The sequence below is a fragment of the Cyprinodon tularosa genome, unplaced genomic scaffold, assembly GCF_016077235.1.
Source record: "Cyprinodon tularosa strain WSP-4 unplaced genomic scaffold, ASM1607723v1 ctg193, whole genome shotgun sequence".
In the NCBI taxonomy this organism is placed as follows: domain Eukaryota; kingdom Metazoa; phylum Chordata; class Actinopteri; order Cyprinodontiformes; family Cyprinodontidae; genus Cyprinodon; species Cyprinodon tularosa.
The window spans coordinates 877,051-1,021,229 of NW_024038694.1; the positions used below are offsets into that span (position 1 = coordinate 877,051).

The 144,179-nt window shown below is 38.6% G+C and overlaps 3 protein-coding genes and 1 long non-coding RNA gene across 6 annotated transcripts; 2 read left to right on the plus strand and 2 right to left on the minus strand.

Annotated features, from left to right (window-relative positions):
* Positions 1-22,298: 22,298 nt before the first annotated feature.
* Positions 22,299-32,780, minus strand: LOC119782443. The gene is made up of 3 exons (XR_005280664.1): positions 32,682-32,780; positions 32,391-32,445; positions 22,299-22,408 (listed from the first exon to the last, which is right to left on the minus strand). It is a non-coding gene; the product is annotated as an uncharacterized LOC119782443 (long non-coding RNA).
* Positions 32,781-50,200: 17,420 nt separating this feature from the next.
* Positions 50,201-106,117, plus strand: dmxl2 (Dmx-like 2). 3 transcript variants are annotated; one of them, XM_038283398.1, is made up of 55 exons: positions 50,201-50,587; positions 63,990-64,115; positions 64,383-64,454; positions 64,579-64,657; positions 64,859-65,003; positions 66,375-66,441; positions 66,532-66,704; positions 67,548-67,728; positions 67,819-67,999; positions 68,097-68,315; positions 68,404-68,675; positions 69,854-70,123; positions 70,270-70,499; positions 71,059-71,261; positions 72,428-72,549; positions 73,200-73,289; positions 73,387-73,495; positions 73,594-73,713; positions 73,836-74,063; positions 74,314-74,591; positions 74,904-75,076; positions 75,159-75,810; positions 75,894-76,223; positions 76,308-76,427; positions 76,678-76,813; positions 78,627-78,737; positions 80,432-80,601; positions 80,759-80,856; positions 80,970-81,135; positions 83,362-83,623; positions 83,733-83,935; positions 84,125-84,505; positions 86,011-86,193; positions 86,295-86,585; positions 86,666-86,857; positions 87,319-87,395; positions 87,488-87,618; positions 89,661-89,906; positions 90,146-90,328; positions 92,951-93,141; positions 93,261-93,400; positions 93,480-93,565; positions 93,683-93,884; positions 95,064-95,181; positions 95,979-96,044; positions 98,778-98,864; positions 100,091-100,212; positions 100,308-100,446; positions 103,086-103,146; positions 103,260-103,387; positions 103,466-103,543; positions 103,630-103,721; positions 103,798-103,850; positions 103,960-104,177; positions 104,291-106,117. In XM_038283398.1, exons 1-55 carry the CDS (start codon positions 50,501-50,503, stop codon positions 104,498-104,500), a joined length of 9,348 nt encoding a protein of 3,115 aa, XP_038139326.1. In that variant the 5' UTR covers positions 50,201-50,500; the 3' UTR covers positions 104,501-106,117. The 3 variants fall into 3 exon arrangements, with proteins under 3 accessions (XP_038139326.1, XP_038139327.1, XP_038139328.1); XM_038283399.1 differs by lacking the exon at positions 95,979-96,044; XM_038283400.1 differs by lacking the exon at positions 90,146-90,328.
* Positions 106,118-106,776: 659 nt separating this feature from the next.
* Positions 106,777-111,919, minus strand: gldn (gliomedin). Its single transcript, XM_038283401.1, has 10 exons — positions 111,398-111,919; positions 110,821-110,872; positions 110,713-110,730; positions 110,485-110,574; positions 108,456-108,557; positions 108,264-108,380; positions 108,016-108,099; positions 107,821-107,946; positions 107,589-107,739; positions 106,777-107,500 (listed from the first exon to the last, which is right to left on the minus strand). The coding sequence occupies exons 1-10, from the start codon at positions 111,917-111,919 to the stop codon at positions 107,035-107,037; spliced, it is 1,728 nt and encodes a 575-aa protein (XP_038139329.1). The 3' UTR covers positions 106,777-107,034.
* A 4,074-nt stretch (positions 111,920-115,993) lies between these two features.
* LOC119782422 (aromatase) lies at positions 115,994-119,023 on the plus strand. The gene is made up of 9 exons (XM_038283385.1): positions 115,994-116,227; positions 116,303-116,453; positions 116,537-116,691; positions 116,777-116,941; positions 117,017-117,131; positions 117,205-117,313; positions 117,403-117,565; positions 117,827-118,068; positions 118,607-119,023. The coding sequence occupies exons 1-9, from the start codon at positions 116,032-116,034 to the stop codon at positions 118,862-118,864; spliced, it is 1,554 nt and encodes a 517-aa protein (XP_038139313.1). The 5' UTR covers positions 115,994-116,031; the 3' UTR covers positions 118,865-119,023.
* The last annotated feature ends 25,156 nt before the right edge of the window (positions 119,024-144,179 follow it).

The following is a 144,179-nucleotide window of genomic DNA, read 5'->3' on the forward strand; positions in this document are numbered from 1 at the left end:
GATGGATGGATGGATGGATGGAAAACAGATTACCCCTAATTATACATTTCTGTGATTTTGAAAAAAAATTTTGTGGTTTCAAATTATTAACTCTCCTACCTAAGTTTTAACTCACAGTGAAAATAGTGTGGCATTTAAAACTGAGGGCAAATGATGCTTTGATTATCTGTCACAGCTTAGTGTGACTGTGTTAAATAAACAATGAAGAATCTACGTGTCATGGTTTTGTTTCTGCTTAAGTTTTCATTTTGACTTTTTCTTGGGTTTATTTCCATTTTGTGCTATTCTAGTTGTTTTTGGTTTTATTTGAGTTCTTATGTGTTTCTTGTTTACCCTCTGTTGACTTCTTGTGTCGGTCTCCTACTCCTCGCTCCATTCTAGTTTTTTCTGTCCACACCTGCTCCTTGTCTGCTAATTAGTCCCCCCATTGTTTCTGTCTCCCATATATACTCTCTGTTCAGTCACTCTTTGCTGGTTCTTCATCATCTCCTGGCTCCTCATGTGTGTTTCCCTGATGTCATGTGGATTTTAGTTTTTTCTGTGTTTTTTTTATGGATTTTTGCTTCTGTTGACACCCTTTGGAAATTAAACACTACTGCCACCTATCGGTTTCTGATGTCACAGTGCAGTATCGGCTGTTGAACAAATCCCAGTGTGTTTGTTACAATGCACTATTATTCAAGTCATCTGGAAAACATTCTTCTTCAAAATGTTGGCTACATATTACGTGTTTTTCTCAGATTCCCATCCAATTAGATTGAATTTGGTATTGATGACTTGAAAAATAATAACGGTAACTCCATTGAAATGATTCAAAACTAAAGTAACGAGCCAATTTTTTAAAATGTAAGGAGTAGAAAGTACAGATATTTGTGTAAAAATGTAAGGAGTAGAAGTAAAAAGTCGCAATAAAAATAAGTAGTAAAGTAAAGTAAAAATATCAGAAAAATCTACTTGAGTACAGTAACGAAGTATTTGTACTTCGTTACTTCCCATCTCTGGTGACGTCACTGCCGGAAGATGTCATTATTATTTTATTTTTTTACTGATTACTACAAAATTCATTAAATTACCACAAAGATATTAGTTCTAGGTATAAATAATGATCCACTGATTATTCCTTGCCGACCAGACTTTTCCTTTAAACACGTTCTCTATTTATTTATTTCATTTCTGCATGAATATCTCTAGTTCCAGTAGGGTGAAGCAGGCACTTCCTGATGCCTGTGTCATGGTGACTCGTTGAATCGGTGCTCCACTGATTATGGTTTTTCAAACTTGTTACGCACATGTTAAACTCTGAGTGGACCTACTTAGAGTTAATTAAGCTAATTCATAGAAGTCGTTCTGAAACCAAAAACTCAGAGCTCCTGACATTAGGCTAGATCAATTTAGAGTTGCCGATTTGATCTGAGTTTGTTAAACCTGCTTCGTGAAACGGACCCCTGGACTTGATAGAGATGTGCTATACCTACCACAGGAAAATGCTATAAACCAAAAAATAAATAAATAAATACAGATTCCTGAAGGTAAAAGAGAGTAAAACAGTTAGCTTTTGAGAGCCCTCCAAAAGCATGCAAAAAATATTTTATTTGGTCATTTCATATTTGAATATAATGGTTTCATTTTCACTTATTTATACTTTAGCCTGAACAAAGATGCTGTATAGCACCATCATATAGCCACCTTTGGTAATGAATAAACATCTTCTCCTACAATTAGCATTTTCCATTGTTTCGTTTCTTAGGAGGTATTGACCTTACCACAGTTTCAGATTTCCCTAATGCGACTAAAACTCGACTTGGTGTATCTTTATAATACCACATTATACTACATCTGGTGTATATCTCTATAATTTTATAAATTAATTTTATAAAAAAGTAAACAAGGCCCCAGATTGGTCATGCACTGCAAAGATGAAAGGCAATACACACTTCTATCTAGGTTTCATTTTAAGGATACAGCAATATTTGCCTAGAACTAAACAACAACCTTTTCCTAAAAGAACATTTAAAAAAACTTACAGAACTGGGACTGAACATCTGTTTTTTTTTTTTTTTACTTTTTTTTTATGGTGTTTCCATTTTAACAGTTATAATGTAGGCTAAGCATTTGTTGTATAGAGAAGACACACACTTCTATCTTCACAAGTACTCTGCACTTAATTCATTGGATTTTACATTGATTTCTATGGCCTAACCCCTAACCCAAAACCTTACAATGAGCATTACCCATCCTAACCCTAAACCCAAACTGAGTTCACACTTTAGTCTTAAATCCTTCTTTTAAACCCAAAACAGCATTTTCTTTATGGGAAGGAGGCATTTTGCCCGTACAACATAGTACATGTTAGGAAAATGGTCCTTACACTATTTCAAGTTTTGCAGAAGTCCACACACACACTAAAACATACTGCACATTAGGTTGCCTACCTACTGTACGAGGGTAACTGTGTGGGTTTGAAACAGTTTAGTTTAAATAGTGATGAAATAACATTATAGTCACAAGTCAAGCTGGACGTTTTCCCCTAGATTAGTTCACAGTACTGCTCTAATGAGGTTACAATGTAGTTTAATGGGAGATGGACTCAGGCTGTTTGCTGTAAATCACATGTCAAACTCCAGTCCTCAAGGGCTTACAATTTCGGGATATGCTCCTGCTTCACCACAACTGAATGAAATAAAGACATTACGATTCTGGATAACTTACCACCAAGAAAGAAATTTCTGCCATTTTATTTTGTTAACTAGACCAAGGATACTTTAAAAACCTGCAGGACACTGGCCCTCCAGGACTGTACAGTAGTTTGTCACATCTGCAAATAATTGATATATTTTGAGCTTTACTATCACTGAGCCTCAGTTCATGTAATTTTTCTTTACGTTGAAAATATAGTAACTGCACATTAACACATACACTAACTTGGTATAACAGTATACCCTATGGCTAATAATGTGATGGTTCTATTTTTGATATGTCTCATTTAGATATGGACTCTACTGAACCTGTAGAGGAGCGCTGTGGGGTTTTCCTGTTGTTAGCAGCAAATCCTTTAGGCCCTAAAAGATGTGAGTGTTGGGATCTGGAGGTCTGTCCATTTTTCTCCACCAGAAGGCGATCTGAAGCATCTGAGAAAAACAATCTATGGATTTGACTTGACATGACTTGCCATGCACATTCCACAGATGCTTGATTGAACTAAGACAAAGAACATTTGAAGGCTAAAGACTAAAGTTTTCCGACGTTGTCAGGCATGCATACACACACGTGGGGGCCATACAAATTACTGAATACCATTTTGAGTTGCTGCAATTAATCCTTGATAACAGGAACCAATGCACTTGACAAGATGATTCTTGCAAAAGGGTATGAACCAAAAACCCTCTGTAGTTAATATATATTATAAGAGCCACATTGATGGAGGAAAGAAGGGAAGTTCTGCATGTATTTAACATCCTTACCTCTTTCCGAAAGTCATTGTAGTTGTTATTCACCAATTTTGAAGCAAAGGAGTTAACCCTTAATTTGCCCTCATTCCTCTTATATATCTGATAAGGCACCCTGAGTGTGATCACAACTTCTCATGTGTTCTCAAGTCATATTAACCTAAAATAGTGTCAAACCACAATTAATCAAGATAGATTTCCCCCAATGACATCATAACATTGTTATGTATATTCCTTAAAAGAAAAAAAAAACTTTTTCATCTCCACCTTATCTAAGTAAAACAGTTTATAATGGCAGCTATTGTTAGGATGAGACATCATTTTCCCTGGGTCTAGACAACAGGAATTTTTGTTTGTTTTTATTTTCATTTTGTTCAATGATTGATATTCGAGACTGTGAAGGCTGTTTCTGCTCTGAGAGAAAATTCAGTGAGCCAGCAGAAAGGTAACATTCTTGCTGCATAGAGCGAGGACCAGTGGCCTTTCTCAGACCCTCAACTGTCTAGACTAAAAACCTAAAATCCAGGTAAATGTCAGGTATGTTTTTATGAACATCAGAGGCTGCATTTCACTCCTCTGTATTTCACATCCTCTTCTTTCATTGCTCTCCCTCTGTAATGTCTGTCTCTAATGTCAGTGCCTTTGGGGTGAGTAGCTCAGTGTGATCTTTCTCCCCTCATCTGGGGGTACACTTCCCTTTCCTTTCCAGTCCTCTCCTAACACTCCCCTTTTCACCTTTCTTCTGTGATTTGCCACCCCTTTTCTGTTTCATAAGCCCATATATACCCCTCTCTGTTCCTCTTTGTCTGAATGTAGAGAGAGATAAAAATCACTAAGCTCTGAATTATGTGGCTCTGTTAAAGGTCATAGTCCTAATCATCCTGGATGACTGTGAGTGGAACAAGCGGCCATCATTAACAGCACTCTGTCTGGAACTAAACCAGAAATGGATTCAGTGTATAGACTTGCACTGCAAATCAAAGAAAAATCAAACTTTATGTGAAGGGACCAAAGTCTTTTTACCTCTTGATTAAAATGATCCCAACATGCACACGTACTGTAGGAAGATGTAAAGGTGCAATTAAAACATATGTTTTCTTATATTTTGGTAAAATAAAAGGACTATGCTGACTTAAAAAAAATAATGCATTGACTTAACTCACGTCACAAGAGTCTAGAGAGCATCAAAAGAAATAACAGACACATTAAACAAAATCATCACATCACATCAGACAAAAATGCGCCAAATAATTACACATACACTGAAACATAACAGTCTAATTCAGCACGAAAAAAAGCCTAACAGAAAAAAGTACAACGTGAGAGCATATGGTAATTATTTGATTTCTTTTCATGACAGGGTCATGAAATACCAAAGCAACCAGATGGTTTTCTGACACAAAACCATCTGGTGGCTTCTTTATTAAAATGACTTGCTAAAGGGCAGAAATGTTCATAAATATCTAACAAAACATACCAAGTCAATGGATTAGACATCTTTCTTTGTCAAGAGAAAATAATACCTCTTTAAATTGCATAATTCATTATCACGGTAACCTTAATTAGCCTGATGGATCCTGTTTAGATTAACATTATGTTTTAGCAGAGTTTTAGTCCAGAATGGCATCATTGCACTGGCATCCCCAATCACAAATCTCCAGATATTAGACCACAGTTAAAATACCGTATTTTCACGACTATAAGGCGCACTTAAACGTCTTTTTTTTTTCCTCAAAATGTGCGGTGCGCCCTTTGGTGCGGTGCGCCCTATGTGTGTTGTAACTGCGACTTTTGAGACCACCTCATTGAGGAGATGATGAAAGAGTGGCTGAATGTAAGGAGACCAGGTGTTTTTTTTCCACTCATCACCATGGCTGTTAATCTGTAACTCCATGCGTGCCCATCTCACAGCTGATGTGAAAAACATGGAGAAACAAATTAACGCTGTGCTCGCTGTTCAACCGCTCGACATCGGTGTGAACGGGACCCAGCAGGTGCAGCAGAAGCAGCGAGTTTACATGCAAAGTCAATGGTTGACGCGCGTATAGGTGCAGCAAAAGGTCCCGCAGCGCGTTTTGAGCAGCAGGCGCAGCGCGTCGGGAGCGTTTAAGCATCTGCCAACGCGCTGCTGCTGCTCAGATGGAAAAATTGAAGTTTTGCTGCTGGACGCGCCGCATAAACCAATCAGAGAAGCTGATCTGGGAGCTGACAGCGAGACAGACACAGCGCTCTGATGACATATGATATTAACGCAAATGAAAAAGGCTGGGTGGATGAGGAGATGATGAAAGCGTGACTGAGGGAGGTGTATGTGAGGAGACCAGGTGGTTTTTTCCACGCATCACCATCGCTGCGTGCCCATCTCACAGCTGATGTGAAAAAAAGGTGAATCAAATGAACGCTGTGCTCGCCGTTATCCCGGGGGTCTGACAAAGGAACTTCAACCACTCGACATCGGTGTGAAGCGGCCGTTCAAAGTAAGGCTGCGAGCGGCGTGGGAGCGATGGATGACAGACGGAGACCACAGTTTCACGAAAAGTGGAAGGCAGCGCCGGGCAAGTTACGCCACCGTTTGCGGATTGTTGATGCTTGGACTAATGTGTCTGCTGGCTCTGTTGTTCGAGCTTTTGCAAAAGCCGGCATTATTTCTGAGGAGCTGCGCTGCACGGAAAGTGACTCTGACAGCGAAGAAGGGGAAATTGGCATGTCTGATTTAGCGCAGCTGTTTAATTCAGAAACAGAGGATGATGACTTTGATGGGTTTGATTAATACTTTGTAATAAATACATGAATAAAGCACAATCATACTCAGTTTTGCTCCCGCTCTATTTTTCTACCTGAAAACTTAATTCAACAGCAGCCTCTGGGCCGGGTCTCCTCCGTGTATACCGCGGTGGCTGGCAGGTGTTTTTACATCTAAATAATCTAAATCTTGCAGCTATGTTTGCTGTGATCAGTGGGAATAAAGTTTCAATATGTTTTTAAGTGAGAAAGTCCACCTGAAAACTTAATAATTGCAGTCAGTTCATCCAGATTATCTATTTCTGTCGGAGGCGCTCAGACCCCCACATACCAGCGGTGCGCCGACAGTAGAAATCCCTTCATCAGCAGCCTCTAGGCCGGGTAGCCTCCAGGTTCATTGCGGCGGCTGGCAGGTGTTTTTCATCTAAATAATTTAAACTGCAGGCACCAGGATACCGGTAATAAAAGCAAACATATTCCGTCGGCAGGTTTCAGGATTTTAAGTTAATTTAGGAGTGACCACAGCGCTGTGTCATCTGCGATGTGTCTGTCTCACGGCCAGCTCCCAGGTTTGATCAATACTTTGTAATAAATACATGAATAAAGCACAATCATACTCAGTTTTGCCCCCGCTGTATTTTTAAATTCGCAGTAGAGGTATTTAAAGGTAGTAGAGGACATGTACCTGTATATAAAAAACGCGCCCTATAGTCCGGTGCGCCTTATGTGTGTGTTAAATACAGAAATGGGACACATAACTGAGAGTGCGCCTTTTAGTACGGTGCGCCTTATGGTCGTGAAAATACGGTACGTTATGATAAAATAAAGCATGGGAAAAAAAAAAAGAAACACGACTATAAAAATAAAGACAGGAATAAAACACTTTTTGATATTAGCCCAAATATTAACAAACAAATGCCTCAGTAAAAAACTGATTAAGATTGAACTTTTTTGTATTTAATTGTTTCTTTTGAGTTTAATTGTTAATTGTCAGATAGGATAGCCATAGACTTTACAACAAACAGCTTACAGTTTTCACAGAAATATAAATATCTATTCTTTTATGCTTCTGTTAGTTGTTCTATTGCTTTGTAATAATTAATTACTGGGGAAGGATTGGTTTAGATAGGCTTTTTTGAATGACTAGTTCATCAAATATAAATAGTGCAATTCATTGCATCAAATTCTGATGCATAAACATTTTGACTACCAAAAGTACTCTACAGCCCACTTGTTTCTTTATTATGGTACCTAAGTAGGAGCTCAGAAGAAGCTCAGCATCCTGTTTTCTCTACAATGGATGATTAAGATTTCAGTCATTCAAATGTCCCTTAATCGGAAGAAATCTGCACATGTTAGATTCTTAATGATTTTACAGAAAAAAATTCTCCAATAGTCATAGAATAATTGTATTAAATTGATGGATTTTTTATATGTTCATGATATAGCATAAAACTGAAAATGTTCTCTTTGAACGTTAATAGAAAACTTACAAATGCACATGCTTTCAAACAAAGTACAGTTCATTGATAAAATATGAATGATGACAGCCTATCACGCTTTTAACCAGCATGTCAGTCAGTTTGCTTTCTAGCTCTCCTCCCACTGTCTCCCTGATAGCTCTCAATCAAGTCCCTGATGCTATCTATTACTCTACCTTGGTGCTACTCCATCACCCCTGCAGCACATCTTCTCTATCTCTTAGAAACTCTCTGACCCTCCTCCTTTACTACCTCACGGCTTCATGATCTCCCTCTCTTTTGCTGTTGTGTATCGATCGATGTGTTAGTGCTGTGCTGAATGTCAGACTATCTGACAGAGGGCACAGCAGGCTTTAGAGGGATGTCAAGGGACACTGCTTGATTTGATGTCCCCTCAGCGTCAGTAAGATGGCTGTGGCGGAGAATGTGCAGGTAGATCCCTGCATGGACTTGTTAATTAATTCTCATCTACCACTTAACACGCACAGTCCAGGTCAAGAAAAAGTCAGGGGGAGAAGGACTCTAAATCTGCAACATCATGGAGCACAGACAGCAAAAGCAGCAAAGGGCATTCATGGCAGTCGCTGTGCCAATAAATTTGTACAAGCAGAAACTGAATCATACAGGACCCTCAGGGTGTCTCTGCAAGTATGCGGTCCGCAGTTTGTAGGATTTATTGCAAGCTAAAAAAAAAGTTCTGTAGTAGACCAACATTTCTCCGTGGTAAAACTAATTTCCCATTTGTCTCTTTTTTTTCCCCTTTGTTTCTTTCTTTAATACTGTCCACTCTTTTTCCTCGACCCCAAAAATAATGAGTCCTGTTCCACTCTTAACTTTCCCAGGCACATGTTCAGACTCATTGATTATGTTAGTCCTATTTGTGGCCAAGACACTTGAGCTCAAATGAATCTCCCTCTGATATAAGAAAAAAATGTCATTCTGACATTTTCTGTGTGTGATCCAAGCTAAAAACTCCATTAACTGTCTGGGGAATCTCTTATTCTGTCAGACTGTTTTAAAGGAGCACACTAAACCAGAGTTGTGTTAAGCTTTTCTGTATTTCTAAGGAAAATATTCTAAAAGTGCAAGTTATCAAATTCATAGTATAAATTAGAGATAGAAACAAATGTTTTCAGTTTGTACTAATCAGATGAAGGAGCACTACTGCAGATCAAGCCCAGCAGACAGATGCATTTTGCACCTATTTGTGCTGCAGGTCCCAGTGCTTCTCTCTTCTCTCACAAGCACTGGGAAGAACTAATGGAAAAAAAGATCTAAATCTTTATTTCTATTTAGTTAACCAAAAGTAATCTATTCACACTTTGTTTTCTACTATTCTTTTAAAGATCTATATTTCTTTACTACGCTGCTTTCAAAATGTAATTATGCTATCTGCGATAATGTGAAAATTACATTGAAACACTTTTCCTTCATTACTTTGCTTTAATGCTCAATTACTAATGTTAAAAAATGTATATATATTGCAAGGGAGTGTGCACACCCCCTGTGCAGAATAAATATTGGTGTGTTTCATCCACAATTCATGATTGGTGCAAACTGCATCAGTGCTGGGTACTCTCTCTGTGAAGGGGATTATTTATCTACCACAGTTTATAGTTTCAAAGTTGAACGTAGATGCAAAATAGACTCTGAAAACATTAAAAACCTGCAAATAAGTCAACTATTTGGTTAGAATCTAAATTACTTGAAATCGAAAATGACTGTATATTAAAGAAGAATCTGCTAAGGGATTTGGTTTCCAACAGTTGGATGCAGTGTCCAACATTCCATTTTAAAAGGCTGTGCAAAGAAGCCTCAACTCTCCAATAAAAAAACAATAATTCTACAGTAGGCACAAGTAATGGCCTGAGGGGACAGGAGTAACATATAGTATATTTCCCCCCTTAGACTATCTGGGAAAGGTGAAAAAGAGACCTCCTCTCTGAATTCTTTATTGTACTGAACTGAAATTATACTTATTTTGTTAAGGGTTATGATAAAATAATAATAAAACTTTATTCATCAAAAAATTGACAAATGTAAGTCAATATTAATCACCACTAACAATCTATGGGAATATTTGGTCATGCTGTCTGGGTTATGCAATGGCCCTGCAGTTTTTCAGCACCTTATCAAAGACGTCCTCCAGGACCTGTTTGGTAGGTGGGTCTTTGTTAAGTTGGGTGATCTACTATCATTTAGAAATTCATCTTGTGAACTAAATCAAAGCAGTTTTTCACAAAATGCCTGAGAACCAGCTGATCTATAGGTTGGAGAAGTGTGCAGTTTCTACCACCTTCTTGTTACACCATCTCCTCTAATGAATTCACAGCTCACAATGCATGTTCTTATACTGTACGACCCGATGCTTTAATGCAATCTAACTGCTCACACTGTATGTTCAAAAACCACACGTCGGACTCAGCGCCGAGAGTCGGTGTTGGTCGGACTCATCAATCTGGAAGAAGAAGAAGAACTCCCTTATTTGCACATGCGCAGTGAGCGAGGTGCTGGTAAATCCGCTCGTAGCTTCAACAGCACGATTTGCCCACGAACACCTTACAAGGGCTGGCTGAATTTCAATATGTTTTTGACTGGGAGGTGGTCGTGCTATGCTAATCTTCCCACGTTACACCCTGTATATGATGCAGGACGCATGAGAATGACACTTTGGCAGATCCAAAAAATCCTCGCAGGACAGGAGAATCAACCCAAAAAGGGCAAAAGCTCGTACAGTGTATGCCCGGTCAAAAATGCTATCATTAAATCCATTGTCAGTGATGTAATCAATTAACATTATCTGTCAATAGTTGCTGAAGATTGCAGGAGGAATTAGAAATTGGTTGTCTTTTGTAGCTCTGTCCTTCCAGCAGCCATTCAAACTAACTGACTGTGCTGAGATGTTTTGGAAATATTTGGGGTTTATATGTACCACGTGACTGAGTTATGACGTGATCTGTTATAACTCCCTTCTTGTACGACAATGCTAACAGCCTCATGCAGATGACAACAGGGACCAAAAGTCCATATCAAACAGCGATCAATGATTTTAGATTTTAAGGTCTTTACATTGTTTGATGTTTTGATTACATAAACTGGTCAAATGGACGCTGTCATGATGAAAGATAAGACACTGAATAGAACTTAGAGTTGGACTATGCATAGGTATAATGAGGGACTATATGTGCAAATCATCAATTTGGTGCTGTGAATGTTACATCATGGAGTGGACTTTTAATAATTTGCATAGTTTCTCAGATTTTTTTGCAAGAAAGTACTATGACAACTTTTATTCTTTAGTTTTTGTGAATCCTATAAAGCCTCAATGAAATGCTTAGATGTCTATGGTTAATGATATGATAAGATGATAAAATCCTCAAGGAATTAATTTACTTTTGTAGTGCACCTTAGCTTTAATGGCATTCAGTAAGAAAGCTAAATTTCCCCACAGGTTCAGTATTAACCCCCTTAACTGTTGATGCTGCGCTTTTTTGAGTTTGTTTAGTTAGTTCTCCAGTTTGATATCAAGCAAGAAAATTAAGGTGAAAACTTTCAGTTGATTCCTGGTATTATTCTCACATGTCAAAACAACAGCTTGTATCACAACTGGTAAACCAAACTTAAAAAAAAGGCAGACCATAAAGGGTATAAATCATACTGGATCCAAGGCAACGTTAATCTCTAGTAGTGACATTCCTGCATCATTTTTTCTCACTTTTTGCTTGCTTCTTTTTTTTTCTCCCTCTGCTTCACTGTCAGCCTCAGCACAACATACCTATACACAAACACATTCTAGTCTTGTTACATGTGGTGAGGACAGTGTGCTGACTTATTGAACATTGATTTTTAATCATTTTCAAAAGTTGCTATGCCCTAACCCTAAAAATAAGCCAAAACTTAACCATCACCAGTGCATACAAGACCCTAACCCCAACTTTGTCCTAAACCTCAGCATTAGCAAAACATAAATGAGGACCACAAACATGTCCTCACCTTTATACAAACAGCCCTCACTTTAATGGTAAAATCTGAAAAATGGTCCTCACTCTGATGCCATGACAAGAGCAAACACAAAAACACACATACCCACACACTAAAACCACTGCTCTATTCCAAGTCACCAAAGGTCAGTCTCTTTAATCTCCACTGACACAGTCGTTATTGGATTCTCCTCCATACCTCTAATGAATATGGATACTCATACACACATAACTTGCTGGTGGACATGTGCATACACACACTCACACCGTAGATGCATCTTGTTCCCATTATAGAGCCCATGTGACTAGCAGGGCATCAAACAGGAAAATGTGTCCTCGCTGATACATTTGAAGACCGAAATGTTTTATCAGGAGAAATAGCAATTTTAGTCAGATGTAAGGTTTTGATGGCTTTAATTTCACACATGTGTAGGCACAATGAATGTTAGCATTGTGTTCTACACTCCATGGAATATGAAATGTGTTTGTTTTACCACTTCTTCTTACAGGGTGATTTGTTAAGAGCAACAGATTATTTTAATTGCCTGGTAGGTAATTATTTTTAGATCCATCTATCACCAGGATAATTTTGAAGTTAGGTACTTTTTTCATTTTTACATTGTAGATAAACAGTATGAATAATGCAAGAGAAAAACAACAATATTCTCTGCATGTCTCTAGAGGTTAATAATACATTTCTGTGGAAGAGAGTATAGATACTAAAAATAAGTTTCTTACAGTATAAAATTGTAATCCCATTCTGCACATCATAACATGCTTTTACTGTATCCCTCCTTATACAAGCGCTACAACAACTATGAGGCATTGTGGTTAAGAAAAGCCTTTTTTGTAAAATGTCATTCGAGGTACCCCATGCTACATTTCATTTTGCCAATTAATGTAAGATAGAATATGTACACTTAGACGATTTGTATTGGGTAATGAAGGAAGAGCAGAACAAAACTTATTTCAAAGGGCTTTGTTCAAGTATCTGTCATTTTCTGCACATATACAGGAGGCAAGATTAAGTGTAGAAATCCAACCTTTCTGCATAACAGTCATATCCAGTGGCTGAAATATAAACAAACTCTTAAAACTGGACAAGTGTATAAATCACTTCAAACACAGACATGTTTAACTACAACCAGGTAAAAGGCAAAGTAACTCACTCTCTTAATAAACAATTACCATTGTTTACATAGACACCTTGAAAAACACTGCCTTTAATGAACAATACGCCTTCAGAGAGTTGTTGCTCTCAATAGTTTAATATGTAAAAATGAGAATTTTAATATTGTATATATTGAATGTTGATTTTTTTTTAACAGCTGTTTTAAAAAGTTGATATTCATATGATTAATTTAAAATGCCCCCCTGGACAAATGCACTGTATCTGACATACCAAGAGTTCCAATACCAATGTTCCCAACTTTGTGGAAAAAGTTTGGTGAGCGATCCTTTTCACTTTTAATATGACTGTGCACTAAAGCACAAAGGACAGCCCATAAAGACATGGATGTTAGCGTATGGCATGTATAAATTTGACTGGTCTGCAAAGAGTCCTGACCTCAGCTCTAAAGAACAAAAGTTGGCTTCTGAAAATGGTCAGAAATGTCCATAGATGAGCAGGTTAATCTTAAGGAAAGCCTTTCAAAACGATTTGAAGCTCTTAAAGTGATAAAGGTTGGACCAAGACTTTATTGAATCAATGGAATAAGAATTGGACGTCACTTAAGTTCATATTAGAGTCAACTGTGAGCTATATGCTCATTTAATGCAGTGGCCATAGAAAGACAGACAGTATCTAGTCATTGCTAGAAGCAGGTCTTGCCTAATTTCCGTCTCTCATGGAACTATAAAGGTTAATGGAACAGTTGGGTTAGTCATGTACTGTAGTATTAACTTAATGACAGTACTTATATCTGATTCATGGAGTCTGCTGTTCTAACTGTGAGAAAGCCCAAAGGCATAGCTTGATAATGATCAAGGCATAATGGCTTCACTGAGTAGCACATTTTCAAGGAAAGCGGCCAGATAAAATTTTGATTAACTCTTAGAGATATTGAAGTTTTTCCATGCAACTCTGAACGCCTGCAAAATATAGAATAGTAGCTCTTTATGTTTTTACTTTAATGCTTATATTGATTTTTTTTAAAGAGTTTGGCCTTTTTCAAACTACGAAACCTAATTAGAACAAAAGTAAGATGAACTAAACTCAAACCTCATTAGCTTCAATTTTTCACATTCAGTTGAATAAGTGACTTAGGTTCTAATAGCACATTAATAGTGTTATGGAAATATTCACCTTTAGGGGTGAAATTAAAGTACAATTTTATAACTCCATTAGGAAAGAAGGGAGAGGAATCTTTGTTGACAATAGAAATATAACACTTTTTTTATATATATATATATATACCGCCATATATAATATATATATATATATATATATATATATATATATATATATATATATATATATATATATATATATATATATATATATATATATATATATATATATATATATATATATATATATATATATATGTCATTGTTTTCACAGTTAAGATAAGTTCTAAGTCATATTTTTGAAAAGTTCAGTTTAGGCAACTGGCCAATCCAGTAGGAGGGATCAGAGCCACCTATTGTTTTCCCCTAATTTTTTGTTACACCAACAGTATATTAATCTTAGTTCTCCTCACCAACAGTTAGAACTGAGGAAGCTTCTTGGATGAGAGCCGAAACGTATTCTAGAAAACTTCATGTCCATTTGCCAAAACAGAACTTTTCAAGCCCGACAGTGAGACTTTAAAGGAAAAGTCCGGTCACATTCAGAATACAAACTTCTGAAAGTACTTTAAGTATGAAAGTATTACATACTTTTCAATAAATGATAACTGTTTTTAATGAAGAGAAATTTAATTTGAATATGCTTTACCAGAGACATCCATGTCTGTCAAAGAACACTACTGCCACCTACCGGTTTGTGATGTCACAGTGGCTGTTGAGCAAGTCCCAGTGCTGTATCCGGTGTTTGTCACAATGCACTATTATCCATGATGGCGACGAGTAGTGCACTATGCGAAGCAGAGATTAACGGATTAATGACATATTCTTCAAGTTGGCAATCCAATGACAAAACTGTGGTTGATAATGAATTGGAAAGGTGAAATAAGGAATTTTTTTCACTTTTACCCAAAGTATTACATCATCCAACTGCCATGCACATGGGAATTGTCAGTTTAACTATAAGTCTCACGAATTTCAATGGTGAAGTCCTCTCAAAATCTTAGATAATTGTTGTTGATTGAAGGTGTGTCTGGTAGTTCCCATTGATTTTGCTTGGTAGATTGGCACTAGGCTTTCTGCACCTTGACATCACTGTCAGAAGGGCTGGTCGCGGACTCAGCGATCGTGTTGAAAAATATTGTTTTTGTTTTTTTTACTGATTAACACTAAATTCATTGAATCACAACTTATTAGTTTTAGGTATAGACAATGACCCATTGGTTATTCCTTGCTGACCGGATTTTTCCTTTAAGATGTGTTCTGCTTCTTTTGAAGCTACACTTTTTAAGTGTCAACCACTTGATACACAAGCAGAACAAAGTGACCCATAGATCAGACTGTTTATGCCTTCGATGTCATGCTGACACAGTGAGTTTGTGGATAAGAAACCATCTAAATGGAGCTTTTAAGAGCTTTTTTATCTTTTTATTAAAACTCTGGCAACCTTCTACCCATTTACTAGAACCACAGTGTTAGAGTATGTGGAGTACCATCTTCTGGGTTAAGAGTTGTATCTTACATCCATATACTATGAGACAAGACAATATTTTTTTCATCTACTGTATGTCTTTTTTTAGAGGAAAAATGCGACAATGACTGTTGCAAAAGCAAACAGCAATATTATATGATGTGGGTCTATTGCAACGTTACTGAATTGGATCCTGAGAGTACTGCTTGATTTTTTTTTACTGTGGGAGAAAATCAATACAAATATGAGAACACAATTTGTTTTTGCACACTTGCTTTCTGAGACCCTATCTTTTAACTTATTTGGAAGAAACACATAGTGATGGATAGATACCTGTGTCAAAACTATAAAGCTTAAATCTTCAATTTTGAGTGCTATAAGCCACATGGGGGTGTGTGGGTGGGATATGAGAGGAAAAATGTGAAATTTACATAACTGATTTAATTGTTTACTGCAGGGACTTAAAAAATGTAAAAGAACTTGGGAGAACTATGCTTAGATTGTTGTTTTTTTAGAGCGCATCTGACATGCATCTAAATGTCACCACATAGAGGGAGCTGTTTTTTATGGTAAGTTATATTGTTCTTATTATGTCTCATAGATACAATGTCAAAGACAATGCAAATGAACAAACCAGTATTCATAAATTATATGAAGAGCACAGCCCTTCATTTAATATTTTCAGCCAGCAGAGCTACGTTTTTTTTTTTTTTTTGGTATACAGTTAATTACTGTTACTGAAATTTACTGTTACTGAAATTGATTTAAATAACTGACTTTCAGTAGGTCATGTGTTGTTCTCTGAAGATATACCCCGGCTTTGTTGGGACAACAGATGAATTGATGTTAATATAAAGTATAATATATTACTATTTTGTATGAAAACACGTTATAATATTAGTTTTCTCCCCCAAATTCTAATATTACTTTTCTCACCAAATTCTCCTTTAATCAGTTTCAGCCAGATGAGAATTGCATATTTGATTAGATGAGAAGGCCTTAAGTCAAAGATTCAAACCATAGGCGGCGTTTCACTTTTGCATGGGGGGGGGGCTGTTATTTTTCACACGAACACGCTTTCACTGTGATGCGCGTGTGCACACACACACACACATAAAGTGCATCAAGCATGGTGGCACAAGTTATTAGACAATATTCTAGCCTACAGTACTTGTTGTAGTAGTACTTGGAAAATGCTCATTTAGGCTTTCCAAATAATCTTGAAGCAAAATCAGGAAGAACAGGCTGCTTAGGACAGCAGTGCTTGGCAAGCTAACTGACTCTGACCACAGCCCCGCAAGATCCGATGGTGAGCTAGCTGGGTTTGCCGAGCTGATCCCAGGTATTTCCAGGTCAGTGTTGGTTCTGGCTCTGGTTCGAATTCTTGCTGAGTGTTGGCAGAGGTCATGGGATGTTTAAAAAAATGTTGAATATCCATTTGCAGTTTTCACTCACTCACATAAGGCTACTGTATGCTATAACATTTACGTACAGGCTAGCGAGATTGATACTGAGAGGGAAACCACCAAGTAGCGGATGGAAACAGTAGTCAACGTCAGTATGGCTATGTTCACACTGCACCCTGGAGTGACCCAAATCCGATTTTTTGGCCCATATGCAACCTGTATCTGATCTTTTCATGGCTGTGTAAACAACACAGATCCGATTTTTTCCAATGTGACCCAGGCCACTTGGCTATGTGGTCCTGAATCCGATAAGATTTTGATTTTCAAATGCAACCTGTGTCTGAACAGCCAGGTCGCATTCATCCGACCTGAACGCCTTTAGTAACCGCCATAGGTTACTACACAGTTGCTACACAAAAGCGGCAAGAAAAACAACAACCGTGACAGACGATGATGCGGACAGCAGTATACTTTTTAACCATCTTGAAAAGATTGAGGTTTTAAGGTTTGTAAAGATCTCTAGATAAGCTCCAGCACTACATCCATGTTTACTTCCATAAACATGAAGCACGCTGGCTTGTGACATCATTGCGTCCTCTACTGCGCATGCGGGACACATCAGCTCTATGAGTGCAGTTTACACAGGAGATCTCATACAAGTTGCATTTGGAAATGTGGATGGCAATGCAAAAAAATCGGATTTCTCAAAAAAATCGGAATTGAGCATCAAGGCTTGCAGTGTTAACATAGCCTTATTCGCACATTCCTCACCAAAACTATGTTTCCAATGTCCAGTTCTAATGCAGTAACTTTTTTGGTCAAATCGGATCTTCTTACATTGCATTCCCTTAGCTGAGTTCCTACTAGCCAGTTTGTAACTTTCCTTCCAGGTGGGATTTTAACTTCATCATATATTGTGAGTGGGAGATGAATCCATCCTTTCTTAATGGCAGTCCAAAGGCTAAATCCACTGGTAGGCAAAGTTGTCATCTGAACATCAGCTTATATGGTTAGTATCCTGTAACACGGTTTTTCGTGCAATTGTAGGCATGTACTAGCGGTTTTACAAATCTCTCCAATTAGTTTTTTCCTTTTCAATTAACGTTCCCAGCATGTCCAGCAGTGTTCGAATAAAATGTTTGACGAGATTTCCTCTTGGACTGTATGGAGTGGTTCTTATTTTTTGGATGTTGGCCATTTTGAGAGCTCTTGAATGGCTTGTGATTCAAAATCTGAACCCTTATCACTATAAAAAAATTTTCATAATGCCATAATGTACAAGGAACTTGTCCCACAAACACTTGGCAACAGTCCTGCCTTTTTGGTTTGGAGTAAGCACAGCAATGGCATACTTTGTGAAGTGGTCTGTTCTGACAAGAATTTCTTTGACTCTGCGATCCGGTTGTAAAGAGAGGAAGTCCGTGAACACCAACTCCAAAGGAAGGGTGGTTTTAATATTGACCAAAGGTGCAGCTCATTTAGGCAATGATTTGCATCTCACACATCTATCACAGGATCTCATTTTTCTTGACAACAATCGATGAAAGTGCTAGTCCAGTAGAAAGTTGACAGTTCATGCAATTCCCATACGGCCCATTTGGTTATGCAGTTGGTGCAGCACAATAACTCTATACTCCTCAGGTAATACTAGTTGATATGTTGGTTAACTTCACTAGTCCACTCCTAACGAGAAGGTTGCTTTGGAGCTCCATCTTGTTAACTTCTCGCAGACGAAAGGGCAGTTTAGGAAGTTCCTGCCTTACCGATGGTGACTCTCCTCGTTTAAGCTGACCTATGACATGGTGGATAACAGGGCCGTCATGCTGCCTGGCTGCGATGCCATCTGCTGAAAATCGAGGTAGTAAAGAAGAGCTGAACTGCTCATAGTCAGTAAAACTGTCAGGTAGGCTGTTGACATGGGTGTACATAGACAACACCAGAGCATGGTCAAGACTTACACCTACGCTGTACACAATGTGACAAGCAGAAACTGCTACGCTTGTGTGCCGGTCAATTAAGATATAATCTGGTTCGTTGAAGTCTTGCTGGGCAAATTTAAGGACTCGTTCATGTTATTTTCTGGAAGTAAGATCATCAGGCAGCTCACCCTGAGGTGAGACAATCCGTCACAATCCATTTTCTGCTTTCCATATCTGTAGATGATCTTAAATGTGAAAGTAGACAAAGCTGGAAGCCATCTATAACTGGTAGCATCAAACTTTGCTGAGGACAACAGGTAAGTTAGTGGATTGCTGTCTGTGACAGCTTTTAACTGGACACCATAGAGATAATTATTAAATTTCTCTATCTGCGCTCCATTTTAGAGCGAGAAACTCTAACCTATGAGCAGGGTACTTAGATTCACTTCACAAGAGATCTCTGCTGGCATATACCACAACTCTGTTCTTTCCATCCTGCTACTGATACGACACCACACCAAGACAGTTGGAATTGGCATTGGTGTGGGGTGTTTAGAGCTTTTGTTATCAGCAAATGCCAGTAAAGGAGCAGAAGTTTGTTTCTCAATGATATTCTCAAAGGCCTGCTGGCACACTGTCATCCACTGTCCTCCAAATGGTGCTTTGGGGTTTAAGTAACCAGCAGTCAAGTCATGCAGGGGCTTAAATATGGCTGAATATCCTTGGACTAAATGGCGGTAATATGCGGAGAAACCGAGGAAAGATCTCAGTTTGTTAAGGTTCATTGGCACTGGTCAGGAGGTATTTATTTTGATCTTATCAGAATCTGTCTCAACACCATTGTGGGACAATACATGCCCAGGATATTTCACAGATGTTTGAAAAAATACACATTTCTCAACTGACAATTTCAACACATAGTCTTTAAGTTTGCCAAGAACTTTCATCAGGCATTCATCATGTTTCTCCAAGGTAGTTGCAAAAATGATCAAATCATCGTTGAAAACCGAAATCTTCTTTTAGATTTTATTCTCCCATGCATCTTCCCGTCAACCGTTGCAATGTGCTTGGGGTGTTAGTGACCCCTTGTTGCATGTGGTTGAATTCCCAAAAATGGAAAAACAAAGGCAGTTTTGGATTTATGCTTTTCATCCACCCATAACCCCACTTGAGGTCAGAAAGGGCAGAAAAGTCTGTCTTTGAGCTTTGATAGAGCATATGTGTCCTTTATTGTTTGAAGATTTAGTTTTCTGTAGTCAATAAAGGGGTGTACACTGCTGTTCTTCTTGCATACAACCACAATTGGAGAAGAAAATGGTGAATCAGACTCGTATGACTCCTGAATCAGAATGTTCTTGCAAGTGCTTTCTTACATCCTGAGGGTGGATTGGTCTTGCCCTTTGTTTAAAAGGAGTGGGATCAGACAACTTAATTTAATGTTTAATTTTGTCTGTCAAGCACGACCTGGCCAAAGTACAGATCACCTCAGGATGTAGTCATTCTGTAGAGAGGGTTGAATTTTGGACTTTCTGCTCTTGTGAGATGACAGTCTGAAAAGTGCAGATTTTCTTCATAGGCCCACCAGAGAGGTCATAGGAACTTCGATGTTCAAGGAGGACTTGTTTTTCATCTTGCCATAGTCTTTCAGTTAAACATTCTTCTAAACCTTTGGTTTGGCCAGCCGTGATGATTTGAGACTGGTTAGACTGCAGGGTGACAGTTGCAGTATGATCATCCAAACTCTGGATGTAGCAGTGTTGGAGGATCTTGTACACTGTTATATAACCAGAGAGAATAGGTTGAAAGGACTGATCAGGATGAGTATCAAAATGTTTTCTGTAAGCAACATCTAGGGTGCTGGTGCCAATCAGAATAAATTGTTGAGATGGTTTAATATGAGGCGCTACAAGAGCAAGTGTGTCGACTCCAACAGGTAACCCAAAAAATTCAGGCGGGAAGGTAATGTTGACCTCTACTAATCCCATGTAAGACACTGTTTGTCCATTTCCTCTTTATATTTCCAACAGATTGTGTATTGGTTTGATTTCATGATCTGTGAGGTGAAAATTGTCTAAAGAGTAGGGGAATGTTTTTGGGACACACGCTGTCCCAAAAATTTTTCTTTTTACTCAGGTGAAATTTATTTAGCACTGGAGGCAGGGGTATTGAACATTAACAGAAACTTTTTTCATTTGTATGGCTCTCCTGCTGTGCTGGGGTCAGATGTTGCATCGGGTCTCACTTCTGGTCTGTCTAGAACAAGGGTTTCTCATATTGTACTATATCATTATTACTCAGTTTAGTCAACAACTATATTGGTTCTTTCATTTTTAAGACAAAAAGTTTTAAAATGAGAAGAAATACATAAATAGACATACACTCTGTTTAAACTCTCCAAGAAGCCTCATATATCTCCTTATCTCATGCAACAGGTGTTTTATCCCTGTAAACAAAGATTCACAAAACCTAGTTATAAAAATAAACTAATGATTCAATTTTGCATTGATTTCCATTTCCAGATTAATATTTACACAACATCTTTTTTTGCTTTCAGGCTGTTCAACATTTCTGATTCGTCGTTTCATATTTACATGGTTATGTTTGCAAGATTGCATAAGTATCAAATCAAGGATGTCACCTTGGAAAGCGTTATGAGCTGTCCAGCATCCCGACAACAAATTTGTCTGTGAAATTGAGTCGCATCTGTTTTACAGTTTACGGTGATGCATTTGAAGATGATTCAGACTAATTTGCATTTTAGATGCTTTCCTGAGTTGATCGGATATAGATCATATTCTTTTCTCCTCGGTAGACCTCTTCTTTCCTGTGCAGTAATATATCAATGATATTTTATTTTCTGTTACACAAATACACACTGCAGCTATAAAATCTCTACATGTTTGAGGCTGTTTATGTGTGTGAGGTAGTAAGCTTTTATGAAAGCTACTAAAGCTGCCATGACCTGGTGTAATGTATGGGAGCAACAAATATACTTAAGCCAGGTTAGAAGCTTTATTTTGGCATCATTTACTCTGAGATAAAATCTGGATTTCAACATCATGCTTTAAGAAAAATACTTATGGTAAATTAAGCATCTCTGAGGTTTTTCTATTTGAAATACACTGGTAGATTTTCTTCTAAAAAGAACCTTTAATATATGCAATGTAACCATTAAGCACATTAATATAATACTGTAAAATTGAGAATTACACATTACATTTATAAAATGAATCATAGAGAGAAAAAGATGAATATGACACCATGCTTAGCCAGTGCAATTTGTTTTCATTAATGATTGACAAACTGGTAAGATGTTAACTGGGCTCAAGTGTTTTGAGTTCCAGCTTCCATGTCATTGAACGGGACAGATGGACCCAGTATTCGAGGTGAGACAGTCAGTAGGAAAGTTCAGAACGTTTATTAAAACAAAACAGAACAAAAACAGGTTGCTGTGGATCTGTTGACCTGCAGCAACTGTGGGGAAAGAGGGGTGAGAAACACAGGTAAGTGACCACTAATATCAGACAGGGGATGATTATCCGTGTGAGTTACTTACCTGGTTTAACAGATCTGTCCATTCCTTGTGTGGAAGGCAGGATCCATCCAATGGACTGCCGAACGGGATCCAGTTCAGAGCCATCCAGAGTGTCCCCAATTAATGCAGCAAGCACAGAAAGCTGATAGGAGACAGATTCAGGTCAGAACTGGACAGTTTTGAGATCCAGGAGTCCTCAGCTCGATTAAGAGTTCTGATCTACACAGGAACAGACAGAAAAAGGGTTCCAGGAATCCACAGAGCATTAGTAGAGTGCTCAGGCAGACACGCTCAGATGGAAACAGGCAGGCTCAGCAGTTGAGAGACAGAGACAAGACATGGTACAAGGAGAACTAAGGTCAGGAGCAGGAACAGGAGACAAGACCAACACAAAACGCTCTCAATCTGGTGGCCTCCAGGAACAAGGACATGAACCATGGAAAAAACTAAACTAACTAAACAGACAAACTAACAGGCATAAACAGACAGCAATCAATGATCTGGCCTCGATGGCTTGGCTGAACCGAAAATATAAAGGAATAGACACAGGTGGATGTGATGACTGATAATTAGCAGGGAAGAGTAAGGCAGATGAGTGAAATGAACATGATCTTTCCAGCTATCAGGAAAGGTCATGACAATCTATGCTAATCAATGATAAATGAAATCCCTTTCACTTTTTTAGAAAACAAATGTCTACCAGTGGACATACAAAACAACTTTTCCTGGGGCGATTGGAGTGAGCAGCCAATGGAGTAGGTTGCCTACAAGCCTCGCATTAAGATGTCGACAACAAGGACAGCTAAAGCTAGCTCAGAATGACCACAGCCAAGTAAACCACTGAAGTATTAAACTATAGCCGACAACAAGACAGAGATTCTTGCTTCGATAAAGGGTGACATATCAGAGTTATTCAGATTTGATCTTAAAGAAATCCTGACTACCAAATTTGAAGAGATAAAAATCGAGATTAAGGCTGTAGAGAGAGAATTTGTAGGCAGAATTGCACTACTTCTCTCCAATTTGGATTTGATAAAAATGAAAATAGCTTACATCGGTGTAGGTGTCCTACAAATTGAGATTTGTAGGACAGTAAAAAAAAAATCAACTGTACCCATTCTGAGGCAGTGATTCTATTGGCTGCAAAGGTTGCTAGGCGAACCCCCCACTCCAGTCTGAGAGAGCAAAAAAATCCACAAGAACAGCCAACGGGTTTACAAGCCTATCTCTAACTCGAGCAGATACGGCGTGCAAGGAGAAGGAAGTAAAGGAGAAAATATCTGTGGAAGAAGCATTAGATCTGAGAGCAGAGACAAAAATTTGATGAAGAAGAAAATAGATTGGAGAGAAAGCAGAAGTTTCGAATGTGAGCATTATACGCTTTGAGTGCAAGTAGAGGAAGCCCTATTCTCAAAAAGAAAGTGAATTCTCTTGGTTTTTGGCCGGAAAATCCTATAGATGTCACAAATCTATACATGGGACTTTTAATGGCAGCTTCTCAGTCAGACAAGGAGAGAAAGCACTGCATAATCTTAAAAAATTTGCAATAATGAGTTTCAAAATAACCCGGCAGAAGCAAACATTCATATGTTGCTTTAGTCAAAAGCTAGTGAGTCACAGAGCTGACTACAATTACCAGTTTTTCCACTTCTCATTCAAAGCTGCCATATAAGATGCATCCCCAAAAGAGTAACGTGTGACAATTCCAGTGATTTTTTGTCACTCATTTCAGAAACCTCCAGAGTGAAATATTTCAAATCTTTAACACTTTTATTTTGACGCTTATAGTGTCTAGATAACTATAAACTAAGATAGTGGCATTAAGAAAAAGTTTAAATTTCTTAATTTATGGCGTCACAATATAATAAGCTAATTAACTTAAAACAAAGGCAAAGGAAACTGGGCATCTAAACTGTCTGATAATGGGTCAGTAAGCTTTGCACTCACTTAATAGCTGATTATACCCCCGCAACAGTGTGTCACAGTGAGCTTGTCGCAGGTATGATGCAGTTATTTTTGATTTTTGCCCAATTTTGAAGTGTGGTCTGTGCTATGTTATTCCACGCCACAACGCAAGAGAGACGGACAAGCTGTAGGTCTAGATATGGCCAAGGAGGTGAGGAAGTGGAAAAACGCAAGGGACAAGTTTTGTCATGATGGGTCTCTAGTGTATAAACCCACATGCAGAACACCACAGAAACGGGGTAAAAGTTTAACAGTTTATTTAAGATGCACACACAGAAAAACAAGAGCTGGTTCTGGTACAGGTCCGGGACAGCAGTCACTGAGAATCTGCAGAGATGGATTGTTTGGTTAGCCAGGCAGCGGAGAGGGCTTGTTGATGTTTGATTCAGATTTGTACCTTGATGAGGTTCAGGCAGATCACTGGAGAGGGGGAACTAATTGGGTCCAGAAACAGTGGGTTCAGCAGAGAGCTCAGCAGCAGCAGTGTCTAGCTTCAGACAATTGAGTTTCAGACCTTGAATGAAGTCCAAGCTCTCCCATGAGAGCTGATTGGGGAATCCAGACTGATTGTCTTCAGGTTTGGCTTCCTAGGGCAGGCAGGCAGGTTTCCAAACTAGCTCCTCCAGAGCTACAGACTTTAGTCGGACTTTCCTGTGAGCAGAGAAGACAGAGGTTGGTTAGAATCTTTACTCTCAAGAGCAGACTGAGATTCTTAACGAGAAACAGAGGCTCAGGTTTCGCTAACCAAAACTGGTCAACACTCCGGCGAAGAAGTCAGGTCTGGCTGCTGCTTATGTAGGAGGTCTCCTGATGGGCTGATGATCCACAGGTGTGCTGGAGGCTCCAGCCCAGGAGACCCACAGTGCTCTCTGCTGGAGACAGGTGGCAGATCTCCAGATCCCAACAAGTTTGTGTGAAAACGGAGGGACATGAGGGAAAAAAAGAGCTTGGATATCGGTGGAAAAAGGGTCCCAGTGTTCTAGCGCACCTCGCTCTTCTAGCTGGTTCATCTTCACAAGTCGTTTTCCACAATGGTGTTCATTCAAACGAAACAAGCTGGTAAGGTACCAAACAGGACATACAAATAGTGTAAAATGGAGGTAGAATTGACCAATCCAAGGCCTCCTGCCTGCAGCTCTTTCTGCGGTCACCTACAATTTTGGAGAGGTGCACCAGAGTATCCGCAGAAGGGGGGGGGTATCTGAGCATAAACTAGCCTTAACACTGTCTAATGAGGGGAAGCCCCAAAAGGTCCTTGTTGTTCACAAACTTGTATCCAAGAATATTAAAGGAAAAGTTGGTCAGCAAGGAATGAGTTGTGGACAATTAAAAAGCAGTAGGAAGAAGTACACAGAACCACGGCCTCTATAGGATTGTCAAGAAAAAGACATTCAAGAATTTGAGGGAGTTTCACTTAGAACGACGCAAGAGTCACTACACGAAGAGCCATTACACTCAGAAAAATATGGAATTCCTTGTCTCCACCCATTCCTGAAACATATTTATACTTTAGTTGTATAAAAGTTAAATATAAATATGTGTCTTTAAAATGTATTGAAGAGCATAATTGAAGCACACAAAGCCACACCTCCTTCATTTAGTTCTTTTCCAAGTAACTGTGTTAAAAATACTTTTTCATTTTGGGTTATTCCACCAGGCACAATCTAAATCCATGGGCACTCAATGGTTGAATCCAGTAATTTCACCCGGTAAGACAGAGAAATCCTCTGCAAAACCGTTTTTCAATAAAACTTTTATGATGAAAGATGAGTCCAATATAAAGCAATAACAAAAGCACACCCTCATTAAAGAGTACTTTGTTATATTTTTCAACTCCAAAGGCAACCTAGGACAAAGAAACTTTTATGAACTCCATGGTTATTATTCCAGAAAAAGAACAAGAATAACCCTTCCAGGTCATTTTCAAAGTGGCTCCTAAAAGGCCTGAATACTTTAATAAAGCATTTATCAATAATTGCGGCTAACAATGCATATGCCACAACTAAAAATGTATATTGTTATTATTTTGTTAATGTAAGCTTCTCTTAACAAATCTTGCCTTTATAATTTATAAGTAAAAAAACTCATATTTAAATATTTATTATCATGGGAGAAGGGCTTGTGAAGTGTTCCCTGGTGGTAATATATTTTTTGTTTTGGGTTTTTAAATCATAATTGATGCATTAACTTTTACCAAATTATTGTATTTCCTAAAAGATTTGTATTTACACATCCATCCTAGGCAGATCTGTTTGAAATAACCTGCATTCTTGTAAAATAGCGACAGGCTGTTTTACCCCATTGTCTATTAGAAAGAGTTAAAAGCGGGTTGCTTCAAAGGTGTTTATAAGACACAAAGAGCTAATTCCATTGCTGAATGAATAAACCGGTGTTAATACAATTGTTCAGGTGATGAGGTTAGGGTTTAAGATGAGAGCAAGGACATGGCTTTTGGGCATGTACAGGAACACACCGGATATAGATCAGACCTTTGTGCTTGTGTTTCTTTGTGTGCTCCTGTTAGTGAAAGACAGAAAGACAAAGAGGGGGAGTTTAATGGAGTGTCCCAGGGCGAGGCTGCGTAGTTCCCCCTCATCAAGCACGCTGGCAGTGCTTTAGCCCCATAATGGCTACCGTGTGCCCTGAGCTAATACATGCTCCACAGTTTCCCTTCACTCATTGCTCATTCTTATAGAGTAGGTGCAACGAAAACCATAGAGGGGGTGTTGAGAGGAGGCTCCACATAAAAACACAAGAGGGAAACGGGTGTAGTGACAGAGGGAACAAAGGCAAGGTGGAGAGACATTAGGGAAGGGATGGAGGGAAAGTGTAACAGGGGCTGGCAAGGGGAAGATTTGGTTTATGAGGTGATTATAAAAATAAAACAGCAAATTCTAATCACAGAAAAACACAGCTGCCGGTTGCTCCTGGTAACGTGCCCATCAGTATCCGGTCACACATTATCAAACACTCAGGCTTTTTGTCACTTTAACAAAAGCACAGACAGAGAAGAGGAGTGACACTTAGCTGGCCGAAGACTAGTTTGGAAAAGCTGGAACATTTTCTCCTAATGTTTATCACAGGCAGAAACAAATACAGTCATAACAGTGACAGTCTGTCAGCAGAGACTTGAAGGCCATAAAAAGCAAAGTTTGAATTGTGTCCACCATCTCACAGGCTGTCTACTCATGTGTTTCCATTTTTCTCTGTCTGGGCGATTTGTACAAGTATTTATATGAGTCACACCACATATGAAAAGAACAAAACAATTAAGATAATCTAAGAAGAAACAAATGCTATAAAGCCTAAAGCAACACCTCTATGCTGTTTTACTGACGGTCTTCTTCCTGGTCTCTACTGCCCTCTAATGGCATTAAAACACTAAGCTTGAGGTAGAAAGAATCAAGTCCATTTATGCAAACTGATTGGTTTTTCATTCAGAAACACGTAGATAGAATTCATGTAATTTAATTTTGAATTAAGTAAAAGTATCAGTCTCAGAATGTAATCTCACATATAATCAGCGCACAGTGCAGTGCTGATGTTGCACAAAGATATGGAAATAAATACAGATCTAGTATTAAATGCCTTACGGTAACATGCCCGAATCTGAATCACAAATCACATGCTCTGCAGCTTCATGCATGCTGAGTGACCTCTTTTTAAATCACCTGCTGTCAGGGGAAATTATCAGACCAAGATTGGTGTTTTTAACTCATCAGTCCAATCCACCAATCAGCAAGTGTCACACAGACTGAGGAAGGTGATAATAAGGAGTGTCTGACACAGAGCTGCTGTTTAATCTAGGGGTGAGTGGGACTATTAAACTTTATGCTGCATGTGTCACTAGATTCTTTTTTAAATATGCATTTATCACTATTATTATTTATTTATTACTAAAATCTAGGTAAGCTGGTCTTCCAAGAGCTAGGGCTGAGCAATTTATTGCATTTTCAATATAATCGCAATTTAACAAAACACAATTTTGAAATTGCAGAGGCTCGGATTTTTAATCACACTATATCTAACCAGAGTAAGACACTACATTTCTCTCTCCAGCCCTTTGGGCGGTGGTTAAATGCTTGAAGTGAGTTTGTCGCCTCACAGAAAGGTGTAGAGGGTTGTAGGTAGCACGCAGATCAATGCATACAAGTAAAAGTAAACATATTTTTACATAATGGTTAAAGTTAAGTCCTGTAATAAAGCCGTGGGCGAAACATCTACAAGCTTGGGGTTGATGCAAAGGAAAATCAAAATAAAATTGCAATTTTGATGAAGAGTTTTTGCAAAAGGGTTTTTGGCAAAATCGTTTAGCCCAACTAAGAGTTGTAAACTGAATAAAAAATGTTAAAACTACACTGACAATACCTTGTTTATACTGTATTAACTATACTAATTAAAACAACCTAATCGGAAAGTTATATTTGAATTTACCGTGGAGCTGCACATGAGGACACCTCGTTCCATTTACCCCATGTTGGAGCTTAATGAAGCTTATGTTAGCAGATATTGTATTGGGGTGATTGTACCCACTTCTCTCATCAAATACCACTTCTCATTCTGCTTTCTTTCTCTCCTGCTTTCATTGTCTGAAGCAGATAAGAAGTCTATTATAAGGTTCTTGTAAAATTAACAAGGGGCAGCAAAATGACCATCGTAAAATTCAAGGTCCTTTTAAAAAACTACCGATTTATACACAATGTTTTTCTCTACATACACACATGCTAACCAGGAAGTCATCTTTTAGCCGCTTTTCTTTTAAAAGAACATCTTATCAAGCTTGAAAGTTCAGATTAATGACCAGTCAGGGAATAAAGACACAGGCAGACAGGATCATTTACTACAGACCTATTTTAAATCATGGCACCGTTGGAAAGCACCATTCAATATGGCAGGCCTTTTCTTTAATAGCTCATCTTTATTTTAAAAAATTGTTTTTTAAGCCTCAAAAAGACAGCATATTAATTTTTTTCAGAGTATTTGAAGTTATATGGTCATTGGTTGAATTCTGTTGGAAAATAAAGGTATAGTTGAAAACCATTTATAAACCATACAAGTGGATATTTTAGAAGAATGTAACTGCAATAGAGCAGAAGGTGGCTGTAATGTACATCTAAAATTCCAAAGTTTTCCTTGATCAATATGTGATCACTATCCCCATAATATTAATTTCTTAATAACGAACGATCAATGTATTTGATAGCATTAATTAGACCAAACGATGCCTGAACAGAAAGAACTGGAAAAGATAAGACATACGTTAGTGCTTGGTGCAGTTTGGATATCAACAAGCAGATCATTTGTAGCGAGTCAGGAATAAAATCTCATTAAATGTTCTCATTCAAGAGTTATGGAAAGACATCAGACCAATATCAGAAGACCATCCAAAGTTCCAGAGCGAGATGTAATTATGTAGTCTGTTAGAGATGTACTGTGGAAAATGGTTGCACAGCAATTTACAAGTGAGAATGACGCATCTGACACGGTGAAACCGGATTGCTGTGTTCTTTGAAGAATGGATTTCACACAGCAATTTATCCAAACAGCATCATAAAACTGGAAACCTGCAAAAACACAGATTTATTCCAAATCTATCTTGCAGGGATTTATGTCAGTGGAATTTTAAGTCACATTAAAAAGACACATTGATGCTTTAGCAAATGTTGTTTCTTTTTTATTCATTTTTTGTTTGGCCGCACATCTTCCAATCTGGGTAAGTATTTTATATTATAGAGTTTTGCCTGTTTTTATCAAAAATAATGTTATTTCTTTACTGTAAAATAATCATAACAAAAAATTACAGGTCATTCATTCACTTTTCTTGCACCGCATTACTTATGATTACCCTTATTTAATCATTTTCTATCTATTTATGTTGGTAGATTTCTCCACCATCTCTATTTTGCCTCTTTTCCTCGGCTAAATACCTGATCCCTTTTTTCAGTCTCTCAGGAAAAACTCTCACATATATACAGTAATAGATCAGTATTTTCTTAGAAGACTCCAGGCTTGACAGTCCTTTTTTACTTTTACTTTATTAAATGAAATTAAATGTTGCAGGAACTCAAGGTTTATAAACTCATACGTTAAAAAATGTTTTGTAGTTATGCTGATAATCTCTCCATAGATTGTTGAATCAACGGTAGCTAAAATAAAAGAAGGGGAGCAGCTTAGCCAAGCTGTCCAGCAGCAGCAGCAGTGGAGCCATGTGGGATAATAATTTCCTCCTGCACTATAGGCCACTCATTTCCTGTGGTTCACCCATCTGCTTATGCCAGACACACATGTACATGTAAGTATGTTCCATGTGTACATGCCAGGAAAATACTCACAAATGAATGCACAAACACTCAGAGATTTACTCAATTAATCTATGCAAAAACACACCGCCAGCAGATATTAAGTGCACATTTGGCTGTAAATATGCAATTATTGTATGACTTCAACATGGAAAAAGTCCTCACAGGTATTCTGCTATATTGCAGCATTATTCTTAAAATCACGATAGTTAAGGTAATAAATGCACCTATGTGTGCTTTACTCGTGCAGCCAAACCTCTTACCATATATCTAAACTAGAAACTGAGAAACATGTTCACATACCTGGATAACAGGGGAAGATTTTGTCAACAGCGCCATCTTCTGGCAGATTCTTCTTAATACACATTGAGTAGTTATAGTAATTTGAGCCCCCTCTTATTTTTTAATAACTTATGAAGCAAAGAAGCCGATGGGATATGCTTTAAAATTTTCAAAATTCATGTTAAATCTCAGAATACAACAGAGGGATTTTTGTGAAAGGGATACCTAGTGGCAACCTTTTAAACAGTGAAACCCCTTAATTATGTGGATTTCCAGGCATGCATCTGATAAGCAGACTTTGAAAATCACAATTTTAATCCCTTTTTTTATTTATTTTTGTAAGTTATTATTCATAGTTACTTGGAAAGATTTACTCACAAGTGTTGAGTGACTTGAGTGAAAAAAATCGTAAACTTATTTAGTAATCAATTGATCATGCTGGAGTGTATACTTTCAATATGCTATTTCCAGAACTCCACGACTGAAAAAGTTTGGTTTAATTTCATAAAAAACTCTTCTTTAAGGAACCTTTAGCTATCAGATTATTAATCGAAAAAAAAAATCATCAACAGATTAATCAAGTTGCAAAATAATCGTGAGCTGCAGCCCAAAAAAAATGTATTACTATTTAAATACCTTTTTTCAGTATTTATACTTAAGTATTTCATTTTTGGCCGACTTTTTCCTACTTCTCACTACATTTGACCATAAATATCTATACTTTCTACAAACTGGCTTATCACTTCTTAATAACAACTTGATGTAACAGCTGAAACAAAACAATGGACGCTGGAACACGATTTGTTTATAGAGTAAACAAACTGTGCAATTTTGAAGAAGGCAGAGACTGGAAAACATAGCAGATGATTGCACAGATTCTGTGTCACAAGACTTTTGCCATCCATTCCCCCTTTGTTAGATTTTAAATGTACATGTAGACTATGTTTCAAGTTCTATTTCAGTGTTGATTCTATTTGCTGATTAATGCTTTGAAAATTATAGCTTCAAAACAATTCAAATGCTCAAGCGGCACTTGTGTTCAGTTCATATATCATCCTGGCTGAAATTGTAACTAAGACCAAAATTAGACAGAGTCAATGCTTTTTATCTTATTTGTACAAACATAGTGAGCAAAAGAGGAATATTAATCTACTATTTGTGTGTAGAACTTTTTATTCATTTGTTGAAATTATTTTGTGTCATTTAAAGTAAAAACTGTTATTCAAATACAAAGAAGAGTTTAATCAGTACTCTTATTAAATGCACTTTGAACCACAGGTGACCCACTTTAACTGACTCAAAGAGAAAATGTAAAAAACATGAAATTTTCTATAGAAAAGGACCATTTGAAAATTAGACAAGTGGGATTATGTCTTCATAGAGATATCTAAAGAAAAGTCTCAAATTACCCAAATCCTTAGAAAAATATTATAATAATATATTATATTCTTTTTTTCTGATAGGGGGTGAGTTTAAGGACTGTCATTCTGGAAAAAAATAATTAGTTTTTGCATGCATTTTATTAAAGGGTCAAAGTTTGTTAATATTCTATATGTTAAGTTGAAAACTGTTTATTACCGTTACAGCAAGATTCACAGCTTCTGCAGTTTCTTCAAGGCACCATTTTCTACACCTTGTGTATACAAAATGACAAGAAAAGTTGTTTAGGTCTAAGTCAAAACAACTACAAATGTGCAGACTGATTTATAGCATATATCAGTTCCCCCTTTTCCCCATTGTTTATAAAGACTGAAGTCAATGCAACTAATTTCCCTGAGAATTGTGTCCCAATGTCTATCCTAAATTCCTCAATTACAATATATAGCAGGGACTATATAGTTTACTTTATAGTGAACTCAGTTAACTGACCGTTCGGACAGATGAACGCTACAGTACTTTCGCTCCCTGTTGGTCATGGGACTCTGGCTCCCCTCATGGTGCCTGCACCATCTTTGTTCTTTCTCTCCCCCAAAACAAATCCCATGATGCTTTGCAAGGAGAGCTCCTGCAAAGCATTCTGGGATATATCTGTTCGTCTAGTAACCATGGATACACAATACTTTTCAAGTTGCATTGTGGGAAATTTTGAGTCCACTACTTTTTCACACACTAGAAATTTGGACACTCATAAAAATGAGGTAACCCCTATGTAGTGCTCTATATAGAGTGTGCATATAATAGAGCACTATATAAGGGTTAGGATGGATGCTCAGACACAGCTTACACTATATTGCCAAAAGTATTTGCTCACCCATCCAAATTATTGGAATCAGGTGTTCCAATCACTTCCATGGCCACAGGTGTATAAATTCAAGCACCTAGGCATGCAGACTGTTTTTACAAACATTTGTGAAAGAATGGGTCGCTCTCAGGAGCTCAGTGAATTCCAGCGTGGAACTGTGATAGGATGCCACCTGTGCAACAAATCCAGTCGTGAAATTTCCTCGCTCCTAAATATTCCACAGTCAACTGTCAGCTGTATTATAAGAAAATGGAAGTGTTTGGGAACGACAGCAACTCAGCCACGAAGTGGTAGGCCACGTAAACTGACGGAGCGGGGTCAGCGGATGCTGACGCGCATAGTGCGAAGAGGTCGCCAACTTTCTGCAGAGTCAATCACTACAGACCTCCAAACTTCATGTGGCCTTCAGATTAGCTCAAGAACAGTGCGCAGAGAGCTTCATGGAATGGGTTTCCATGGTCGAGCAGCTGCATCCAAGCCATACATCACCAAGTGCAATGCAAAGCGTCGGATGCGGTGGTGTAAAGCACGCCGCCACTGGACTCTAGAGCAGTGGAGACGCGTTCTCTGGAGTGACGAATCGCGCTTCTCCATCTGGCAATCTGATGGACGGGTCTGGGTTTGGCGGTTGCCAGGAGAACGGTACTTGTCTGACTGCATTGTGCCAAGTGTAAAGTTTGGTGGAGGGGGGATTATGGTGTGGGGTTGTTTTTCAGGAGCTGGGCTTGGCCCCTTAGTTCCAGTGAAAGGAACTCTGAATGCTTCAGCATACCAAGACATTTTGGACAATTCCATGCTCCCAACTTTGTGGGAACAGTTTGGAGCTGGCCCCTTCCTCTTCCAACATGACTGTGCACCAGTGCACAAAGCAAGGTCCATAAAGACATGGATGACAGAGTCTGGTGTGGATGAACTTGACTGGCCTGCACAGAGTCCTGACCTCAACCCGATAGAACACCTTTGGGATGAATTAGAGCGGAGACTGAGAGCCAGGCCTTCTCGTCCAACATCAGTGTGCGACCTCACAAATGCGCTTCTGGAAGAATGGTCAAAAATTCCCATAAACACACTCCTAAACCTTGTGGACAGCCTTCCCAGAAGAGTTGAAGCTGTTCTAGCTGCAAAGGGTGGACCGACGTCATATTGAACCCTATGGATTAGGAACGGGATGTCACTTAAGCTCATATGTGAGTCAAGGCAGGTGAGCAAATACTTTTGGCAATATAGTGTATATTAGGCAAGTTGTGCAGGGTTGATATTCCGGCAATGTGCCACCTTCCAGTTGGGATCTATATGTTTGTTTACTGTGGAATTATTAAACATAACATTATAATTATCTGTTTCAAGGCCTTAAACTCAGAGGCACATCAGTCGCTGATGAGTTGGGGGCAGTGTCGGTGCAGGACTATGGTACAAAACTAAAGTTAAACGTTTATTAATATCAACATATGACTTTGTTTAACCACAATTAGATTCAGTACCTCATCGCTATTCATCTTTATCACAGCCCCTGAAAACAGAAACGTATTGACATATGCACTGCTCCTCATGGGAAATGCTGTCTTCTTCAGGCAAAACAATATAGCTTCGACCACTGGGAGTAGCCAAAACTGAAAGTTCTGTAGAACTTTATTAAATATCAATCAGACAGCTGGAGTTGATCCAAATGCTTCCACCTGCTTCCTCACTAAACCCTTGAAAGACAGTATTTTCCCCCAGTTCTAAAATACAGAAAAGTAAAGTACAGACTTTAATATACTTCTGTTAATCTATAAATAACTAAGGTCTTAGCACCAAAAAAACATTAAAGATTTGTTGTAACTAAATGACAGGTGTTCTGGTTTACATCTATTCCAGGCAGAAAAAGACACAGCAGCATTTAGATCTAATGCTCCACTGATCTAGAACAAAATCATAAGAAAACTACAAAAATTCTGAAACCCTGAGTTATTTTAAATTAAGCTTAGGAATATATAAATGGGAAGATCAATTTTAGCCTCTAGTCCAGCCTTTTGTTACATTTTTATTTTACAATATACTGTTCTGTTTTATGTTTTCATCATGTAAACCACTTTGAATCATGCATTGTTCAAATGATCTGTACAAATAGGCTTTGGCCTTCAACACCTTTTATTCCTTTTATCTTTTACCCATTTTTATTGATTTGATGGTGTGAATGTTATTTTTAGCCATGTTTTAGCTGCTTTGTTTTTATCTGTGCTGGTTTATGTTTATTTTTTTCTGTACAGCACTTTGGTCGGCACTGGTTGTTTTTAAGTGCTTAAACAATAAAATTTGATTGAATAGCTTGTCTTAAGAAAACTACTGTTTAACGTTAACTATTTCTTCCATCAATGAATAACACTTAATGTTTGAGTAATTTGCAGAAACTCTTAAGAGATAAAACTCTTTAATACAGTTTGGGTGAAAATGTGCGTGCACGCATGTGAGGCATGCCAAGCCCTTGATCTTCTCTTCACACTTTACAGTGACCTCACAAATCTGTTTATGTCTGCCATCTGGTCATTTGTTTAATACTCTGCTTTGCATTTAAACCACTCTTTGTGTGTTCATAAAAGTCATATATTTATGTAGAGACCAGATAAACACACACATGTGCATAATGTCACATGAAAACCTGCTAAAATTAGATCTACAGATGGTTGTAAGATGAATAAACAAGTGAGCATAATAAATCTCAATTATGTGGGGATAAAACCAGTAATCCTGTTAAAACACAGTGGGTGGAGGAGAACTTTAATACAATAACACACATAGTGAAGCTAAATTAAATGTATTACTTACCCAAGTATCTGACCTAGATAGAAATCTTAATCCCCAAAGAGGGAAGGAACTTTTTCACATAAATGCACATGTATTGGAGAGGGTTGTAAATTATCCCTAGAACAACTGCACTGGTGAGAAATTCATCAACCGGTCCAAGGCTGGCAAGACAGGAATGCAACAGAGACAGATGGACTAGTTTAACCACAGTAAGAGAGGCTGACCTTCTTTAAGGAGGAGAGGGGAGAGGAGAGAAGAGTGAGCGGCGAGAAGGAGCGGGAAATGAAGGGATGGTGTCAAAGACATAGACCATACTCTGGAATAGCTGCCATTAATCTTCTCTATCTCGGTACGCACAGAAATCTCTGGCAAATCAAGCTTCCTCAGCACAAGCAAATGATGTGGAGAAAAACATTAATTAGATAGTGTGACGTGGAGATATGATTACCCTCAAGACTCTAAACCCATTTGCTGCTCCTAAAAGATAACATATATCTTAAATAGAAAATGAAAGTAGTAAAAAAAGACATTTACATCTATGAGACTAAAAATATCTTTAAGGCTGTTCTTACCACGACCATGCATTGTTTACTGCTTACATTTCTTTGATACTTTCTTATTTACTTCTGTATCAAAAGGGGTTTACTAGCCCTCAAAGAAAATGAACCCATTCTATAATCAACCGGTAATAATCCTGCTGGTCTCTGACTTTATAGTTTTTAATTATCATAATAATAATTTAACTTTATTGATCTCACACTGGAGATATTTCTGCATTTAACCCATCCACTTGGGGAGCATTGGGCTGCCATTGTTTGGCACCAGGGGAGCAGTGTGGGATTCAGGGTCTTGCTATAGAGACCCAGAATGCAGGTAGTGGGGATCTGACCGGGTACTTGCAACCTTCTCAGAGTACAAGCGTGCTGCTCTAACCACTAGGCCATCACCCCATTAAATGTAAATCCCTTTATTGTCGCACAATGGGAACATTGGTTCTCAGCATTTTGACCCATCCCCCTGGGGAGTAGTGGGTGGCTATTGTCTGGCGCCTGGGGAGCAATAAGGGGTTAAGGATCTTTGCTCAGGAACCCAGAGTGGAGGCTGTAGAGATGGAACTGGGTACTTGCAACATTCTCAGAGTACCAGCACACTGCTCTAACCCACCAGGCAAAAACTTCCCTTTTGACAACTTCTATAATCCACGGACTTCAATGACTTAAAGTGAATTTAAAACGTTTACAAATGCTATCACATAGTGTTCCTGATATGAATGACACATTAATTAACTTTTTTTTTTTTTTTTATCCAGCTTGTGTGGCTTGTTATTCACCTAGAAATGAATTAATTACTCTGTCAGTTGTGAGAATTTTAAAAGTTGTAGAAACATGGGTGCGTAGGTGCACACACTATTGCACACCTTGCTGAAGTACTTCCTGATTTGAAATGAGCATTAAGTCTTTCTAGGTTTACACCTCCTGTCAATTATAGTAAATTCAATGAACATGGATTAAAGTTGGACATTACAAGTAGAATTTTCTCCCCTTTTCTCATTTGTCTCATTTAGTAAAATTTACACACTACCTGAAAGCATATTTACTACCATGTTTCAAAAAGTATTTTATTGCTCCACAGGATGTCTTCAGATCTTCTGAGACAAATGTTGGTCTGAACAGAACATTTGAAATGTCAGTTTTTATTTGAATGCCTAGGGATTATTTTGCAGTGATGTGTAAAGAATCAAAAGCTGAAAGGGTAGCTGAAACAGGAGTATGTTGAACTGTTTAGTAGAATTATTTGATTTTCAAAAACAGGTGATGGATTTTATTATCTCTGCAAAGGAGGTTATGTTTTCATTGGTGTTATTTTGTCTGTCTGTATTCAAAATAAATAAAAAAGCGGAGTTTTGCTGAAATTCATTTGATAACGATCATATTTATTAATGATTCAGATCGTCATCTGGACCAAGGGTTTTTTTAAATAGAAGGTAGTTACTCAAGATGGAAATCATAATAATTTATACTTTCAACGTTTACTTTATACAAACTATTTTCTAACAATGTTAAAAAGCATGTCTAACTTGTATTTAGTTGTTGTTGATGTTTCTTTTTTTCTATATAAATTTCCAAAAAGAGTTAGTGAAGAAAGAAATTGATATCCCAACATGTCACCACCTTTTTTTTAATTCTTAGCCCCAAGTTCTTCTATTTTAAATGTCCCCAGCATTCGCATGATTAATTTATTTAACTGTCTTTATATCCGAGCAGCCATCATGTGATTATTTTTTCTACAATTTGTACATCTTAACACATTAATCTTTGTGAAATGGTCAAGAAGAAAATGAAAAAGCTATAAATGAAAATGAAAAACACTGAGGGAGGAAGACTCTAGTGTCCTGTTTTTTAAGACCGCCTGCACATCCCCTTTTTATTCTGCTCACTTTGGGATTATTAGGTGAACTTAAACAGAAGGCTTTAAAAAGAACGATTTTTGTAGCCTGTGGTGAACACTTAAAATTTTTCGACCATCTTTTGTACAGTATATATCATACAATACTGCTTGTGAAAATTTTAAGATCATCAAACCGGTCATCATTTATGTAGTGGCCCAAATATTGTCCTTTGCACTGCTCTGTGTAATCGTTAGTGGATAGAAGGAATAGACAAATGAATGAATGATAACAGAGGAGGAAATTGAAACTGTAAGGGCACCCAGAGGCAGGATACTGGGCTCAACTGAATCCAGCAGGAGAGGAGGACAAATGAATTAAAGAAGTCTGTTCAGTGGCCTCCTAAAAACGCAAGATCAGGTTAAGACAATGAGCTGTTATAGGTGTTAACTCTCAGTGGGGAACTCAGAAGTAACAGTTATGATAGAGGAGTTGTATTCTTATGCTAAATGGGCAGTTTGATGAAAGACTTGATTGGTTAAACATTTCACACAACATTACTTTCTCTTTATGTGCTTTACAGTTGTAGATACAATGTTTACATTAAATGTAATTGGGAAGAGAACAGTTTGATTGATTAAGTAAGGATTTGTTACAAAAATAATGCAATTGCAAAGATAAGACCATCATCTTTGTATACCTTGTTGTTTTTAAGTTCTTTTATTCTTGCTGCTTATTACTTAACAACAGAGCTGCCAGCTTTTCACTAAACCTTGGGATGAGAGTTTGAAATAGTTTAGACAGGATGTCAGGGTTAGATGAGGATGGGTGCAGCTATAGGTTGGAGGTTTTCAGAGGATTTAACTGAAACAAAAGGGCAAAATGTGGAATTTTAAGAGCACAGTTAATGTTATAGAGTAACAATAAGTGGTCTTTATGTGGAACATTTTTCTGACAATATACATTATTTTCCACATTGTGGTGATTTTTAGAGAATTGAAGTAAAGCAGAATGGGCCCTACTAAAATACTTGCACCTTAAATATACTTTAAACTAAGAATTTCACAACTTTGTTCATTAATTATTCACTGCAGTTCAAGTAAATAAAAAAAATGGGGAACTAATAAGCTATTACTGGATTACTGGCACTGATGCAGGAACCAGAGCAATGGAAACCTATGCAAACTACACTGTGTATGAATATTTGGTAATAGGCTAAGGATTAAAAAGCTTGATTTAGAGCTAGATTTAATAAAAACTAATCATGACAGGAGACGGCACTTCTCTTGAGGTTTCAGTTTGGAAGGTGTGATGGAAATAAAGTTTTTAAACATATTCAATGGACCAAAATAAACCTGGCTAGTCCTTGTGTGTTAGCACTAAGGCTGTATTAAAAATGGGGACTGGATTTGATCACCATGGTATTTTCATACATAAATAAGTGGAATGGAGTTGAGTTTTAATGTCTGTCATTTTTTAGTGTGAGAAATTGGGAATATGGATTGAGAGTGTGTGAAGACACTGAGATGGGTAAGTCTCACTCCCAATGGGTGAGAGTTGACAGTCCTGTAACAATAATATTTGAAACATCCGGCTATGGATATAAAGTTCTGGATGAGCAGACATAGGACTACAGGGTGATGTTGATTCATGTCTCGTTCTTCATACTAGTTTTTAGCTAGGTTGCTTGTAGCATGTATAAACTACTGTTCAAGAATCCCACATGGAAAAGGTCAAAGTCTGACAGGTATGAAATTCTTAAGATTTCAGGTAAGAACTAACCTTGGAATCTTCAAACTAAGATGACTTTGAATTGTTTGTATTACAGCAGAAAAGACAGCGAGAGTTAACATCCAGAGGTGCAATTAATGCAATACAAAGCACACCTTTATTATAACATGATTTGGGGGGTCCCTGGCAAGGGCGTAGGTTTGATCTCAACTTTGGTAGGGACACTATTGGTCTTAACTTGAATTGATCTGATGTGTTTGGTCCTAAGTATTATGCATGCTCCTATTTTTTTATGCTTGACGTAAGCATCAAGGTGCATTTTGTTTAAAGAGAAAACAACATTTTTTGCTACATTTATACAAATTTTATAAGGACTACACACACAAGATGCTGTTTTTAAATTAAATTTTATTTATTTATTTATTTGACAGGGACAATGTACATTAAAAAGCATTCCTACAAATGCACCAGAATTAACCAAAAGGCTATTTTTCATCTGTTGTCCCTGGACAGATCTTAAAATTGTCTTCCTAAAAAAACACAACAGTAAGCATGCTACAATGTAAAATACAAATATAAAAATAAATAAAAACAGCTATAACTTCTCAAAACTGATCTAAAAATACAGAATAAGTGTTCACTGGACTACAGAGATTCATAAAATAGAATAAAACATTTAAACTATGTACATATAAATATACATACATACATACATACATACATACATACATACATACATACATACATACATACATACATACATACATACATACATACGTACGTACGTACGTACGTACGTACGTACATACATACATACATACATACGTACGTACATACATACATACATACATACATACATACATACATACATACATACGTATACACATACACATATATACATACACACAGCAGAGACACAAGTGGCAGCATGGCTTGTTATTGATAGACATTCAACTAATGCTGACATGACTGATGTGTTATGAGCCAATTTTTTAGATGCTTTTTTTATATGATATGCTAATATTCTCTGTATTGTAAAAGAAAGCAAAAATAACATATTAAAGGGACTGCAAATAGAGCTATTGTATTTACATGGGCGTGGGAACTGTAAGAGGAACTGACACTGAGGATTTGTGAAGTTGTGAGAAAAGAAGCGACTGCTGCAACAACACTATATAGTAAATTATAAACACATAGAATTATTGGTAGGGACAATTAGGTCGGGCCAAAATTTTGGTAGGGACATGTTCCTATGGTCCCTAGGCAAACTTATGCCCATGGTCCTTGAATTCTGTTTCTGTACTTTACCACATAAAGGACTGTTTTCTAAAGTGACTGTCTTTAAAATATTAAATAATTCAATTTTTGTAGAAAGACATGTAGGAAGATAAATGCATCTCAAGGAAACCTTTTGCTCAAAGTTTTGAAATTAAATTAAATTGATATGCCTGCTTCTAAAGGATTTAAAAAAAGAAATATTTCTAGATCCTGTAAGTTTATTTCAGAAGGAGAGAAAAAATAGATTTTATATATTAAATTTTAAATAATCCATCTGCCACAGTCCACAAATTAGCAATCTGGCAATTCTGTCCTAAATCATTTTCAATCAGTTTTAAGTAACACTTTAAAGGTGATATGCAAATCAATATAACCTGGTTTATAAGAAATGTAATGTAGTATTTTTTTCTAGAGAATTAGAATAAACAAAATATTATCAAAACCTTTTAAAATTGTTGAAATGATCAGTTTAGCTTATTTCTTTTAGGATTTTAAAATAAGTTTGGCAGTCTAGAATAACCAGCTCTAATACCTGGGAGGAGTTTGAAAACAGGAAAGAAGGAAGTTCAGAAAAGTAATTATATGAGTTAGGACCCTGTTAATTTGGGCAACCCCAGAGCAACACCTTAAAAGAAAAAGCTAAATACTTAACAGAGGTCACACAATGAACAGAAATCGATCTCCGGACCTGCATTTCTAATAGCTCTCACTCTCAGCTTAACTGGAAGGACTGAGTGTCACTCTGCAGCAGGTGGAGTTGCAACACTAAGTGTGCTTAGTGGTCGATGAAACTGACTCAAGCGGAAAAAAATTATCGTAAAGAAAACCATAAGGGCAAAGTGAGAAAACCAAAAGTGTAGAGAAAGAAAACAAAATATATATGTATATATATAGGAGCTTTATAGAAAACAAAAAATATTCAAGATTTCTTATATGCAGAGTATTATTTTTAATGGGGTGGCCACATTAGCATGATGCCCGACCAGCGGCAGTTCCAGTGAGGGGTGGCTGAGAACTAGTAGGTGCCAAAAACATCTTACGGTCAATCTTTACTAATCAAAACAAAAAATGAACGCGTAAAACATCTCTATTGTCCAAATAAATCACTGAAGACAGACAAGAATTTCATTAGAGTCCTTACTGATAAAGCTATGCACATATTTATACATTAGTGCAATTTAGATGAATTTATGGTTCTACATATTATATAGAATCAAGGGAGTAGGTTTGATTTGAACTTTGGTAGGGACACTATTGGTCGGGTGTCATTGGTGCTGCAATATGCGTGCCCTTTTTTATGCTCGATGTGAGCATCCGTACTGATAAGACGAATTCATTGTTAAAAGAGAAAAGCATCATTTTGCTACATTAATAAAAATTTTATAAGCACTACACTCATTAGATGCTGTTTATCAATGTTTGAAGTACCACTGGCTCTGATGAATGTGGAATTAGGACTTTTTTCCACTTTGTAAATGGTTTCATTTGCATGACTAATAGAGAAGGTAAATACAGTATTTTCTTTTGAAGATATACAATTGTGCAAAGTTAAATCCCACTCTTATATTTTACCTACTATGCTCTCTCTGCATCCAGCAAAATAATACATTCATTAAAATATTAACTTCACTATAAAAGTTGAACATCTGGGCTGTAGTTACTCTATATAGCCCATTTCATGTATTTTATCTAGGGCTGAAAAAATGAATCGTATTAATTGATTATTTCAATAATCGTCAACTAATTTAGTATGTGATTAATCATTAACTGTTTAATGGAGACTATAAAACATAATATAAATGTAAAATAAATGTCCCTTTCCCCTATAGAGCAATTAACTTAGATCAGTAATTATACCAAAATTGTAAAAATACTATATATATATATATATATATATATATATATATATATATATATATATATATATATATTATATATATATATATATATATATATATATATATATATATATATATATATATATATATATATATATATATATATATATATATATATATATATATATATATATATATATATATATATATATATATATATATATATATATATATATATATAATATATAAGATTAAAAAAAAATTGTCTGTCAATATTCTCCATCCAGAACTCCTCATGTGGAAATATTTTAGTTTCACCTGGTTTATTTAGACATCACCTGAAGCACTGAAGGGCAGCTGCTTCACCTACAAGCTGCCCTGCATCATTATTACTGGATATCTGTGTTTCCTATAATCATATAATGTATAAGTGCAATTTTAATAGTAAAGGATTAAATGTAACACAACCTTTTATCATTGTCCTATATTGCTTACTGTCTGACTGTTTAAATAGCTCCTTACTGTATGTCTATTTTCTTTTTTAGTGGAATCATCTACAAACACAACACTAAGAATGAGCCTAATTGTACCGTATTCAAATATAAAATAATTTTTAACAATTATAAAAGACAATATAACACTATCTTATCTGTAATTTAACATTATCCAAAATAAACAGCCAGAGTCAAGCATTTTTACCAGACATTAATGTTTGTACTAATTTACTTATAGACTGTGTGGAAATCAATGTAAGATAAAATCAATGTTTATGTTCTTCCTTTGTTTGTTATTGTCTTTATCCTATTTCTAGAAGTATAAATAGTCAATAAAATAGAACTATTATTATGTGGAACCCTAATTATGCTTTTTAAATGAAAAACAGCAGATGTTTAGGCCCCATTTCTTGTTGTTGTACTCTATAAGAGAAATAACACCTGCTAATAATTATACCTGAACTTTCTCAAAGAGTCATAAAAAAATGAAAACAGTAATAGCAACTAAATATTGGTAAAAAGGAAACCCTCACATTTTCTTTTTTAGTTGGCTGTGGATAAGAATCAGAAATGTTGATGGCTTACAGCCTTTATTTGCCCATTTTGTGTCTTCAGAACTCCTGGCTGACTCAGAATATTTCGCTTTATTAAAAAAAAAAATAAGGTTTTTGTTTTTTAGTGTACATTATATTATTTTTTTTTTAATTGGGACTAGTTTTGTAGCCTAATATTTATTGTAGTAACCGCAGCATTCTAGTGTGAATAAATTTTCAATTTTGTGCTCCAAGCACGCCAGGACTAGAAAACAGCCAATCAGAGAGAGAGAAGGCGGAACCTAAGGCAGAACAACCAATGAGAGTGGAGTTAAACAGCGCAGCACAGTTCCATGCGCTGCTACGTGAAAGGGACAGGAGAGAGCAGGCAGAGGAGTTGCGAGAGGAAAAGAAGCCTCTGCTGCTATAACTACTGCTGTAAATTATAAACATGTTGCTCACATCCAATTATTGGTAGGGACAATTAGGTCGGATCAAAATTTTGGTAGGGACATGTCCCTATGGTCCCTATGCAAACCTACGCCCATGTATAGAATAGATGGGCAATGTTCTTTATCTTTAGAGAAGACTCCAGGGCAACTGCAGGGACAAACTCTTTCCCAGAAAACCTAAAAGCTAGTTCATAAAAGAGCAAACATTCTGTATTATTCCTCTTTATTTGAAGTATATTGTTGTGAATTATATTTTGCTGCATTTTTGTATTCAGTTTTTGTTTAAAGGTATAGAGGACGATCTTTTATTTCCGGGTGGATCATCTAAATAAGTCGTCCTCCTAATTGTCAATCATTCTGGTGATATGTTTACATAAGGCCATCCTACGTGCTTGCCCGACAGCGGCGACCAATAACAAAGATGACACAGGCACCACGCAGTGAAGGAGGAGCTACGTGACCAACGGAGCAAAAAGCAGTGATCATCTGCCACTATATAGTCCCTGCTGAACGTGGACACAGTAAGCTTGTATGTACCATGACAACAGCAGTTTTTAAAATGGGCTTGTGCACAATCTCTTGCACGCACTATTTTTTTGTACCAGCTTTGAAATGTCAAAGTAGTAAAATCCAGATGATGGTATCGCTGCTGCCACCATCAGGCTTGGCAGAGAACTGCTTTTTCCAGGAGTATTGATCTAATTCCCACGAGGGAACAACAAATCACCTGGTAGGGGTGGCTACAGTGCCCATGGGCCCCCTGGCCACCCCTCTAGACCCGCCCTGGCTTATGTGTGCCTCAGAACTCTGCTGGTTTGGGTGACAGCGGTTTCAGTGGAAGTAGTTGTCAATTGGTGTTGATCAGCCAGTCAGAAGCATACTTGAAGAGTCTCCTTACTGAAACTGAGTCACATTCAAATCAGCAAACATTTGATAATTTTTTTAAATAAAAGCAATCACTTCTTTTTCAGAGGTAGACACATTAATCAGTTTTTTTAAAAGTTATGTAATCATTCTTCCTTTTAAAGATTTTAAATCTCTAAATTCTCACAACATATTCCCTATGTTAAGTGACAAGGGTACACACATTCTGTCAAGATTGAATGAGTTAACACTTTGGGTTCATAAAAACTTGAATATCTTGAAGACTTGGGATACCACAGGATGATGGTGTTTTGACTTACCGGTAATCTGAGTATACGATCGATCAAGCATATTCTTTATTGAGCCTTGTAAAGGAAATTCCAGTTCTGGTGTTTTTTTGTTTGTTTGTTTGTTTGTTTACTTTATTTTTATTTATTTTTAAACATACAAGTACACATAATCGAATACCAGGGCTAGGGCAGGTGGCAGGCAGTCATACTAAGGAGCATTACGATTCTACAGACATTTCACTATATGTATTCTCTTAAAATAGACAGAGAAAAAAAAACTCCCAGGTGTCTGTCCAAGTAATATGAGAATATAAGAAAAGTACTTTTGATGAATACAAAAAAGAGTAATATATAAAAAGTTGGTATACTGTTTGTCTTACTGTAAATAATTGTCCTTTACCACCATGACACATGTAACTGAGGGGTAGGGCCTAATAAGCTTATGTTTCATCCTACTCCTTTTTGAAACATGATGCATGTTTGTGAAGTATTCAATGTAAACATTGTTAAATCATATCATGTTTCAAAATAAATGAAATGAAATTAAATGAAATATGGATTCACAAAAATTAACTGTTACGCACCTTTGGAAATAAAATAATCCCATCTTTCCCAAAGTCTCTCTCCTTTTTCCTTCTTGAGCCGTAGTGTAAAAATTAAACATTTCCATATTGTGGATCAGTTTTATTAAATCTGGTGTTTTTGTGCTCATTACATTATACGTGAGGGCCCATTGATAGTTTTTAATAATATGGTTAATTAATATGAATCATTTTTACATATTTCTGATTTGTAAACAGGGATATTAGCTAATTAGCACACAACAGCTTTAAATTTGTTAATTTTCAAATCTTTCAAAATAGTTTTTAACTGCAGGTTACAAATAGTAACAGTTTATTTTCTATACATGACATCAGCATCACTGGCACATCTGTCTAGGAACAGTAGAGAGTCGATTACATTGGTGCCACAAGAAGCTGGATGTTTTGCACCTTAGGGGTCAGAATGGAACTCCCTACAGCAAGCAGCCAACCATGAAATTAAAAAATCTATAATGTGTTTAATTCTGTACTCTGTAGATCCCAGCCTTCTCTCCAAATGATGCAAGAAGAACTACGAACAACAGTAATCTGGAACCACTTTCCGTTGCCCTTTCTGCAACATGAGGACAAACAATTGATCTAACTCACATAGTCAGGTCTACCTACAGTTTAACTCTACTGTACAAAAACATGTATGTTTCCTAATAATAGAACATTAATGTTACAGTTTTCTAAATGTTTTTATTACAGCATTTTTGGCCAGCTAATGAACACATCTACCATCCTTAGGCATGAATTGCCTGATTCTTTAAAATCTAAAACAGATATCAAAATCTGGGTGATATATAATCTTTACCTGGATAAACATGCTGGGAACTTGATCAACTTTTCTCTGATTTGATTAAATCAGTTTCAGTCGCAAACTATCTGAAAAACAGATAATTACATTCTTAGTACAAAAGAAAAGCATTTCGAAAACTTCAGCCTCAAGGAAAGAAATCCCATTCTTAGTCACATTTACTCACAGCAGGCTGCCCTTTACAATTATTCAAATAATAAAGAGAAGAATGATGCAGATATCTGACAGGAATTAATTGATTTTTAATTTACTGCATGGCTCTATAGGTAACAGAATGCCAGAATTTTTTCCCCCTCTGATTAATATTTATATTAAGAGTCTATCACATTCTGAACATAAATTTACTCAGTATTTCTGTCCAATGTTCGCTGAAAATAAGAAAAAAGACTTATGTACAGCATGTTTAAAAGACAGAGCAGTTCTTTTACTTTTACTTAATCCATTTTTCTATCTGTTAAAATCATAAACTGAATTTGGCAAGAAAGCTGTGGACATTAAATAGTAAATGCGGTGATAGAAAATGTTCAATGATTGTTTTATTATCAGAAACATTTTATTCCCACTGTTTAAGCAAATGTCATATATGCATAAGCACACTGTACTGTGGCTATTAACGTTTATCCAAAAATACATTCTTACATTCTTTGTGGGTTTCTGCCATTTGGCTTGTGCTCTCCTTCTCCTGCATATCATTGTGGCTTGAAGGCAACTTCTGCCTGATGATGTCAGGAGGGTTTGAATAAGTAGGCCACTGCTTGGACTGTCAGTTTTGTATCACCACTATAGATTCCTCCAACTATAATTCTTGGAGTAATGAAGCAGGTAAGAAATGGGATCAGAAAGGGAGACGAGAGGCTGACTCTATGAAATGTAAAAAGTGCATATCTAGAAAACACGTTCTATGCAGTCAGCACTGGGTTGGGCCTTATTTTACATGAATTACTGCATCAGTGATGCATGGCCTGTGGATGGCCAGCCTATGGCGTTGGTGAGGAAGCCAAGGTTGTGTTGATGGTGGCATTCGGGTTATTGGGTCTATTGTCTCGCAACATTGCCTTGAAAGTACTCTATAGCTCTCGCTCCATAATGTGGGGGGCTTTTTCATTTTCAATGCAAACTTTACTTTTAAATGGAGCCAAGGCGGAAGTTCAATTGAAGAAACTGATTACTTACCCTTACCCGCCTCCAACAAAGGCCAATCAGCTTTGAACCACATGTCGACTAAAGCCAATCAGCATCCTGAGTTTATCTTAAAAGGGTCTCCAAATCCCCGTCTCAGTCTGCTACCCAAGCGCAGGCAGTTGTTACTCTATATCTGACTTCGGGTCAGATGACCCTGATTAAACCCACCTCCATCCCCTTCTCCACCATCGTAACTAAGCTTCATCACTGTGTCATTCCTTCTGGACACTTACTTCATTACATGTCCCATCTAAACCAGTCCGGCAGAAGACCGCCATGTTAAGCCTGGTTCTGCCAGAGGTTTCTTCCCAAAGGGGAGTTTTTCCTTTCCACTGTCTCTTCATGCTTGCTCATCATGGACATGTTAATGCAACCTGTGTTATCCAAGCTGGACTTCCATCTTCAGGTCCCCTAGTGAAGCACAAGTATCAGCTCACATGTTGCTCCATACTGCAGTCGTGGACTGACCAACTTCATCTATCTCCACTTCATCACCAGTTTCAGGCCTGGGGGGAAACATCCCTGTTCTCAGATAGCTCAGGTTATCCTTAGCTATCTCTATATTTATGCTGCTATAGGCTTAGACTTCTGGAGGACATAGGGACCCCTTTTTCCATCATTCTGCTTCATTCTATCTCTATTCTCCCACTCTGCAGAACCTGTTAATTCTATCTGTAATGTTATTCTTTCTCTGCTTTTTCTCATAGTAGCTTCACCTGGTCTGTTCTTGTTTGGCTGTGACACCACACTGGAGAGAAATAGCAGCTGTGCTGCTGCCATCAACACATTTGTTTATAGATATTGATTATCAGCCTGTTTTCAGTGTAGTCCCGTTTCTCTGACTGTGACTGATGTGCTCTCTTCATCCTCTGACATGAAAGCTGGCTCAGAACTCATCTGTCTGGCTGTGAGTTTCCTGGACGGGACCACCTTTTACAGCTGCATTTGTATCTCTGCTTCTGTCCTTGAACCCCGCTCGGCCTCAACAGATGGCCGCTCACACTGAGCCTGGTTCTGCTGGAGGTTTCTTCCTGTTAAAAGGGAGTTTTTCCTCTCCACTGTCACTAAAAGCATGCTTAGTGTGAGAGATTGCCTTTGAGTCAATAAGTCGATGCAATCAACTGGTTTTCCTTAGATAAAAAACTTTTAATCAATTTGACTGTATGATCTATATAAATAAACTTAATTTAATTATACTCCTGTTCTTGCATATAAAAGCAAAATTCAGCACTAATGTTTCCTGCCAAGGTCTGAATGCCAAACACTAAAGTAATTGTATAAATAAATTTTTTCTAATCCTCTTTTCTTTCTGCGTGTTTTTTTCAGATTGACCTGATATTAGAAGTTTTGAACCAGAGAAACAGTCCACTACAGTGTATATATCAACTCATCCTCTGTCTCAATAAGCTATTAGGCTTTAGGAATAAAATCTATCAGAGTCTAAGTTTAGGCAAAATCAAAAACTTTCAGTTTTAAGGCCCTAGGAGCACATGAACCAGTCTAATATCTGACTTACATTCAGTTATAACAAGTCTTATTCTATCCCAATTAATTAAAAAAATGTAAAAACGCAACAATTATAGTCAGTGATGACATATAAATCTTTATTATTTAGTTATTTTAGCTTTTGAAGATGTACTTACACATGTATGATGTCCTGTACAAAACTAAGCCAAGGTGAATATAGAAAATCAACAATAGAACATACTATACTCAATGAGAGAGATAATTTTAACCCTATAGTGTAATTGTTTTAGTTATATTTTCTCATAAATACAAAAACATTTTGTTATTGAGGGGCTTCATGCAGGTAAATTTTCCGACGTTATTCAGAAACGTCTATTTCCCAATCTAGGTTCTATAGATCTATGGCCGTTCAGTCGTGCCTCGACAAGTGTCGGGAACGCGCATGTCAGGATCGTTGCAGAGATCCTGCTGCCTTGGCTCTCACGACCAATCGTGAGGATGGTGTTGTCGGCGAGGGGCCACAGACGCCTCGTTTTCTGTCCCTAACCCAGATGCCAGGAGCCGATGGGACCCCACGCACACGGGCGAAGCGCTAATAATCCACGCGCCCACCGAGGACACTGTCAGGCCAAGGACGGCGTTAGCATTACTGATGGAATTCCCAGTCGATGCTAGATGGAGAAACCGAAAGGGTGGACTCGTTGTAAATAATTAAAGAACCCATCTGCTGCTGAAATAGAAGGAAAATGCATCTGCACCAGGTACTGACGGGAGCGGTGAACCCGGGAGATTGTTGCTACTCCGTCGGCAGTGTTAATGACACTCCCTTCACGGTAAGGCTTTATGGGTTTTATTGTTTGCTCAGAATGACAGCGGTTGCGGCTAAGCGTTGACTAGCTAGCTACGGTTCGCCAGCTGACGTTACGTTCACCGTAAACCGGGCTGGGGCGCGAGCTTCAGCACCAGCTAGCAGACATATTCAGAGTCCAGACTTCAAGGAGCATCCTTATCACATTCTGTTTGATTTACTCCCACTTCTAGTTAGTCATTTAGATGCTTAATGTTTAAAATATCGGACGTCTTTTAATACCTAACAACCCAAGACATGGGAACTATGGTGACCTTTTGGCTAAATCTTAGAACGTTAGAAATACCGCAAGGGAATCCCTTTTTGCGCAGCCGAACGGTTATTGAGGAAACATGTTTACTAACTACGGGACACATCCCGACTAAATGATGCAGGTTAATTTGATGAAGAAAGTGGGCTTGACGACATTCGGCAACATTGTAGAATTTAAGCGACGTGTGCTGTGGTATCTGGAGGGGTTAGGAGCGCATTTGGCGTTAAATCCTCCTCGCGGATTAATAGCCCGCTGTCATCCCAGCATCAGCTGCCGTGACGTAGAGAGCCATATATGGATACATGCGCTAAAAGGCTGAATGGCACTATTTTATTTCTTTTTTTCAAAATATTCTTTGTTTTTATGTTTGTATTTATTGGATTATGAATATTTATTACTAACTAATACATAGTTTCTGTCTTTTCAGTGTAAAACCTGTTTTATAAACATGCTGATTAAACAAACAAACACAAAAAGACAATCAGTTTCTGGAATTTGTTGACCTCTTTGAAATGTAAAAATCAATGTGTCAGTCTGTCGTCTGGCCTCTTCCCAAAATTACTCTCTGTGCTATCTACTTGAGGCACACAGAGACAAATCAATATTCCATTTTGTGCCCTGAGAGATAGCAGAAATATACTGTCTTTGGTATGCAATGAGCCCTTACCCCCAGATATGTTTTTTTTACTTCTTTCTTTTTTATTATTAAATAGCAAAGCAACGAGTGTAAACAGCAAAACCAAGGAAATATGAGTCAGCAGTGTTAGCAATACCTGTATGATCCTTATAGAATAGAATATAATATAAAATAGAATAGAATATGCCTTTGTTGTTCCACAATGGGGATAAATGAGGTCAAAAAGATTGTAGAAAAACATTGTCACACAAATGTGGACCTTATACAAATACATACAAAAAGAATAAAATAATAGTAATACTAAAGAGACAAAAAAATAAAATACTGTACTGTGTTTTAACAATTTAAATACTGTGCACCTGGAGAGTAAGTTATCAACACTTTGTAAGAAAATATCAAACCGAGACTAGAAAAGCAAAGGTGGAAAAAAAGCTAAACAGTCAGGTGTGTTGTTCTAAACAGTGGTCGCTGCATGTGGAGTAAAACAGACATGTATTTGCATGACTTGCATCTTTTGTGTTTTTAGAAATTCTTTATTATATGTTCACACAAAAAAAAAACCCACTGTAGATCTGCAGTAGTGCTTTGAGCATTTCATCTGTTGTTAAACACCTATTAGGGGGTAATTCATTGGTTATTCATTAAAATACAACTTTTAAGAGACAAATCAATGTTCCTCCTTTTCTGTTTTCTCCAACCTGATTGACTATAGGAGATAAATGTATAGTTTATCATAGTTAAAACTGCACCTTCGTCCAAATTTCCCCTAAAACCCTGCTTCCAGATGAAATCAGTTGAAATGTAAAAGAGGAGGGGTGTTGTACCTGCGGTCATATCTGCTCAACAGCAAAGGACAGTGTCTGCTGTAAAGCTGAAGCCTTGCTAGTTGCTACAGGGGCCTGATTTCTATGTCTGGTGTTTTCTTTTCTGTGTTTGAGAGGGTATTTGAAGAGCACTACACTGAAAAAAAAATAGAGGTTGACAGAACTTACATTTTCTAGGCAACGTGATGCATTTGGTTTTTTGAGTTTTCCTTACTTAAATTCACTTTGGTTGAGTTTACAAAGATTTTTGAGTTCTGCCAACTTAGGTTTTTGGAGTGTTACATAGAAATTTTGAGTTCTACCAACTTAGGTTTTTGAGTTTCACCTTTAAGTTCTGAGTTCTATCAACTTTGTTTTATGAGTTTGACATATAGATTTTGAGTTCTACAAACTCAGATTTTGTAGTGTTATCTGCAAGTTGAGTTCTATCAACTCAGTTTTTTTAGTCCTACCAATCGTCTTCACTACCAATCATTCAACACACAAAAAATTATGTTAATACAACATTTTTATTGCTTCAAGCCAAACATTGCATCAATAGATACAGTATAAAACCATGTTCAACAACATAATCTTAACTGCACAGATCAAAGTAACCTGACACTGGACCAGAATGTTCTAGATTCGTAAGAGTGATGATGAGGGAAAAAACAGTAAGACACCATTTTAGTAAGAGGAAAACACACAGGTAATTTTTTGTGAAGTAAGTGTATTAACATATATGAAAAAATAACAGTTTTACAAATTTGGACGGCCTTCAGTTTGTTTTTTTCAATTGTAGTCTCTTTAAATTGGGTGCACCCTTTTAAAAAAAATAAAATGAAATAAAATGTCTTGTTTCCCAACGGAAAAAGAAAAAGGTTTTCCCTTTTTATCTCTGAGTTTTTCTTTTTAGTCCTACCACTCCGACAGGACGATGAATGCAAAAAAAGAAAGTCCTCTTCAGTCCAAATCCTTCTCTTCAGTCCAAATCCAGATGTTCACACGGTTGGCTCGCCATCTCCATTTAAGGAGAGAATCCAGAATCCAGGGTATCCAAAAAACCCAGCCTGCATAGCACAACAGGGCTTAGTTAAATCCATTCACTTCTTGTTCTTAACTGTACAGTTTATATCTCTCCAAGTATGATAAATTTCAGTGTGTAATGTAACTTTTCTAACTCATTACGAATTAACTGCTGCATTACAGGGTTATGTCACTGTTTTTCTTGTAAAGCAAATAAAATCATGAAAGCAAAAAATCCACATGTAAATAATGTAAATAACAGTAAATACCCACATCGGATTAAGAAAGTAAAATAATGTAGTCTTGTAATATTCTGTGCCTGAGTGCAACAACACTGCACTACATAAAACAATTTAGAAATTTAATAAGTTATTACACTCAACTTAATGTCTCTTTTCATTTGTACAATGAAAATATCAGGCACACTCTTTTCTCTATGCATAAACACTCACCCGCACATGCGCGGCACAAACACGCACGCGCACACGCGCATTATAAACGCGCACGTGCGCTGCTTTTCCTTTCATCAGAACGTGAAAAACATGTGAACTCATGCTTCAACTCGGTGGCAATACACCACAAGGGAATGCTAACTCACGGAGCTAACCGCTAACTGTCTGTACTTTGCAGCACTCACCGGGAAAACTGGTAAGGTCCCAGGGTCATTCCTCCGTGGTTCTCCAGATGCATAAAATCACAATGTCCGCCAATCTTCTCAAACACGAGGGAAAAAGGCTGTGCCCTTGAAGAAAGGGATAGGAAACCCCGTACCGTAGTGGGCGTGTCCATGAACATAAGCAGTGCGCATGCCCATGAGTTTACAGTTGAGGGAACTCAAAAAATCTTGTATAGGCGATTTAAAACTCCTTGTTAAACCAACTTCTGAGAATTTGAGTTGGGCAAACGTGTATTTATTTGTTAGATGTCAAATTTATATTTCTGAGTCGGATTACAATACAATTGTGTGTTAGAACAACAATTGCCATTTACTTTTTTAACAGTGTAGACATCATGTCCAATGTGTTTACACTCACACTGACCCCCGAGGCTCCCAGGCTTGACCCTGACAAAACACACACTCTCAAATGCAAAACGTACATGGTTAAAGAACGGACAAGCTTCGGTTTGGCATTCATAGTATTTCATGACTAAATTCGTTCTCTTAGACACTATTAGGAGTGTCTTTAAGTTTAATCAGGAGATGAACCTTGACTGACCTGTGAGATTGTGTTTTTTTTAGCCTGCATCCAGACTGGTTAAGGCCTTTTTGTCATACATAACTGAGACAGAAAAGACTAAAGGAAACACATAATGCTAATGTGTTGTTGGTTATCTCTAAGGAAGTAGTTTTTTCAAAGTGGTAGGAGTTGCTTGTCAGTCCATGGACATGTACAACAAAACACTTGTTCATGATCTTTTTGTTGTGATAAAACTGGATTGAAAGATTATTTAATGGTGTTTTCCTGTCGTTATTGTCAGCAGTTATTGTACTAATGACAGCCTTAAAGGGACACTATGCAACATTTTTCAGTTAATTAATGTGTTCCATAACGTTTTGGATGATTAAATGAGTCATTTCAGGTTGAACAAAGGTATTCTCGGCCGCCCTGGTGGTCTGTGGGGGAAATACTGCACTTGCAACTGCAGGAGCACCGACCCGCACCCACAGGCTCAGAAGTCTCGTGAGAGTCAGTCTTGCTTTATGGCGAGAACTGCTACACCCCCCAGTTAAAAGGATTCTCGTTGCTAGCACAGTGGCGATCTTTGTGCAGTTATGCTACGTTCACGCAGCAAAAGCAGCAAAATCGCGTCTGCTGCTTCTTTTTTGCTGCTTGTACCAGTTAGTTCTGACTCGTGGCTGAAGCAGCTTTGCTGCTCCGGCTGTGTCTGAGGCGCGTTGGGCGGAGCTTCACTATCCTTTCTCTGCCTTGCAGCTATATTTGCTGTGATCAGTGGGAATAAAGTAGTTTTAATATGTGTTTAAGTGAGAAAATACACCTGAAAACGTAATCAGTGCCGTCAGTTCATTCAGATTATTATCCTGCCTTCAATATTTTTTCTGTCGGAGCCGCTCAGACCCCCACATACCAGCGGGGCGCCAACAGTATGGATCCCTTCGTCAGCAGCGGTTCACCACTGCAGCTGGTAGGTGTTTTTCATCTAAATAATCCAAACTGCATATTCTGCCGGCAGATTTCTGCATTTTAAGTTAATTTAGGCGTCAATAAACTGTTTAAGAGGAGTGATCATCAGCGCTGTGTCTCTCTCCCTGCGTTAAACGCACCCGACGCGCTGCTTCAGCTGCTCAGACGTGCTGCGCCTGGTGCTCAAAACGCGCCGCGGGACCTTTTGTTGCGCCTTGACGCGCGTCAACCATTGACTTTGCATGTAAACTCGCTGCTTCTGTCGCGCCAGCTACGTCCAGTGTGAACGCAGCATTAGTCATTCGCTGCTAAGCTCAAAACAACCGCGCCTGGCTTGACGGAGAAACCAGGAGAACAGCTGTGCATATTTACGACAGTGCACTTTTACTTTCGCCCTCTGGAGGGAGCCTCACTGGAAAATCAACACCGGTTGCATAGTGTACCTTTAAAGCACGCAGCCTCATGCATGTATTATTTCCCCCAAATAGCTGATAAAGAACAAAAAAAGACTTAAGCATCGAGCACAGCCGTAAGGTCCACACTATTGTTATAAGCATTCAGCTTCTACAGATGTGCCAAGCACTAAATCTTGATGCAGATGATATTGCTTTCACACCAGAGCTGTTTAATCCACTTGAAACAGACAAGAGCGTGCTTTCTTGGATTATGTAATTGGCTTGAGTAATGCTAATCAGAACTTCGACATGGACCAAACAGGTGATCCATTTGAAAATGTGTCTTCATCACTTTTGAGTGAAGGTTTACAAGGTTAACATTAAGTAATTCAGTTCAATTTAGCTTATTTATATAGCGCCAATTCAGAACACATGTCATCTCAAGCACTTTAGAGAGACAATTCAACCAGATCATACAGTCAGATTCATAAATTAAGACATAATGAGATGTGAGGCTTTTTTTTTTTTTTGCTGGCTGATATTCACTATAGTTTTGCCCAAGCTCTAATCTGCTGATTCTGATGTTTTTTTTTTTTCTAGATTTTGAACAGATAAAAAGGGAAAAAACATGTGTGCTGCAGGATCATTGAAAGAAGTAGCAAAATTACATCTAACAGCAAATGAAAGAACCGCAAGATTATCCCAATTCAACCATCAAAGCATGTATTGTTATGCTACTAAATTGTAACTAGCCCAAAAAGCTACTTTTTGTCAGTTACATTGGGTTTATGGGTTTCTGATGTTACTTTGCCCATTTTTTGTATTTTTGTCTGAGATATGTTTTAGTTCTGCAGTATTCGTCATAAAACCACCTCTAGCCTGCCCAAGGCAGTCATAAGGTAGCTATTGTAGATGAATTTTCCTATTGGTTTAAACAGTACATGCTGCTACATGTCTACATCACTGGGACATGCATTTGTCACCATAGCTCCTCATTTAGGTATAAATACAACTTACTAATACATAAGTAGCTCATCCTGGCCTCCCCTGTCTTGGTAGCGCTCGCTGCACTGGCTTCAGGTCAGAAAAAAGTTTGTCTAGGGCCAGCCTATGATTTGACACAATTTGAGGTAAAAACAGACTACAAAAAGCTAGATAGCTCAGCCTAGCCATATTGAAAAGTGGATAGTGAGCAGGAGGATGTCAGTAGAGATGCCATGGATGGTTATTTTGTGGGGGAGTAGTTTTTATCCTCATCACTGGAGGTCCAGGCAGGCTCTGTGGAGCTCAGTAAGTTTGGGTTTCAATTCGAGCCTCTTGCTTTAAGGTGTCGACTTAGGCATACCCTAAGGTGATGGATGACAGAATGAGTAGCTATAGAGGCGTACGACTGAGTGAGTTGCATTTATACCCAAATTTGGGACTATGCAGATGATTCCCTATACCTGTGATGTTGGCAGGTTCCAGCATGTTTGAACCGAAAGAAATTCCATCAAGGTAGCCACCGTTCAACCACCAAAAATACCTGTGAAGGTTTAAGTACAAATACTTAATCTGTTGTGCTATTTTAAATAACACGACAGAGAGCCAGTTTGTCTGCGACTGAAACTACTTCAAGGCTTTAGTTTTGATGCATTTAATGACTAGGAGAAAAAAAATAAAAATTTTCATTTGATCTACCTGCCCTTATAGCTGAAGCCAATCAAGATAAAAGTAGCTCATTTCATTATCTGGTAAATTGATTTGTTCTTCTATATTGTTTCATTGATTAACTGCAACATAACTACTGAAAACTTTTAACTGATCTGTTATACTGCAATTTTAATGGAATATGAGTAATTTAATCACTTTTGTAAATCTAAACTAGATAAAAACAGCAATTTCTTGCATAATTTCACACTTTATCTTGCAGTGAATGCGGCAGAGCATTTTCTTTTTCACCTTTAATTTGTAGATTGTGCATGTACACAATCTTATAGTTGGCTGCACAAAGAGGCCACTGTTATATGTCCTGTTTGTAGGAATATTGTGATAAGGGGAAATTGTAAATAGTGAGTGTATGGGAGCAGGTGCAGTGCATTTTAAGCTTCATGGTGAAAGCCAAGTCAGCTGTGCGAGCTCTATGTATACAATTACCTTTTGTGTAAAGCTGAACGGTATAGCCTGGCTGCTCGGTGAGTCCTTTTGGTATCTAAATTTTACTAATAAACAAAGCAAAGCTTCTTAAAAGAATGAAAATCAGATAGCTGTAAATCATTGAATTTAAGTGCATTTGAAATTAAACCAGCTTTTAGAGTTAAAAACCTGACAGAAATGCAGGCGACTTGATCAGTGCAGCCGATCTAAATGTCCAACGTGGACTTTTGGACTGGCTGCACTGATCTAATGATAATTAGGTCCAAATCTCCAGTTTAATTATTGTACAAATCTGTTTTGTTGCTGTCATGCGAAACACAGAAAAAAAGCAAGGCTCCAAAGATATAACTGTGGACAGAGGGTCAAAGTACAGGTTCTAGTGAAAAACTCTAACTGAAAAACTCAGAGTATAACCACAGTTTACTAGGCCAGACCTGATCAATCAAAAATATTCCCTCAAAGGCTGCCAGCTTATAGTTGGTGGAACATTTGCTTTTTAGTCATGGGAAAGAGGCAGTTTGTGGTGAAATTCTAGCAGAAGTGTTTTATTGTTCTCCTTCCTCTTATCCGTGTACATCAAAACACATGACTCCATTTTCTCCTTTTGTTGAAAATACACAGATTTTAAAAGGCAGCTGTTTGTCCTGTGATAGTTTACCTTTGCTATCTCTCAGAATACCAGAGTTTGCTGACATAGCTTTTAAAGAACGATAAGGAGAGAATGCTAAAGTAGGTCAAAAAAGCCCCCGCCCAAAAAAACATACAGCAGCACAAATGTTTAGGTGCAATAGAAGCATTAGCTAAAAAAGCTTGGTGAGCTTTTCAAAAATGGCTGCATTTAACATGTAGTGTTAATTTGCAGTTCATTGTCCTTGACTCTGCTTAGTATTACAACATATCCAGTATATATCTGGATATATTGTGTAAATAAAACAGAGAATTTATTTTCTAAAGCAAAACTGAATGTTTATACAAGCTATATAGTACATGTTTCTAGTTGATGCATTGTCTTAACTTAAAAAGCAAAAAACATGGTTCATAGTCAGTTTCTTAATTTTCTTATGTTTCTTTATGCATCTTGCTCTTTACAATAGATGATGCCCATTTTACCCAGTCATTGTTTTAGTCAGTTGGTAATTAACGTTTGCAGTATGAAAATGAGGCATTGCTCTGTGGATGTTTCATAACTACATTATCGGCTTTTTTTTCTCTCAATATTTTGCTTTGTGTTGTACCAGCAGGATGTCACTGATCAAGGTGGACCAAAACAGGAATCAGGACTGCATAAAATTGACACACGATAAAATATAAAATCCTCACATAGTGATATTTAGCTAATTTGACATTCCTTTGATAGGATCAATGCTCTGTATCCTCATTATTCTTCAAAATACTGAACAACCCAAATATGAGAAGCAGAAATAAGTAGATGATGTAATGGTTTGTGACAGGCATAAGGTAGGTTCAGGTGCTATCGTTTCCTTCTAATGATCATATTTAATATCTAAACTTTTGCAGTCATGAATTTTTTGGAATCTAAATTTTGAATCTGCAAACTATCTATCACCATCATGTGGTAAAATTTATGTTATCTAAAGAGAGAAGATGATTATAACATTATTTTCAGACCTTTTATTTTTAGTAATTTCAACACGTACATAATTGGATTTTTTCCCTTTAGTAAACACTCTCCACCAGTTAACACCCCTGCTTCTTCCACACACAAACCAACTGTCACGTGAGGCGCTGAAATGAAAGCATACTCTGCTGCAATTTAAAGCAGTCGGCAATGAATTGCAATACAGAGAGTTTAATGAATATAAAACCCTCTTATCTGTAGATGCAAATTTCAGTGGGTCCTACAGGCAAGATATTTCCGTTAAAGTCTATATCTGTATTGAAATCTGCTGCAATTAAGTATATTCATCTTCAAACAACCCTTAAGCAACTGTTTGTGTATTCCTTTTGATCCCCACAATGCCTTTAACATGTTTTCTCTTGTGCTGAATGTGAAAAAAGAAATGATAAATCCTTGTTTGGAATGCAAGCTCACTGAAGCTTAGCATGTCCAAGGTGTGAGGGTGTGCTGCTGACAGGCACGGTAGAATGGGCTCACACTTAAACTTGCGTGTGTGAATAAGAAAGAAAGGTGCAGAGCCGTCCTAGGCGGTGCGTGACGGTGACTGCTTTTAATTTCTGCTGTAATGTGCCGGTCCAAACGTTGCAGTAATAGTAAAGCACCCACTGCAGCTGCCTCAGTTCTGTCTACATCCTGACACCTAAATCTCATTCAGGACCAAACATGAGCCAGTAGCAGACTCCAGTATTAACTTCACCGACTGGCTCTGGTGGTGTCCTGCTCTGTGACCCAGCAGTTCTCAGCTTCTCCTCCTGTTCTCCTGAATAATGAAAGACACAAGTCATTCTCCTTCTGTACGGTTGCTGCAAAGCCAGCTCTCCTGTCTACCAGGTGCTGCTATCATCTCTGCCATCCTCCTATTGTATGCAAGGTGACAGCTCTAACTACTGTTAGATCAATTTACCTCCCTGTCCATGCTCTAACCTGGGCGTCCCAGTCATTCTGGTAAAGGAAGCAAATGTTATGTTTATTGCAGAGAGGGGGATTTGCTTTATATAACTGCTATGTTTTGTTTAATATTAATGTTGTCTGTTAGATGTTAGATTTTCCTTAACTTTATAAAAATTAACTTCCTTTAAAAAAAATAATCGTCCTTATTGTTTCTTGTTTTTGTCTAACTAAATCAGCATGATTATTTATAGGTTTCAACTATTTCATCAAATCAATAATATTCTGGAATCAGGCCTCTCAGGAATAGTAGCATTCATGTTTTTGTTTTTGATTGATTCCACATTTATAACTGTCATATAAAAGATGGTAAAACCAATGGAAACCCTTTTCAGAATCCTCTCCACTGTTTAACATATTCTGCCTCTTCTTTGCAAATGTTAGGAGAAGTAGAGAAAGGAGTAAAAAAGAGAGAGAGAGAGAGAGAGAGACATGGAAACCAGGACGTTTTACTCAGGAAAAAAGATATTAAGTAGTTAAGAATCTACTATAAGGGACGAAGTCCCAAAATGTATCTATGATGTTTGGCAGCTTCTACAAATTTGTGATGAAGCATGCCTTTTCCATCACCAAATCATTAACTTTATATTTAAAATATATATTTTTATGTCAGTTATGTGGGTTTTTTTTTATTTTTAGTGCTTACATTCAAAATTCACTGAAAAATACATTTTTTATAGATGCAGATTACATTCAGTCTTTTTATTTGTGAAATAAGAAAACATTTACAAGCATAAACAGGTGGCTTTGTTTACAAGGCTTTTCCTACAAAGTAGATGGGAAAAGTAACCCAACATGCAAAATAAGCTGGGAGGAAATGTGCCACTCATCTCTAAGAAACAATACACAGACAGACATCCGCTCCATAGTTCAGTTTATGGATGATGCTGTTTCAACAATTTTTTCCTCTGCTGTTGTTACAAGAGTATCAATAAACCTTTAACTGAATGCTATTTCTGACATTTTGAATTGAAAAAGCTTCCTGGATGGGAAGCAAAATGGCTTCAAGCTTGGAAACAAAGTCTAGTGGATAATGTTTTCAATAAATATACTTTGAAGATTTGACTAAATACCATTATTTTGTCATGCCTAGCTGTGGATTTAGGTTCAGGATCTTTAGACCAGTATGTGTTGCAAGAATAACTGCTTTTCTTTCAACCCGTCATTTTATCAAAATAACACTGGATATCCGAAAATATTGTGCTTAAAATATATTGTGTTATTACTAGGGCTAAAACTAGTATTTGTGATTGATTATTGAAAAAATCGTTGACTAATTAATCCTTAACTGGAGAATTGAGACTGTAAAACAAGATTTTGCTGACAGAGAAACCCACTGAGAGCAGTAACCCCCCCAAAAAATCTGTACCTTGTATTTGACAACATTTTCTTCAGTCAATATGCTCTATCCAGAACTCAAGTAGGAAAGTTTTAGTTTCTTCTGCTTTAATTTTAAAGTAACAAAATCTTCTCCAAGGAACTTTTTATTATCCGATTACTTAATAAATCTAAATTCATTCCAAAAAATAATCGACAGATCATTCGATTAGCAAAATAATCGTTAGTTGCAGCCCAGGTTAAAAACGTATCCTTATCTCCTGCTTCTTGTATTAAGCTATTGTACTTTTATCCTCAAACTTTGCAGTTTGGTTCTTTTGAAGAAGTCTGTTAATGCCTGCTGCTGTTTTTACTGCTTCTATGATTTTCATAGTCAGTATTTTTTTAAATAACTTTTATTTTTAGTAAAATCCATTTTAGTCTTTAATAATAAGAATAAATCTGAACTCTTGCTTTTATGCCCTATTTCTACCTGCAGATGACTTCATTGGCAGGTTATGGGTCTACACTCTGCCCCAATTCCAGATATTAGTTATTTAAATATTCGACAAATGTTTTTGGATTGTAAAATGTTTTGTTTTTTTCTCAAAATGGAAAATTGGTGGATTATCTGAGCCAAAGATACCCCCAGTTATTTCTTCTTTCTTAATTTACTAAATAAACTGAATTGAATGAAATGCACAGCACAGCTGGCTATGTGAGTCATGACGACAGGTGCACAATAGACTCCCACGCGGCGTATGTGTGGTTGCGTATTAAAAAGCACGTGAGGCCTTACCTCTGCATGGATTGTACAATCAATGTTTTCATTGGTTCGCATGGAAATTGAAAGTCTTGAAAAACATGTAGACAGATGTAAAGAAATAAAACATACTAGATCAGCTTGTGTTAAAGGGACACTATGCAACATTTTTCAGTTAATTAATGTGTTCCATAACGTTTTGGATGATTAAATGAGTCATTTCAGGTTGAACAAAGGTATTCTCGGCCGCCCTGGTGGTCTGTGGGGGAAATACTGCACTTGCAACTGCAGGAGCACCGACCCGCACCCACAGGCTCAGAAGTCTCATGAGAGTCAGTCTTGCTTTACGGCCGAGAACTGCTAAACCCCCCAGTTAAAAGCATTCTCGTTGCTAGCACAGTGGCGATCCTTGTGCAGTTATGCTACGTTCACGCAGCAAAAGCAGCAAAGTCGTGTCTGCTGCTTCATTTTTGCTGCTTGAACCAGTTAGTTCTGACGCTCTGGCTGTGCGGTGCAAAAGTGTGTCTGACGCGCGTTGGGCGGAGCTTCACTATCCTTTCTCTGCCTTGCAGCTATATTTGCTGTGATCATTTGGAATAAAGTAGTTTTAATATGTGTTTAAATGAGAAAATACACCTGAAAACGTAATCAGTGCAGTCAGTTCATTCAGATTATTATCCTGCCTTCAATATTTTTTCTGTCGGAGCCGCTCAGACCCCCACATACCAGCGGGGCGCCAACAGTATGGATCCCTTCATCAGCAGCGGTTCACCGCGGCAGCTGGTAGGTGTTTTTCATCTAAATAATCCAAACTGCATATTCTGCCGGCAGATTTCTGCATTTTAAGTTAATTTAGGCGTCAATAAACTGTTTAAGAGGAGAGATCATCAGCGCTGTGTCTCTCTCCCTGCGTTAAACGCACCCGACGCGCTGCTTCAGCTGCTCAGACGTGCTGCGCCTGGTGCTCAAAACGCGCCGCGGGACCTTTTGTTGCGCCTTGACGCGCGTCAACCATTGACTTTGCATGTAAACTCGCTGCTTCTGTCGCGCCAGCTACGTCCAGTGTGAACGCAGCATTAGTCATTCACTGCTAAGCTCAAAACAACCGCGCCTGGCTTGACGGAGAAACCAGGAGAACAGCTGTGCATATTTACGACAGTGCACTTTTACTTTCGCCCTCTGGAGGGAGCCTCACTGGAAAATCAACACCGGTTGCATAGTGTACCTTTAAAATGTGTCTATGGATTTTAAGTGTGTTAATCAAAACCTTTCAATCTTCTTTCCTGCTTCCTCGTCTTGTTTCCAGGCCTACGGATCAGGATGCGATGTGGTTATCTTGGCTAGTGACTTTGACTGTGTTCAGATCATCCCAGGAGCTCAGAATGGAAACATACAGGTGGGCTGTGTGGAGTGCTCCCACCAGCTTGGCAGGGTAAGTGTTCATTACACCCTCAAGATTCATTCGCACACAGTTTTTGTCCTTCTGTGAAAGCAGAAAATATGATCAATTATGTTGTGCAGAATCAGGAACATTTAGCCCTGTTTGCAATTATCCTGTATTGGCCAAGCTTTGTCTGCTCCCTTGCTTCCCTCCCCCTCCCCTCCATCTACCTCTCTCTCTGTCCTCTGGGAATGACTGTGCAGAAGCACTGATGGGGTGAGTAATGCTGTGATGATGAACATGGCTCTTTATTTTTAGATTGCTGCTTCTTATGGAAACACAGTCTGCATCTTCGAACCTCTTTCCATCAATCCAAATAAACGCCACAAGGTGAGTATGGATATCAGCATGTTATAGAAATTTCAGGATTTCAGTTGGCATTCAGTGGATTTTAATTAGATTGTGTGAAAATAACATTGCATGGTGTGTCCCCCCCCTGTCCACCGACTTATAGCAACTTAATTACCAGTGGCAAAAGACAGGACAGTTCTTTCTTGATGCCATCACCTACAACCTCGCCTGGGACCCACAAGGTACACATATGCTTTCTGTGTTTTAACCTCTGTCTAGAGAAATGAAAAAAATGACCCACATTAAACACAGCTTCCGTCCTGTGCTCATATGATTTGTTTGTATTGACATATGTGTTTGATGACACTGTGCATGTTCCTCTGTGTGCTGTAAAAGTCATTGTGGGACATGGGGTGTGTAATGAAGTGCTTTTGTGACTTCAGGGAACCGTATCCTGGCAGCGACTGAGCGTCTCCAGCTGTGGGCTCCTCCACTGACAGATGCCCTAATAGAAGAGGAGGATGGGCAGATGATCGAGGACAAACCCCACCCTGCCCTCAGTGACTGGAACTGTGTCTGGCAGTGCAAGTAAGCTTTTGCTTTCTGAATCCTTACCAGCTTAAAAGGTCAAAAAAGGTGGCCATCTACAGTAATAAAGCAAATAAGCGTTTGTTAATTCAGAGCAAATATCAAGGTGCAAATATGATCATTTTATTAATTTTAATGTATAAAAAGATATAATAAATTTTGTTTTAATAATGAAAGAAAGAACCAGGTGGGTTCTGCTCCTATGGAAGAACCTGGCCTTTTAACTGCCTGGTCAACCAAATGATTCAGTGAAATGCAAGGTAGTTAAAGGGTTAAAACACTCTGTGAATGATCCCAGTTGTTCTGTAGTTCATTACAGGGATTGTGACAACGTTTCTATCAGTATTCAGGTGTATGAAAGGTATCTTCTTAACCAAAGCGGGTTCCAGCTGTAAGACCAAATGGGAACCATCATCCATCCGTTTTCCATGGGTGCTGGTGCCTATCTCCAGCTGTCAATGGGCGAGAGGCGGGGTACACCCTGGACAGGTCGCCAGTCTATCGCTGGGCAATACACTCTCAGACCTAAGGAGAATTTAGAGAAACCAGGGGAGTGGCGGCCTAGAGCTTGGAATTCTGAGGTTCTGAGTTCAAGCCCCACTCCTACAGACTGCCACTCTGGGTTTCTGTGCAAGACCCTTAACTCCACACTGCTCCTGAGGCACCCCACGATGGCAGCCCACTGCTCCCCAAGGGGATGGGTTAAATGCAGAGGTAAATTTATCCAATGTGATATCAATAAAGTTCAATAAAAAATAAATAAATTACCTAATAGTCATATTTTTGGAAAGTGGGAGGAAGTACCCTGAGAAAACCCAAGGATGCACAGGGAGAACAAGCAAACCTTCCTACTGCAAGGCAACAGTGCTACCCACTGTGCCACTGTGCAGCCCAAGTTTGGGAACCCTTGCTCTTAAATAAGATGATGCATATTCCACAATTTTAAGATTTGAAAATGTCCCCTCATATTCAAAATATTTTCACCATTAAAAACTGAAATTTTCTTTTGTTAATCAAAATGAGGTGGACTCTTGTGTATTTATAATTTGCTTTTAAAATGTTATTTTCTCCAAACTCATCTATACTCATGTGAAACAGTTTAATGCCCAGCTGTGAGCAGCTACTGAGTCATCAGACATAGCTGGAAGCTGTGTAAATACACACGGCATGTTCCTAATTGGTATATGGTGACACATGGAAAGCCACTAGAACAGGGAAGTGCAAGCTCCCAGTGCACCAACCATGGCTTTTAGAAAGAAATCACACACTCAGAGCTTGCAACAAAATTTCTTTAATTTTGCAAGTGCAGCATTTCCTGTTTGGAAATGAAAATAGCCAACCATGTCTGTTTTTTGTTTGTTTTTTTCACAGGACTGCGGCTTCTATTCACATTGCAAAGTGGTCTCCTGATGGGGAGTACTTTGCAACAGTAGGAAAGGTAAAGATATAATGGCAAAGGATATGAAAAAACACAGTTTGTGTGTTTGGTTGATCTCATTTTATTCTTATGTTGTTTATGTTTGTTTAGGATGACTGTTTACTTAAGGTGTGGTATCCCACCACCGCCTGGCGCTCTGCAGTGGTCGTCCAGGATCCCTCCGATAAAAAAGCTCCACCTGTTCACTTCTCCTTTGTTTACTTGGCCCATCCTCGCTCAGTCACTGGAATGTCTTGGAGGAAGACCAGCAAATACATGCCCAAGTAAGAAATGGCACAGAGCTACTGTATAGTCAAAGTAACATATTTCTATTCTTTATTCAAACAGCCCACACGTGAAATACTTTGTGATTTTCTGTTTAAACAGGCTGTGTTCACTAAACATCTCTCAATAGTTTGCCTATATTACAGTGTGTCCAACAGACAAGCAGTAACACATGTTGCCCCCCTACTTTGAAATAATAATCACAACTAAATCTTTAGCTCTAATTCAAGGATTTCGGCTTTAACTGACATTGTTTCCCTGATATCTTAGAGCAAAGTAAGGTCTTCCATCAGGAAGCAGGAAATATTTCGGATAAACCTTTTTAGAATTCTAATGGTACTGACCTGACAGGAATATCTCAATGCTAGCAGTATTGAGCTTTTCTTCTTAGGCTACTCAATTAAAAATTAAAATCTTAGGAAAACCATCTCTGTGGGAAAGTTTAATGGTGGCTTTAAATAGCTGTGACAGACAAAAGGGCCTTCTAAAGAGTTTGATAAGACTTTGGCGTTACAGACAAGCTATTGCAGATCCCGTTAGTGAAAATAAGATGGATAGATTTTTTTCTGTGATCTGTGTTGTTTTCTTTTAATTAAAAAAAAACTATATAACAGAGATTTAATCTAAACCAAATGGTGCTGCACCATAAAGTTTTAATAGTGTTACTGGCAAAAATGATCCTTTAATAAAAACAATTAGAGATAAACCAAAGTAGAGAGTCATATTGTTAAATTCAAAAACAGCTCTGTTTGTGTTATGAAATGACCAAAAGTGTATCAGAAGTGTTGCATAATGAAAAATTTGCTAACAGTTGATTGTTCTTTGGTTTATTCATTTTTCAGGGGAACAGTGTGCAATGTTTTGCTCACATCCTGTGAGGACGGTGTTTGTAGGCTATGGTCTGAAACCCTTTTACCAGAGGATAGTCTGCTTGGTGGGCAGATCACTGAGAACACACACTCTTTCAGCTCCAGCCTCCCAGGCCTGGCTGGGAATAAGGACAAAATCCAGCATGCTTTAGAGGTACATTCAATCTCACAGCGCTGATTTTAAAACTGCTTCCTTTCGACCAAAATTTGTAATTAATGCTACTTCTAAAATTTGCTTGTTCAGTCAATCCATCACCTAAAACAGTTGCGGCGTGGCCGGCGGCGGTCCTCTGCTCTGGTGGCACACAGCGAGCTGCTTCCCTCTCAGCTGGGCACACAAGACGCTCACACTCACCGCCACATTGCTCATCATGCCAATGCCTTGTGTCACTTTCATATCTCTGCCAGTATTAACCCAAATACAGGTGGGTTGTTTTTTTATTTCAATGTTTTAATTTCTTATTTCATTCAGTTTATTCATTTTCACCTTTATTGCTCTTTCTTTCCTCTTGCTTCCTCTAGATATCCCCTCAGCACTTGCTGACTCCTCAGTATTCAACCCTGAAGACGGCACTGGTGGTGGAGGCTTTGTGGTTCACTGGCTTAACAACAAGGACCTCAGTTTTACTTCCTCAATGGACCTTTTTATGACACAGCTCCGAAAGTTCTCCGAGCAGCACCTTGACCAGACGACTGAGGAACCTCTTGATCCAGAGGGATCCCCTATGAAGTTTGATTTTGGTAGGATTTAGACTCTCACATAAAATCTTAAAAAGTTCAAAAGGTAGAATAAAGTGGTGACATTAGTGTTTGTTTTTTATCTTCTTAGACCTGGATGAGATGTCCGACAAAGCCTCCTCAGAGCAGGGAGAAGAGGGTGATTCAGGGGAACAAGGAAGCACTAAGGCTTCCTCACCTGGATCCAGCTCCAGCATGCCTTTACCATCCATGCTGCTAGAGAGGAAAATGGAGACTCTGACCATAGAGTGGAACAAGAGTCCAGACATGTTGTTCACAATACATCCCACAGATGGTTCCTTCTTGGTTTGGCATGTAAAGTACCTGGATGAATTCAACCAGGGGATTTTCAGACAAGTTCAGGTAAGCAGGAAAGCTGTGTGTGTCAAAATAATGTAGGAGCCAGTATTCAGGCAAGACAGACTGGGAAAGTTTTAAAATGTTTATTAACAAAAGCAAGCAAAACAGAGAATAAGTGGAGCTCTTGATCTGCGGATATGCAGCGACTGAAAAGGGAGGCAGGACAAAACCTATAGCTGGCACCGTGTTTGGGAGAGACACAGATAAGTGACTACGATAATCAGACGGAAAATGATTATCCATGTGAGTCACTTACCTGGTTTAACAGTTCAGTCCAACTCCTAAGAGTGAGGCAGGATCTAGCTGATGGACTGCCAGCGAGATGCAGCGGGAGTCAAGCAGAGTGTCCCCGATGCAGCAGCCCCAGTGAAGAGGCAGGAGTCTGAGCCAGGTCAGGGAAACAGTTCAGAACAGGGCGATTCTTTTTCTTTGTCCGGAGTCCGTAGCCCAGTCAGGGGTTCAGATCCAAACAGGAACAGACAGAGCCAGGGTTCCAGGAACCCACAGCATGTTCAGGATTCCATTAGTCCAGAAGAGGGATCAGGCAGACACGCTCAGATGGACAGAGGCAGGCTCAGCAGTTCAGAGACAGAGACCAGACATGGTACCAGGAGGACTACAGAGCTTCAAACTAGCTCACCCTCCCGCAGATGTCCAAAATAGGAACAGAGCGCGCTCAGCGGGTAAGAGCCAGGACACGACAAAAGAACACTAAACACCCTCTCTAACCACTGGCCTCCTAGAACAAAAACTAGAACTAAGGCATCCAAGTCAAACTAAAAAGCACAAACTCAAACAAACAAACATAATCAATGATCTGACCCCGATAGCTGGTCCTAACCGTATATAAAGCAGAAGCAGCAGGTGGATAAGATGACTGATAATTAGTGAGCGGGGAGGGTTCGGCAGGTGAGTGAAGTGAGTAATTAGATCAGCTATCAGGGCTGCGATCATGACAGTGTGAATCTTAAAAGACCAGATTAAGTGGAAAACAAGAGATTGCCAGCTCTACAGGTGCAAAAACCTATATCCAAAGTGAGCTTGATCTGGCTAGCTTCTTTAAATACCAGTATGTAAGGCTCAGATAAACCCCAGGAATAAGGATTTAATTTCTACCTTGGGTGTCTTTGGAGCTGAAAAGATCCAGAATGTCACTATTGATTTTTTCCAATCTTCACCAGGTCTCCTTCTCCTCACGCATCCCAGTAGCATTTCCCACAGGCGACGCTAACTCCCTTAGTAAAAACATCTTGATGTATGCCTGCACTCTGACTGAGGGTGAGAGTGCTGGGACAGGTGAGCAGGGAAGAATGGTTCAGCGGATGTCCCGCTCAGCTTCAATATGCACCGGCCTGGGCTCCACTGCCGTCTCCCCCTCACCAAAACTTCGTCCTGGCATTAGCCCTGCAGTCATGATGGTCTCCAAGCATGTCGATGGATCTCTCAACCAGGTGCAAGGCTGGGAATCACTGTTTTGCTTTTACACACAATTATTGAATAACTAGTTCTATATCTGGATTGTTTCTAAAATTCTGTAATAGAGATTTGTAACTTATTCTTTTCCTTACAAGTATTTTCTCTTTCTCCCTAACTACAGTGGGCAGTGACATTTGCCGACCGTTCTGGCTTCTCCAACGTCCTGACTGTATCTCACAAGATTCGGTACTGCGGTCACCGTTTCCACTTGAATGACCAGGCGTGCCACACAGTGCTGCCACTCCTGCTCACCTCCTCCCACCACAACGCCTTGCTCACCCCTCCCTCAGCCCCCAGCAGTTTGGAAGGGGAACAGCCCCTGTCCTTTCCTCCACCAAAAGGACTTCCCAGGTACAAAAATAGTAATAACATGAATAAAGGATTTGTTATCAGCCAGACTGGGAGGGAAAATAGAATGTTAATCATTGTGATACAGATCTGGGCATAAAGTGTTTCTGCTGGATGTCAGTGTTGTCTTATATAATGGGAGAAACGCCCCCAGAAGAACCAATCTCATTCATTTCAATGTCCTTCTAGATCAGTACAGTGTTGTTTACTGCTGCTTTGCTTCCAGCACGTAGACTGTACTGCAGTGCTAATCAGTGCTGTCACTCCAGTTGCCAAAAAAACAGCCAAAAAAGCCACCCTGCAGTCAGGGGAGGGATCTGCATTATGTGAAATCAAGATCCTTTTTTTGTTTAGTTTGAAGGCTGCATCCAGGCAGAACCTGGAAGGTAATCTACTACCAGTGAAAAATAAACACATCTTAAGTCTCTGTTTGCAAATTTGTCTTAAAAATAATAACAATAATATAGAGAAAACCGGACTGAAGCTGTTTGTTAAAACCTCTGATCTAGTATACTGTAGCACGTTACCATTTCAGATTTGTTTTTTTCTTTACGTTTGACAGGAAGCAGCTTCGTAATGCAGCTACAAGGACATTCCACGACCCAAACGCCATTTATAGTGAGCTGATTTTGTGGAGAGTGGATCATATTGGACCCCTGTCCTGCACTGGAGGGGTGTCTGAACTGGCCCGAATCAACTCTCTACACACGTCTGCCTTTAGCAATGTTGCATGGCTGCCTACGCTGATACCCAGCACTGTGCTTGGTAAGTGATTCACACTACCACTGCACATTAGATACAACTATATCGTCATCTGCTAAGTACTAATATCACAAAGGACTGTTTGGAAGGCAATTTGTGTTTGCTTAGTACTGATTGATATTATGTTGTAAATGGATTAGGAAGGAGTGTAAATATCTTGCCATGTTTTAACTTAACATCCTTATGTTAAAGTTGTCCATTCAATTATTATTATTTCTTTATATAATGCAGATCCCAACCATAAATTGGACATTTCCCTTAAGGCTCTCAGTTTCCTGATTGAATCTCACTCATGTTTTTGCAAAATACAGCTTTCTTTAAAATTGCTTTTTACCACTGTTTTTGAAATGGGTCGCTTGTTCTGAAATAGGCTAATTTTGACTTGTCAGCTTTTATAAACAGCACTACTTGGGAGCACTTGGTAATAGTGGCTAAAAAAAAAAAATGTTTACATTTACAACCTGAACCCTGCAGCAGCAGCTTCTGCTAACATAGTAATATGAGCAAACTGCTTTGGATTTTCATGTTATGCTACTAATTTAATGGCATCTAGTGGGGAAAAAAAAAAAAAAACAATGATACATCTCACATTCAACAGTCAATAATCTACCTCTAGTCTAGGATTCTTCCTCATATGATGTTCGCAGGGCTGATTGGTTAAATAATTATAACCTTATCAAGTACATTGAATCTTTATAATGGGGAATCATAGAATATGTCATGTAATAAATGGCATAAAAAAATACTTTTTCAGAAGCATTCAATTTGCCCTTGATAATCTAAATTATGCTTTTATAATAATATGCATTACAGAAATAGCATCACGTTTACACAAGATATCAAGACATTCGAGCCATCTAAAGTTCAGCTGTTTGAGGCAGATTCTTTCAAACACATACCAGTTTGCATCTCCAATTTGCTCCTAATTGGCTAATTGTATTTGGCACATCTCATTACTGCTCGCTGGTTCTAAACATGCTTTTATGAGAGAGCCTGAAAGCCATGAGTGCAATGCTTCACACTTGGATCCACTGACTTTGTGTTTCTCTCAACAATAGAGAAACAAATGATCAGACTGTTTATATTATTGAAGTCTTCTTATGAATTGTATGTTCCTTTGAATCTGAGGCTAACATTACTTGAACTACAACCTGTTTTATGACTGTCAGGAACCTACTGTAACAGTGCCAGTGCCTGCTTTGTGGCATCAGATGGGAAAAACCTGCGTCTCTATCAAGCTGTTGTGGATGCCAGGAAACTACTTGATGAGCTGTCAGACCCTGAAACATCTGTGAGTGAAAGCCTGTGATGCTGTCACTTTAAAATATGTTAGCGATCAAAATATGGACTTTAAATCTCTTTTTCTGTGAAGCTAGGCTATCTGGATTTTTGTGTTTCTTATGATAAAAAAGAAGGAACTCGATGGAAAAGATATAGTCAGCATTTTTATGGTTGCTTCCCTTAAATACTACTGAGATTATAAAGATTAGGGCTGCAACTAATCATTATTTTGCAAATCGGTTAATCTTTCGATTATTTTTTCAATTAATAATCGGATAGACAAAGGTTCCTTAAAGAATATGTTTTTTACAAAATTAAAGCAGGTGAATCTAAAACTTTTCCACTGAGGTCTGGATAGAGGATATTGACAGACGAAAAGGTTTTTTTTTGTCTAAAATGCAAAATCTTAATTTATTTTTTAAAGTTTTGATATACTAACTGCTGTAAGTGGGTTGCACTGTCAGCTAAAGGCAATTAATCCCATTAATTGTTTCAGCCCTAATAAAGATACAGAAATAAATCAAATAAAATGGTTACATCAATTACCATTTTAGGACATATTTTATATTCTTAAATGTCTTCAGTCTAAATTTACTTTATGAAGGAATATAAGGAGTGTTTAAAGGTAATTATTAAGTGTTCGTGTGTATTTCTCTTCAGAAACTGGTGGGTGAGGTGTTCAACATCGTCAGTCAGCAGTCCACTGCCAGACCTGGATGCATCATTGAGTTGGATGTCATTACAAACCAGGTTAGCGGCTCTGTTTTTGCACCAAACTCAGCTCAGTGGTGAACAGCAGCAAATCCTTAAGCCCCAAATCATCTGTTTGATGTCTGTATGCTTCTAGTGTGGCTCCAATACTCAGCTGCTGCATGTCTTCCAAGAGGATTTCATTCTTGGTTACAAACCTCCGAAGGAATCAGAGGCGAACACACCGGCTTTTTCCACTGGAGAAGGTAGTTGGAAATTGCTCTTGTGACAGTTTTCATTCTTTTCCCTGTTCCATTTAGTAAAGGTGGATTTTATGTATATATATTTTTTTCATTCTGTGCAGATTACCAACATGCTCCATTTTCTGAGAAGTTCTTCTTGGTTGTAATAGAGAAGGATCTAAATGGGAACTCAGTCCTGCAGATGTGGCACCTGCACCTCCAGTCTGTGCAGGCCTGTGTCGGTAGGTTCAGGATGCATCCAGCTTCACGCCAAATCATAGAAATCAAGATTGCTTTCATGATATTAATACGAACACATATAACACCAAATTCCTCTTACAGATTTTTTTTGTTTGTTTTTCAGACGAGCCCAGCCAGCAGTTTAGTTTCCAGAGCCAGCTCATGGTTCCCAATCAAGTCATGAATGCTGACTCGTCCCCTGAGACCTCTCCAATCAGACCCCTGCCACGATCAGCTTCTTCAGCCAACTTGCAATCAGCCAGCAAACTTATACTCGATTCCAAGCTAGTGTACAGCAAGCGCTTAGATTTACCCCATGGGGTGGAAGTTACCAGGGCAACACCATCTGCAGGTTGGCCGAATGAATTTTGATCCGTTTTATATTAAGAGGACAATATAATGTATTATATTTGCCTGGGTAGCAACAAGCTTAAACGAAAATTTATCAGACCTTTACTTTATGACCTTTACTAATGTTTTTCCTTCTACCGATAATTCTAACACATTTTGTTTTTTATGGCCTTGAATACATTTTGGGGGAATTCAGATTGTTTTTGAACACTGCAATGAACTTTAGATGATCTTTTTTCTCTTTCTTCCAGGTCATCTGAGCTCCTCCTCCATCTACCCTGTGTGTCTGGCTCCGTACCTGATTGTTACAACCTGCTCAGATTCTCATGTGCGCTTCTGGCGCTGCGCTGTGGAGGGCGACGAAGGCCATGGCATGGACAACCGGGTGTATTGCTGGGAACCCTGGGTACTCATGAACGAGGAGGAGGACAACAACAGTGCAGTGTCTGTGTCAGGACGGCCGGTGGCTGTTTCCTGCTCCTACATCGGCAGGCTAGCTGTGGCTTTCAAACAACCACGACAAGGACTGGTAGGAAATTAAGATTCTGTCTTTTATTAGAATCTGAAATGTTTTTCTTTTGAAGCCTCTTACTGTGGTAAACATGCTTAACTGCTCATAGAAAAAAATAGAAGCAACAAGGAACTAGGTTAGAGGATATTATTCATCCTCTTATTCACTGCAATGAAAGTTTCCAATGCAACACAGGTTCCAATTCTCTTCATAACAACATGCCATGATGAGTAGACACCTCTTCCTAGTTTTCGTTAAAGAATAAAGATCTGCAGGACTTCAGCAGGAATTCTTTTAAAGGTTGTGACGAAATGCTCCTTTTTTCCTCAGCTTAATAGCTCTGTGGAAGACTTCTCTATGCACGTTTCCATTTATGAGTGTGAGTCTACTGGCGGCTCTGAGTGGGTTTTAGAGCAAACTGTCCATCTTGACGACTATGTCAGACCCTCAACAACGCTGGATCCTAGAGTCAGTGTGGACTCCAACCTTTTTGTCTACAGCAGGTAAAAATGGAGCCACACATTTATATTTTTCATGTTTTAAAATCTGTTATCTTAATGTGTTTTATTACTTATCACTCTTCAGGACTGATTTGTACATGAGCAGAGACCATAGCTCGCCCAATATTAAGCACTTCATCCACCTGGACTGGCTATCTAAGGAGGATGGGTCCCACATTCTCACAGTAGGGGTCGGCTCTAACATCCTAATGTACGGCCGCATTTCCGGCATGGTGAATGAGCAGACTAGCAGCAAAGAGGGGGTGGCTGTGATTACCCTCCCACTAGGTGGCAGTATCAAACAAGGGATCCGTTCACGCTGGATTCTGCTTCGATCCATTGACCTCCTTTCCTCCGTAGACGGTACACCTTCGCTGCCAGTGTCCTTATCCTGGGTGAGGGATGGCATCCTGGTGGTGGGTATGGACTGTGAAATGCATGTGTACGCACAGTGGCACCAGGACAAGAAGCCTGGTGAAGGAGAAGAGGGCAATCTGTCATCTGCAGACATTGCTGGAGGTCAGACAGCAGTTACCTCCTCTGTCTTTGAAGGGAGAGCCAGGTCCAAGAGTGTTTTTGAAGGGAGCACTGGAGTGGATGAAGCTCTGCGTGCCCCTGCAGGTCTGCAGGAGGGAGGACTGTTTGAGGCAGCTCACTCTCTCTCTCCCACTCTGCCACAATACCACCCTACCCAGCTGCTGGAGCTCATGGACCTGGGCAAAGTACGGCGGGCAAAGGTGGGACCATCCCCTGCTTGGAAACAAACATTTAGCAATAGCTACTTTTAAAAAATATAAACCTAATGTCTGTATTCTTTCAGGCCATACTTGCACATCTCGTAAAGTGCATAGCTGGAGAAGTTGCTGTGGTCAGGGATGTGGAGGCAGGTGAAGGCGGATCCAGGAGGCACCTCTCTCGAACAATCAGCGTGACCGGAAGCACAGCAAAGGACACCATAGTGGCAGGCCGAGATGGAGGAAGGGATTACACAGAGATCAACTCCATTCCTCCTTTGCCCCTCTACGCCTTGATGTTGGCTGACCTGGACACCTCGTTCAAGGGAGCGGAGGAAAGCGTCAAAACAACAAAGGTTGTTGATGGTGATGCAGCTCAGAAATCCACAGAAGACCAGTATGCTGATCTCTTCCAGGTAAGACGAGCTACCAGAATGATCTAGTCATAACGGGGGAAATTGGATCTTCAGATAGAAAGTGTTTCCTGTCTGTTGATGCAGGTGCCAACAGTTACTACAGACGACTTTGTGAACTTTGCTGCTGATAAGCCAGAGAGGAAATCTCGGGTTATCAACCTTTCTCAGTACGGACCCTCATATTTCGGACCAGAGCACGCTCAGGTATTCTTACTCTATTTCAAAGAGAAATGGCACCTTGTGTGTGGATGTGTTAATCTTACTAAAAGCAGAGCAAATATGATAGTAATGAAGAGGCTTAAGCCCATTTCAACCAGTAAGTGGTGATCCTGCATTTTTTTTTGATTGTCTCATAATTGCATTTCTGTTTGGGTTGAATAAAGGCAGAAACTAAACCTGAGCAACAGTTTCCTCCTCTTCTCATAAGCAGATTTTTCTTCATCTTTGGTTCCAGGTATTGTCCAGTCACCTCATGCATTCCAGCCTCCCAGGACTGACCCGGCTGGAGCAGATGTTCTTGGTGGCCTTGGCAGATACCATTGCAACAACAAGTGCAGAAGTTACAGGCTCCAATGATCAACAGTACACAGGTCATATTGGCTTTCTGTCTGTCCTGCTGTATCCGCTACTTCATCTCGTTTTGCACCTCCACAGTAACCCTTGTGTGACAGGAACGCCTTTGTTTGTTCTCCTTTGAACACTGCATCTATTTTCTAAAAGCAGAAGGATGACAGAACAAAAAGGCAGCTGATAGTCATTCTAACACCATCAACCGAACAGCAGATATTCTTTTATAGCATTTATTATGCATATGGGGAGTAAGTCTTACCTATAGGTTGAGATTTACTGTCAGATTTTAAACAAGATGTAACCACAGAGGAAATGTGGCTCTAAGGTTTGATTTGAGACTCACCTACCTAATTTAAAATGGGAATAGTTCTAAGTAAATGGAGTTGAGTATCTGGGGTTACCAAAGACATCCTGAAAGTCAACCATCCACAGTAATTTTAGCTCATCCCTGGTGCCTAATGTATATTAGATTTGCTGATTCAGATTTAGGATCAGATTACAAATGTGATTATTTTTTATTTAAAATAGATGGACCAATCAGAGTTCTGTTTTAACTACTTGATCGTCAGCTCTTTTGTAGCTCTGATCTGCTCATTTTAGCCAATTTTAGTTGATTACAATTTATCCTTTAGAACTTCTTATTTAGAACAATTTAGGATATATTTTCTCCCTCCTCCCCCATAAGCAGAGGCAACATCCCTTTAGAGAGTACTGTTGCTTTCCTAAACTTTACTAGTTCAAAGTAGATAAGACAATGATCATAGATCTTAGATTTGGATCTGTTTTTAACAGGTTATATTAGCTATTATCTTAACTAACTTCAAACAAGTCTCTGGCTGAATTATAGCTCTAAAATTTTCTTAATATTATAGTTTCTGTTTCAAATGTGAATGGTTCACATCATTCTATAGAAAATACTGTTTTGTCTTAAGTAACTTTCTATAGTAATTTTCACACTTCGTCTGACCTCATTTAAAAAAACTTTCTCAGATTGAAAGTAGGAAAGTCTTCTCTCTTTAATTTGCACTTTTAAACTATAAAGTCAGACAATCACTTATGTTATTTTCTTTCTGGGAATATTGAACTTTAGATGATTTTTTACTCTGAAAGAAATGGACAAATAAATGAACCACAACAATAAAACATTTCAGCGTTCAGATTAAGGATTCATGAAAAAGCATTTTTTTTCTTTTTATTAATCCAAACTATTCTCTTGTTTAGCGTCATGTTCATTTAAACTCTTTAACATTCATGAATCCTCTAACTCCCCTCGTTTTATACAGTGTAGCCAATTGACCAGCAGCAGTCATTTTTCTTTGACAGGTTTGAGGCAATCGTTACACGTCTTCATATGAAGTATAATATAGTTTAGTAAAAATTATTATATTTAAGCAATCTTTGGTCTTTTGGCTCTGCCCATGTGTGCAATCTCTGTGTTTGTTTACCTTTTTTTAAGAGATAATACTTAAAAGCTGACTAAAGGCTATAAACGTGTGTGAAAAACATGCCTTTTCTTTTGATTGTGTGTTCCAGCTTGTAGTTAATCTCCAGCCATCAAATCTTTCCTTACAAAAACAAAAATTGTACTTTTTCATTATCGTTGTCTGTTTGCTCTTCAATTTACCATCTTATTTATTTAGTCTTTTGAGAGCAAGACATAAGCAGGTTGTTCCAGGGCAGAGTAATCACAGGAAATGGTTCAGGGTCAAGAGATATATTCTCTGACAGGATTGTATGAAGTGAAATATTACAGAAGGCCCTTTTTTCTGTAGCTATTTTTAGTTGGCATTGAATTGAATCCCTAAATTAAAAATCTGCCCATTTTTTGTTTAGGGGGAGAGGCTCTTGATGAGTGTGGACTGAGGTACCTGCTCGCCATGCGTCTCCATACCTGCCTGCTCACTTCTTTGCCTCCACTGTATCGTATGCAGCTGCTTCACCAAGGTAAAAAAAAAAAAAAGGAAAGATTGTTATTTTACCATTTAAGGCTGTATGGTGAACTGCCTTTAATGAAGTTTTCATAATTTTAGAAAAATTTAGAAGTGCAATATTATCCACATATCATTAACAAAAAAACAAGCTACCTACATGTTGTCTCAAATCTGTAGCAGCTTCTGCTTTGTAAAATCTATATTACCTATGTGGAAAGTCAGTAATTCCCATATCTAGGTACATTAGGTGGATATGAGTCAGTGTCATGTAATAAATGTGGGTCTCATTCATTTTAGAAAGAAATTAGTTTCACTACTTTCTAGTAAAATCTATTAATATTTTTATAAGTAGCCCATGTTAGAAGTCAAGCTCTAGTGTTCTCTCTGCCCCATTATGGTGTTTCTGCCTTCATCTACATTTCCACTCAGTTTTCTTCCTTCCTAGCATTGAATCTGGGCTTAGAAGCTTCAGTCATCACTCAGTTCAGGTTCAAAAAGTAAAACTCTGTTAGATGTGGATCATTTTATGCAGTGATTTATTTGAAGTGTTGGTAATTTTTCTCTGTACAGCTGATTAAAACTAGGAATTCATTTTACCAGAAAATTATAACGCTACATCAGTCAAATGATAAAAATATGTTTGATGCAGTGTGATGCAATTAGCCTGTGTCTCTGCTCAGGTGTTAAAGAAAGAAAGGTTGGTTTATTAAAAGCCTTTATGTAATCTGAATATTCTGCTCTTATCTTTGTCATAGATTAATATCTCTTAGATTCTCTGCAGATAGCTTTAATGGGATGTGAAGCCCAGGGATTTCAGGGCACTGTTGGGAAGTTCTAAATCCTGCTGGAATAATAAATCAGTTCTCTTTAAACCTTGTAAACAGAGGACAGCAGAAAGAAATCTAAATTTCCTGGTTCACGTTAGACTTGTTAAGATATGGTGGACCAACACCAGCAGAGCACACTGCTTCTCAGGTCATCTCTGATTCTAGAAACTTCACTTTGGATCTTAATAAACTTGGATTCTGTGCCTTTTGTTGTTGTCCTCATGTCTTTAGGGTATCGATTTTCAAAAGAAAATGCACAATATTACTGCAGAGTACAGGAGTACCATAGAGATCTAAGAAACAGTTTCAGGATCAATTAGTTTGTCATGGTATTATTTTTAAGGAGAGGTATAACAGAAGTAACAGAGTAGGACAGTATGAATGTGTATATATGATGGCTTCCGAGACCACATCCACCCATCATGAATCCCTGGAACCCTTGAATGGACTTTGGTTTACATACAGTCCTCTCTGAATTATGGCTATGTATTTTTCCTTCCACTTAACTTTCCAGACATGTGCTGATATCGTAATTAAAGCATCTCGTTATTTTTTCAGCAAAAATGTTTCTGTACTGTAATGTTTCTTTATTTATTGCTCCAGTGTCATATTCAAATCACATTAAAGGTAATGTTGGGTTTTGATTAGCTGTAAACGTCCATCCTGTGCATAAATTGATATACAAGTTTCACTTATAGTATGTATTGAATTACTGGTAAATTGACCTTTCAGTAATATTTTTAGCATCTATTCACAACAAATTTTATTTCAAGGCACTTTGGTAGATCAGATCATTTTTTATTAAATCTCATTTTGTCCAAACTCAATTCAAAGGCGGTCATGCTTCCCTGCTGACTCCCTTGATCTATCTCTATGTCAGGCCTTTCCACTTGCCACTTTGCATGGGCCTTCCACTCAGAGGCTGAGGAGGAGCTGCTGAACATGATTCCTGCCATGCAGAGAGGCGACCCTCAGTGGTCTGAGCTGAGAGCCGTTGGCGTGGGATGGTGGATACGCAACATCAACACTCTGAGGAAGATGGTGGAGAAGGTAGCAAAATATACACTGATTTGATTTATTCTTTGGACAGTTCATCTATTAAGACTATCAACCTTTGCACATCTAAATATTAGCTTACATGAAGTATCAATTTAAAGTAATATTTTACCGATAAATGAGGTAACTGAACGGTTTTGTGTAAAATCAGCTGGGTAAAGCAGCATTCCAGAGGAACAACGACCCGCTAGATGCTGCCCTGTTCTACTTGGCCATGAAGAAAAAAGCTGTTCTCTGGGGTCTCTTCAGGTAGGATGGTGTCAGAAGATATACACTGTTAGTCTACATGTTGTAGACTGTTTGTTTCCAGTATATTTTTAAACCTCAGTGCGATACGGAACGACCTAATTGTCATCTCTCAGGTCTCAGCATGAGGAGAAGATGACTCAGTTCTTCAAAAACAACTTCACAGAGGATCGCTGGCGAAAGGCAGCTCTCAAAAACGCTTTCTCCCTGCTGGGAAAGCAGCGCTTTGAACAGTCTGCTGCCTTTTTCCTATTAGCTGGCTCCCTTAAAGATGCAATAGAGGTGTGAACACACACAAACACACTTCCTGATCTTCACACATGATACACACCTTATTGCTTCTCCTGGTCCCTGTTTTCATTTCCCTCACAGTGGCAGTAAAAATGAAAGTTTATATGAAATTTAAACCTGCTGAAGGATAATAGTGATATATGTTTCAGCCTTTATGTAACCAGTTCAAACTGTTGAAATGCATAATATTCTTGCATATTCTTTTGCTCAGGTTTTTTGGTTACATAGCCAAAATATGCACAAAAAACAACAGAAGCCTAACTTTGATCTCTATATCTTTCTAACTCATGGTATAGAGGAAAGAAGAAGTACCTTATATATTGATAAATTCACATTTTAGTTTTTTGTTGACTAAACTTTAATTTCTTTTTAAGTTGTATTTGTCATCATAGATTCACAACAAAGATACATTTAAGATAAGTTTTTTTTTAATTTCAGTTCAATCAAGATTTTTTGTTCGGATCCAGTGTTATTATAACATTTCTGACATTCATTATGTCATTCAAAGAAATTTGTCTATCACACGATAGACGCATGTAATCAACTTAAGGTGCAATTCAATTATTCAGAGGTAAATTTAAGTTTTCAATTAAAACAAAATCGGTGTGGCATGTTTAGGTCAACGCACACTGACTGTTATTCGGGGATTTAACATCAACAAACTCAACAGGTTATTGTGCTGTCTTTATAAGTGCAGAAAAAAACACAATTTATTTCTGTTATTTTCTAATGTTCGATAAGTGCAAACAATAATTTCAGCTGAGTTTTCAGATTACCTTTCTTATTCATTATATAATAACCAAAAATTATTTTTTTTAGCCCAGCTAGAATAAAAGTTCTGGAATCGCTTTATATTTTTGTCCATTTTGATCATTAGAATTGATTAACTTTACGCATTTCAAACAAAAATGAGCATTTTTTTTTACATTTCGTGGCTATATCAATTCCACATTGTTTTTTTTTAACCTTTTTTTTTATGTTATTTTCATTGAGCATCAGTAACACATTACATTGTATCAAATGCAAGAGACATAATACCGGTACTTGTTTTTTAACGCCCCATCCCAACAACATGTTGGACACCAATCCAGCAAGAGTAAATAATTGAAGGTTAAACAAAAACAAATAAGAACTTTAAAAAATAAATACTTTGAAGCTGTGCACTAAACAAGACATGGTTCACATGGATTCTATAACGATCACACATACAAATGCAAGATGATTGCTAAAAGATCACCTATTGGGCACAGTTTTAAGTTTACATAAATTCATCAACATCGGATCCCAGACAGAGAAGAATTTGTCCCTGGACCCCCTGAGAGTATATTTTATTTTCTCTAACTGAATTAAATTGTGTCAGGTCACTAAACCATAAAGACACTTTGGATGGATGTTCTTTTGCCCTTTTTGTGAAATCAAGAGAACTTCACAAAAAAACTGAACATTTTATAAAGTGGTAAATGATTTGTATTTTATTATCAAGTGGAAATCCTGTAAGAACCCCCAAATTAACCTCTTACACCCTAAGGGGGTATAAATAAATTTGTGCCTGACAAAAACACACAAAAGTAAATAACTTATAGCCTCAAAGCTATTAGATTTAAGAAGAAACTTTTGGTACGTCTGTAAAGGTAAGATGTCATAGAATGGTTTTCTGGTGTCAATACCATTGTAGCTTTGACCCTGCCTGAAATATTAGGGACAAAATACAAAATATTTTGCATTTTTTGAACCTCGCCAAAATTTTCTTTGAAATAAACATTGCAAAACACTACCAAAATATTATTTATAGCACAAAAAAGTAGTACAGACTTCCAAATCTAAATGTTGTGTAAAAATATACCAAATTTGGACTCAATCAGATGAATCATATTTATTTTAGAATGGTATTAGTGAGAAATTTCTTAGGCAGAGAGGCCATTTTGGCACATTTATCCATAAATGTCACCAAACTGTGCCAAATATGTTTTTTACATCAATACTGGGGGTTTGGTAAGATTACGAGGTCACGTAGCAGCTGGACCCGCCAGTGGGTCCGTAGGGTTCAAGGGGTTAAGCCCTTTGTGGATTCATGACAGCATGCCAGTTTATAAACCTGAACTTTAACCCCTTTTCCTGGTTGACGGTCATTCACTCTGTCGTATAACATCATTTTATGTTCTAAAACCACCCAGCTTATATACCCGGAAATTAACCACGCTCTTTTATGACTTGCAGGTGTTGATGGAAAAGATGGAAGACCTCCAGTTAGCCATGATAGTAGCCAGGCTGTATGAGGCTGACTTTGAAAATGCGTCCACCTGCCAAGGCCTCCTTTACGAGAAGGTTCTGGGCTGTAACAGAGACGGGAGCGGTTATCACTGCTCCAGACTGCATCCAGACCCCTTCCTTCGTAGCATAGCCTACTGGATTATGAAAGATTACACCCGAGCCCTTGATACTCTCTTAGAGAGAAACCCCAAAGAAGATGAGAATCCGGGTAAGCAGCAAATCTAAAGACTAACTTTGACCAGTTTGCTTTTGCTCATTGTTTCTGTTACTTGTTATGCTCATTTTTCATCTCCCTTTCTTTATCTCTGGTGCGTAAGATGTGATGGTGAAATCATGCAACCCTGTGGTATTTAGTTTCTATAACTACTTAAGGACGCATCCTTTGATCATCCGTCGGCACTTTGCAAGTCCAGAGGCCACAGCCACTACCGTGGGTCTAACTGCTGAGAAAAGCACTGCAGATGAGATCAACCTTATTGAGCGCAAATTGTTCTTCACTACTGCCAATGCCCACTTCAAGGTGAGTTCAGGACCTAGATCTGTCCAGTATAGGCCTTCTTTAGATCATTGATGTAAAGTTTAATATATTTTACAATTAGAAGCAGCTAATTTTGCTCTATTAGCTACTTTTGTTTTTGATTTGTTGTAATATTGTTACAAAGTCAGCTTCAAATCATAAACACCCTTTGATCTTTTTTTTTCTCTATAGGTGGGTTGTCCAGTTTTGGCTCTAGAGGTGCTGTCTAAGATTCCCATGGTAAAGAAATCTGGCTCCTCATCTATCAGCAAAGCTTCTTCCAAGGCAAACATTAACGCCAGCCAGCCATTGGAAAATGGCACCCAAGGAGCTGTGGACTGGGGCTCCTCTGCAGCGCCGGCTCCGGCCTGGGGAGTAAACGATAGCGTTGGTAGTCTGGACTGGAGCCAGCCCCTTGTCAAGGTAGAAGAAGATGACCTGAAGCTTGACTGGGGGGATGACAAGGATGATGATGAAGATGAGGATGAAGATGGTTTAACCATGAAGAGACCAGAGACTGAGGACAAAGGCTCAAAGAGTGATGACCACAAACAACAAAAAGGAGACTCACAGGTATCACGTATTGAAAACAAGAAAATTCCTTTTTATTTTTCTTTCAGATCAAATAGCAGGCTTTAATGCAATCGCTGATTTTATCAGTCCTATTATTCAGGATTAATCTTTTACTGTACTCTGGGGGAGCAAAAGTAACCATACTCGGTGTAAAGGATTGTAAAACTTAAAGTGTTTACACAGAACATTATCTACTTTCATTGCTCCATTAAAAACTGTTTATTTGTTTGTATCTCATCAAATTGCATAACCTCCTCTGTTACCATGTTGATGCCGGTTTGGAATTTCAAAATGTAGAAAAATTTGTTGATATTACCTTGGATTGCAAATAGCATCTAGCCTGTTTGCAGTTAACAAATCTCTCAGTCTTTCTTATTTGGAGCTGAATGTCAGTTCCAGATCCAAGTGCTGACATCAGAGCTCTGTGAAGTAAAATGAGCAATGAGAGTTGATATGCAAGGAAGAAATTGTTTTTATTTTACTCTGCATAGAAGAACACTCACACTTTAACTGTTAGTGCGGCTCTACCGGGTGTTTGCCCACCCCTGTATATAGAGAGAATTCTCACACACGAACATTGGGTCATTTCAAGAGAAACAACTTTGAGTTCATTAAAGACATACATTTTTCACTAGTCAGATAAAAAACATTTCAAAGCTCTTCTGTTCTTCTGTTCACGGCATTAGGGAGTCTTAAACACCTGGAAGGGCATGTATCTATATTTCACCCTTGGCTAGAGTTAGGAGGCAACCGCTCTCCTTCATCTCACTCCCAACTCCCCACTCAGCTTCCAGCACAGACAGGTTCAAGGTTACTTCTAATTGGCTGAGAAAAGGCACAGTCTAATATCTCATCTCATAGGTCCACAAGCTTATTGTGCTAACACATCATAATATGTTCCAGTACTTTACCCCGGTCAACAGACATCCACTTTATCTTAGTCAGTTGGTTTGTACTGAACTTTCAGACTATTAACAGAGGGGTTTTTTTTTTATATAGTAATTAGGGCTGAAACAATGAATCGGATTAATCAATTATTGAAATGAAACTGTTAATTGGAGTGAAGAGACTATAAAATATGCTTTTATTTGACAGAGGAACTCTTTTGGAGCAGTAGTTATATCAAAACTGTAAAAATGTATAAACATTTAGGTATTTAAGGTTTAAAAACATTTTTTATCTGTCAATAGGGTCTAACCAGAACTCCTCAAGTGGAAAAGATTTAGTTCCCCCTGGTTTAATTTTGTAAAAGAATCGTCTTTAAGGAACCTTTCGCTATACGGTTATTAATCGAAACAATAATCGACAGAATAATCAATTCGCAAAATAATTGTTGGTTGCAGCCCTAATAATAACCATAAAGTTCAGTCCACATTCCGCTGATTGCACTTTTGAAACACTATAAATCCACTGCTCCAGCATTAGAAGGTTACATTTTTACAGTTTGTAAGATAACTTATATTATAGCTTTCAAAGTCGACCTCTACTTTCAACTCTGTTTTTAGGGCGATTCCGAGGTGGATGTGATTGCAGAGCAGCTGAAGTTTCGTGCCTGTCTGAAGATATTGATGACTGAGCTGCGAACGTTGGCTACAGGCTTCGAGGTAGATGGAGGGAAGCTACGTTTTCAGCTCTACAGTTGGTTGGAGAAGGAGATTGCAGCAATGCATACAATCTGTAACTACAAGGTGAGCTCCACGAAATTTGATTTAGACAAAGAGATTTGGGAAGGTTCCTTTCTGATTAGTGGTTATTCACTGTATATGCTGGGTGAAAAAAAAAAACACAGGTTGAGAGGAAAGAAGAAGGACCAGAGGTTGAGAGAGATCGTACAGCATCTGTGGACGTTTCGGACGAGGCACTGGAGAATATGGAGGCTGGGGCTTATGAGCGTCACCAGATGGAGCGAAGCCGCCTCCAAGCCAAGCAGCAACATTCTGAGAGGCGCAAGGCGTGGCTAAGGAAAAACCAGGCCCTGCTTAGGGTCTTCCTGTCCTACTGCAGCCTTCATGGAGCCAAGGGAGGCGGGGTCACCTCTGTTCGCATGGAGCTCCTCTTCCTTCTCCAAGAGAGTCAGCAGGTATGTTTTTTCTACAAGCAGATTATTTGCTGTTGTCATGTTTGCCCTGATTTTCCCCGCCTTCTATGTTAACTCTGTAGGAGACCACGGTGAAGCAACTGCAGTCTCCTCTGCCTCTGCCTACAACTCTTCCTCTGCTGTCAGCATGTATCGCCACCACCAAGACGGTCATAGCCAATCCTGTCCTCCACCTCAGCAACCACATCCACGACATCCTCTACACCATCACCATGTTGGAGGCCCCGCCACATCCGGACATCATTGATGATCGGGTCAGGATTCAGACAGGAATTTGGGGATATTTTGTTTTATGTCCTGTGGGGAGGGGAGGGGGGGCCCTTTACTGCATTATACAAATCAACAGAACCACTTTGTGCTTAACAGGGCTGTTTTCTCAAGTTTCTCATTGTGTAGGTGGAATTTATTACTTAACACACTAAGGGAGCTGTGGGTTCTTCTCTTTATCACTTTTCATGTTTTATGGCAGAAATTTGATTGCAGATTGGAAAACATTTGGCTCCATCACTACCAAATGTTACTCATCATTAAATCGTTGTACAAGTTGTGAACTTCTTATTAAATCATCTTTGCTCCAACTTCCAACAGCCCAGTGTTCTGTCACAAATGTCTTTGGGAGAAAATGACATCCAGGAGATTGATGACGACTTATGCAGCCTTTGCCAGGTATTTGCTGTTCATGTTAATGGTGAAATAATTATCCTTCTGTCCTCAGGTTAATGCGCTTCACACGCTGGCGGCGTCTTTGTCTGCTTGTGTCTACCAAGCCCTGTGTGACAGTCACAGTTACAGGTAACCACAGTTCCAGCAGGTTTCATAAGATGCTATTTAAACCCAACTACATGGTGACAATCAATGCTTTGTGCTGTTTTATTGCCTCTCAGCAGTCAGACAGAAGCCAACCAGTTTACAGGAATGGTGTACCAGGGGCTGTTGCTGAGTGAAAGAAAGAGACTTCGCACAGAAAGCATTGAGGAACATGTTACTCCAAATTCTGCGCCTGCACAGTGGCCAGGTAATCAGGCCTCTCTAATCTCTGGCATTATTTAGTAGTGTTAGATCCTTATGGAACAAAACAGATGGAAATATCTTGGCTCATTATCAATATATGAAAGTAATTTGACTGAATGATGTCTGAAGGTAAGGATTGTCCAGACTCTTCACACGGTGAGTTGTATGAGGAAGTACAGGTGCTGGTCATAAAATTAGAATATCATGAAAAAGTAGATTGATTTCAGTAATTCCATTTAAAAAGTGAAACTTGTATATTATATTCATACATTACATACAAACTCATATATTTCAGATGTTTATTTTGTTTAATTTTGATGATTACAAATGACAACAAATGAAAATCTCAAATTCATCATATCAGAAAATTAGAATATTGTGAAAAGGTTCAAAATTGATGGCCCCTGGTGCCACACTCTAATCAGCTAATTAACTCAAACCACCTGCAAAAGCCTTTAAATGGTCTTTCAGTCTAGTTCTATAGGCTACACAATCATGGGGAAGACTGCTGACTTGACAGTTGTCCAAAAGACGACCATCGACACCTTGCACAAGGAGGGCAAGACACAAAAGGTCATCGCTAAAGAGGCTGGCTGTTCACAGAGCTCAGTGTCCAAGCACATTAATAGAGAGGCGAAGGGAAGGAAAAGATGTGGTCGAAAAAAGTGTACAAGCAAGAGAGATAACCGCACCCTGGAGAGGATTGTGAAACAAAACCCATTCAAAAATGTGGGGGAGATTCACAAAGAGTGGACTGCAGCTGGAGTGAGTGCTTCAAGAACCACCACACACAGACGTATGAAAGACATGGGTTTCTGCTGTCGCATTCCTTGTGTCAAGCCACTCTTGAACCACAGACAGCGTCAGAAGCGTCTTGCCTGGGCTAAAGAGAAACAGGACTGGACTGCTGGTGAGTGGTCCAAAGTCATGTTCTCTGATGAAAGTAAATTTTGCATTTCCTTTGGAAATCAAGGTCCCAGAGTCTGGAGGAAAAGAAGAGAGGCACTTCATCCACGTTGCTTGAAGTCCAGTGTAAAGTTTCCACAGTCAGTGATGGTTTGGGGTGCCATGTCATCTGCTGGTGTTGGTCCATTGTGTTTTCTGAGGTCCAGGGTCAACGCAGCCACATACCAGGAAGTTTTAGAGCACTTCATGCTTCCTGCAGCTGACCAACTTTTTGGAGATGCAGATTTCATTTTCCAACAGGACTTGGCACCTGCACACAGTGCCAAAGCTACCAGTACCTGGTTGAAGGACCATGGTATCCCTGTTCTTAATTGGCCAGCAAACTCTCCTGACCTTAACCCCATAGAAAATCTATGGGGTATTGTGAAGAAGAAGATGCAATACACCAGACCCAACAATTCAGAAGAGCTAAAAGCCACTATTAGAGCAACCTGGGCTATCATAACACCTGAGCAGTGCCACAGACTGATCGACTCCATGCCACGCCGCATTGCTGCAGTAATACAGGCCAAAGGAGGCCCAACTAAATACTGAGTGCTGTACATGCTCATACTTTTCATGTTCATACTTTTCAGTTGGCCAACATTTCTATAAATCCTTTGTTTTTATTGGTCTTCAGTAATATTCTAATTTTCTGATATGATGAATTTGAGATTTTCATTTGTTGTCATTTGTAATCATCAAAATTAAACAAAATAAACATCTGAAATATATGAGTTTGTATGTAATGTATGAATATAATATACAAGTTTCACTTTTTAAATGGAATTACTGAAATCAATCTATTTTTTCATGATATTCTAATTTTATGACCAGCACCTGTATTTTATATGAAAGCATCAAATGAATATAAACAGCAGAGGGAGGGGGAAGAGCAAAGCAGACTGTGTTTATGCGGAGAAGCAGATGGTGTTCTATAATAAGAGTTTCATGGCCTCTAGGAAAGAAAAAGAAAAACTGAGACTGTTCCGACTGTCGCGCTAATGTTTTATAAATGAGCTCTTCATTTTGCCTAGCCTGTGTTTATGTCTAGGAGTTTTGAAATGATTTTTCATAAATCATGGCGTCCCCTCACTGCAGGTGTGTCGTCCCTGATCTCTCTATTGACGTCTGCAAGGGAGGAGGACCAACCCAAGCTCAGCGTTCTGCTGTGCGAGGCAGTGGTGGCGGTTTACCTTTCGCTGCTCATCCACGGCTTGGGCACTCACAACAGCAATGAACTCTTCCGCCTCGCTGCACATCCTCTCAACAACCGCATGTGGGCTGCTGTCTTTGGAGGAGGAGCAAGAGTTATAATTAAGCCAAAGCGGCCCGAGCTTCCACCAGGTAGAAATCACTTTTTCTTGCATCTTAAATGGATGGTCTTCACGTTGTCTTTGCTGTCTGCTTTCATCTCTTGGCCTGTCTATGGGTATTGACAACCCAGCCTAATTCTGAGGCAGCCGTTCCATCCCTCTCAGTCTCTTCCCATTATTTCTATTCACTTCCTGATGTTCCAGAGATGCTCCTGCTCCCAATGGTGTGTAGTGTCTTGTGTGAGTGTGTGACTCTGCCCTGTGTCCCAGTGCCAGCTGAGTTTGAGGCAGCCAATCCAGAGGAGAATCAAGAGACAGGAAGACCTGAGCAGAGCCACCTCTCCCCAAACCCTACTCCCTTCCCCTCTGAAACCCAGCACCCCAAACGACATCCTCCTCCTGTTTCAAGGGGAGAGAGGCTGGGCACTGTGGCACCAGCAACTAAGGCCAGCTGTGAGTAACGAGGCTGGTAGATTGCAGTGCTGGTTTGCGGTGCATGGTAACTGTACAGGTTTGCATTGTTGCTGATGCTTGACTGGCTCTCCTGCCTCTCTCCCATGAAGCTCCTGCTGAATGCCCTTCAAGAACATTAGAGCTGATTAGTGCTATGAAGACGTTTGTGCTCATTGTTATGATAAGCAGCAACCATGTGAGGGTTTGTGTGTGTGTGTGGATTTGTGTGTATACACAGCATTGCATGTTCATGTGGTAATGGATTATAAACACTTTTGATAACTGGGTATATTTGTGAATGTACCAAGCCTTGCTAAATAATTTGCATTCTTAATATTTTCTACAGTTTGACACACTTCAACTAAACATTTTGTTGAATTATGAGATTTTCTATAGTAGACCCACAAAAATACCAGGAACATTGTGAAGTTTAAGGGAAAAAAATGCATTATTTACATTTCTTACACAAAGAAAACCATAAAAGGTGTGTTGCCCCTTTTATTTTGATGCTGCAACATAAAACCCAGTGCATTTGATTTCCTTGAAAGGTGTACTAGTTAAAAAAGTACACCTGTGTGTCACTTTATCTCTGAATTAATGCAGATGCTCTGTGAAGAGGTCCGGAGTTTGCAGCTTGGAAGTCAGGGAGAAAGTTCTGGAACAGTTTAAAGAAGATTTAAGTTAGAAAAAATAAAATCTTTGAGAGCAGTGTTACTGTAAATGCATAATTTGAAAATGGATAAGGTACGGCCCAACTGCAAACCTACAAAAACTGACCATTCAAAGACAGCATGGAACAACCAACAGTCTCTTGGTTACAAAGTAGTCAACAGGGCTGCTATCAGCGCTCTGCAAATCAGGCCTTAAATGAAAGAGACAAGAAGAAAGCTATTGTTGACAAAAAATAAAAAACCCTGAAAGTCACAATTCAATTATACCACAAGCTAAATAGGGGAAACAACAAACAAGTGAAGGAAGCTCTTGACAGATTAGATAATTTACAGCACAGCGTTTGGGGTCAGAGAAATAACACTACACACCAACCTGAATGCGCCATCCAGACGGTGACACATGGTGGTGTCCAAATCTGCAAGGATGCTCTTCCTAAGCAGGGATAGAAAAGCTAGCCAGAATGGATGATTGGAGCTGAATACCTATTAATACTTTAAGGAACCCCGTTAGATGCGGCAAGAGGCTTTAGACTAGGATCGTACTTTAATCACCCAATTGAAAGGCAGCGTTTATAACAGAGCTACCTTGAAATAGTTTGGATCAAAACAAATCCATGTGTTAAAAAAACCCTGTCAAAGTCCAAACCCAAACACAGTGAGCAATAAAAAGCAGCAATCTGACAAAGGTTGAAATATTTTGATTAAAAGAAAGGGTAAGATGTCAATATGTAGATACCTGTAGATACCAAAAATTGCAGCTATACTCAGATGTTTATTTCGTTGGTGTTGAAAACTCTAAAATTGTCTTCTATGGCACAATCATACACTCCTTTATTTCGTTAACTAATTTAAATGCATACAATTTTAACTTAATATTGTGGGAAAACTTGTCCTGGTTTAAGCTCTATGAAGACTTTGCAAGCACTTTAAGAATTACTCGCTGTGTTGAAAGTATGTTACGCATCAATTCCATTAAGTGATTTTGTAAAACTCAATACTGTGACCATCTATGTTAATAGAATTCAATTCTAAATATGGAATTTAAAGCCGTTAATTTATAAAACATGAGTATTGCGCTCTCCAGTTGTATTTGTGAGGAGAGAAGATATGGGCCGGCATTTAGATACCACCTGACTGTGTCTGATGTTGCTCTCAGGAAGGCTTTCACAGAGCTTGTTTAGAGCTCAGACCTTCTTAAATGTCAGACTGTTGAAAGGCATTGCTCATTGAAAATCTGCCCTTTTGAGGGTCACTGCAATCTCCTCTTCATGCTGCAGACCTGCTGCCTTGCAGAAATCGCATCCGTTTTCTGAAAAATCCTCATTGACGTTAATTCTGTTTAAAGAAAGCAATATCTGCCTCGATCAAGTGCCATCAAGACAATCTTTTGTTTAAATTCATCAAATTTTGTCATCTGTTTGATGTCCTTTGTGTGCATTTTGTACCACTTCATGTTATTTATTTTTTCAGTCAAGCAATAGATGTGGTATCTGTGTGTCTAACTGCACTGTCTACTCTGGTTTGTGTGTTGTCTTGTTTTGTCTGGTACGATGCCAGATACAGTCCCCCAGGATGACGGTGCAGGTTTGTGCATATCCATCCTACTGTGTCTTGCCCTGTGTCTTCATCCTAAATGTTTGTGTGTTTGTGTTTGTATGACCCTCTCCCAAATGACCTAGCATTTGGGTGTTAAAGACACACAACATATTCCAGGTATTTCCAATATAATTAAAGGTCATCCTTTGCTGATTTAAATCCAATTCTATGTGGCTTAGGTCCCTAATAAAGTGTGGATGCCGTGTTCCTTCTCCTGATCTGCTTTTACCACCATTTGGAATGGAAATAAGAATGAGTTGAAGCTCACCCTCATTCTTCTTGGCGTTCTTCTCGCATTCTATTATTAGATTAACTGTAGATATTGAAGCTCATTGTTTCCTTTTCCAAATGCCAGCGGCCCCCCCTCAGCCCCCTGCAGAGGACGTGGACCGCTACAGGCGCAGATTCAACATGAGGATGCTGGTTCCAGGACGCCCTGTGAAAGAGACCCCCGCCACCCCACCTCCTGTGCCTGCAGAGAGACCCGCCTACAGAGAGAAGTTCATTCCCCCCGAGCTGAGCATGTGGGACTATTTTGTAGCTAAAGTAAGACACAAAGTCGACAAGCAGCTCATGTGACACACAGCCTGAGTATTCTATAAAATGTGCGAACCTCTCTGTCAGGCATTATTTTTTCCTTACCTTTGTACCTCTCTCCCTCTCAGCCTTTCCTTCCACTCTCGGAGAGCAACGCTTTGTGTGATTCAGACGAAAGTGGCGCTGAGGACGAAGATGATGATGATGATGATGATGCCTTCCTCTCTGACACACAGATGACAGAGCATTCAGATTTCAACTCCTACAGGTAGCCTCTATCTTCTTCTATGCAGATTCTAACCGTCCGAAGTTTCAGATTGACGGATCACTGTTTGTTTTTGGAACAGCTGGGTTTTGATCCGTCTGGTCATGGTGAAACTGGCTCATCACAATGTGAAGAACTTTATCCCCCTCACTGGCCTTGACTTCACAGGTACCCTCTTAATACCTCTGCATATCTAATTTGCATCTAATCTGCACCCAAACATCCATCTCCAGTTTACAACTATGTTCAAACACACTCTTTTCTCTGTCTTTCTTTTGATCACAGATCTCCCAGTCACTTCCCCCCTTTGCAACGCTGTACTGAAGACTTTAGAGAACTGGGAGCAACTTTTACTGGAGCAGATGAACAAGTTTGATGGTCCGCCTCCCAATTACATCAACACATACCCCTCCGACCTGAGCACAGGAGCTGGCCCTGCCATACTGCGACACAAGGCCATGCTAGAGGCTGACAACACACCGTTCAAGTTAGTATTGAATCAGAGCTTTTCTTTTAAAATTCATGTTACTCAAGCATTTTTATTTAGATATCTTTAGAAAGATGCCGAGGCTGCACCTACCAGCCAGGATGCTTAGACGAAGACCAAAGAGGAGACATAAGGATGAAGGGGAAAAGGACATGGATGTAGTTGTTGTGAGAAAAGTTAATCCAGAAGATAGGGTCAGATGGAGAGAGAGCTGTGATGATGCCTGCAGAGGAAAAGCAGCAGAAGAAGAATAAGAAGTAAAGAAACACCATCTTGAAGACCAAGAAGGACAGCAGACAGGTCAGGGAGAAAGTTGTGGAGAAGTTCAAGCAAACTTATATGTAATAATATTGCAGGCTTTGAATTTCATGGAGCTCTGTTTATTCTGTCATTGAAAATGAAGAGTTCATCTCAAACGCATCGATACTAAAACACAGCTTCCCGACTAAACTAACAGGCAGAGAGAGGAGAGCATGGTCATAAGTCATATAGTTGACACGACTAACATGTACTAGAAGGTTCTCTAATCAGATGAGACAAAAAGGGTTTGGCCAAGAAGTATTTTTTTGTGGGAAGGCAGAAAAACACTAACATCATGCTGAATATACCATCGCCTCACTGAAACATGGTAGTGGCAGTATCATTATATTTTTTATCAGAGAAGCTGGTCAGAGTTAATGAGAAAATTAGAAATTTGTATTTGTAAACAAGACAAATCAAAATTTCCTTTAGCATCACACTTATTTCCCTCTTTGTATTGTTGATGATGAACACTTTAGAGATTATGGTGTAGGTACCACATCTGCTCTGGGCCCTGTCCCTTTTTATGATGTCATCATATTGCAAAACCACTCGGACTAACTGTATTGCACCCGTTTCTTAAAAATAAGACCTATTTGTGAGTCACAACATATTATTGCCTATATTTGCTATTATTTTACATTTCATTGGCGACCTAAAGTAGCCGACAGTAGAAAACAATGATTGTCAGTCAACGATATTCAAAACAGTGGTATTCAAAAATTACTTTTATGCAGAAAAATTGGTTGCTTGGTTATTAATGCTGAAAAAGTCCTATGCTTATACAATACTTTATATATATATTTGTTGCTCACTCTGTTACCAATGCAGGCCAAATAAGTTGCTAGTAGGTGGTGTCTGATCTGTTTTTATTTCCAGGACAAAGAACCATCAGTCCTTCCCAGTTCGTCGTCTTTGGCATTTCCTGGTCAAACAGGAAGTTGTACAGGAGACTTTGATCCGTTATATCTTTACCAAGAAAAGGAAGCAGAGCGAGGTCAGTAGAATCAGTTCACACAGACAACGTTGCTTCAGTTTTCCCTGATTTACAACTTAAAAACAACTAATATATCTAGAAAACCAGTCTTTGTATCATTTGCTTTATTTGATACAATCCTCCTCAGATGAGGTTGATATGGTTTTCTTCTTTTACTCTTTCTTTGACTAGTTTATGTCGTGATTTGTCCCCATTTGAACAGAAACAGAATTGCTTATATTATATTAGTATTGTATTATTGCTTATATATATTATTTGGTATTAAAACTTATTGTTCTGGCATTATTTAAGACCTTTAGTGCGATTTTTTTTGCCCAGTTAGATATTAGATATTATCCATCAAAGAAATTTCAGTTCATTTTTTGTGCCAGGACCTGAAACATCCATCACTACTCAGACAAAGACAGCTTCAGACAGATTCTTTTATCTCTGTTAGTTATGTTTTTGTTAGTTTCATTATCTTTGTTTTGACTTCTCAACTTTAATCAAACACATGAGAGATCACTGCCTTCTGTTATATCTGGAGTTGTTTGAAATCTTTGCAACATAATCGCTACCGTGCAAAGAAAAAAACAACCATCTATTGCTTTTAAATGCATTTTAAAAAGTTCCATGTGTTTAGGCTGGTGTTACTGCATCTGATGAAATTTGAGTTATTCACCTTTTTAGACAAGAATACAGTATGACTCTATCATTCCTCTCCATTTTCATTTCATGTTTTTTTTCTGTTTTTGCATGTGTTGTGTTGTGCCGTGTTGGTTTGTTCTGTGTCCATATTGCCTCTGTGTGTTGTGTAGTCTTTAGAGAACCATGTGGACCGTATAAACCCAAACTGCATAGCTGGAGCTAGCAGTCCCTATAAGGTAGTACCATTTACTGTATCAGGCTGGGCCAACTGTCTCTGAGAATGACTGCAAAGCCAAGCTTGAAGGAGGAAAATTTTTTTAGCTTTATTAATGGAATAGATGGCATGCATCACAAGTGGGATAATATTGTGGTTTTTAAGTTATGGAATCACCAAACTGGGTGAAGTACTGGTTTTCTCCTCCAGCTTGGCCTAGTAGTGACTGCTCTGGCTTTTTTTTTTTTTTTTTTTCATAAAATCACCTGGCTCTGAGGCTTAGGTCTGATATTTGATCCTTTCCTCCCACTGGGACATCCGTTCACATTACCTCACGTCCGAATCCTATAAATAACACGTCTCAGTCCTTCCTCCTATCTAACTGAACTGATTTCGCTGGATCAAAAAACGAGCAAGCAAGCGATGGCACATTCAGTAGATCGACTAACTCGCATGCTCACTGTCAGGGTTATGGAAAAGCTTTATAACCGCAAATCTAACCCATGTGTCTACACATGTGCCGGTGCATCTCAGTAAATTAGAATAATATATATTTTTTAAAACACTTACTTTTTTCCAGTAATTCCGTTTAAAAAATCAAGCATTGCTGCAGACTAACTTCTCATTGAGTAGCATACTTTATTCCTTTTGAAGAGTGTGGCTTACATGTATTTGAAACAGAACTTGTTGTAGATTTTAATTTAAAAACATTGACCTATTTAGACAAATGTAATGTACTGCACATCATACAGCACCTTTCACAGATAAAATCACAGGGTGTTTCTCAATAGACTAAAAAATTTAGTCAAATATAAATCCCACAGTGCTTCATAAAAAAAACAGAAGCTATAGAAAAGGTAAAAATAAGATAAAAATCACAAAAACCAACATTGAAAACAAAACACAGTCTATCAAACAGTCTTCAGCTGCTTGTTGAAGTAGTCAACAGTCAGATACACGAAAGAACAGAAGAGGTCATTCCATGATCTTGGAGCAGAAGGACGAGTCTGGTTTTATAGCGTGTTCAAGGAACCATGAGAAGGTTCCAAGCTTTAGATTGAAGAGTGTAGCCAGAAATGTAATAATGCAACAAATCGTGAATGAAGAACAGCAGTCCAAGCAAGAATAAACAAAAGCACATATTACAAGTTCAAGGTCACAGTTGAAAGTACCTATTGGCCTTAACTAGTCAGTCTTTCTTAGATGATGGAAGCAGTTTTTCATCTAGATCAGCTTCCAAATGGTAGTAATTGGTCAAACCATACACCACAATTCCTGATGTTTGAATAGAGGAGCTCAAAGAACCAATATCTTTTGGAGTTTTCCGTCTTTTGAAATTTGATTGAATGCAATTTTCAGTAAACCTTTACAAAGCAAAGAGATTCCATTAACTGAGAGTTTGGGCAGCTTTGAGTCCTTGAAAGAAATGTATAAGTGGATATCATGAGTTAAAGGTAATTTGATGTCATTTGAAGTTAAAGGCTTCAGACATGTTTATACACATGGTCATTATTGTATTTGTCTGGTTTGAAAACAGCCACTTCAGGACTGTTCCAGAAATACCAAAGTTAGCCTCAGTCTGCAGTGATAGATACTAATGCATCAAATGCTGAGGACAAATCCAATAGTATTAAAACTGAGTACTGACTTCAGTCAGCAGCCATCCAGATGTCATTGCTTTCAAAAAGGCAGACTCTGTGGAGTGCGTTTTACGAAAGCCAGATTAAAAAACATCAAACATATCATTTTGTCATAGGAAAGCCATCGGTTGCTGTGCTACCACCTCTTCCAAGATTTTTTAGAGAAAAGATAATTTTTATATGGGCTTAATATTGCTGGGCTCAACTGGATCCAAGTTAGTCCTTTTTAAGATTGGACTTTTGCATCTGAGGTGGAACCAGGATCAGCAGCCCCAGCTGCTCAGGACAGTGCAGCATAGCACTGTGGATAACCTGACATTTAAGGAAACCCATATTTTTGTAACAGTGTCCTTTAGCTAGTTGCTGTCTGTTGTTTAGTCTTCCTCACAATCCATCATAATATTTCCTCAGGGTAAGGGTAAGCTTAGTCATCCACAGTGATGATGCCTTGGTCATTACGCTGTCTGTACTCTGAAAAGAGTGTAGTTTCAGAGGTACTATTAAAGGAGCGCTCTTACTTCAGACCCAGACTTCCAAATGAAAAACAGAATCCAAAGTCAGATCCTTTTTCTCCGTAGTACTGTAAGGTAGTTTTGAAATTGGTTCTAAATCAGGAATGACTTAACACAAAGTTTATAACAGTGGTAGCACATTTAAGATACATATTCCTCATGATGTTGTCAGCCAAAACATCTCTAATATATTATTCCAGTTTTCTCAGAAAACAAATTAGTATTCCAGGAGACTAAAGAAGAATGACTGGTCTGTTTTGTTCACTGCATTGAATTACTGGAATTAACATCCCTTCCAATATTTTTCCAATTTATTGAGATGCACCTGTAATATTCTTATATGGCCTTTTTTCCTTTATTAGGTTGTATCTGTAGTTTGATTGTTTCATTGTACTGGACACATTTCTGATGCGACTTAAAACACAAGTGTCTGAAGCCTAACTTTTAAATCTGCAGTTCTTTTCTGCTGTCCTAATCCTAAATGGAAGCCAAATTAACATTCTTTCCAAAGAGAAAACCTCTCTTACTTTTACTCATTAGCTTCAGATACCCTCTATGTTGTTCTGATATCTCTTCAGCTTTCATTTCTATTTGCATTTTTAGGTAGAGGCAGATCTGGGCTACCCTGGAGGAAAAGCTAAAATCATTCACAAGGAATCTGACATAATTATGGCTTTTGCTATCAACTGGGTGAGTATTATCTGTGCAGCTAATCAGAAGCATTTTGTGTCACTTTTTTCCAGGAATATATAAAAGGCCTACTCTTTGGAAGTACGTAGAATTGAATTGGGAAATCCTAAAATGTCCTTTAATTTAATGTGGTGGTTCTAAACCTGTTTCCTCCAGTACCACTGCCCTGTGTGTTTTTGCTGTCTCCTAGCTGCCACACACCTGATGAATGGCCCTGTCACACATTGACGATTTAGAGCAACGTATTGCTGCAAACGAAAAATTTGGAAAAAACACAGGTTTATGCTGGGAAGTTATGGGTACAGTTCGTATAAGTTATGAGCACACTGAAGTACACTAAAGCACACTGAAGTATGCCAAAGCACACTAGAACACGCTGGTATACGTCGGGAAATTTTGAGCATGCTCAAAATTTCCCGACGTATGCCAACGTACGCCATACATGGGCTATAAGTTACAAATAAGTTATCTGATCGTTGACATGCGTTAAGTGTAAACTACTCATAAGTCGTGGCGTCCAGCTTATCCCAAACCTATGAGTAACGTTTGCATAACTATTGCATAACTTATCAAGAACTTATCTCCAATGCATATCAACGTATTTGACGTGTTCCAGACGACCACTGAACGTGTTCCTTACTTGCAGCTACTGTATAATGGCGTACTGGCAGTGTTTTGGTATAAAAGGGGGTTCACAGGAGGAAAACGTCAGTTCTCCTCCATAGTTTTTTATGAGAGTTTTTTTATGCAGGCGAGGCACCGCCAGGTGCATTGCTGCCCCCCTCAGGACACCGGCTTGTACATCATTTAAATTATGCTGCCATGCGTTATGCATGAATTAGGCTGTCCTTGGACAGAATTTCTTGGCTCGTTATAAATACACTATGTATACGCCCAATATTAAAAAAATACATAGCAAGTTAAGCGTATGCCTGTATTTTAGAAGATTCTGGGACGTCAGCCATACGCTGGCTAAATCTGTAAGGTGTGACAGGGCCCTAAAATAAATCGGCCATCTGCAGCACTTGATGGCTGCTGAGGAGTCTATGTAGTCATTTGAATCATGTGTGCTCCAAAAGAAAGACATATAAATTCTGCAGAGCAGTGGTAGAAGAGGGAGGAGAGCCATCGATTTAACACATTCATTTCAGTTTTAATTAAGTTTGAAACAATTCTTTACAACTTACCCATTTAATACTTGTCTCCATGCCTTCTTGTGTTGGTAGGCTAACCCCAATGAGATCGTCCTGGCGTCAACCCATGACGTCCAGGAGGTGGACGTCTCTAGTCTGGTGGCTGTCCAGCCCTACACTTGGATCGGAGAGGACTTTGATAAGGAATCTCGAAGGTCTGACTCCCTCTAGCTCAAAGACTCTTTCTGACTTTACAAAAAAAATAAAATAAATCAGCACGCTGGTTTCTGTTTCTGCTTTGGTTTTGCAGCTCTGATGACATAGACCATCGTTCCTCTCACACAAACATCGCCCAGGCGAGCTCTATGTCCTTTGCACCACCACCCATGTCAGTCTCTGCCTCCATGCCGTGGCTCGGTAGTGGTCAGACCAGCATGGGAGCAAGCGTGGTATGAGCTGTTTAATCATTGAAATCATGCACCAGCACACTGATGCCAGGCATTATTGAATCAGCTCTAGTATCACAAACAGTACTGGGAAGCAATCCTTATTTCTAAACTTGGCCTAAACTTTGGGGAATGGTTCTGCAGACCTTTTATTTTTGTTTGGTCTCCACCATACATTAAATAATATTTATATTTACGAAGAGCAGATGAAAAATCAAATGTCAACGTGAATCCTCTGCCGATCTACAAGACAAGCTTTACGCCTTTTGAATCTTATCAACGTTGAGCCAAACAAACTTGTGCCGACTAAACACCTGGCCTGCTGCTGAGTCTATGAATGCTGATACAGAAGAGGGCGGGTTCGCATGGCAGAGATGATTCGCTTATAAACACAGATAGCTTTTGCAGCCGTCTACCCAAGGTACAGATTTGCGTCACAGAAACTTACAGCCAGAGACCTCGGTGTCCCAGCCATGCTGATAAATGGATTGTGTGCCAGTAGTTGAGGAGAAAGACTGACCCCTCGCCCACAGAACCAGCCTTTATTGGAAAAAGGTGCAGATCTGTTTACTAGAATGCAAACATTTAATATGCCAGATATTCGAGTGGAAATAACTACTGCTGCCGTAAAAGTATTCATTATCTTCATAACCAGCCCTTAGCACTTGGTCAAATGTAAATTAATTTTACAGCCACACAAAAAAGGCCTCAACCTCAATAATATTTTGGGGCCTTTTTGTTTGTTTTTTTAGAGTTTGATATGAATATTTATCTTGATAAGTCTTGTTGAGCTTTGAAGTAGTCTTTGAATCTTTGTCCCTTTTGAAGGCTAATGATGTCCAACATTCAGATAGTTTATCCCAGGATTCCCAGGTTTGATTAGATACAGTTTACCAGGAATTTGCTGCAAGCTTTCCAAGACAGGTGAAGGAAGGAGTCCCACGGCATCCCTGAGCCACCTCCATGTTACAATGTATTTTATTTTTTTGTAGCATTTGTAGCACTTTTTCTTCCTTATCCTGAAATACGTCTCATCCAGTGGCGTGAAAAGGTGTTGTTAAATTCATCAATAACAATTGATTTAACTTATTTTTACAGTTGTGAGAGAGTGAGAGTGGATTTTTCTTGTGCTTTAGGCTCAGTGGTGGGGTCCATGAAAGTTTAAGCATGGAGCGTTGTGGGCTAATTAAGTCCAGTAATGTCGACATTGAAAGCTCTGAATTCTTGCTACAGATCATTTGCAGTCAGTGGAAATTTTTCAACCAACTTCATCCTCATATACTGTATCAGGTTTTAGCCTTTCTTTCCACTTTGAACTAGGGTTGTCACGATACTAAACTTTTCAACTCGATACCGATACTAAGGAAAATATTCGATACTCGATACCATTTTCGATACCAAAACAAAGACTCCAAAATTCTACAGAAATATTTTATTTAATAAATAAAATACAATAAATAAATACAATAAACAATAAGAACAATATTTTGAGGTTGTATGCTGTGCACAATATTAAGCAAGCTTGATTAAAAAAACGTATAAAATTAAAATTAAGTTTTTCTTCCTTGGCTATGCTTTGCACACATAACAATGACGCTAGCCAAACCAGTTAAGAAACAAAAATAATTCTCAGCAGCTGCACCTCTTACAAAAAAAAAAAAAGTCTGAAACTGAAAAGTGCACAGAATTATTCAATCACACAGTGTTCTGATTGTGCATTTTCCACTATTCTGCACTTTAGATGAATGACTGCTTAGGTGCCACTTGTGGTGGCACTGTATCGATACTTTTAAAAACGAGTATTGTATCCGGATACAACATTTCAGTATCGATACTTTTTTGAATATCGATACTTTTGACAACCTTACTTTGAACCACGTTAAGGTGGTGAAGCAGCAAATTATTCAACTTTAAACTAGTGAACTAAGCCTCCGACTATTTATCTTGAGACACTGAGAGCCCTCTTATCTTTTTGTATCCTTGTGTCCTAAAACTGCACCTGATTAGCAAAAAAAGAGTTATTATGAAGATTTATGATAGGGCGGTTGAATATTTTTAGAGCAGTAAATTCATTAATAATGTATTTATATATTTTTATGTAACAAATTTAATAGTTCTTTAATAGTTCTTGTGTAATTTGTTAATCTTATATAGCTGAAAAGCTCTGTGTTTATTTGGCTAATAAACTGGTTTGCAGTTTACAGGGTTGTGAATTGGTAAGAATATCATGACACATCTGTCATGATATTCTATATGTTCCGATATAGACGAAAAGATGATACATTGTTATTTTTGTAGTAATACAGCTCTGAAAAACCTCAGGAGGTCTAGTTGTTCCACCAGCGCAGTGCACTGCCAGATGGAGGTTTAAAAGTTATATAAAAGACAATTACTTTTATTTATACCTTTAAATATTTTTTTTACATATAAGATCCAGTTCAGTCGAATTTTGAACCAATACAAATGTCTTCTAATAGAATAATTTGATATCTGATAGTCTGGCGTGTTAATATTGCTAATGTTCATTGAGCCTAACATTCAAAACTCCTCATTTTACTTTTGTTCTCTAATTAAATGCTTTAAAAGACTCAAGCAATGTTAAATAATGCTCTTTATTTTATATTTACTGTACTCTGTTGCAGATTATGAAAAGAAATCTAAACAACGTGAAGAGAATGACATCACACCCAATATATCAGTATTGTGAGTGACTTCACTTCATTGGTTTTAACATCATCAATTTGTTATAATGCATCATCTGTCTTAATTTCTACACATGCCTGTGACATATGCCGGTTTACCTCCCTGTGCTGCAGACATGACGGGGGCTCAGGATGGCAGTGTGAGAATGTTTGAATGGAACAGACCGCAGCAGCTCATTTGCTTCAGACAAGCAGGCAACGCTCGTGTCACCCGGCTCTACTTCAACTCCCAAGGCAATAAGGTACACAAACACAGAGAGGGAGAGAGAGCGTCGGCTGTTTTGTCTGCTTGCTCTGATTATCCTGAACTGTTGTTGCAGTGTGGAGTTGCTGATGGCGAAGGTTTCCTCAGCCTCTGGCAGGTCAATCAGACATCGTCCAACCCCAAACCTTACCTGGTGAGGTCAAATTCCCACCTCTACTTCCTGTTGTTTGGTAAAGAACAACCGCTTTTAACTTGCTTTTCTGTTGTTGTTGCTGTCAGAGTTGGCAGTGCCACTCAAAGACCTGTGGCGATTTCGCCTTCATCACATCCTCCAGCCTGATTGCAACAGCTGGGCAGTCCAATGATAACAGGTCAGCATCTGCATTGAAAACTAAATAAAAAGGTTTTACTTTTTTAACTCCCTATTTATTATGTTAATGTTTGCAGAAACGTTTGCTTGTGGGACACTCTGATTTCACCTGGCAATACTATAGTCCATGGTAAGAAACCTTATGTGTTACAATAAAAACAAATCTAATGGTATGATTCCACGAAAACAAGCTCCTTTCTACTGCACCCTTCATATTTCTCCCCTCCTGCCCCCCTCAGCCTTCCCCTGCCATGAGAATGGGGCCACTGTGCTGGAGTATGCTCAGAAACAGCAGCTGCTTATCACTGGAGGCAGGAAAGGCTTTGTGTGTGTGTTTGACATCCGCCAGAGACAGCTGCTGCACACTTTCCAGGCTCATGACTCAGCCATCAAGGCCCTGGCCCTTGATCCCTTTGAGGACTTCTTCGTTACCGGCTCTGCAGAGGGCAACATCAAGGTAACGTGTTTTTAACTGCTCACACCTTGTCTGGAAACGGGACATTTGTTTTGGCAGTCATTGGTTGATTAACCAATGAAAGCAAAGTTTTGTTTGGTTTTTTCTCTCTCCAGGTCTGGAAGTTAGCAGGCCACGGGCTCATGCACTCATTTAGCAACGAACACGCTAAGCAGTCAATCTTCCGCAACATCGGTGCCGGTGTCATGAAAGTGGAGACGCGACCGGGGAACCGAATATTTACCTGTGGAGCGGACGGCACCTTAAAAATGAGGGTTCTCCCTGACCGCTACAATATCGCCAGCAGCATTGTTGACGTCCTGTGATCGCTGCTTCAACGTCTGACGGTCCAAAGATGAAAAAAGACAAAATTATAGAGGCTTTTCTATTAGCCTGTAAGAAGTAAATGAGGATAGAGTTTGTCACCAGGCTGCCATGATTTCATTGCAGAGTTCATGGGTTGACTGCTAAGGTTGATTTAATCCTGAATGACAAACGGAGCTGCAAACCTTTTTTTTTTTCTTTCGTCCCAAAAGCTGAAAACAAAAGGTATCATACTTGATTTTTATGCTAGATTTGTTGTATTTTATTGATGAATCTCTTCTCATAGAGTGTGTCCATAGGGAAGCTATGCATGTCCTGTTCTCGTTACGCAGTGCAATCACAGGTCTATTGATAGTGCTCTGTAAAAGTGCTCAAGCAAAAATTTTAAAAGCGTGTAACTGTCGTCATTTTGTGCTCACAGATGAGTTCCTTTATCATCTACTGTAACCAGCACTCAGGTTTGTTATTAAGTCAGTGGTTTCCAGTGTGATTCAAGTTGTTGAGATTTTTTGTTTTAATGGTTTTGCCCTCCCTGCCCCCTCCCCCCTATGGAAGAGCTGATGGAGCATTGCTCTTTCCCTTCCGACGCACTGATCACTGGCTGCCCATCGCTCACTGTGGCCTCTCCTGGTTTGAGTCCAACCTGATCCAAGTGTGTGCTCTCTCTGCTGTGTCTGCTACCCGCCCGCCTGCCTGTCAGATGCCTGTTAGTGTGACAGCCTTCGCTGCTAGAACATTTCTCCCACCCCGACCCCGTGACTGTAACTTTAATGTTTCATCCGTGTTGTCTAACTCGAAAAACACCCGACCACCCAGAGAAGAAACGCAAAGGTTCACTTCTGGTTTTTTGCACAAAATATCATTTTTTTTTTTTCATTTTTCATTTGTTTTAATTAGATTGATTTTAATATTTAAAGTATTTATATGTTTGTGTTTGGTTTACTATTCATTTGTTTAACTTATTGCCTTTTATTTTACGATTGCAAGAGCTTTTATTGTATGTGATTGGAAGATGTGCAACAGTCTACTGTTTGTGAGAGTGTTTACCTCGCCAGCTGTTTTTAGTTCATCCATAAGGAATTGATATTTGCACTCAAATTCTGGAGACACTAAAAGGTTGTTTCGTATATATATTATAATCAGAGAAGAAACTGTTGTATACAAATGAATGTCTGGCTTTATTTGCCCTAGTAGTAAAGCGTTTAAGATAGTTTTACTATACAAATGATATAAATATATATAAATATATATATATATATATATATATATATATATGAGGAACCATAACAGCTTGTACAAACATGATTCTTTATTTTTGGTTTGTATTATACCAGTTGGATTAGTTGTGACTTTTGTTAAGTGTATGTACGGTATTTATTAAAGAGATTAGTGTTCCTCCCCTCTTTCTGCCCTCTACATGTGCTGTATGTGTTTTAGGAGTTTTTCCAATAGTGTTCGCTGTGCGGGTGTGTGTGCGTGTGGGTGTGTGCATGCAAAGGAAGCCAATATGATCGTTAGATGTTTGCCAGGACCCTTAAACCAGAGGGTGTATCTGAGAGACGGGTCGAGGTAACAGTTTTACCTATGTAAAGTGAATAAATGATTTTTATTTCATCAGGTTTACTTTTCTTGTTTCTTTTGTTTTGTGGACGTGGATAATTGGCAATCCTGCAGCTTCGTCACAGATTGGTAAAGGGTAAAAACATCCAAACGTACATTAAGGCCAGAATCATTCATACCACTGGCAGATGTCGGAATATTTTAATGTGCTGCTTACGTTTTTTTTTGTTTTTTTTGTCAGTAAATGGAATAGGAGCCTCTTGATAGATCAACCAACCTTAAAGGAGCTCGGCAATGTTGCATTTTTTTGGATTAATTATAATTCAGTGATGATCTTTCAGTTTACAAGGCCTCTTTGGCATCACCTTAAGCTTTAGCTCTGTCCACAGGTTCTCCTTAAGACAAAAGTCCGAACTATGCTTGGGTCGCTGTTTGTAAAACCCAAAGATGACTTGGAAAAACCTACATTTGCCAGTAACATGAACAATTTCAGGGAGGGAGTTACAGCTTTCTTCAAGAAAAGGGATGCGCATGCAATCACTAAACAATACAAACTAGATTATAGGTTCACTTTGTAACCAGGAGCGTTTTCCAGGTTTTTCTTACTGTTAAATGGGAACTAAAGTCACATTCTTACTTTAAAAGATTCCAGTCTCTTCATTGTCTTACTTGAGCCAAAGTTAATCCTTGCAACATTAAAGATGGATATTGCAAAATATAAGCATTCAATCTGTTAGTAACAGTAAAAGCAAACTTTGAATGCATACAAGTAATGCAGAAATATAATGAACTAATGTCAGCTCACTGCTTAGAAACCCATATTCAGAATATATTCAGACTTATTTGGACTGAAGGTTCCTTTAAGATAATAAAGAGTAAAGTTTACAAAGGAAATGTTCTTCTAAATATAGTGCATGGCTTGTCAACAGAGGATTTGCTTTAAGCGCATGATGTAATAGTTGTGTCTCTGTCATTATCACTCATCCGAGATGTAATGGACCACGTAAAGCCTGACGTAGCTCTGGTCCCACACATACAGGTGCCTGTCCTTCGGGCTGTAGGAGAGCATAGCCAAAACTCCCTCTGCAGACCTTAAGTCAAATGTCATATTGACTGCCTTTCCCTTCAGCAAGTCAAAAGCAAAGGTGACTCTAGCGTCCTTGATGTCTGTGACGTACAACACACCACAGGCGATGAAAGCATTGCCGGCCTTGGCGCGGGGGTAGGTGGTGTTGATGTAGGACGTGATGGAGAAGGTCTTCTGGTCCAGCTGGGCTACCATGATGCTCTCATCTACTCTGGAGGCAAATATCAACCACAGGCCATTTTCATCTGCTGCCAGTTTGAAATAGGTCTTAGAGTTGGTCAGCAGATATGAAAGGTTGTTGAACAAGGCGTTGTCTATAAAGAGAGTGTGAAGCCTCCTGGTTCTGAAGTCAAATCTGAAAAGACAATAAAAGAAAAAAAGGATTGAATTTGATGAAGCTGAAATGGAAAATATCTGACAATAAAATCATGAACATAGCCCACCTGGCGATAGTAGAAGTCCCAGCTATATGATAATAGAAAGAGCCATTGTGGACGGTGTGACCACAGCCTTGGTAAAACTTTTTAACATCCACCATCTCACTGCTGTTGTTGTGGAAAGCAGCCATACTTTGGTACTCTTTCACCAAACGGCCTGAGAAAGGTCACAGAAAACCTTCATGTTCCACCGTCTCAATAAGACCTCCTTAGCAGAAAGAGCGTTAAACCCACTCACCTGAGAAGTGTTCTGCCACCCATATTCTCTCATCGTTCGGGTGAGCGCTGTCTTTCATCCAAGTGCCAAATGTGGTTTCCATCTTCGCCACATTTCTGGGATTTATCAGAGACTTAATGAGGCATTCTGAATGAAAGCAAACATGATTAGATCTGAACCCTTGAAGATCACTGATTGCTGTTAAAATACGCTCACCATTCTTCTTAGCGGGGTTTCCCTGTTGTTTCAAAGCCTCTTTCACAGTCAAGGTTTCATCGTTTGGTACTGAATGCATCAACCCTGTTAGACATGGTATGATTGTATCAACATGATGTGCTTCCTCAGTCTGTCATTAGTTTGTATTGAGATTTTCACAGAGGTTCTTCAACATTATTTAACTTTGATATGTTAAATTAAGAAAAATTAAATGATTTGTTAGCTATAGGGTTAAAGTTGAAGCTTACCAATAGTGTGGGCGGTCTGCAGGTGAGCTCTGTGCTGCCTCGTCCTGGGCGGCCCTTGAGGCCCAGGAGGTCCCATAGGCCCAGGGGGTCCCGGAGGGCCAGGGGGACCAGGTGGCCCTAAGCGACAAGCGGCAATGAAATTATAATCTTTAAAATATGAAAATATGTGTAGTCTATAAATACTTTGCCTACCCTCAATAATGACATCATTGGACGCTTCAGGCGCCTCTCCTGGTGGTCCAGGCTCTCCTTGCTCTCCTTTTTCACCTGGCTCTCCTTTTTCACCTGGAGGTCCTGCGGAGAACATTGAATTAAACAACAAAAAACACGTTTAATACTTTGACCTTCTTGAAAAATATCAATTAATTCATTTGAAGTCGAAAAGAAGAAGTGGGAGAACTGAGAGAACTTCCTTTCATTCAACCAAAACTGAAGGCGACAGTAATGAGTAATGTTTTCTGGAAGAGTCAGATGGAAAAAACTATTTCCACCTCCTCTGCTATTCCTGTGTTAGACACAGCAGCATTGAAACATCTGACATTATTACAGTTGAAAAGATGAACTTAATGTTTTTTTTCAAAAGGGTGTTTTAAAAGGCTTCAGTGGTAAAATAAATCCACCCTATTTTTGTAGAATTGTTCAAAATATTACCGGACATGTTTAATCTCATAAACGGTGAACTGGAAGTTAAAGATATAGTGGAGGATGTTCTTTTTCCGGGTGGATCATCAAAATAAGTGGTTCCCCTAATTGTCAATCATTCTGGTGATATGTTTACGTAAGGCCATCCTACGTGCTCGTCCCCATTTTCACTTACCTGTGGTATGTCAGACAAAGTGGAAATCTTTGGAAATTTGCAAATCTTCTTTTGGAAAGTAAACTTGTATTAGCGATGCAAGCTGCAACATTTAAACAGACCGTGCATGAGGAGAAATAGGCTCATGCATAGCTCTCACACGCGTTTAATAGACGTTCCCTCTCGGGAGCAGGTACAGGGTTGTGCATGTGCGTTTTCTAAAAGTTGAGATTGCGAAAATCCTCCACTATTTCTATAATTATGTGATACAACAAGGCTTTGTGGCTTTTAAAGTGAGCAAAGCAACAGCGGTGGTGCTTACATTAGAAAAAAGATGATTTCAAATTCAGTTCAGCTGAGAATCTGAGGTTTGCCCCCAACCCCTCCAGAACAAGAGGGACAAAAGCGGCTGTACTTAACGAAATACACTAATTTTTGATGGTTTGTATCTAACTGTGCTGAACAAGCTTTATTAGTCACCATCTCAGCATTTGAATGTAAAATGGACAACGATTTACACATTTTATGAAATCCTTCCCAGATGCAGTTTTACATTTTTTGTGACCATTATGTTTCTGTTCATGTTGCAATGTGGTTTAAACACCTTCACGGTGCAGGTAAGCTGAGATTTGCAACACAAGCAAAACAATATTATATTTTTCGGCATTACAATGATTCCAACACAAAAGGAGCTAATGAGGATTAGCAGTATCTAGTGGAGACTCAAACCATCACATGCACAGAAGCAGCTAATTAATGCAGCCATCACTATGTTTTCCACATGCAGCTGCCTTATTCTATGTTAGTTTGGGAATAATGAGAAGAATTAAACTTTCAAAGCTGTAATTTTGATTTTAATTTTCTTTTACTTGGAGGTTCAGACATATCCAAGAGCACAGTCAGAATACACCATAACAAATCGTTCTACTTATCTATGTTGTTATTTTCTTGTTATTTCAATCTTGTATCTAGATACTTCACTGTAAATAAACGAGTGTTATATACTTTAAATGAGGAGATATGGACGCATGGATTCCCTAATCACCCTCAGACAAAGAAAGAAAACTGCTTGCTTCCCGATTATTAGGGAAACACATTTAGTACTCACCTAGTTGTGGGTAAAATCATTTATGTCATTTTATGTTGAAGGTTATCTATAAGATAAGAAGCTCATATTTATCTTGAAAGATAAAGCAGAAAATGTAGTGATAAATGTAAATGTTTATTTTTGTTCAGCCAAAACATGTGTGAGCCTTCTTCAGCCTGTATACTTTGCTCGTGTTTATTTATCCTACCTGAAAGTGAGTTCTTCAGCAGTGCATGATTTTTGAATATTACATTATGCCATGAATTCTTCACTAAAGGGACCATTACTCCCAGTAGAAAATGAAAAATGAAAAGAATGCAGGCTTTCTTTTGTTGTACCCTTTTTCCCTCTCTTTCCATCAGCTCCAGGCGATCCATTCAGTCCTGGAATGCCATCAGTGCCATTGTGGCCTGGCAATCCAGGCAAGCCTACAGAAACACGCATAGAGAGGGGAAAAAAATCATTGGTTGAAATGAGAAAATATTTAGCAAAGTCAGCTGATTAATCCAGAAATGGGAAAACAGGTGATGTTCCAGATTTGTTTTTTGATTCATTTATTAACTAACCTGGCGGTCCTGGTGGTCCTAAAAAAGCAAAGCATAAGGTCGTTAATAAGTTAAGTTTTAGTTTTGTCTATACAATTGAATATATCTGGGTCATTCATAAAAACATACCAGCAAGGCAAACTCCTTTGGTGCTGTTACAGATGTCAATTAACAATTTGATCTAAAAAGGAATGATAAATATATCCATTTCATTATTTACTGAAATGCAATGGAAGAAAAATAAGAGATTTTAAATAACATTAAGGTAAGCATGCAGCTGAATATTTATAAGTTAGCAGAGCTGTGATTAAATGCTGATATATAAGTATAAAACAGAGGGAATATTTAAAAAAAAATTGGTTTTGGTGTTGTTTTATATCCCCATTCCCCATTTTCCGCCATTGTAGTAATCTTGGATAGTTTTTCTCCTAAAGGAACATACTGCCTGTGATAATAGTTTTAGCTGATTTAATTAAATAAAAACTCAAAATACTGATAAATAAATATAATTTTTTGTCATGCCCTCAGTAAATCATATTACATTAAAGACTAAAACTATAACTGAAACTAATAAAAACTAAAATAGCTAAAAAAAATACAATAAGTGAATGAAAACTTCAATCAAATTGAAAATCAAAGTCAAAACTTAATAAAAATAAAAACTAATGAACATTTCTGAACATTTAAATGTTGGCAATCCTCTCACCGGCACCATGGAGTAAGTCATCATCATCATCATTTCATCCTGTGTTTTGTAATGGTGGCTGTGTCGATGCTTTTGCTTCAAATCATGTTTTAGTTCCACTTTTTCCTCCAGAACTTCTTGGCTGGCCTCCTTCAGCTGGAGCTCCTTTTCTTCTTCACGTCGATGCTCCTGCTGCAGATCCTTCTCCAGCCCCTCGCTCCTCTTGTTCCTTGGGTACTGCTGGGATTGGGAATAGTCCCCGGGGCCCGCTCTGAGTCCAGCGGCTCCTCTTGGCAGCTCCTGGAAAAACTCCACCACGGAGCTCTGTTCCACCTCTGTGAGCCTCGCTTCTGTCTGCTCCAGCCATGCACGCTGCTGATTCTGCTGGACCATGAGTACAAGGAGGCCCACAGAGTTCACCAGTGCCACTGCACACGTCCCGTACAGCACCATCCGCTGTGGGAGAGTCATGCTGGGTGTCGGGATCCACATTGTTAGGACCTCACTTCCTCGCTTCTGAGGGTCCACAATTTGCTTCAACATTCACACCAGAAAAAGGTTCCAGTTCAGAGGAAAACACCAAAAATCTGACACTAAAATCAAATCACTGTAGAGGAAGGAATTCAAAGGAACGCCATTTGGAAGCTCCAAATAATCCCAGTGATGTGTGCTCTCCACCCTGGTGGTCTACTTTGAACACTGACTGGTAAATACAGTGTTGGTGTGTTGTTCACTCAGTGCAAAAGGGGTTGTGTGTATGTGCATGCATGTACATCCAACCAGTAATGTAGGAGTGGGCATTACACAATCTCTGGAGCTTGTCTGGGAAGAAACCCCTGCCTGTTCAGTCACCTGATTTATATTCATCAGAAGCCATTCTACTGCACCGCCGTGGGCAGACTGACATCATCCACGCTCAAACACACACTTGGACATGCACATTTGTATGATGCACACACAAAAGAACTCACACACAGCATTCAATACAGTAGACACAGCTCTGAGTTGGTACATTATGGTTGTATTTTTTTTTTTATCCAGAGAAAGTGGACATCAGAGAACATCAATGTCACATCGACTCCTTTGAGTCGGTTCATCTCCTTCAGTGTCCAAACTCCTCTGTCCTCTCTGAACCTCCCCTCCAGCTCTCAGCCGTGTCACTTTTTGGCAGCGTTTTTTCATGCGTAATGTTTTTATTTTTTTAGGATTTGGGCTGTAACTGGGATATTTCACCTAAACGGTGACATTTCATCACAGAAATAAATTAACAACCAACTCTAAGAATTTGTTATTCTTTTGTTTTGGAGCTTTCAAAACGAAGTCAACTCATTTGTGTCTATAGATATGTAAATGATAAATGATGTATGATGTAAAAGATATTTAAATAAATTAAGGCAAGAAAAAAGCAACTTCTCAACATTACTGTTAGATTTGGTTTTTGCACATGCCTGAGGCTGTAGGTCACAGACGGTCAGTGGTTAGGCAGCCTGAAATGCTCTTCCAGATGTGTAAACATGTATAAGATAAAGTCTCAAAAACATGGAGGCTGCTTCTTTGTTATTTCTGTTATATTGCCCTAAGCCTAGTTGATAAAAAGCAGGGAGAGGCAACCATTTGGTAATGGAGGCCAAAATCTTGCAGATGACTTTAGATGTGAATGTTGTTATAACTTCTAAAATGGAGAAACCAAACAACAGTTTTCTCAAATCCTCCTGTTTTAATGAACTTTTCTGCGGGGCAAGAAGAGGACCTTCATCTGTCCTCCCTGCTGCCAAACTTAGAAGTTCACTAAGGCCACTGAGATAACCTGGCATATTCCCAAGGAAAGTTCATCCTCCTTCTCCGGGCTTCCAAGGTGGGATTTTATTAAAGTCTACAGGTTCGTTTAGAGAAGTAATCTCATACAAAATATCCTTATTTTAAACTAAAACTGCTATTTGAAAAATAGATCAAAGAAATTAATTAAGCTATAAAAAGACCAATATTCTGAGGCCAAAAAAAACCTATATCAGAACAAAACCCTTTGACCATATTTTGAATCCTAAAAGTCTTTCAGTACAAAGATATGTCAGAAATGTAAAGTTAGTGCAACAAAAGTGAACTTTATTGCTAAATCCTGAGAGGAAACAATAAAACTCCTGTTTCTGTCTGGGTCCTTAAGCATCTTTGCTAGAGAACAGTAGGACTAAGGTAATCTTCTCCCTGTTATCATATCTTCTCACCAGTTCTGCTAAGCCTTTAAAACGTATTTGATAATCTTCATCTTTCAAGGTTCCTTAAGCAAGTCTTACAACATAGATTTGATCATTTGAACTGATATCTACTTACATTTGCTCTGTATCTTAATCCTCTCTTCAAAACACACTGAAGCATTGGTGGAACACATTATATGTTTTATTAATTATTAACAATTTAATATCCATGAAGGGATACACAACTATTTTTTCATTGTTTGCGGTTCTAAAATCATCATAACAGAAGGTCAAGATTTTGCATTGACTTTGCACATCACCTAATATTTAACCTCTCTGCAATCTAATAATCTTGTTTGTTCAGATGTAAAGACAAAGTTGTGGTTGACCACAACTCTGAACCCAGAGACAAGTTTACAGAGGAGCTGCCGCTGCCTAATCATGCAGAAAAATCTTGGTCTAAGCGTCACACAGGGCTCATTTAATGTGGCAGGCCCTAAGCGCACAGTCCTCTGTCTGAACAGGGTGCATTCTTCGGCTAAAATGTGGGCGGTGAGCGAAATGACAGAGCCTTTCATGCAGAGAAATGAAACACAGCAAATGGAGAAATAAAGCCAAACACTGTAGACTTTGTTTTAAATTAAATTACCAATGGCTCTTTAAAGTTTCCAGTAATTCCTATGTTGGTGCATTATTTTAATCAGTTGATTTCTTCTGTTTAGACATCCTAATGGCAGGTTCAGGGCTACAGTTTGGCAAAGCATAGAGTGACCGATAAGAGTTGTTCTCTGCTTTCTCCAAATACACTCATTTTCTATTGGTTTCCTCTGGAGAACAAAAACTACCAGTCATGTTTTCTTCTGTTATGGACTTCTACTAAGTGAACCATTGACCCCAAAGTGGGTAGAAGATGGCTTAATGGGAGTTTTCATGCAAACTCCATAAAATATTCACATTTCACAAATAAAGCCTGTTTGATTTAATTAAAATGTCCCAATCAAAAAGGAATGTTTTGTAACTGGCTATCACTAATTGAAAATAAGATTCCCCTGCATAATAGAAATTAAAGATTGGAACTGAAAATCTATTTGCTGAATTCTATGCCAAAAAAAGATGGAGTTAGCGATGCTCATCAAGCATGAAAATAAGGTCTTAACAGCTTAGATTTCGGTACAGCAGCATAAGAGCTTTTATCTCCCTCACAGATTATAGTGTGGTGCTTTGCTGCTTGTAGTGTAAGGTTCTTCTTCGGTTTTAAATTTTACTATGGAACCTCTGGGGAAAGACATTAATAATGATAAAATGGTAATGTTCACGGTTACATTTTACAATATCAACCAAAACCACCATTTATAAATGTAAACAAACCATTTATAGACATTTAACTCATAATTTATTAATGTTTGATTAATTCATAAACTTCATATCAACCATTCATAAAAGGTAAATAGGCAATTTATTAAAAAGTTAAATTAAGAATAAAGGCTCAGTTCAAGTCTTAATCCTCTGATATTAGAGTTTAGAGGGCTTAGCTGACATGGAAGGGAAATATGATCTATTCACTTTTTATACATCGTTTAGATGCAGTTTATAAATGATTACCAAACAATAATAAACAATCTTTGAATTATTAATTAATTTGTTTTTTTTTACCATTTATAATTGGTGGTAATGATAGTTATTGCAAAGTTTCACCAAAACATGTTTTGTCCCCCTAATAAAGCAAAAAATAGGATAGAGGTTAGGTAAATGAAATTCTTACAGATGGCTGGAGCTATTTAGCATGTAAATTAGTAAGAAACGTGTGGAAAAAAAGATTCAGGTAACATCTGAGCTAAATATGTAAAAAGCTCTTTTTTATTCCCAGTATACCTTAACAGGTCTCAATCTAAGGAAAATATGTGTTATTTATTTCATTTATTATTTGATGCATAGTTTAAAAAGCTCATATTCTGTTAAAAATGTACATGATTTCATAATGAAAAAATAATTTAAATTAATTTAAAAGCATATAACACACATACAGCCACATAAAACAACATGTGAGCATTTATTATTTAGAAGCAAACCAACACTGAATTGCAGCTGAGAGATAAAACTCATAATGGCGTCGATAACAGCAGGGTTCCACAAGCCAGTTGTTATGTGTAGAATCCTACTCCTTTAATGTTCAAAAGAGATCAAATGCTTCTAAGCATTGAAGTGTCAAACAAAGACTCATTCTAACATGCACCCGTTCAACTAAGACCTCTACAGTCAAGGGCACAGGCACAAATCCAGCTTCTCAAGGTCTTCTCTGTAATGTTTACCATTTTCCAAAGATGTTATGGCTTTTGTTTTACCCTGACCTGGCTCTTCGCCAGCTCAACGTGCCTATAAAGAGAAAGCCCAGACAGCTTTCTGCATTTTACACTCAGTCGTGTTCCAGGGGCTATATAGAGACTGCTTTGCACCTTCCTTCTGATGGATTTGATCTCTTCCTGCAGTGCTACCATGACTCCTGTGGATCTGGATGGTGTGGTGGCAGACCTGGTCTCCATTTCCTCAAACACCACTGGAAGCCTGTCCCCTGCAATCCCGATTGCAACAAGAACCCTCATTGTGCTTGTTTGTCTTCTGGTGGTGGCGTGGAGTCACACAGAGAAAAAGGCTGTTCCAGGTACGTTTGGATTGCACGTCTTAGCCATAACACTGATTTTAACAAATGCTTCAACACGCTGCATTTCTTTAACAGGCCCATCGTTTTGCTTGGGTTTGGGTCCCCTTTTGTCTTATTTGAGATTTATCTGGACTGGCATTGGCACAGCAAGCAACTACTACAACAAGAAGTATGGAGACATTGTCAGAGTGTGGATCAATGGAGAGGAGACCCTCATACTCAGCAGGTTGGTTTTATTCATTAGTATTGATTATACCCCATGAACCTCTCTGTTATTCTAACAACATGTATGTCCCTTTTTTCTCTCAGAGCCTCAGCAGTTAATCATGTTTTGAAGAATTCAAATTACACATCTCGCTTTGGAAGCAAACCAGGACTCAGCTGCCTCGGCATGAACGAGAGAGGAATCATCTTTAACAACAACGTAGCTCTGTGGAAGAAAATACGCACCTATTTCGCCAAAGGTATCACCTAAGAGCTTCAAACCAGGTGTGCACTATGCTGATAATTAACAAGACTGTAATTCACACTGAAAAAAAAATGTTTTAGCTCTGACAGGTCCCAATTTGCAGCAGACAGTGGAGGTTTGTGTCTCCTCTGCACAGTCCCACCTAGACAACCTGCACAGCTTGGCTCATGTGGACGTCCTTAGTTTGCTTCGTTGCACTGTGGTTGACATTTCCAACAGACTCTTCCTGGATGTGCCTCTTAATGGTGAATATTGTCAGGTGTCTCTTTAAATATAGGAGTGGTAATTTACATTGGACTAATAATAACATTTTTCTGCAGAAAAAGAATTGCTGCTGAAGATTCAAAAGTATTTTGACACATGGCAGACGGTGCTGATCAAACCTGACATCTACTTCAAGTTTGGCTGGATTCACCAAAGACACAAAGCCGCAGCGTAAGTCATCGTGCTGCCATTTGTTAACGTTAAGGGTTTATTTTTAACATCTCATTTGATTATCTCCCCACAGCCAGGAGCTACAGGATGCCATTGAAAGTCTTGTAGAACAAAAAAGGAGACAATTGGAGCAGGCAGATAAGCTGGACATCAACTTCACAGCAGACCTCATATTTGCACAAGTGAGTCAAATAACACATTGTGGCATGTTTCCAAACAAACAATTGCAGTTTTTTATTGTTGTCCTGACCCTTTGCATGTGTCTTTTCAGAACCACGGTGAACTGTCGGCTGAGAACGTGAGGCAATGTGTGCTGGAGATGGTGATCGCAGCACCAGACACCTTGTCCATCAGCCTCTTCTTTATGCTGCTGCTCCTCAAACAAAACCCCAATGTAGAGCTGCAGCTGTTGCAGGAGATAGACACTGTTTTAGGTAAGCTTCTAACAACAGACCATCAACACAGGTTACAATCTGCCTATTATGTAGTTTTACACCTGATGTTTTGCACAAGAAACGCAATGTGAAATTGAAAGGTTTTATTATAGAGCTGTAATAGTATACCTATAAACCCTCACATTTGTTTTAAACATTTAATACTATAGTTTTATGGTCATTTTTTACAGTGCACATGAACCACCAGGGCAGTAAAATATCCCAGTTCCTGATAATAAACTGAGCTGTATGTCTTTGAAGGTGACAGACACCCTAAAAACAGAGACCTTCAGAAACTACAGGTTCTGGAGAGTTTCATCAATGAGGGCCTGCGCTTCCACCCAGTGGTGGACTTCACCATGAGACGATCACTTTCAGACGATGTCATAGATGGCTACAAGGTCCCAAAGGGCACAAATATCATCCTGAACACCGGCCGCATGCACCGGACAGAGTTCTTCAACAAGGCTGACGAGTTTAGTCTTGAGAATTTCCAAAAAAATGTAAGTGTTGAAGTCTTTCCAGAGTGAAAGCTGGCATTGGTATTTCAATTCAAATGTTTAATTAGTAGAAGTGAAGGCGAATGAAGCTTTCTTTTTGAGCTATTTTGTATTTTTTTCATCATCCTTTAACATTTACAACTTGGTATTTGTAGAGGGGATTGAAGAAGGAAAAAATGATTAAATCAATTTGCCAAACTATGGGGATGGTATTTGCAGATCTTGGCATGGCATGTGCTGTCAATCTGCAAAATAAATCACAGCAGAAGGAAATCCTGATGTACATTGGAAATAAATTTAAAGGAAGTTCTTTTTAAAAGATGTAGATTTGCAGCATTGCACTTGAAGGACGGATTATTAGGACAGAAAATTATCATACATATAGAGTTACATCCTAAACAAAACAGAATGATTTTATTATTTGCTTGAATAATTGCAATAGAGTTTAAAAAATACAGCTTTAACTCGCAGTCATTTGATTAGACTTTTAACCAAACTCGGCTCCATCATCCTCCTCAACATGCTGCCTGTCCTCCTCCAGACTCCTCGCCGTTACTTCCAGCCATTCGGCTCAGGACCTCGTGCCTGCGTTGGCAAGCACATTGCCATGGTGATGATGAAATCCATCCTGGCGACTCTGCTATCTCAGTACTCCGTTTGTCCCCACGAGGGCCTGACCCTGGACTGCCTCCCACAGACTAACAACCTTTCCCAGCAGCCTGTGGAGCATCACAAGGAGGGCGAGCAGCTCAGCATGAGATTCTTACCCAGACAGAGAGGAAGCTGGCAGACATCTTAAATGCACCATTACTTTTCAGATATGTTATATAAATATGCTCTGCATCACTTCATTTTCTTGTCTTATGATTGTAAAAAGCACTGATGTTTCATTCTATGAGTCACATTTTTTTTATTTTCTTGTTATAAACTGTGTGAAATGTAGCTGTCTGCATTCTAATTTTGTAGTAAATGTAAATTATTATGTCAAGAGTGTGTTTTATGTCTCCTTGGGTAGTTTTAACATGACATGCATAAAAAAAATAAGAAAAACACTTTTAAATAGCAGTGATATTGTAATGTAAAGGACAGAAATATTGGTAAAGATCCCTATCAGAAAGATTATTTCATTAATGATTATTGAGACTTTAATAAAACTCAAATTCAGTCGGAAAATACAACATTAAGAAAAAATTATATATCAAAGTGTAATAAATGGGCCAGGATATTTGGAACCGATCATATTTAAAGGTTTCATAAACAAACAAACAAAAAAAAAGGAAAATATGCTTATTTTTGCATTTGACCAAACTGATCAGAAGAGGGTGCTACAGTACTTCTGACAGGGCTGTAGTTTTACCCTTCAGCAGCTCAGTCTAAATAAAGTAACCAATCTGTTCATTATGCTCAATTGCTCTTCCTCTGGGCAAAAATATCACAAACAGATGCTTCGCTTTAGTTTGCATTTCCTTATCATCTCAAAACGTCAGGAATTCTGCAAAAAACAACAAATTAAAAACTCAAGAGCTAATATCTAAGCTTGTTTGTTGTAGGAACACTTGAAAACAATGAGAAGAAGGCGCATTTAGGAGGAGGTTCTAGCTGTAAAGTGCAATCCCTCTGGGGATGCCTGTTGTCAGATGTCTGTCAGGGAAGCAAAGCGGCGAAACATCTCAAATGAATGAGTGGGTCCATTCTACTGGCACAAAACCACCTAAGACCTGATTTTGCTGATTAAAGACTGACTAGGAAAGAAAAGGCTGCTGCTCTTTGAAGCCAATCAGCAATGAGGCATTTCATCACTCCAGCTAAATGTTTACTGATCATTGAGTGGAATGTTGTCGCATAGACTGCTTTTATCATCTTTCTTTAGGGTAATATTTTAACAATTGGAAGCAGACCAGGATAAAACCAGACTATATCAATAAACAGCTCTCTTACATCCTCAAGTAAGACTTTGTTAAAAAAAAATACCCAACAACATGGTGTTACATTAAAATACAAAAATGAGTAATGGGTCTAAAGCAGACACAGAGGCTGGTTACTATGATTAAACCTTTGTATAAATTAAACCACATTAAAAGTACAAAACAGTAAAATAAATAATGTAGTTAAATGTCCAACTGGTTCATTGCTTCTGCTTATGAAAATAAAACAGCTCTTCGCAGAAAACCAACATACACAGTTACTAATCCATATCCATATTTGTTGTGTCTTCCAGCCTGTTTTAGATTTACTGATGTAGCCTGTAACATACTGGGATAAAATGATCAAAGCCTAAACAGTCTCTGAGTCGGTGGGCGGATCATTTAGGTTAGAAATTAATAGATCTCTGATCAAGTGTTTTTTTTCTCAACGTGATCTGACAAATGTGTTAATGCTTATTGAAGGGTACAGGAGTGGCCTCAAGTCACACTCAGACTACCAGCCAAATATAACATGCCTGTCTGTCTGTTGGTCGGTCAGCATGTCTATCTATATATCAGACACATAGCAAAGAATGCTTGCAGCTTTAAAAGCAGCTAAAGATGGTTCCATCCAAAGCATTGACTTTGGGAGGCTGAGTACAAATGGAACCAAAAGCCTCAAATTTCTTCCTCTATATTGAAAATAAGGCTAAACAACTGTTCTTGGCATACAACTTTTTTTACTGAAAATAATGGAAGCTAAAATGGAAAGTAGTTGTAGAAAATGTGGCTCCACCAGGATGGATGCCAGACATCTGCTCAATAGATCTGTGGTGACATTGATTCAGAAGCACTATTGTAGGATAGTGTGTGCTGGGGTGTGTGTGAGTATACTCCCCTATAGGCATCAACGTGGGAACCATTTTTCCCATTTCACCATTAAATAGAGCACTGGTTGTTTTTTTCCGCTCCTCATTATTGAAAATTAGGTGATACAGCCACCAACAAACACACACATCATCCTCAGCTAAATTTCTCAAATGTCAGCGGCCATACTGTCTCTCTGTTCAAGTCCCCTGCTGGATTAGCACTTCATTAAAAAAGCAGCATTGGTGGTCATGGAAACATCCAGCAAATAGGGAAAACTGGCAATGTGCTCATCTCCCTGTGTCGTGGAAGCGCTGTCACTGTGAATAGTACCTCCTACAGTCCGCCGTGACATTTTTTTCCATGATGCTCACAGACATTTGCCTTTTTGCATGCTCCTCCACCTCCCTGATGTTGCACGCCGTTTTTTTTTTTTTTTGCAGATTTCATAAGAAGCTGAAACAAAATATCTCACTGAGCTCCAGTTCTTCACTTCAGGCTGGGTTTTCTGATGAAACCCACACTGTAAAGGCAGTTTGCCAGTTAGAGAATTGGACCAAAGGCCAACTTTCAATTCATGGCTTTTTTTATAGATTTAACTTGCCAAAGTCAGCTCATTTGTTTCCTGTTGAACAGCAGAGGAAATTGGTGACACTCATCTTCCCAGCATCGTTTTTTTTTTTACTGGTGTTATGATAGTGTCATAATTTGCACCTATGTGTCGTTCTGTTGATTACCTGTACCCGTTTGTGTGTATTTCAGCTTCCTGTTCCCCTATTGTCGATCAACTTTTTCAAAGTATCTGTGTTCCAGAGTTTTCTTCATGTATTGTTTATTAACATGTATGTATTTAACTTGCACCTGTCAGTTAAGCTTCAGTCCATGCTGTGACAGAGAGGGAAGCCAATAGAAAGTTAAAGATTTCCCCATATTGATTTTAATCTAAATCCTAATATCTTAGATTGAGAAAAAACAGATAACTTTAGAAGTATTTAACTTTTTTGAATCAAAAATATTTTTAAGGTAACAAAAAATGTAAACAAAACTATAGGATTAGGCTGTTGGAAGGCATAGAGACCACTTTTTGACATTCTTCTTCTATTCCCTGATTCTACCATGTTTGTTTGTTCAACCCCTAACTTTATGTTCTCTCTGCTTTTTCTCTTTTTAGTAGCTTCACCTGTCACTGCACGATTCATACCGGAAACACGATCCGTACCATCAGCGCCTTTGCACAGGTGTAACCCAGGAAAACATAGCCCTCATTAAACATAAACCTTTTCATAAAAATAGCTATAAAATGCTCAAATACGAAATAAATAAATAAATAAATAGGAAATAAATAGGCTTTAAAATAGTTAAAAATATTAATAATAATAATTACAGATATTATAAATGGTGTATTTCATTTTATATTTTATTTTGTTTAAAACTGTATAAAAGAGATTTATTTTGCCAGCAGCTAAATGGTTAAATCTGAGAAAAACGTCTTACTCTGAAGGGTCACATTGATGTGTAGCCCATGTGACAAGCTCCAGCCAATTGGGTCGCTATGTTCTCTGGCGCTAGCAGAGAAAGCGCATAGATATCCATAATAAAGGCTAGATGTCTTACGGCGGAGTCTCAAACGGCATCACCGGCGGCCATCTTGCCTCAGGCAGGCTTTCTGTTGTGCTCTGTGGTACCTAATGTAAGGTGAGTGATCAGCACGAACACAAATACTCTTACCTCACTGAATTCTTGACGGATTTACAAACAGTTTGGTTTCTTACAAACATTATGAACGTGGCTATTATTCTTGATGCTTGAACATGTCGAAATTGCAGATTTTCTTGTCGAAAAATGACTTAATCGCGCAGCATAGTTGTGCATCACGGCTACTTGCGCAAGTTATCAAGTTATCAACTATTATTAGTCAATTATATAGGTTTTACTGACACCAATAACGATTGTATGACAATTAATCTTTGGTGTAAATTACAATCTTTGTGGATGTGGTTGTAGTTATTAGTTGGCTAATAACAATAATCTGAGTGTTGTTGTATTTTCATTATTAGCCTAACGTTAGCTGGCTAATAACAAGAAGCTGCGAAGTGAGACCTAACGTTAGTAAGTTAGCAGCTAACGTTACAGTTTAGCTAGCTGCTAACGTTAACAAGCAACTTTACATCAGTGGAAGAGGCAGAATTTAACATGATTTCCAATCGATTTGGTCTGTCAACACATCTTACATTATGTTACAGGAATTTGCTGGGTTTATTAAAAGGAAGATGCCAGACTTTTGCTATGACATAATAGTATTACAAGACTGTTGTTGACTCAAAGCTTTTATAAGTTTGTATTAGTTTCATTTGGACAACTTAAAGATGGTGTTGTGCCAAATGTTTTCAACTTTCCAGCTCATCTTCAAAGGGCATGTGTATTATTGAAATTTAATCACATATTGATATACCAATCTTATACACCGTGAATTGTTGTTGGTCACTTTTGTTTTTGTTTCTGCGGGTTATATAATGTGTAAGCAGGAGGAGAAGATCTTCCATCCCCGTTTGCTGACATTCCTGCACTAGTACATGACCACAGCTACCTTCCTGTCGGCTTTGATGGCCTTGTGGACAACGCTCTCTTGTACATTACACAGAAACTCAATAAAACCGTCCTTTTCAAAGGGCATTAGCCAAGCTATGTTTTTTGGGTAATTTTTTAAATCTCTGTCTTCCATGTGTATACCATCACAGTAGTGTAGTTGGGGATTTCAACATGCTACATCTATATATACTTGTGAAGGGGACTATTGTACCAATTTTAATAGCAAATAAATGTCACTTTTATAATGGTTTAAAAATAGGAACTTTTGTGTAATTACCCCTGATATATAATCCGAATAGTCTACATGAAACTTCAAAGTGTTACCTTTAATTTGAAACCTGGATTATGCTTCTACACCAAGAGGTTGCCACACAATAAGCCTTTTTTGTCAGTATTTCATATTTTATTATAACAATAATATTCATATTATAAAAGTATGTATGTAAATATAAATAAATTAGGACTGTGAAATAATTAATCACACCCAAATAAAAGTGTTTATTTATATATATGTATATATATATATATATATATATATATATATATATATATATATATATATATATATATATATATACATATTAAAATATATCTATATATATATATAATTATGTATATATACATATTTATATATATATATATAAATATGTGTATATATATACATATTTATATATATATAAATATTTTTATATATATATACACATATTTATATATATATATAGATATCTATAGATATATCTATATATCATGTTGCCATTCAGTACACTGAGTTTTAATAGCATATATTGATTTAACATAAATACCTTGTGCATGTGTATATTTATTGCACCTGTATGTTCTATTCAATGTTCTTTTCATATGAAATTCCATGGTTATAATTATTCATAAGTGTGCAGTATCATAACTACATGTCTGACTTTTGTTTAACAAACCAAACAGTTTGAGAATCGTTAGACAATTGAGGAAGTTATGGTTATTTCAGTACATGCGCCTTTAAAACACAATGTTACGAATGAGCGAGCTGCCTGTGGCAAGATGGCCGCCACGTGCGGACGTCGACCCCCATTGGCCAGCAGCGCGGCCGAGACATCTAGCCTTTATTATGGATATCTATGAGAAAGCGAGGGAGAAGAATAGAGAGAACGAAGAAGCTAATGGAGTTGTGCTGGTAAAGAGAGACAATAAGAGAAAATTGACCATTGAAAAGACTACCTGCTGTCTGGAATATTTTTCACGTTTTTGGAGGAGGAGCTTTCCACATATATTTTTTTCCCTGACCGAATTCGGGAGTGTTTTATGTTACAGAACTGGACTTGGTGAGTTAAAAAGTGTATTTTATTTTCTGTGAAGGATTTTTTTTGTAAGACAATTGTATTTCATTGAAATGTGAAGCTAAAGTAGTGCATTTATGTTTTTTATGTTAGAAAAAAAAACCTTGGAATTAATGTATGGACTGGTGTGGGTGAAGCATTTTCCCCCACACACACAATGTTCAGCAGCCAAATCGACGTAAATATTACTTTATTCAGTAGAAAGCAAAGTTAAAAAGAACTTTTGTATGCTTTGTTGGTTATTAAACCAGGCCTTTAAGTTTCTGCTGGAGATTGGACCGAGAAAGTCGATTGCTGAGTTGGATTCCACTATTGAGAAACAAGATGGCGAGCCGTAACCCAGGAGCCCTGTAACCGCCGTCTAGCAGGAGATACGCCCTCTGCTGGACATTTCAAATCATCCAAACTGGTATGACCTGCCCATTTTTTCCTGCTAAAAAAACAGCAGTGGATTCAGAATTAACCCTTCAGGATCAACAGAGAGAAAAGACATTGATTGAAGCACAAGTTATCCAGTCTTTTGCTGGATTTGGTTCTTTTGTGTTTTATTGATTTTCTTTCTGGATCATTTTCAGTATTCATTGTAATTGTGTGGAATGTAAATTGTCTGTTGGGTTATAATAGAAAAAAGAAATAGTTAAAACAGGAAATTAAAACCCCTTAACTTCCTAGAAAGAACTCTAAATAACTAAAATTGATTAAAAAAGAGATTAAATTTGAACAAACTATAAATAAAATAGTTAATCCTACCAATCTTGAACTTAAATAGAACTATAACCTAGGTTTAAATAAATAGTATCCTTTAATACCTAAAATTAGGTGTAAATATGAAACAGGGGTCAAACCGATTATTCTGAAAGAAACAGGGAAACTATTTTGATTGAATTTTGTGTCATTGTATGTGTATTGTTTGTAATATTGTTCTTTTCAAATAATAAGCCGGCAGTTTAATCATATTTTCTGGTCTGTGGTCATTAATACACTTACACATTTCTCTACTTTCATAGCCGAACCTAGCACTGGTCTTATTATCTGTTTTATCAACTGTAAACTCATCGTGAGTGTTACAGAAAGTGGCGAGCCAGCCAGGAGTAGGAAATAGAAGCTTAAACTGTATTTCTGACCCAGATCACACAAAAAAAAAAAAAAAAGAAAAAAAGGCTAAGTTCAGCGAGAAATGGATATAGTTGACAAAGAAAACATTAAAGTTCCAAACTCCGTGATTGTTAGTGGCATCACTGACACAGAGGTTGATGAAAATGTAACAGACTTCCTAAACAGGTATGGAAAAATAATGAGAACCTTTAAAATAGATGACCCGCATTCTTCTTACCACCAGAATGCCATTGTGGAGTATGAGAGTGGAACTGCTTTGACAGCGCTTGAACCATTACTCCCTTATGTACTTGAGAGCTCAAACAAAATCTCTTATCGAATCAGAGCCCTGTCCACTGAGTATGTGTCTGATGTCACAGATAAAGCCACCCACCGTTTTTTCTGTGAACTGCAAGAAATTGCTAAATTAGGTGGAAAATCCTTTGAAGCCGTCCTGCATGAACACCTGTCCAAATGCTCTCAATCAATCACAGGCAGCTCTGGGATACCTGAAACTGAGAGTTTTACTCTCGAGACACAAAGTGGCCTGATGAACCCAGTTACCAGACCAACCCAAGGTAATGACCTACTTTTCCAAAGTGAAATTGCAGAGCAGTCTAAAACTTATCTAAGCAACTCTGACTCTGACTCAGGTAACCAACCTCGACCCAATCTAGCCTCTAACCTATCACAGAATCTTGTCACTCACCCTGAAGTGCAAAAAGTAATTGTAGAGCATATAGTACGAAATGAAGCTCCGGTCTCACAGGTGGGTGCCTCTTTTCGGCTAAGGCAGTTTTCAGGCAAACTGCCTTGTCCTAGCCATGAGGCTGATTTCGATACATGGCTAAACAGTGTCGAGCTCATACTTCAGGATCCGGATATGTCTGTATTGCAGTGCTCGCGGAAGATTTTAGACAGTCTTGTGCCACCTGCGTCTAATGTAGTAAAACCATTGGGCCCTACAGCACTGCCATCGGCTTATCTTGAACTGTTAAATTCAGCTTTTGGCACAGTGGAAGATGGCGATGAGCTTTTTGCTAAATTTCTTAACACCCTACAAGACCCAGGTGAAAAGCCATCAAAATACCTGCATCGCTTGCAGACCGTCCTCTCAAAAGCTTTGAGCAGAGGTGGAGCAGCCCCAGCTGAAGCAGACCGACACCTTCTGCGTCAGTTTTGCCGTGGGTGTTGGGATGATGCCTTACTAGCAGAGCTCCAGCTTGAAAGAAAAAAAGATAAACCACCTTCGTTCACTGAGTTGCTATTGCAGCTGAGAGTTGAAGAAGACAAGCATATTGCGAAAGAAAGCAGAATGAAAAAACACTTCGCTGCTGCGCGACCAAAAGTAGCCTCCCAAGCTATTACTGTAACCTCTGACCTCTCTGATCCCATAGTTCAAGACAATCTCACTGAAATGCGAACCCAGATAACCCAGATGCAAAGTCAGCTGACAAAATTGAAACCCCAAAAGGTAGTTCAACCTGTGGTTCCCCAAAGTGACCTTGTCACAGAACTAAAAGCACAAATTGCTCAGCTGCAGAGCCATCTGGCTAAACTAAAACCGCCAACCTCCACTAAGAAAAGTGCTAGTGCACCCAAAGCTAGGACACAGACTAAACCTAAGGCACCTGAAGAAAGCGTGACAGTGCAAACTTTAAAGAGTAGACCGAAGCCTTGGTATTGCTTTCGCTGCGGCGAAGATGGCCATATCGTTTCAGGTTGCTCCAATGATACAAACCCATCCCTTGTTGCTGAGAAGAGAAACCAGTTAAAAGCAAAACAGTTACTTTGGGACAAACAAAACAATCAACCACAGTCTTTAAACTAGGGGAAGCACTCATTGAGGGGCGGATGGGTGCTGCTGCTAAAATCAGTCCCACTGCACATTCAAGAAAGAACAGAAAACGGCTCTTTCACAACAAATCAGCCAGTGTGAAGTTACCCAAAGGCCTAGTTGGAGCTAAGTACACTGCTGAAGTACGGATTAACGGACAGGCTTGTAATTGCCTTCTCGATACCGGGTCACAGGTGACAACTGTATCACAGTCGTTTTATGACAGTTATCTCTCACATTTGGAGATCCATTCCATACATGACCTTCTTGAAGTTGAAGCTGCAAATGGTCAGAATATTCCATATTCAGGCTATATACAGGTGCTGGTCATAAAATTAGAATATCATGAAAAAGTAGATTGATTTCAGTAATTCCATTTAAAAAGTGAAACTTGTATATTATATTCATACATTACATACAAACTCATATATTTCAGATGTTTATTTTGTTTAATTTTGATGATTACAAATGACAACAAATGAAAATCTCAAATTCATCATATCAGAAAATTAGAATATTGTGAAAAGGTTCAAAATTGATGGCCCTTGGTGCCACACTCTAATCAGCTAATTAACTCAAACCACCTGCAAAAGCCTTTAAATGGTCTTTCAGTCTAGTTCTATAGGCTACACAATCATGGGGAAGACTGCTGACTTGACAGTTGTCCAAAAGACGACCATCGACACCTTGCACAAGGAGGGCAAGACACAAAAGGTCATCGCTAAAGAGGCTGGCTGTTCACAGAGCTCAGTGTCCAAGCACATTAATAGAGAGGCAAAGGGAAGGAAAAGATGTGGTCGAAAAAAGTGTACAAGCAAGAGAGATAACCGCACCCTGGAGAGGATTGTGAAACAAAACCCCTTCAAAAATGTGGGGGAGATTCACAAAGAGTGGACTGCAGCTGGAGTGAGTGCTTCAAGAACCACCACACACAGACGTATGAAAGACATGGGTTTCTGCTGTCGCATTCCTTGTGTCAAGCCACTCTTGAACCACAGACAGCGTCAGAAGCGTCTTGCCTGGGCTAAAGAGAAACAGGACTGGACTGCTGGTGAGTGGTCCAAAGTCATGTTCTCTGATGAAAGTAAATTTTGCATTTCCTTTGGAAATCAAGGTCCCAGAGTCTGGAGGAAAAGAAGAGAGGCACTTCATCCACGTTGCTTGAAGTCCAGTGTAAAGTTTCCACAGTCAGTGATGGTTTGGGGTGCCATGTCATCTGCTGGTGTTGGTCCATTGTGTTTTCTGAGGTCCAGGGTCAACGCAGCCACATACCAGGAAGTTTTAGAGCACTTCATGCTTCCTGCAGCTGACCAACTTTTTGGAGATGCAGATTTCATTTTCCAACAGGACTTGGCACCTGCACACAGTGCCAAAGCTACCAGTACCTGGTTGAAGGACCATGGTATCCCTGTTCTTAATTGGCCAGCAAACTCTCCTGACCTTAACCCCATAGAAAATCTATGGGGTATTGTGAAGAAGAAGATGCAATACACCAGACCCAACAATTCAGAAGAGCTAAAAGCCACTATTAGAGCAACCTGGGCTATCATAACACCTGAGCAGTGCCACAGACTGATCGACTCCATGCCACGCCGCATTGCTGCAGTAATACAGGCCAAAGGAGGCCCAACTAAATACTGAGTGCTGTACATGCTCATACTTTTCATGTTCATACTTTTCAGTTGGCCAACATTTCTATAAATCCTTTGTTTTTATTGGTCTTCAGTAATATTCTAATTTTCTGATATGATGAATTTGAGATTTTCATTTGTTGTCATTTGTAATCATCAAAATTAAACAAAATAAACATCTGAAATATATGAGTTTGTATGTAATGTATGAATATAATATACAAGTTTCACTTTTTAAATGGAATTACTGAAATCAATCTATTTTTTCATGATATTCTAATTTTATGACCAGCACCTGTATGTGTTGACATCACCTTCCCAAAGGACAGTTTTGGACACAAACTAACCGTGTCCTCTCTTGCATTGGTTGTTCCAAACACGCGCTCCAGTACCCAATCTTCTCTCTTGATTGGTACTAATACGCTTGACCTTTTCTTTGAAAGTTTTTCTCTTGCTAAAACAGATTTCAGCGCCCTTCCCTATAGTTACAGGGTGGTGCTGAGCGTGTTACAAAAGAGACACAGGCAGAAAGAGACCAGCAATCTTGGTCTTGTCAGACTGTCCGGAAATGGGCCTGAGATCATTCCTGCAGGCCAAAGTAAACTCTTGGAAGGGTCAGTTCATGTGAACATTGATACACCAGATAAGTGGGTTGTAGTTGAGTCCCCCAATGCATCCTCCTTACCAGGAGGTGTTTTGGTCACTAACTGTTTACTTACACTTCCTGAGAAACCATCACAAAAGCTCCCTGTTGTCCTGCGAAATGAAAGTAAACATGACATAGTTATTCCTGGAAACAGTGTAATCGCTGAAATTCATGCCATGCAAGAGATTTTGTCACATCCCCTTATCTCTGACGAGTCAAAGCAAACTCCTAGTTCACAGCCTGCTGAGCTTAATTTAATCTTTGGAGATTCCCCAGTCCCCGCTGAATGGAAAGAGCGAATTAAGCAGAAGTTGAATGCTATGCCAGAGGTTTTCGCACAGCATGATACTGATTTTGGGTGTACTAGTAAAGTAAAGCATCGGATTAAACTGAGCGATGAGACCCCTTTTAAACATAGGCCTCGCCCAATACGACCGCAAGACGTAGACGCTGTTCGTCTTCATTTGCAGGAACTATTACAGGCAGGGGTAATCCGCGAATCCGAGTCAGCCTTCTCCTCACCCATCGTGGTGGTAAGGAAGAAAAATGGAGATGTGCGACTTTGTGTCGATTATCGGAAGCTAAATCAGAGCACGATCAAAGATGCTTACGCACTTCCTAATCTGGAAGAAACTTTTTCAGCCCTTACTGGGTCGAAATGGTTTTCGGTCCTTGACCTCAAAAGTGGTTACTACCAGGTTGAAGTCGAGGAGGAAGATAAGCACAAGACAGCTTTTGTATGCCCACTGGGATTTTTCGAGTTCAACCGTATGCGGCAGGGTGTAACTAACGCCCCCAGTACCTTTCAGCGTCTGATGGAGAGATGTATGGGTGACATAAACCTTAAGGAAGTCTTGGTTTTCCTGGATGACCTTATAGTTTTTTCCGAAACCCTCGAAGAACATGAAACACGTCTTCTTAATGTGCTCAGTTGTCTCCAAGAATATGGTCTAAAACTGTCACTCGAGAAGTGTAGGTTTGTTCAGACATCTGTGAGGTATTTGGGACACATAGTCTCTCAGCGCGGCATTGAAACGGACCCCGAAAAAGTTGCTGCTTTAACAACTTGGCCAAGTCCTACAAACCTAAAAGAACTTCGCTCCTTCTTAGGTTTTGCAGGTTATTATAGGCGGTTTATTAAAGATTTTTCTAAAATCGTCAAACCCCTTACCAATTTAACTGCAGGGTATCCGCCTCTGCGTAAGAAAAGTGGCTGTAAGCTAACCAGTGACCAGTATTTTCAGCCCAAAGTTCCTTTTGGGGAGAGATGGACAGACAGCTGTCAACAAGCATTTGAAACGATAATACACAAATTAACTACTGCCCCAGTGTTGGGCTTTGCCAATCCCAAGTTGCAGTATGTATTACATACAGATGCTAGTACAACTGGACTGGGGGCAGCCCTGTATCAGGAGCAAGAGGGAGAGATGCGTGTTATCGCATACGCGAGCAGAGGTTTATCGAGAACTGAAAGCCGGTACCCCGCTCACAAACTTGAGTTTCTTGCCCTCAAATGGGCAGTAACAGAAAAGTTTTGTGACTACTTGTATGGCAGTCCTTTCACAGTGATAACCGACAGCAACCCTCTAACTTATATTTTGACCACTGCCAAGTTAGATGCAACAAGTTACCGCTGGTTGTCTGCTTTATCGTCATTTGAGTTCCAGCTACGGTACAGAGCTGGAAAACAGAATGCAGACGCAGACGGGTTATCTCGTCGTCCACATCCTGAGCCAGTAAATGATCTCGTCTCTCTGAAAGAACAAGAACGAATCCGTCAATTTGTACAACATCACTTACCTGGCACAGATCCTTTCATTCATGTTCCTGCTCATGCTGTAAATGCGATTTGTGAAAAACATCTAGTGTTTCAGTCTTTCAATGCAGATCATTATGATCTTACCTGCCCCCTTGTAACATCTCTGTCTATGACTGCTCAGGCAGTCCCTGACAGTTTTGATGAGTGCAGCGGTTTTTCTGTCATTCCAAGCATGTCAGAAGATGAATTGATTCACAGTCAAAGGAGCGATCCTGCTATCAACGAAATTATACACCAGCTGGAAACAGGTGAAACACCTTCTCCTGTAGTACGAAAAGAAATTCCAGAACTTCCCATCCTTCTGCGTGAGCTGAATAAGCTTGAGCTGAAGAATGGGATTTTGTACAGAAAAAGGCAAGTAGGTGAAGAAATACAGTATCAACTTATTCTCCCTGAAAGTCTAAGATCTATGGTTTTGAAAAGCCTCCATGATGACATGGGTCATCTTGGCTTTGACAGAACCCTCGACTTAGTTCGAAACAGATTTTTCTGGCCAAAGATGGCCTTAGATATTGAACAAAAGATCAAGACCTGTAGCCGGTGTGTTTGTAGAAAGAGTCTGCCAGAGAAGGCAGCACCTCTGGTAAACATTCAAGTAACCAGACCTCTCGAGTTACTGTGTATTGACTTTTTGACGATCGAACCAGATTCCAGCAATACTAAAGATGTCCTTATCATCACTGATTTCTTTACAAAGTATGCTGTAGCAATTCCTACACCGAACCAGAAGGCTTGTAGCGTAGCCAAAGCCCTGTGGGAAAATTTTATCATCCACTATGGCTTCCCAGAAAAGTTGCACAGCGATCAAGGTGCAGACTTTGAATCGAAAACTATCAAAGAGCTATGTAACCTAGCTGGAATACAGAAAGTCAGAACATCGCCATATCACCCCAGGGGAAACCCAGTAGAGAGGTTTAATAGAACTTTATTAAACATGCTGGGTACACTCACTGACGAGAACAAAAAACATTGGCGTCATTTTGTGAAGCCCCTTGTACACGCGTACAACTGTACCAAACATGAAAGTATGGGGTTTACACCATATGAGTTAATGTTTGGTAGGCAGCCTAGACTGCCTATAGACCTTGTTTTTAACGTCACTCTGAACCATCGGCAGCAACAGTCCACTCGCAGTATGTCCAAGCCCTCAAATCTCACCTTCGAGAGAGTTACCAACTGGCTAGTCAAAACGCTGCTAAAGTGGCTGAGCGGAATAAAATCAGATATGACCGACATGTAACCGAATCAGTTTTGGATGTTGGTGATCGTGTGTTGGTAAAGAACGTTAGGATAAGGGGTAAACACAAGTTATCAGACAGGTGGGAATCTGTTGTGCATGTGGTTGTAAGTCAAAAAGATAACTTACCGGTATATACAGTTAAACCTGAGAACCAGGATGGTCCAACCAGAACTCTCCACAGAGACCTTTTGTTGCCCTGCGGGTTCTTACCAGCTATCCCTGAAAATCCTGCTGCAGTCCAAGAAAAACCCAGCCGGCCAAAAACACGCCAATACCACGTTACTGATCATGACAAACCTGAACTCGAGTACAACTCAGAGGAGGAAGACAACTATCCTTTATATAACACGCGAGGCCCTCTCCAAGAGATTTCTAGGGTGGTTGAGGAATATAACGTAGTCTTTCCTTCAAAAACTTTGTCAAAACCTGTGGTTGAGCATTCTAAATTGGGAAATACTTGTGTCACAGAACATGACACAGTGCCTGATATTGCTCCCACACCTAACAATATGAAGGAAATAGATCACTTTCCTGAAGAAGGCAACTCAGTTGTAATACAACTTGAACCAGAAACTCACCTTGATGAGATGGACAATGCCTCCGACCTTAGCCAAGCAAACGCTGTGGAAATGACTCAGGCTGAAGTAAATGAGACTGAACCTATGACCAATGATGACAAAGAACGGGACCTTGAGACAGAACAAGCTGCTAAAAGACCTTCTCGACAGAAAACCAAGCCAAGAATTTTAACATTTCCTAAATTAGGAAACCCTCTTGTCAGTGTAGTTCAATCTCTGTTCCAAAGTTTAAGTGAAGCTGTCACAGGTTCTATTGAAATTCCTGAGATACAGTTAGTCTGACTTTGGTATTATGCAAAGGGACTTGCATAGATTTAAGTGGGGAGGGTGTAACCCAGGAAAACATAGCCCTCATTAAACATAAACCTTTTCATAAAAATAGCTATAAAATGCTCAAATACGAAATAAATAAATAAATAAATAGGAAATAAATAGGCTTTAAAATAGTTAAAAATATTAATAATAATAATTACAGATATTATAAATGGTGTATTTCATTTTATATTTTATTTTGTTTAAAACTGTATAAAAGAGATTTATTTTGCCAGCAGCTAAATGGTTAAATCTGAGAAAAACGTCTTACTCTGAAGGGTCACATTGATTTGTAGCCCATGTGACAAGCTCCAGCCAATTGGGTCGCTATGTTCTCTGGCGCTAGCAGAGAAAGCGAGGGAGAAGAATAGAGAGAACGAAGAAGCTAATGGAGTTGTGCTGGTAAAGAGAGACAATAAGAGAAAATTGACCATTGAAAAGACTACCTGCTGTCTGGAATATTTTTCACGTTTTTGGAGGAGGAGCTTTCCACATATATTTTTTTCCCTGACCGAATTCGGGAGTGTTTTATGTTACAGAACTGGACTTGGTGAGTTAAAAAGTGTATTTTATTTTCTGTGAAGGATTTTTTTTGTAAGACAATTGTATTTCATTGAAATGTGAAGCTAAAGTAGTGCATTTATGTTTTTTATGTTAGAAAAAAAAAACCTTGGAATTAATGTATGGACTGGTGTGGGTGAAGCATTTTCCCCCACACACACAATGTTCAGCAGCCAAATCGACGTAAATATTACTTTATTCAGTAGAAAGCAAAGTTAAAAAGAACTTTTGTATGCTTTGTTGGTTATTAAACCAGGCCTTTAAGTTTCTGCTGGAGATTGGACCGAGAAAGTCGATTGCTGAGTTGGATTCCACTATTGAGAAACAAGATGGCGAGCCGTAACCCAGGAGCCCTGTAACCGCCGTCTAGCAGGAGATACGCCCTCTGCTGGACATTTCAAATCATCCAAACTGGTATGACCTGCCCATTTTTTCCTGCTAAAAAAACAGCAGTGGATTCAGAATTAACCCTTCAGGATCAACAGAGAGAAAAGACATTGATTGAAGCACAAGTTATCCAGTCTTTTGCTGGATTTGGTTCTTTTGTGTTTTATTGATTTTCTTTCTGGATCATTTTCAGTATTCATTGTAATTGTGTGGAATGTAAATTGTCTGTTGGGTTATAATAGAAAAAAGAAATAGTTAAAACAGGAAATTAAAACCCCTTAACTTCCTAGAAAGAACTCTAAATAACTAAAATTGATTAAAAAAGAGATTAAATTTGAACAAACTATAAATAAAATAGTTAATCCTACCAATCTTGAACTTAAATAGAACTATAACCTAGGTTTAAATAAATAGTATCCTTTAATACCTAAAATTAGGTGTAAACGTGAAACGGGTCAAACCGATTATTCTGAAAGAAACAGGGAAACTATTTTGATTGAATTTTGTGTCATTGTATGTGTATTGTTTGTAATATTGTTCTTTTCAAATAATAAGCCGGCAGTTTAATCATATTTTCTGGTCTGTGGTCATTAATACACTTACACATTTCTCTACTTTCATAGTCGAACCTAGCACTGGTCTTATTATCTGTTTTATCAACTGTAAACTCATCGTGAGTGTTACACATGCAAAACCAGATAGGCATGATTTTAATTTCTAAAAAATACCCAAATTATGTTTTTACCTCCTAAAAATAGTAAGCATATTAAACTATAATGTGTTGAAGGTTACTAATGTACTCCCTGAGAAAATAAATGTTTCTATTTTATTACTAGTCTGTGCCAGAACTGGGATCCTACTGTTAGGAATCCAGTTTGCGTGGGTTGTTTTTGTGTTTGTCTCTCTCCACCACCAGGTGGTGCCCTGTTCCTCATTGGACCTCCCTGCACAACTGAGGCTCGTTAGATCATTACCGGAGGAGTATTTGAGCAGTGGGCTGTCACTACCTAGACGCCAGAGTGTTTTCCAGTTTGGGAAGCCTTTCCTGTGTAACTGGATAACCTGGACCTTCTCCCCATGGAAGGAGTACACACTGAGCAGGGGTAAACCTCCACATGATCCGTTCAAGTCCTCATGGGAAAACCAAGTGACAGTCCGCTCCTTTACTCCTCTGTTTTCAACATATGTCTACCTGTCTGCTTTCCAATGAGTTCCCTCTCCTCTGGATTAATTCCCCACCAACTGGATTCAAGGATTAACAAGAGCCCCCTCAAACGTGAGTTTCTCTCCACCTATATTCAGCCTCAGTCAATTTTCTTATGGTCCCTGAACTGATCACTGTGACTTCTCCTTTAGACTTTCCGCTTCCGGTTCACCAGTCCACTGAGTTCTAGCTCCTACTTCTGTGTTTCATCAACATTCAATAAAGCTGTTAAACTTTTTCCCTTGGTCTCTGAGTGGTTCTCTGCATGTTGGTCAGATCGCTTAAACCAATGATGACACCTACGCTACGTGTGGTAGCTAACTTTTTTGGTTTTGGATTTAAAAATAAATCTAGTCTCTTTGAGTTTTATGTTTTTCCTTTTGTGTTAACATTATGGTATATTGTGCCTAATCTAAAGAAAGAAACAGCTACAATGCAGGTAAACATGGTTTAATCATATTAATCTGAGCATGTCCGATGATGAGTTCAGACAAGCAGTTTAACAGAAAATTTAAAAAAGCATCCGACTGTCTCAGAAAAGTCATAAAATTTGTTAAAAATTTGTATTAGACTTCTTTAGTGATTTAAGGATAGAAAAAAGAACTCTTAGTACCATGATTACATTATTTATGGCCACATGGATGAAAATTTGCTTGCACATGCTCAAATGAACCAGTGGTACGGATCTTGCCTCCGGTATGGATCGGGTAGTGACATCTCCTGCCCTGGTCCGGTTAGGCTGTGACACCATCTTGGAAGGCAACTATAGCTGGACTGCTGTCATCAGCGTCAAGCCGTCATGTCCAACGTTAGTGTCTGACCTCAAAAACATATTTCTGGTAAAAAGTACAGAAATTCCAACATAACCCCCTCAAAAACACAAACAACCTTCAATCCTTTTGGACAGAAATAGTATTTAGGTTTTTCTCAATTTTTTTGCTAAATACCTAAGATCATGATGATATTTTTAAAGCTGCTTGTTCAATCTTTGCATAATTTTGTCATTTACGCATATAAAGCTGTTTTTCTTTTCTTCTTTCTTAAGTTGCAAATGTGTTGATACATCCATGCAAACATAAAAATCTCATTTTTTTCCCTTTTACTGTATATCTATAATGTGTGTCATGTTGGTCTAAATGTATTATAATGGGTCTCTGCTAAACAGTTTCACCACCCACCATATTTAGGCATTAGTATAAGACTGCATGCAAGCATATATTTCTATCAGACTTTTTTCTAAGTCTGAATTTTTAAATTGCTCCCAGGTGAATCCTGACTTACTCTAATGAGGGGAAACATGTGAAACAGGCCAGCAGGGTGGGAACATAACCATGGGTGCTACTATCTCTAAATTTGTTGTGCTAACGGATATTCCCGTTGTTGAGCCATGCAACACAGAGTGTCTTGTCACTCTTCCACACGCTTTCTACAGGGATTATATCCCTGAGGAGGAGAGAGGTCAAGCTGGGCATGTCTAACCTAAGTAAGTGATGGTTTGGGACATTGTCAGTTTCCCAACATCATCACCAGGTGACAGTTTGCATTCAACAAGAAGCTTACAAACTTCAAACCACCATATTTTTCATTCCTAAACCCCCACTGACTTGTTTTTTTTCTCAGCATGATTATAAAGATTATATGATCCTCATCCTCAAACACAGATGGACTCTCAGGCTGCAGAGGTTGGATAAAAAAATAAATAAATAAAAAACAGCAACAAAAAAACAATTCCACTCTGCAATGCAAGAGCAGATATTAGTTGTAATTTGGAGATTATGTGGCCTAACAGACGCTGACATCAGAGAGTGTAGGAAGACTGCACTGTTATTCCTACAGAACTGCATGTAAAGTTTTCCCAAAGGAGATTATCCCATGTTCACATTTTTACTTTGTTATTATTTAGTTTAATCAATCTCTGACATACACAAAGATATAATCTACAATGCTTAATAAATGTCATAAAATCCTTACACATAGTTTACATAACAACATCCTTGTGCCCTGTTTTGGTGAAAATCTGACTGATCAAACTGACTATCTAATCTTTACCCACTGACATAAGGACTTTGTTATGGCAGTGACATGTTACTTGACACACATATTAATGTTTCAGCCATATAACATGGATTCTTTTAAAAGGGGAGCACTTTTTGTCCATATTCTATCCTGTTTTGCTACTTGAACCATTTTGCTTTGAGAAATGCCCTTTCTCTTTTGTAAAAGATGCAGGTAATATCCCAAAGTGACCAAAATAAACTGTAAAAACAGGTTGAGCAGAGGTTTCAGCATTAACAGGACTTGTTTAGTTGGTGATTTGATACTGCAGAGCCAACTCTGTATCAGTTGTATTATGGTCTTCATCCTGTAAAGGACGGAGTAAAAAAGGCCTCATGTTCTATAATGAAACAGTAGTGACACAAAAAGATGTCATTTTTCAAACAATTTTTGCACAAACACCCACTGACTAGAGACTAGAAGCTATCGGAGCTTAAACGTTGTCATAAATTTTTATAGACATCCTGTTTCATTTTTTTGTTCATTTATTTTACTTGTTTTTAATTAAATGTTGATAAACATGTGCTCTGGCTGATTTTTCCTTTACCTACATAGAAAATTTTGGATGTTCAATCTCATCCAATCCAACTTTTTTTATAAAGAACTTTAAAAGTTCCCAAGATCAAAAGTCCTATACAATGAACAATAGCATATCAATACGCAGACCCAGATGACTAAAGTTAAATAAAAACAAGAAAAGCATAAATTGCATGTAACAGAATGAAAATAAGAACAAAAAAATAGATTAACACCACAAGTCGTGTCAAACGCCAAGGAAAAGAGATGAGTAGGAAGAGATGTAAGGATTTAACTTAATAATCGGGATGAGGTTTATTTGGAATATTCGGTACTTATAAATTCTACAGTAAGATATATCTAATAATAATATATTCAAAATAATTCATTAATTTCTTTAATTTGTGTCATTTTCAAGCATAAAGTTAAAGCTCAGATAATAGGATGTGAAGTCCCATTCTCACTGATAATAATCAGCTCTGGTTCCATATTTTTGGTTCTTCCAACAAACAAAGTGGTGTTGCATACAATCATATAATAAGTTTGCTTTTCTATGTCAGGGCAGGAACAATGTGTGCCTCTATACATGCCCAAACAGCACTCACATCCACTCTCCATTGTACATCAGGTCAAAGAAGATTGTCAGGATCAAAGAAGGGCAGCTTGTTGTTATTACTGGCATTTTTTTTTTTCCTCTGCAGTATTGCAGAAGCGAGTCATCATGACACGCAAACAGGCAACAAATGCATGCAGAGTCAAAGATAAGTGAGCCTCGGGCAGTGAGTAGGAAAGCTAATGCCATCTGGTCCCCAGTGTTCACGCTGAGCAACAGTCAGGTCCACACCTGGGACGTTGGTAATGCCTATAAATTCTGTTGGACCATCGAATGAACACCCGCCCGCCCCAGCACACCGCCCAGCCTCATCCAGCAAAATCAATTTATGTGGATTAAAACGAAACCCAACAACAGATCCTTTTACACATATGCAAATGTGATATATCTGAAGCCCAAGACACTTTTCAATGGTCGTCCTGATGAGTCATGCCATAGTAAACTTGATTAACAAAATAAGCTTAAATCAGACTGAAAAAGCCATAAGTGCATACAATAATTATTAGTTCATGAAATGCTACCCAAATTTTTCACCATGGGGTCAATATAGTAGGTTATAATAACTGACTGGTAAAGATACTCCAGAATGAAACTATGGCTCTGTTCGAAAACCTGGGCTGCATCCTCCAAGGACGCGGTCTACCTAGACTGGATCCTTCGAAGTCCTTGAAAATAAGGAGACCGGAAGAGTTTTGGCTGTGATTTCGACCAGGTCTACCCTTCGGCGGGTTTTACCGCGGTATACTCTGTTGCTTAGCAACCGTGAACGTTGACACACAAAGCAGGAAAAGAATGAATACAGAAGTTTTCAAAACTGTTTATTTATTTCTTTTTTATTGTGAAGTGAACAAAGACTACATTAACAAGAATCCAGAGTGGAATAAATGTTCCAACCACCGGGAGCAGGAACAAATAAAATCAAATGTAATGATAGAAACCTTAGTCAGTTAAATAACCTGCTGCTGTCATTTTGCACATCACTGATGTTGCTGCTATTTTCGAATATCCATTACCGTAAAAATATCCATAGCTGCACATTGGTTGTTTATTCCCCAGTTTTATATTGTTAAAACACTTAACAGTATTTTATTGTTTATATTTTAACTCTTCCCTATTATGTTATTCTTATACGTACATATTTCTAAGGTCCACATTTGTGTGACCATTTTCAATAATCTTTCTGCTGCTGTAAATTTGCTCATTGTGGGAAAATAAAGGGATTTTCTATTCTATTCTATAAAAGGGGTAGAAAGATATAAGTAAATCTAAACAATGTATTTATAAAAAATATATCTGCAAAATCTCTAATATTCAAAAACAAAAAATACGTAGTTAAGCATATTGTGCAAAACAGCAATAAAAAGATAAAAATCCTATCAGATTTATAGTCCCCACTCTGCAGATATATTAGAATCTGTCCTTAAATTACAGCCAAACTCATTTACACAGTAACAGATTAAAACCTTTACATAAATCAAACTTTACTGCCACATATCTGCCTCAATAACCATTAAAACAACTATTTTTCATTAATCTCAGACGGAACTATTAAATGACTTGTATTATATTAAACTGAACTTCCAATTTTCACCACTGTTCGGCGCCAAGTAAACTTTCCTCTGATCACGGCTTGCTTGGTCTCGCAATGAAGCCTGGGATATCCAAGAATACCGAGGATACATCGGACCCGTCCTTCAAATCGGGCAAAAAGAAGGACGCCTTTTAAGGCCGCATAACGAGGAGTCTTGGAATCCGACCAGACCTCGGCGCCGCGCTATGACGCAATCGGCCTTCGAATCCGGTCTTCTAAGGACGCGTCCTAGGTTTTCGAACAGAGCATACATATCAGTTTTCCAGTTTTTGTGGATGAATTTTAAGGTCCCATATTATGCAAAATTAACATTATAATATTTTGTAACATTTATATGTTTCCTGAAACCTCTGTAATGTCACAAATGTAAAACAAAATCTGCCAGACAACAGAGGTTTGGGGAGACAACATTCTGATCTCATACAGTAGCAGCATGGGATTTGTGTGAGAACACCAGGAGAAACACAGGGGCCTGATTAGATGGGGGGCCAGGGGTGGCCAGGGCCACCGTTAGCCAATCATTGGCCACACCTGTGGCCAACACTTTCATTTGATCCCATGTGGAGATAATTCACAGGCAGTTTCCCTCAAAAACAGACTGTGGGAGCAGTAATACTCAAAATTGGAATGTTCTAACCAAATTTAAACGTTGATATTTTAAATATATTAATAATGAAAAGACAACAGTATTTTGGTTAATTTTATCAAAATGACACATTAAGGATTATGTACACAGAACTAGATTTTGTGTTTTATGGTGGGATGAGAAAATTATGTCTCTGTAAGTCATTTAGGGATCTTCAATGCAATCAGAGATGTTCCCCCAGAATTCAATTCAATTCAGTTTATTTATATAGCGCCAATTCACAACACATGTCATCTCAAGGGACAAAGTTTTGTATCTAAGGAAAACCAGTTGATTGCATCGACTCATTGACTAGAAGGCAATCCATCACACCAAGCATGCTTGTAGTGACAGTGGAGAGTAAAAACTCCCTTTTAACAGGAAGAATCCTCCAGCAGAACCAGACTCGGTGTGAGCGGCCATCTGCTGAGGGCGGCTGGGGTTCAAGGAGACTGTGACAAAGTGGGTGAGAACACCATTTGTCTCAGTTTATACATTTATTTTGTTTGCTTGATTTAACCATCTCTTTATTCTGTAGTTTGCATTCATTTACTATCCCGGGTTTGTTTATGTTTGCATTTTTACAGATAATTTAGTAAACATCTTGGTTTAAATCAGGTGATAACTTTTCAAGGTTTTGTTTGATTATGTAACTTTAGTTTTATTTTGGTGAACTTACCTTACCTGTCTTTCAGGAGGAAGTGTGACCTCACTTCCTGCAATTAGAGACTCCTGTGTAGAGCTGTGGTCACAGGAAGATACCAGAGGAAGAGGGGGGGATGAAAATCCTTTTACATTTTGTTAACTATTTAAAATCCTTGCCAATGTTGCATTTAGATGTAGATATTTGTATGGTGTTTATTCAGAACATTTTGCTTAAAGTTATAGAATGTAACACCAAGCTAGGTAGAGAGTAAATGGAGCAGCCACATTTGTTAATGGAAGAGTCCATTGGAGGCCATTTTGTGTTTCAGACCAAACAGGTATAAGACAGTGCTGTTTGAGGTTCAGAAGGGGGAGGAACCAGGTCAGTGTAGCTGGGTGCACTTGACATTATTTATGGTTGATTTAAGTTCAGTTAATGTTCTGTTGAGCCATGTTAAACCTCTGAGTTATTTTTTTGGAAATTTCTTTTGTAAATCCTTTTTTTTGCACCCTTGTTTTGCAATGTAAATAAACCACCTGCTACATTGGACATCTGCCTACTGCCTTCTTCAGCCACTTGGCCAGGCTATCTCACAGAGACAGAAGCACAGATACAGAAAGTAGCAGAGATACAAAAGGCAACTGTAAACAGGTCCACAGGCGGCCCCGTCCAGGAAACACAGCCAGGCAGATGAGCTCTGAGCCAGCTCCTATGCCAGAGGATGCAGAGAGCACTTCCAGCCAGTCATGAAGTGACTCCTGAAAGAATGTCCTTTATCCATAAGGTGTAAATGTACCGCCAAGTCTTGTCCATATGAGGTCGCTCTTCTGTGTTGAGCCATGTGTCTGTGGAGAGGTTGTTTGGTTTCTCCAATATAAAGATCAGAGCATTCCTAACTGCATTGAACTGCATACACCATTCCGCTCGTCTTGGGTCTAAGGGTTTTGTCTTTAGGATGCACTAGTTTCTGTTTAAGGGTCTTGTTTGTTTTGAAATGTACTGGGATTTTGTGTTTGGAGAAAATCCTCTAAGTTTTTCAGAGACTCCTGCAGCACATGGGATGGTGATGTTTTTGCATTTCTACACCTTATGGACAAAGGACATTCTTTTGAGGCAAAGGCTTAAATATGGCATAAATATGTAAAGAAGATTATTTATTTTGAAAAGAAAAGATTTTTTTTAAGTTGGAGTTTCCTAAGCAACCACAAACTGATGAGATGAGCATGTTCATTTAGGTTTGAAAGAGAAGCTTCTACCACACCTATGTTCTTTAAAATGCTTTCATTAATCCTTGCCTCATCTCTACAAATCTTTCCTAAATTGTTCTGATCCTCTGTAAGTGGAATATGTTGTGCAAAAATACTTCTTATATATGAACTTTAAAATGCTGCCAATCAAATCTTACTTGCAGAGCATTGCAAAATGATTACCACAATAATTTTAATAATTTTTTTCTAGATTTGTATCTGCTACAAACCTATAGTAAGAATTATTTTCTAGATATTTTGTTATACTCTAATAAATTGAATAATTGTGAAGCTAATAATTTGGTCTTTCCTTTAAGTTCAAGGTGTATTTTAATTCAATTCACAAGTTCATTTCTTTTTAAAACCAACCAATGCTGATGCAGTTGTTTTGGGGTACAATATTTCTCAATTAATTTTGCCTATCCATCCATCCATCCATTTTCAGACACACTTTATCCCTGCTTGGGACGTGAGGGGGGCTGGTGCCTATCTCCAGCTGTCTACGGGCGAGAGGCGGGGTACACCCTGGACAGATCGCCAGTCCATCGCAGAGCAACACAGAGACAAACAGGGCAAACAACCAATCACTCACACCTAAGGAGAATTTAGAGAAGCCAATTAACCTTACAGTCATGTTTTTCGACTGTGAAAGGAAGCTTGAGTACCTGGAGAGAAGCCATGCATCCTCAGGGAGAACATGCAAACTCCATGCAGAAAGACCTCAGACCGGGAATCAAACCTGGAACCTAATTTGCTGCAACACAGCAGTGCTACCCACTGCACCACATATAGCAGCTAAAATGTCACAACAGGTATTTAA

Coding starts and splice junctions, on each gene's coding strand:
- dmxl2 (XM_038283398.1), top strand. CDS start 50,501: ATGCATCTGCACCAGGTACTGACGGGAGCGGTGAACCCGGGAGATTGT. Junction 70,124..70,269: donor TCGATGGATCTCTCAACCAG/GTGCAAGGCTGG, acceptor CCCTAACTACAG/TGGGCAGTGACATTTGCCGA. Junction 78,738..80,431: donor TATGCAGCTGCTTCACCAAG/GTAAAAAAAAAA, acceptor TCTCTATGTCAG/GCCTTTCCACTTGCCACTTT.
- gldn (XM_038283401.1), bottom strand. CDS start 111,919: ATGTTGAAGCAAATTGTGGACCCTCAGAAGCGAGGAAGTGAGGTCCTA. Junction 108,381..108,455: donor CAATGATGTCATTATTGAGG/GTAGGCAAAGTA, acceptor CTTGTCGCTTAG/GGCCACCTGGTCCCCCTGGC. Junction 107,947..108,015: donor AAACCCCGCTAAGAAGAATG/GTGAGCGTATTT, acceptor GCTTTCATTCAG/AATGCCTCATTAAGTCTCTG.
- LOC119782422 (XM_038283385.1), top strand. CDS start 116,032: ATGGATTTGATCTCTTCCTGCAGTGCTACCATGACTCCTGTGGATCTG. Junction 116,454..116,536: donor GAGACCCTCATACTCAGCAG/GTTGGTTTTATT, acceptor TTTTTCTCTCAG/AGCCTCAGCAGTTAATCATG. Junction 118,069..118,606: donor TTGAGAATTTCCAAAAAAAT/GTAAGTGTTGAA, acceptor GTCCTCCTCCAG/ACTCCTCGCCGTTACTTCCA.